General features: G+C 28.7%; 2 protein-coding genes across 3 annotated transcripts; one reads left to right on the forward strand and one right to left on the reverse strand.

Moving 5' to 3' along the window:
* The first annotated feature begins 3738 nt into the window (after positions 1 to 3738).
* LOC129605911 (homeobox protein 2) lies at positions 3739 to 119395 on the forward strand. Its single transcript, XM_055515928.1, is given in 7 exon segments — positions 3739 to 4016; positions 32829 to 32916; positions 43271 to 43356; positions 69928 to 70035; positions 85814 to 85873; positions 116816 to 117152; positions 117211 to 119395. Coding segments are annotated over 7 exon segments (1269 nt in total). The 5' UTR covers positions 3739 to 3911; the 3' UTR covers positions 117696 to 119395.
* Positions 89330 to 91879, reverse strand: LOC129605910 (N-acetylgalactosaminyltransferase 6-like). Of its 2 annotated transcripts, none has more exons than XM_055515927.1 (4): positions 91798 to 91879; positions 91064 to 91640; positions 90237 to 90999; positions 89330 to 90177 (listed from the first exon to the last, which is right to left on the reverse strand). In XM_055515927.1, the coding sequence occupies exons 2-4, from the start codon at positions 91606 to 91608 to the stop codon at positions 89533 to 89535; spliced, it is 1953 nt and encodes a 650-aa protein (XP_055371902.1). In that variant the 5' UTR covers positions 91609 to 91640; positions 91798 to 91879; the 3' UTR covers positions 89330 to 89532. The 2 variants fall into 2 exon arrangements, with proteins under 2 accessions (XP_055371902.1, XP_055371901.1); XM_055515926.1 differs by having other exon boundaries at positions 91706 to 91845.
* Positions 119396 to 144179: the final 24784 nt, after the last annotated feature.

Consider the following 144179-nt stretch of genomic DNA (forward strand, 5'->3'; position numbering starts at 1 on the left):
GTATATTTTTTTCGAAAAATTATTTTACTAAAAAATTAAATATTTTAATTTTGGTTTTTAGTCTAGGAGGAACAGGCAGTTTTTTTCTATAAATAATGTGGTTATCTCCAAAAAATGTCCAAATGTCATAATCACGCTTTTAAAAAAATTTTATCTGGTCGTACCTCTTAATATATTTCAGATTGATAACTGTTTCGATTAACATTTGAATTTCATTAAAAGTATGAAAATGTTAAATGAGTTGAATGTATCGAGTAAGTACAAATAATCAACGATGATTACATTAAAAATATGTATTTAATTTTATAAAATGTTTTCACATAAAAACTTGACATTTTGTTTACTTAGCCTTTAAACTGTTTTATTTTTATTCAGTTTTGCAAATAAATATTTATTCTATATAAGAAAGATTAAATTATATAACCCATTGTTTAATTCAATTTCCGTTATTCTGTTAGCATCAAGCAACCCCTGTTATAGTTTCGCTGTATAGATTTTCTTCTTTTATAGCAAGTCCATCATGTAAATCAGAAAAAAAAGTGGAATAAAAAATGGAATATTTTTCTTAAAGTGGAATATTTTAGCATAATATTTTTTTGCCAAATTAACATATTTCTTCAGACCATTTTGGCAACACTGAGTAGCTGCTTAGTTACAAAACTCTTTTAGGCAAAATTTTAGGCCTTCCACTAGGAACTTTTGTAGTTCTGAGACAGCTATTACAAGAATTTATATTATTACCAAATTTTATCAGGATAGTGGCCGGATTATCGAACTCATTTTTGTAAAATTTGAGAACTTTATGGACAGAAGGACAGATCTAGCTTAATCAACTGAGAATTCGTGGCTGATCAATAGCATATACTTGTGTGTGTGTCTTAGATTAACATCGTTTTCCTATTGAGGAAATAGATCACTTGTAAAGATTTATTCTCATATAAAAATTTGGCTTTCTATCCTAAAGGTTCTAGAAATTTTTGTATACAGAGTAAAACTAATATACAAAAGGCAAAAGTTGGTTGTTTATCTGTTTTATTATGAGAAAAACTACAACTAATTTAAAATTGACGCATATATTTTTAAAGTACATTTAACTGGTAGCGTTTTAGCTCCAGTGAAAGTGTGTATATTACTGTCGAATTCACTATGTGTAAACAGTTTTGTAACAATTTACCGTTTTTATTTGACTTTTTTTTGAATTAAATCATATTTAGAGCAGGCTTATTTAAAATGACTTCATATATGTAATTTATGTGTTTTGTACGCAAAAATCCTTTACAAGCACAAAAACATAACAAAATAATCATTATATACTTTTCTTCGCCAATTTTCATGTTAATCATAAAAAATCTGAAGTGTTCAGTACATAACCGACAGACAGGAGTATTGTCTATTTTAGCGAGAATGTTACATAAGATTACGAATATTAAACATACACATGAAATTCCATCAAAATCGGTTCAGCCGAATTAGTTTCAAAATTAGTCTGTTAGGGAAATAAAATAGTTCTGATTTTACTCATTCATTATTCTACAACAATTCATGTCCCAAGCCTCATAAATCAAAACTATCCATATAATATTGTATAAATTCAAATTATTTACTTATAACTTTATGTACATATTATGTGTGTATACTCGTATATAGAGTATGCTTACACTTATTTAAGTGACCTTTAAAAACCGAAAAAGTTTTATCGTTATTTTAACGACAAAACAATCAATAAAAAAAAGAGAGAAAAAATCACACAGCATAACCACCTTCTTGTTGCCAACAGTCGCTTATTAACAAAATTATATAAAAATTAATTTCTGTTGTTTTGAAGTACAAAATACATTTTCACATCGTAAATACCTTTAATAGGTCGCAATTTGCTACACAAGCTTGATTTTTTTTGTCTTTTTTTTTAGTTTTTATGTTCACTAATTGGAATTTGTTATTCAAGGTCAGAAAAAATGTTTTTTTTACTTTTTTTTTATTTTTTATTGAATTTTAATAATGAAACTACATAAAATAAAAATTCCATCAGTGTTGCCGTATAATGAAATAATTATAATTAAACTTGACAATTTTGACTTCAAGTTTCTAAAAAAATTAAGATGACCTTTAAATAAATGATGAAAAAGGTTATAGAATCCTTGACATATTTAGTTCATATTCTATATGGCGACCTAGATTTGTAAAATTGCAGTGGAATCATTTATAATTTGTTAAAAACTAGTTCCACTCTTATTTGTATAAAAAAAAAGTTTTCTACTTGACGAGCAACTACTGCCACTTATGCAATGGTAACATTATAGAAATGTCAACTTTTAACATCCCAAAATGGAAAGGAATCAAGATAATTACTTTAATTACGAATTGACAGGCGGATAACACATTTTAATTTTTTTTCTGAATATTTGTTTGTCAATAAATCTACATATATACATATGTGAAGGCATGATATCTGCTTAAATCAATGCTAATTAAAGATACCGATATACAGATAAAAAGGTGGGTGGAAAATTATTGAACATCCATAGAACTGATTTAAAAAATAAATTAGACTAATACTTACGCCTTTTATTTTACTTTTGGCTATAAATCAAATCGAATTAGGTAAAATATGTATAATTTAACTAGAAATTTTTATGGAAAATAAATTATCCAGATAAATTCAAATGTTAAAGCGTTTTTATTTGATAAATGCAATTTTACATACAAATTTAATTTTAAAAGGATGAAAAATAAAGTTGGTCAAACCAATGGTTTGTATTGTAGCACTTTTCCCTTCAACAAGTGAAAATACTGCTTTGCAAAACAATCGATATATACAACACCACACCATAAAATTATTTTCATTCATATACGAAACTATTTCTAGGATTGCATATATTTAGGATGAACAGTTTATGCAGTTTTTGAAATAAAGCAAAAATTAATTTAAAGAGGGATTAACATAGTGCTCGAGTTTAAGTGTTAAGGCGTGGGTTAAGAAAAATAATTATATTTTTTAATGTCATGGAATTTACCGTTACCTTTTTGATTTTATAGAAATTTGAAAAGGTTTGCGGTTTCGGAAATATAAGGCGTCAAAATTTCAAATTTTACAAATTTCAAGAAATGATAACTTGGGTGGGGTGGAGATGGAAATTAATTTTGAAATGAACTATTTATCAGTGCGTAAAAGCTACCAAAATTTCAGGCTCCCACATCCTGGGGTCAAGAAGAACAACATTAAAAATTTGAAAAAAACGGATTTTATATAACGGTAAATTTTAACGGCCATTTTGTTTTTTTAAAGTTCCAGTATAGTGTGCCGTGATATAAGAAGAATATTGTAAAATTTGAAAAACTACAGTAAACAATTGAAAAATTGCATTTTTAGGGTTTTAGGGGGTATAACTTCCAGAGTGGAGGAGATAGGTAAAAATTACGTTTTACGAAAATTAGTTTCTAGTAAAGATCTATGTACATTTAAAATTTTCTGCATTCTATCTTCAAGGGTGTAGAAGTTTTGTAAACAGACACACGAACAGACGGTCGGACGGATGGACAGAGTGAAATTAATAAGCACTTTTTTTCAAAAATTTTTTGGAAAAGTGCTTAAAAAGATATTCAAAAATTAATAGTGTTGAACGTTGTGGTCGTAATCCTATGTTTCATAAATTTTTTTAATTTGGTGATTATTTTTATGAAAATTTGTCATTTTGCTTCTTTTCAGATAATAAACACAAATGGATTCATCAAATTCAGGAAAAACTCTAGAGAATTCTGGGAAACCATCAGAACAATTATCGTTAAAAATAGAAGAAAAACGACAAAATCAAAAACTTTCATTCGAACAACAACAGAAAGAGCAACAAAAACAAAAAAATTATGAAATAAAAAGTAAAACAAAAAGTTATTCTTTATTAGCAACTGAAAAAATGAAATCCGCCATTTTATATCCATACGGACCATTAAGTGGTTCCGGTTGCTGCCGAACATTGCATGCTAAACATTTGGCAATGGCAAGTGCAGTTTACACATTTGTAAGTATTGAACTGATTATTGAAAATACGATTTTTTACTAAAAGATTTTAGTTTCTTATATTTCATAACTTTGTACTCTCTCTAAATTAATACTCTAGCAATTAAATCTTTCAAGAAAAATTTTAAAATACTAGTTTTATGGATCGGTAAATATCGATGTGCGAAGCTATTTTTGGTTTCAAAAATATTTTGATAATTATGATAATTATGTGTTATTATAGAAATTCAAAAACGGAAATATTCTATTTGAATGATAAAAACCAAAGCTAGTAATGTATTAGCTTCTGCATCTTCTTAAAGCAAGAATTGCAATTACATGTATACTTGTGAAAGATCTGACCATTGTGAAACCATAGAATGTCGACATTTCTAAATTGGTTAAGCTCCTATTGCTTTGGAAATGAATAGAGACCGATCACCTTTCCTCTTTCTCTTAGTAGGTGTTACGGAAATCTTCCGGATTTAGCGGACTGCCTCCAGTTTTTCATTTTAAAGTTTTATTTTGATGATATGCAAAAACATTTCTGTGTTTGGTTAAATGTTAACCAATAATTAAGGCATATTAAATTTTTTGACTATTATCTGACAGGCACAATTAAAAAGGATTCTAAAATTGCGCATGCTAAAAAGCGTTCTAATGCCGTATGCTATATAATTGCGTTCTACTGAAATCGTAAATTATTGATCTTCTTCTGTTAGAAACTAGTAAAAATTTAATAAGCTACTAAATTAATAATGTTGTAAAAAATGTTGATAAAATGTTTATTTAAATTGGAAGCGTGTAAAAAAAAATACTTTAAATTATTCTAAATAATTTTCCAACACGCATGTAAAGTTTATGTATTTAAGAAGTATGTAGTTGGACTCTCCATTTATATCACACAAATGCAATCTCTCATCAACATTTGAAAATAAAAAATTCCCTTCGTTAAAATAGTTAAGAAGTGTACTTTCTTATTTTCAATATTCAACACACACGAATTTTGGAGAGAGTGAAGGATACATGATATATGTCTACCTATTTTTATCGACATTGTGTATACAATAGGTAAGTCATGTGATGGCAACACATTTTGCATATTGCACTTTTTAGCAGGCCTGTTTTACACATTTTATCATTTTGAAGAAAATATTCAACAGATTTACTTGAAATTTCATATGTAAGCTTCATATCAAGAACGCGAAACTTCCCCACTTTTGGAAGAAACCAGGCATCAGCAACTGGAGGTTCACTGCGGGCCAAATATACGCATATATAAAAAGAAATTATCGATCGATTATTTCCTTGAAATTTAATATTTAAATTTCTCATATTGAAACAATGAATCTATAAGTTTTTTGGAAAGATCAGGGTTCGGAAACTGATCTGATGGCCGATTTTACATTTTTTACAATATCTTCGGAACGAATTGATGGCATTTTTTGAAATTTGATATTTGAGTTCTAGTTGTTACCGAAACTAACTGGCGAGCATTTAAAGGAGTTCAGGTAGTACAAAACGAAACTCTACTAAGATCCAAATTTACATTTTTGTAGGTTTGTTATAACTATGTCCTAAAAATTTGAAAGGCAATTGTATTTAACAGGCATTTTTATAATATTCTGTTGCACTTTCACTTAACTAGACAATACACATTGCGGTCGGTTATCTGTTACATTATACAGTCTGGTGACCACAACAGATTTTTATAATGTACTTTTAAAGGCAGAAAAGTATAATTTTCACAAAACCATTTCTATAATATATTCCAATACAGGGTAACAAAAATAGTGCAAACATACCATAAAAGCGAAGCGATTTAAAAAAAATTGTGTGTTAAAATAAAAAAAAAACTTTTTATATAATAATTTATATTATATAATTTATATTATATAATTTTTAAATATAATAAAAATAAATTATAACAAGACAAATGAAATTAAAAAAAAAATTGAAATTTGTAGTGAGTAATTATCAGTACATTTATGGATATAAATATAAATTAAAAATTTTTAGCACATTTCCAAAAAAAATTTTGAAAAAAGTGCTTATAAGTTTCACTTTGGCCGTTCGTCCGTGGACATCTTTACAAAACTTTTACATCCTTGAAGATAAAAAGCTGAAATTTTATATGCACGTTAATATAAACGTATTTCCGTAGAAAAAATTTTTTACCTATCTCCCCAACTTTAAAAGTTATACCCCCTTAAACCTTAAAAACGGCATTTTATAACTATTTATTGCAGTGAAACCATAAGCATTTTCCAAATTCCGCTAAAGCAGAAATATACTGGATGGCTTCTTCTGCAATACCATATCTACGCTTTACAAAAAACAAAATGGCTCTTAAAATTCACCGTTAACTAAAACCCGTTTTTTCCAAATTTTTGATGCCGTTTTTCTTTACCTCGGGTTGCAAAAGTCTGAAATTTTTACAGCTTCTAGACACTAATAATAGTTCATTTCATTAGAAAATTTTTTCCCATCTTCATCCCTCTCAAATTATCACCTCTCGAAATTTGTAAAATTTGAATATTTTGCACCTTATATTTGTAAAACCACGCAGAAAGCAAACGGTAAATTCCATGACATTAAAAAATATAATAATTAGTTTTCTTAACCCATTCAATTAACCCTTAAAATCGAGCATTATGTTAACACCTCTTTAAATTTATTTTTGTTCTATTTCAAAAACTGCATAAATCGTTCGTCCTAAATACATATATGCAATCCCAGAATGAAAATAATTTTAATAGTGTAGTAGGTATACATAGATTGTTTTTAAAAGCAGGAAATTCACTTGTTAACAGGAAAATGCCACGATACAAACCATTGATTTGACCATTGATTTTTGAACTTTATTTTATTTTTATTTTCTCCATAATTGGGAATCATAAATAAAGTATTTTTATCGGAATTCGCATGGCACAAAGTGAAGTTCTACTAAGAGCCTATTTTACATTTTTAAAGGTATGTTAACTAAAAGCTTGTTAGCGTCCTTAAATTTTCATAATTTTATGTATCACTTACACTAAACTAGACAATATTCGTTGCAGTCGGTGATGTACTCATCCGACTTTTTTTTATTTTATATAAAGTTTGTAGTTCTTTAAATATTTAGGAAAGCATAATTTTTTTCCATCTCTAAAATATGATCAAATCAAAAAATTTATCACCTGTTTAATATTTTATACAATTCTCTTTACTTTAAACTTTTCCACTTCTTAATGAATAATTTTTCAAATTTTCTTTAATTACTCCAGGATACATAATTATTACAACTACCTATTATCATTATCCACAACTACATCGTTATTCATTTCAAATTTTCTTAAAAGCATTTTGAAAAAAGTAAAGTTCAATTAAGTCAATTAAAGTTAGTAAAAGGAAAAACAGAGAAAAAACAAGAACGATTTTATAAAAAATTTATTAAAGACATTTACACAATTATTACATTTTCATTTTGATAAAAATAAAAAATTTAAAAGAAGTTAACATTGATGGTAATCCATTGAAAATAGCACATTTTTAATAATTGATTATTGTAGAAAATTTTTGCAAAATGTCAAAAATATTGCAAACTGTGAAAGTATAACTTTCTCATAAATACAATTGTTGATTTGGAAAATCAGCTAGAAAAGCAAAGATCTCATTTCAAATATTTAAATATTCGAATTTCATGAATATTTAATCTTATCTAAGCACTAAATTCAAATGTTTCCACTGATCACTGTTTGATCATATTTATTTTACTGTTGTTAAGTTCATAACATTTTTCCCTTTAATCTTATGTTTTCACAAATACTTTCCAGTTGAGTCGACACAATCGTCAATGTTTTTCAGTAATGCTAAAAACAAGACATTTTTTTTCGTTTCTCTTATCTATGTCTAATTGCAACAGTCTAACGAAAAGCTAGTTTGTTTTCAATTTATATGGATTTAATATTTTTGTATTAAGTTCGACCTTTCAATAGTTCAATTTTTGTATTAAGTTCGACCTTTCAATAGGTTAGTTTTTTTCCCGATTTAACTACATGTCTTCTTGCATTGTCTTGTATACAAAACCACTTTGTTATGTCAGTCAGTATACCTGGCAGCAGTTTTTGAATTTGTTTTATTCAATATTCAGCTGAAAAGGACAAATGGAATAAAAATGGTTCTCATTACTTATAATTTTCCTTCATCTGTTCAAATCTTTCTTTTTTCATGTTCCATTTATTTTTTGGCTTATGTTTTCTTTCTGTTTTAAAACGTAATTTAGAAAATTATTATCGTAAGGACCTTACTTCGTCCTTAGTACAATTAATATTAATTTATTAAAATCTTTTGTTTTTCTCCTCGACCCTTTAACTTTTCTCCCCATTTTCTATTTGTTCCATTTTGTTATGGTCACGATATTTTTGCTTTTTTAAATCTTTATTTAAAAAATAAACAAAATTTGAGAAAACGAGAAACGTAAAAAATAAGGTGGGGAAAATTAATGAAGTCACCGAATACGAAAGATATTTGGAAAGGAATTAAATGATCATTAACGTAAAGTGTTGAAATATTTATTGTTCTTACGTGGTAGCATGCCCGGTTTTTTATAATATTTATGTTAGCTTTTAATTTTTTACATATATATTTGTACTCATTTTGCTGACAATTCAAATTTATAAAACCTAGACGTTAAAACATGTTTCACCATAACATCGTTCGAACATTGTACATTGTTTTTTTTTTAATTTTCAAGTAACATGAAAATAGTTCATAATTTTCAGCTCACATTGCCGGAGAATATACATACTTCATTTTAAGATAAATATTTATTTGTTGTTACTATGTATTATATTGTTATTATAATAACAATACCGGTTGTTAACGGTTTTGTGGATGCAATGCATTTATTTTTTTCGGTTTTCTACTTCGAAATTTTCCAAGATTTACAGCCGATCCAAAGATATAATATCATAAAATGAATATATGATAACGACATGTTAATATTTATTAATTATTGCATTACTAGATATAATAATTAAATAATCAGTCTAGATCTATGAAACCATTAAACTCAAGAAAAACCATATTTTATTTTACGTTAGCGTCTGTAAAAGTGACTTCAGTGAAAAATGTTACAAATTTTGCATTATGAAAAGTGATTCTAACCTATATTTATCAAAGTACATAGGAAACATCAAATCAAGAACATTAAAGAAATTTCGGAGCTAAGAACGATGCTATTACTGATTAAAAAATGATTGAAAAGCTGTTTGACAACTAATATGTTTTTTGTAGAATAAAGAACAAAGAATTCTTGAAATGAAAGTGCTACGTTAACAACTTTTTCATGATAAAAATATTGGAAATCTAAATCCAAATTGAAACTGGAGGAAAGTTGAAAGGCAACTTATGGAAAACTTTTCTCTGGTCTGAATGAAAACCCGGGCCGGTATCTCTCTTGCAGAGATTATGGTTGGCATCAGGAATACGTTAAGCTAGTCGCATGTGCATCCTCAAAAATCATCCTTAACAAAGGGTCACTGGCGTCCCTCGAAGAGCAGGGCTTCATCATCAACTACGGATTCTGTTAGATAACCCACAAAACGTATCAAACCAACAGGAAGCCGGAGGGGAGGGGTAGAAGCCGTGCGAGTTGGAGAAAGGTGCTCCAAGACGAGTGCCTGCACATGCCCACAAAGCCGTGGAGGAAAGGCCAGAAGAGTCGTCTGGTTGCTCCCCACTAACGTCTGAAGCACACTGCTGGATAAAGCGGAAGCAACGGACGACGACGCTTGATACACCACGACCTGGAGTTGGTTCCGCTGGATCTGTACAGCAGCGAGGAGACATTATGGTGGTGGAGGTTAAGGCAAGCAGTCATGTTGCGAAAACTTCAGATTAACCTCCACCACTCTAAAACAGCGTCGCTGCGCATTTTCTCCATCTGTAGGGCGGCGAGAAGGACATAATCCTGATCCAGGAGCCTTGGGTTGCGGTGGGAAGGATCTGCGGACTCGGGTCGCGAGCTTACAAGTTGTTGTACAGTGGCGAAATCGGCAATGTAAGGTTCTGTATACTTACGAAAAGAAGCTTAAATGCTTTTTTGCTCTTTCTTTACAGTAACGAGGATTTGACAGCAGTCAGCCTGGAGAACGAAGGCTAAATGTTCTGGCGGGCGTCAGTATACCTGCCCTACGATTCTTAGGAAGAATGTCTGCCTTCAAATTTTAAAGGTCTGGTGCAGCACGTTCGAACTGCTTATCATTACAAGAGACGCTAACGCACATCACACCATTTGAGGAAACTCAGACACAAACATAAGGGATGAGTTACTTTTAGAATTTTTCTTGAGTACTAACCTTAGAATATGTAATAAGGTTTCAGAGACCACTTTTATTATTAAAAATCGGCAAGGGGTTTTAGACATAGCTCTTGCCTCCCAAACGATCGCTTATATACGCGCTCTAAATTCAGCAGGAAATACAAAAAAAAGAGTGTGGTTCCGCCAAAACTTAATAGAACAAGGCTCACTTTCTCCTCTGAGACTAGGTTCTTGGTATTGATCTTGGACTCTAATTTAAACTGGAGGCCCAATCAGGGACTGAGTGAAGAAAGCAATTACTGCGAAGAGGGGTTATCGAGCCAGGTATGATTCACTTGTGGTCTGCACTGGGCAGGTCTTTCAACATGGGACTGGCAAGTAAGGTTCAACGCTCAACTCCTACACAGGCCCTAGAAGTACTTTTTCATCTTCTTCTAGTTGACATTCTGGGGAAGCAAAATGCAGCAGGATCGGCGGTACGCCAAGAGCTGCATCACAATGGGTCAGTGGCCGTGTGGGGCACGGCGCCGCATACTGGTAACGGGCGGAGATGTAACGTAGACGGTTGACTATGTTTCTTCTGCCCTTTCTTTTGCCAGGAATCTTAGCATTTTGCTCCCTTCAAGGCAAACCTGGGAGAGTGAAGATAATATTTGGGGCGGTTCTATTAACATCTACATCGATGGATCCAAGCTGAATGAAATAGAGGAGGAGGGGGAGTCTAGTCCAGAGAACTCGGGGTGGACATCTTGTTTTGTCTTCCGGACTACTGCAGCTTCTTTCAAGCGGAGGTGGTTGCTATGAATGTGGCTATGAAGTGGCTGGCGGGCAACGCAATAACATGCAGGTGCATCAGCATTCTTACGGACATTCAGGAACCTCCAATTTAAAAAGGGTCCGAGATGCCTCTGAGTACGTGCAAGCTATTGCTGCGTAATGCGGCAATAGAGCAAACCAATGACAGGTGGGACGATGGCAATTTTGGCTTAGGCTGGATCTGCGCCTCACGGCGTGAGATTGGCGCTGTGGTAGTAGTTATAACTTGGCACGGTTTCATTGGCGAAGACGCAAGAAGGATAGGACGCTTCGTTAACGACCTCTGCAGTGGCTGCTGTGACGACCAGGAGGGAAAACGGTGGCCCATTTTCTATGCTCGTACCCGGCTTTGGCATGGAAAAGGCCGAAACTCATTGGGTCGCATTTCTTTCTACGAGTTACGGACCTGGCGAATGTAAATGCCAGGGACTAAAACCGGTTTATAAGGGACTCGGGCTAGTTCACGAGAGGATAAGATATGGAGATCCTGCGACATCCCAACGGGTATCCTCGGATGGTCGCGTCAACCTACCCTAACCTAACATAAATCCAAATATTAATCAAACTAAAAAACGAAAATCGTTTATGTTTCTTTATTGGCTTCCTCTCTAAGCGTAAATTTTTATATATAGCCAATTCAGAGATTACGTTGTCGATATAAAATTTTCTTATACAATAACTAATGGTTGTTAAATATGCAGCTATTTTATGTTAGTGACGATAAAAGAATGAACGTTATTCAAATAAACTCGAATACGTATGTAGTTTCTCAAAAGTGTCATACATAAATCGTTTATATTTGGAGTTTTATTTGCAAAATCATGAGGGTTGCCACTAGAGAATTGTATTTAAAATTATATATTTTAAAGAAAAAATTTATGGGAAATTGCACTCCAAACTACCGGAAATCGACATTCATAACATAAGTAATTATTTATCAGCTCTAGAGCTTTTTATTGCTTAAATATAAGCATGCATGAATAGCTAATTGTTGAATACTTATTTAAAAGAAAAGGAAAAATGTGTATACTCGTATATAATGTATTATCATAGTGCAGCTGCTACTAAAGCAGATCTTTAGACCATAAATTTTCAGATTTGGCCTTCGTAATGAAAAATAAATTGAAAACGTCAACTCTGTGATATCCGTACAAATTTGTTATCCTATGTGGGAATAAATATACCATCGCTGGCTATGGGACAGACGATGACTTTAAGTTGCCGTATTACTACATTAATGACCAAACTGCTGTTGAAGTTGTATGTAATATCTCACATAACAGCCCTAATAATGGACTTGCTTTTACGAAATTTCTTTATTATATCTCCAACAATTTTTGAGATAATGCCAAATAACTTTTTTTTTATAGCTCCAACTTTTTTTCTATAACAGTTGTGTGGCATCTACTATAAATGCTCACAAGATCTCAGCAATTTTATTGAATATAGATGCCATTTTACCATATTTTATTTCGCAAAATTTCGGTAAGTTGAACAATTGTTAAGTATAGTCAAATAACTTTTGAAGTTATATGATAACTATCAGAGGCAGCCAAGCAATTTCAACGATTGTTATGAGGCACATTGTCCCTACTAATATATTCGCTTGTGTGAAATTTCAATAACACACAGCTTTTATAATTTTTACATTTTTGCATTTACCGTAATAAATCTTTTGTGAAAATTTGGTGAACTTAGCTCAATTAGTTTTTGAGTTATCGTTGAGACGGAAGGACGGGCGGACGAACGGATAGACGGACAAACAATGTTAGATCGACCCAGAATTCAACGCTGATCAAAAACGTTACAAACAGTAAGGCAAATTTAGTATACCCTTTCAAACATACGTTCGTACGGGTATAACGACAGAAATAGATTAAAATATCAAAAATTTCTCAGCATCAAGTTGACAAAATAGTTTAATTTCGAATATAAAAACTCGTTTTCAGTTTTCTTAAAGTTACAAAATATATTTAGTAAATGCGATATTGTAAAATATTATAATGTTTACTTGAAATAAAATTTACAAAGGCAACAATTATGAAATAAATTGCATTTTATTGTAATGCTTACATTTGATATTTTCCAAAAATAGCTTTTTTCTATTCATTTAGTTTGTTTTCCGCATAAAAGTGTTGTTTCAAATTCATTTTACAGTCGTAACCCTGACAAGTCGTATTCCAAACCATATTTTAGTGTGATATCACGAAAAATAATTCAAAGATTTCAAATAATTCAGATTCCAAATAGAGCTTTCTGAAAATTGTTCTTCGCCTAAAAGAATGTTTTCTTTTATTGAAAGAGTAATTTTTTTTCACTACAAAAGATCTCTCGAATTCTAATTTCAAAAGCATTTTGCATAATTGTTTTGAATTTGGAAGAATTTCCATAGGTACTCTTTGAGCAAAATTAAGCCAACAATATTTTTGGTAAATTTGAAAAAAATTAAAACATCTCAAGTAAATTTTCAGAAAAGAATTTTATGGTTGTTTTTAATTCAGAAAAAACAAAGGCGAATAATTATTATAAAATAGAGATTTTAAAAGCAGTTCAACAAAGAAATGGCTAGGACAAATTGTATAAAAAATTTCATTGCGCATAACTAACTTTGATATTTCCATTTGATAAAATAGAATTAATTCAGAAACCTAATTGCCTTTTTTCCAGCTATCAGTCCTATTGAATAATTTTTGTTTCCTTATTTTTCTTTCCTAATTCAATTAAATATTGCTCAAGTGCATAAATTCAACTTAACCTTTTGTTTTATAATTTCACAGCAAAAAAGCGCACATTTTGAGTTCTTGTAAATAACAAAATGTGAAGTGGTTTTTTAAGTAACATTAAAATTTTTAACTAGTTTGCGAAGTAACATGAAAATAAATATTTTGGATTTGGTTACACAATACAAAGCTTCGCACTTCTAAACGACCGATTTGCAAAGGACCGAGGGTAAATAAGGGATCACACCTGATTTCTTATTTCTAGTTTTAGACCGTATGCATATTCCCCTTAAAAACTCAAACAAATTTTCTCATTTAGACAAAACCTATTTTTTTTAAATTTCAGAAGAAAGTGCAGAAAATATTTTCCCTTCTTCATAAGACCACCACAAGAAAATTTATTGATACATGTAACTTAAATGTCCAATAAATGTTGAAATTTGTGAAGGATGTGATGCTTCTTCTAATTTCAGATTTTTATGGAATATAAGAAATTTTCTGAAATTTCCAATAGTGCACGAAGCAAATCAACCTTAGAATATCAATACCCACACAATTTTTTTTAATTCTTATGTAAGACATTTGAATTTATGGGTATTATTGAACTTTTCATTTGTTTGTGCTTTTATTCTCTTTCAGAACAGAATTTTATCACAAAACAAATATTTCTTTTTCATCCTGTTGAACGTTTAATCCGTCTATGTAAATTTTTTGGAAATTGTTTTTTCTCTTTCTCTTGACTTGGTAATTATTTGAAAAAACAAAACAGAACAATCATCGATTCACATTTCTGTTGTAAAGGATAAAATAACATCCGTACATAAATCATTTTGTATTTGTATTTGTTTTGAGTTTGAATTAATGCTAAGGGAAAGATTAATGTCTGGACATTTATACTTCAAAAGAAAAAAGAAAAAACTCCCCTGATGATTTTCTTGACAAATGTTTACAAAAAGAAGACCAACAAAAAAATTAAAAAAAAGTTTATGGTTTCACATACAATTTAATTCTTAGTATTTGTACTAATTAGAATTGCGTACAGAAAAATTTCTTTAGAATTTTGTAGAGAGTGTAATGATTAAACTTTGTTTATAAATTTAATCTTGGACAATATGTGACGAAATCGAAGTTTCAAATAAAATATACATATTTAAAAATTAGTTTGACTCTCCAGCTACATAATGCTAATGCAATCACTCGCCAATATTTGTATGAAAAAAATTCCCTCAGCTAAAATAGTTTAGAAGTACAACTTCTTATTATACCTTGCACCTTCGTAAAGGGTGTATTAACTATATTATAGAGTTTGTTGCCACTTAAAGACGCTGTATCCGGTGTGAACATGTATATGTTGTATTATATTCTTACTCAGAGTAAAATTTTGCGTTAATTTAGACATGTCCGTTTGATCGCACGATAACTCAAAAACGAATAGTGAAGTCGACACCAAACTTTCACAAATTCTTTCTTTTGCGCCAAGGACGAACAAAGAGTTTATATTATATACATAATTCAAGAACTAATAGAAATATTGGTAACAAATTTTATAATTGTGTGTTCAAATATATATTCTACATATACTCTAAAAATATGATAAATATGATACTCTAAAAATAATGAAATGACTGCACTGGTGCGGGTGCCTGCCATTCAACTCGAAAATTAAATTTTAAATATTTAAATTGCTTGACAATTTTGCATAAGTGCTGCAAAACTCCAAAAGCAAATTTTAAAAATTATTGGAAAAATTATAAAGTGAGATAATGAAATTTAGCAGTCGTGTGTGCAATCGTAGGTCAGTCATATTCGTGAAGTTTCTATAAAACAGTATTACAAGTTCAAGTAATTACAGTGAAAGCTAGTGCTAGATATTTTAAAAACAAATTTTTATACTTAGATTGTCAAGTTGCAAGCAATAATTCAGTCAGCTAGGAGAGGGAAAGTGTACGCAATAGATGTCTATTTATTTTTTTATGATGTATTTTTATAATGTATTTAAAACAAACATATGTTATGAATATATATAAACACGTATCGGTAATAATTCTATTTCATAATGTACGGATTAAGAGGCTTGTCAGAGACAAGCAACAGCTCATTTAAGGTAGGAAAGTGCTACCCTCCGCAATTTCCACAGTTTAGTTATCGACATAAGCCACCATTTAGCAATCGTTTTTTTTTCAGGTATAATAGTTATAGACTTTTCAAATAAGTTTGGTAAGATGTTCATTACTGCCCATATTACAGAATTGACATAATTTCGTATCAGATTCTGTGGAAAAATTTCCTCAGAAAACACAATTAAACTCAGATTTATTTTTTTAAATAAATTTGATTTGAATCCAAAATTTGATGATTTACAAAAGATGGGCTAAAGTACAAAACGAAATTATTTAAATATATTATTCTCTCAATTTATACTTAGTCACATCAATATCATTTTTAAACTCAAAAGCATTTTAAATATAATTAATAAGAAAAGCTTTAGTATTGTCCTTGAAGAGTTACAAAAAATATTTTCAATTTTTTCGATGTTTTCCGTTTATAATTAAATAAAGTAAAATTTATATAATAGTAAGACTTTCTTGCCGTTTTAATTATAACTTAACTTGATAATATACAAAAACCAAAACAAAAATTAATTACTTTAATTTTGGAAACCCCATTGACTTCAACTGTAATTTTCAAAATCCTTGTTAATTCCTTTTTGCAAGCCACCCCACCCTCCCGTCTATAATATCCCCGTCCCAATCACAAATCCGGAGATATCCCTAAGGGAGTTGGACAATAGTTCCCGAACACTTAGGGACCCATGTCCAAGACAATTGCGGCGCCGAACAGCCAGTGCCGGACAGTCGCAGAGAATGTGCACGGCGGTCTCATCGCCACCCCCACAAAATCTGCACAGGGGGGAGCCCGACTTCCCCAGCCTGTGCAGGTGGTATTTCACCGGGCAGTGCCCCGTGAAGAAATTCGCAATAGTGCGAACCCGGCTCCTGCTCATCCCCAGCAACTCCGCAGCGAATCCGCCGGAGCACGCCGGAACAAACACCTTCGCATGACGGCACCCTTTCGTGTCCCGCCAGTGACGACTGCATTCCGCCGCGAGTAGGCAGGCAAGCCTGGCCCCCACGGCGGAAGAAGGCAGACCACAGAAAGGCAGTGGCTGCACAAAGGCAGCTCCAGATCCCCTCCGCGCCAACTCATCGGCAACTTCGTTGCCCGCATGGCCACTATGGCCCGGCACCCAAATGAGCATCACTCTGTTTTCCGATGCCAACTCCATAAGTGCAGCAAGGCAGCTCCAGACCAGCTTGGATGTAACCTGAGCTGAACGGAGCGCCAGCAGTGCAGCCCTGCTGTCTGAGAACACATAGATGGTGCGGTTTCTATACCCCCTTTCCAAATTGATTCTCAGACAGATCTCTATTGCATGTATTTCGGCCTGGAACACTGTGCAATACGGGTCAAGGGTTGCATATACACGCGTGTCCGGACGGACACCGTATACGCCCGAGCCCACACCCGACTCCGTTTTGGATCCGTCCGCATACCACACGCTCGAACCCGACCTAAGTACCGGACCACCCCGATCCCACGTCCATCGATCAGGAAACAGAACCCCGTACCTGTGGTCGAAGTTGTACCGCGGCAGACAGGTATCTGACATGGTTATCCTTAGAATCGGATCGCCCTCAATGAAGTCTCTGTGAGTTCTGTGGGCCAACTTTAGCCCTGCCCCGTCCTCGCCAGAGAGAAGTCGGTAAGTCACCAGCCGAGCTTCCTTCAATATATGGAGGTGCAGTGGCGGTAATCCGATCATCACCTCCAATGCAGCGGTGGGAGCCGTCCGCATCGCCCCGGTCACTCCCAGGCAGGCCAGCCTCTGTAGCTTTTCCAGCTTGGCCCGCACACCCGCCCGCTGAGCTTTACGGCACCATACAATCGACGCATAGGTGACGATGGGCCTAGCAAGGGCCGTATATAGCCACAGTGCTATTCTGGGACCAATTCCCCAGGTCCCCCCGATGAAGCTCCTACACGTCCACAAGGCCGCCGTAGCTCTCCCGATAACTCTATCGATATGGGTATTCCAAGAGAGACGATCATCCAGGGTTACCCCCAGATACTTCACCTCCCTCGAGTAACTGATACGTTCACCAAACAGAATTGGGCTCGTTAATCTGTCCCTGCTTCTGCGTCTGGTGAAGGCGACCAAAGTGCTCTTGCTTGGATTTATATTTAACTCAACGCCTTTGCACCACCTTTCCACAACACGTAAATTTTGCTGTAGAAGATCAGAAATAGTGCTCTCAAATTTTCCCCGCACGACGAAGGCCACATCGTCAGCGTATCCCCAGACACGCGCCCCGGAGCCCCTGAGAGCAGCTATTAGATCATCCACTACAATGGACCACAGGAGGGGCGAAAGAACCCCGCCCTGCGGACATCCTTTTGCAGCGGAGATGAAGAGTATATCGTCAGCTATGGTGGACTTAATAATCCTATCCTGTAGCATCCGATTGACCCATCTGCTAGTCGTCGCATCAATCCCTCGTTTGTGCAACGACTCACAGATGACATGATATGGGGTGTTGTCAAAAGCTCCCTCTATATCAAGGAAGCAGCCAACTGCTACCTCCCGCACTTCCAGTGAGTTTTCAAGGACCCCCACCAGACTCTGCAGAGCGAGTACAGTAGACCTTCCCGACTGATAGGCGTATTGAGATTCATGCAAGGGATTGCTTCCCAGTGCACCGTCCCGTATAAATCTATCAATCACTTTTTCCATTGCTTTCAATAGAAAAGAAGTAAGGCTGATTGGACGGAAAGACCTTGGGTGGTTGCTTGGTCGCTTACCCACCTTCGGAATATACGTCACTTTAGCCACCCTCCATGCCTGAGGGATGTAACCCCACGCATAGCTGGCGCGAAAAATTCCCAACAGTGCTCTAGCGATATGTTGGAAACCCCTCTGCAAAAATGCAGGATATATCCCGTCATCACCTGGAGATTTGAAGGGCCTGAAAGAGAAAACAGCCCATCTAATCCTGCCCATCGTGAAGACTAGACGGGATCGTTGCCAGTCATCCCTCCTGGGCCAGAGTGCCCCCGGTTCGATGACTGCATTTGAGTGATTCCGAAGAATCTCCGAGTCAGGAAAGTGCGTTGACGCCATAAGCTCCAACGTCTGCCTTCCGTTCTCAGTCATGGAGCCATCAGGACGTTCCATTAGGCCCAACCTACTAGCATACTTTTTGGAAAGCACCCTGTGAAGACGCGCACTGCTGGGGAGTTCATCAATGCCCTTGCAGAACGCCCTCCACGAGATTCTCTTCGCTTTCCTAATTTCTTTATTGTATTTTGTGAGTGAGTCCTTATACTCTTCCCACGAACCTGACGCCTTGGCCTTATTGAATAGCTTTCTGGTTTTTAGTCTAAGCCTTGAAAGCTCTTCATTCCACCACGGGCACTTCCTATTGCTCCGCCTCGGCTTAGCACGGCAGCTCCCGTGATAGGCATTAGTAATAGCCGCCGTCAGGGCCTCGCTGGCCAGTTCGATATCCATCACCGTTCTGACAGAAGCAGGAACGGATCTAATCCCATCCATGAGGAGCGTTTCGAATTGACTCCAATCTGTGGATTGGGGCACCCGATATATTTCTTCTGCCAGGCCCCCGGAGACCATGATATCAAACCTAATCTGCCTATGATCGGACATGGATGTCTCATTTGAGACATGCCATCCACCAATCCTACTGCCGATAAATTCAGTGCAAAGGGTGATGTCAAGGACCTCTTCCCTAATTGCATTTATGAATGTCGGCCTATTGCCTTCATTCATAATCATTAATTTATTGCTATATATAAATTCAAGTAGGCACTCACCTCTTTTGTTTATATTGCTGCTTCCCCAGACGGTGTGGTGGGCATTGGCATCACTTCCTATTATAAGTTGGAAGTTCCTCCTTCCACAAAAGTCCACTAGATCCTTCAGTTGCTCGTCCGGGTGGGCACAGTCCCCCGGGAGGTAGGATGAGCACACAATGAACTCTGTCCAGCCCCCGCAGGACTTCACCTTCACCAACGCAGCTACCTGATCCTTAGAACAGTAATCTGGAATGGGAAAATACGTTAGCTTTTTACTAAACAAGATGCAAGCCCTAGGCCTGCCCCCAGTTGTATTATCATACAATAGCTCACCTGTTAGGCCCTTAACCTGATCCTTCACTATGTAAGGCTCTTGGATAAGGGCGATATCGAGGTGATCCTTCATAAATCTATGAGCCAGAACATCAGTAGATGCCCTAGCATGCTGTAGATTTATTTGGATGCACCTCACAGCCATATTATTTCCTCCGGCTCTTGTCTATGGGCTTTGGCCCTTTAGACAAAGGCTTTACATGAGCCTTACCTCCCATTTTCGCCTTTTTACACATCTTGGTGGGCGCCTGCCCTGCCACAGCCTCTTTTGCCGCCCCAGGTGCCACGCTGGCCCCTCCAACAGCAAATACCGAAGCATTTCCGGGCTTCCCAATGGGCTTGAGCCCTTTTGGTTCCCCCGGGACGCTTGTATTTGGCGTGCTGGTCGATGGTCCTTCCGTTTCCCTTGCCGCCATTTTCGGAGCGACTTCAGACTTTCCAATGAGTTTTGGCTCTTTTGGTTGGCCTGAAGTGCTCGTCGTTGTCGTTGTCGCGGTGGGCACTGGTTTTTTATTTTGTCCTGCCCTGCCGCCAGCACCTTGAGAGGATTTTCTTCCCTTAACCCGAACGGTAACACGGAAGAAATTCAGGAAAAGTCGGAACTCCGCTTTCCGTAGATCTTCCAATCCGGAATCATCCACGGAAAAGGTGATGGAGCAGCCCCCGTCCTTTTCCTTATCCATCCTCAGCACCCTCCAGGAACTTATCTTGAGGCTGGGATTTTGCTTCCCTATCCTACTTAGAAATTTGTCCCTGGAGAGACTGACGGTTGTCTCGTCCTTTGGTACGTAGGTGACGCAGACATGCTGTTTGGGCATGCTGTCGCCATCCAGTACCACGACATCGCAACCGTCCCAAGGCTTTATCTTCCTGCAGACACTGGTTATCCACTCCCTGGTGTCTTGATTGTTGCATGTTACGGATATCCATCCGTCCCTTTGCAACGCTGCAGTGAATTGTGGATGAGAGTCCACAACCCTATCCATTTCATCCATGATGGCTACTTTGATTTTCCCCATCTGGACTTCGGATAGCCTTTCCTCTGGATGCAGTCTATGAGTGATGGCCACCTTGACCTGTGCTACTGCATCCCGATAAGAAGTCATTTTCGGGTTTTGTTGAGGAATGTTCCCAGGGACCTTTTCCTCAACATTGCCCTTCATCGACCTCTTCTTTGAGGGCCCTGCATCAGGGGTGTTGCTTTCCGACCTTTCCCTCTTTTGGGGATGGTCGGCCACAACAACCGATCCGCAGGCCTTCAGCTTTTTCCAGCCTTTCCTTCTCGTATCTGCGAGCTTCCTCTGGGGACATGCCATCCCTGATATAAGCCGCGATACGCCGCTTGGATGCACCAGAGAAATATTGTTTTTTTCCCCTGATGTCCAACCTTTTCAGGTCCTCCTCAGTTTTTTGGATAATAGGTCCAAGGGGATCCTGATTATCCGTCTCCATCGGAGGCGACGCCTTTTCCTCCACTGGCGTGAGAAGGAGTTCCTCCTCTGCGTCAGTTGAGAGAAGCTCTGGTTCCGAAGACCCTTGAGCACTAAGTGGTTGTATGTTGTCCTTAGTGTCGTTGTTGTTGTTGTCACTGTTGTTATTTGTCTTGTTGTTGTTGTTGTTGTTTTCCATTTCTGTCCCACGAGTAGCGCGGGAAAGTAAAGTCACCCATGGCAGAGCCCGGCATACCATGGGAAGGCTCATTTAAACTGGAGGGCGCCTGGTATCCAGAGTCCGCATACTAACGACTAAGCTCCCCCTTAGCCACGCAGTCATCGGCATATGCTGTTCCACCTTGACTTGGGACGCCTGTCGTCAGCTGACGTATAGATATAGGGCTGAAACTCACAAAGCAAGAGGCTCGCCGCGAGACATGACCACGACACGAACGTAACTTTGATCGTTTCAATCACCCCTTTATCCTCCGCCATTACCGGGGCCCACCACTAGGAGGTGACAGTGCGGTTTTGGGCCCCTCTGCGGTGGCTGCGGTGGCTTGGGGGATGCTCCTGTCCCCACTCAGTTCCCTTAGAATCTACAATCTACAATCTACAATCCTTTTTGCAAACAAATAAACCTGTGTTCACACATTACAATGTTAACATTATAGTAGGTTTCGTTGGCATTACATTCTTTATAAAAACAATTTCTCACTTCAATTTTTATTCAACTCCTTAACTATAAGGAGAATAAGTCTTTAAACACGAAACTACAAAAATAAAAAAGATGGTTTTCTCTTATAGAATTTTCCTTTGTTTTTTATTTAAAAATAATGATGATGTTGTAATATTTTAAAATAACACAAACAACAAAACAAGAAATAAGAATAAGGATACAAAAAACAAATAATTAAAAAAATAAATTTTTAATGTAAAACTTTTCCATTTTACAAAAACCAAAATTGTGCAGATGTGTGTGTTTAAATGTATACATTTATGCCTTGAAGGTATTTATAGCGAAAAATTTACAAAAATATAAGATTGATTTCAAGAACAAATCCTTGAGAATGGTGATGAAAAATAATTCCTTAATTTTACTGACACTTTTTGTTTTTCCAAATCTACTATCATAATACATTTTGTTATTATTATTTTTAAACCACTTTAATTTTGGTTGTAGGGGTTAAAAGCTATTGTTGTTGGTTTTTCACAACAGAGTATACATATGTGTGTGTGGGAAATGCTTACATAAAATATAAAAGAATTTCAAACGTTTTTTTAAATGAGATTGTATAAAAAAAATTTCATTCTTAATTCAAAAAATATAAAAACCAACGTTATTTCACGTTACATAAATATTTTAAATTTCAATTTAACAAATTAAAAATAGTTTTAATAAATAAGCACTCATTTAAATTTTAATTAAGGAAATTAATATTTTAATACAACAAAACTCTACTGTAATACTACTTAATTGAATAACAAGTACTCGTATCTAGTGTTAAAAGTCAAAATTTTTACGTAGTAAAGGGACGAGGTAATTAGAGAAGAGCTTGGTTTATTTTTATTTAACAAGAAAAATTAGCCTAATTTAAATACTAATTAATATTATCATGCTCTTAAATGAAAACAAAGTTTCTCACTAAAACGTCAATTCTCTACATATTTAAAATAATTTTTTTGTAATATTAGAAAACTACGAACCTATTAATTTCAATTAGATTTTAATATTATAAAAATAAATTAACGTGATTTCACTCCTATACAACATACAAAGGACGACAATATGAAAAAATTATTTTAAAAACTTTCTTTAAGAGTCTTAAATTTTTTTGACAAATTTAATTGAAAAAACAAAACGAATAATTTAAATATAAAAAACAGGGAAATTTATTCCTAACCAATGCAAAAAAAATTACTTCGCGTGTAGAAAATTAAAAGAAATTTTGAATAAAAAGTTTTCGCTTTCCATATTCTTTTTCAATTGTAGCTTTTATTTTATGGAATTAATATTAATAATTAATTTAACTGAAAATTTGTCTGCTAACAATAAAAATTTAATATTGTTTCAAAAAAGTTTCTTAATTATTTTTAAAAAGTGAATTATAAGTTTTGTTTGCTGCTATTGAATGGAATAGGTGAAATAAAAAATAACAAATAAGTAAATGTTTTGAGTAACTCTAGATAGGTCCTGTTTTCAAAGCGATTTTCATGAAAGCATTTATTGTGAAACGTTGAAAAACTGGAACAGCATAATTTTTTGGTTTCTAAAACACGCTAATAAACAATTTGTTTTTGCACTTCAAAATCAATGCTTATTGACCTGTTGGAATAATGTTAGGGTCATTTAATCATGGCAACGTTTATAACAAAACAGAAATAATCAATTTTGAAAATAGTCCAATTTATAATCTTTGAAAACTACCTCTTCATATTGAGATTTAAACCTGTAAATGACGGTGGCAATTATATTCACCCCGCAGCCAGTATTTTTTATTTAAATAAACTGTAACCTTATATTTTCTTTGAAAAATTTTTATGAAACAAATTATGAAATAAATTGATTTTATTATTATGAAACAAATCAAGGAAGAAAATTCAAAGTTTCTTTTAAGCTAATTGGGTGAATGAAAAGATTCTTTCTTAAAGTCAGTTTAAAGGGGCATTATATGTATTAGTTTTTTTTTTCAAAATGTTGTTAAAGCTACATATATATTATTGCAAATATTCAACAATAATTAATAATTTCCTGTTGCATAGTGAGTGAGATGTTTCGTGCGGGTATCGGTATTTAGAGCCCCTCTAACTTTTTTTAGGGTGCTCACTGGACATTGCCTCCCCATTGTCTATCCGAAAATGATGGGCAAGATGGAAAGTGTGCTGTGTTGTCTTTATACGAAGATAAAATGGTGACCTGCTTGAGGCTGAGTTGCTTTGAATGTGTTTTTAGGCTCTTTCGAGGTCTCACAACTCCACGCGGACACAATATTTAAACGCGAGCAGTTCCTAGATATAGCATTTATGCAAATGTGGTCTGAAATACGTATATATATACATATGTATGTATCTATAATCAAAAAAGTTTAGGACATATCAAATTTATCTTTATGAGGCATGATAATTTCTTGAAATACTTTACTTTGTTATTTTCCATTTTAACAAATTTTATAGAATACTAGAGCCCATCATATCAATGTCATTTCACAGTATTAGAAAAGGCACATACGCAGACTTCGAAAAATTAAGGATCCCAATTTCAGTATGATTTCGAACACAATTACAATATATTTTTTGCATGAATTTAAATAGAAAATCAAAAAATCAAATCAAATTTGATGACATCAGCGTTTCATCTTTTTTTCCAAATTACATATTCGTACAAAAGCATTTTCATGTAAAATGTTGCCTAAACCAGACCATGACATATTTATATTTTATTACAAATGTTTTTGTTTCGGAAGCCTCAAATAAACTTCTATTTTATTTCCTAGTTTAAGATGTTGGTGATTAAAGTTCTAAGTTTTAGATTTTTTTACTACAAATTTTGATGATTATTCGTGAGTCAGTAATGCGAAATCGGGGATATCAATAAAACCTAAAGTATAACAGCTATGATTTTGTTTGCGCGATGTAAAACACGAGAGTTCAAATAAACGAAGAAGCGCTTTGAGAAAACTAGGAACTGTGGCCTTACATATCATTATCCTACCCGCTTCTTGGGAGGTGTACGATAGAACAAACAGTGATATTCAGTTCTTATTTTTCCCAAAATTTTATTACTGTATCACATATAATGTGGTAAATTACGAGTATTTACTTAAGCAAATTAATTCGAGTATAAAATCTCACACAAATCAGCTCAGCTTTTTTTAAAAAATTTTTGAATTTAATGTCGAATTTTACTCCACACAGCTGACTTTAAAATTGGATTCAATAATATTGAATTTTAATATCTAAGCTGATTTTAATTTTTTTAGTTGATTTAATTTTCAAATAAATAAAAACTTTACTTTACTTATTCTTCTTCATAATCATCCTTTAAAGAAACCAATAGTCGAAAGAAACCACAAATTATAATTAAAACTCTTTATAACAACAAAACGCATATTCTGTGCATATTTTGAAAGAATGCATGATGTTTTATTTTCTAGTTAGTTATATAATTATTTCAATTACATTTATGTATGCTGGATTTATGTTACTGATTGAAGTTTTCGTTCCATTCAGGAAAATAATGTAGAAAATCCAATGCCAGATCATTTTACACAAATTTTGATACTGTAAGTAATAAATTGTAAATATTTTGATTTCAAAAATATTGTTGGTTATTTTAAATTAATATTTAAATAAGAATTTTCTAGCATTGAAATACATATCTAATAGAAATCATAAGTGTAAAACTAAAACGGAACAACCTACAAAAAAAACGAATTTTTAATAAATATGCAACTCATATAACCTAAAACACATTAAGTTCGGTATTAAAAGAGCGAAATTTCTCAAAATAGTTTTGTGGATATGGTTACCTAGCTAGAGTTTAACTTATATGCCTCTCACTTACACCCAAAAGAACTATGTAAAATAATAGCCTTTATTTAGAAATAATATCGACATTGTATTGTAATGTAGTCAAAACTTTGAAACTAAAAAAAACAATATTGAAAAATATTTCAAGAGATTCGTCTATTATGATTTGCCTTTCGATAAACCGTGTGTTCCAATAAAACTAACACAATAGTAATACAAATAAAAATGATGAACAATAATCTATCTAAACCACAAAATAAGAATAAAACAAAAATACCAAAAAACGAACAAATGCTGAAATTATCACTAAATAATATCCAATTACACTGACTGGAGTCTTGAAACAAATTAAGCACAAAGACAGTAAATAACTGATTATAGCACGAAAAGTAAAAGACTAAAGAACAAAGAGAAGAGAAAAAATTTTACAAAGCAAGGAGTAGAAAGATTTAAAACACATAAATATGGACGAAGGAGGAAAGATCAAAACGAAAAAACAAAATTAATTCAATTCTGGAAAATGTCACAATATAATAAGAAAAAAAATCAGCAAAACAATGATGATAGGAAAAATGGGAGCCCCAATTTACCACAATACGATACTTCCAATTAGTAAATAAAAGAATAAAAAACATACCAGCTATACAATAGCAACAAAGAACTTTAAACGGAGAAACAAATGAAAAATTTTGCAATGTCAAAAGGAAAATTGATTTTCATTTTTCCATTTTTGACTTTTTGCTTTTTTTTTTTCTTTTTTTGGCTTTTAGTTCATTTAATTTTATTTTATTGACTTTTATTTTATTTCATTCCTTTTTTTTCTTACCATTTCTTGAACTTTTCTTATGACTTTTTCTTTTATTTTTATGTTACTTATATGCTTATTCTTTATTAACTTTTCGGATTTGTGTCTTTGTACTGAATTACTAATACCAAAATTTATATACCATAAGTACGATTTTTAAAGCACTGTTAAAATACATAGGTCAAAAAAGCAGTTGTAGAAAGCATTATACAGAAACCGAAAATTTACTAAAATTTTCCCAACTTTTTTCATGTTATTCTTCCTAAATATTCAATATATGCGATTAAGGTTTAATAAGGCTTCCATATAACAAGGTAAAATTTATAAAAGGTTTTGTTTTTTTATAAATTTACAAAATTGAATTAAATGCTTTTTGATGAACAAAATTACATGATATTTAATTAATTTTAATTAAAATTATCTGAACTGGCTGACGTTTCTTGCCTGCATTGCAGTTGTAAAGCAAGTTACTATAATTAATAAAAATTTATTTATTATTACATAATTTAAAAAACTATAGTGTAGCAAAATATTTTGAAATTGAAACAAATTGTGATTATTCCTTTGAATTATTACCTTACCGGGAAAAGTATAAATACTATGAAAATCGGAAAATTTAGAAAATTTAGAAAATTTTTAATTTTAGCTATCAAAACCTGTCTATTCCATGAAAACTTGTCTAGCCGTAAGAAAACCTTAGTTCCTTCCGATGCTCCTTTCACGGGTTTTACTGTACTTGCCTTGAAAATCAGATACATACGTTAAATAAAGTATTAATAAAATCTTATTTTAATTCATAAAGGCGTTGACATAATAATTTAAACTGTAAATAGTTAATTATCTATTTAATAGGCAGTATGTTTCCTATATCACATTTACACACTTGTCAGTAAAAATGTATTTAATTCCGAAATAAATTAAAATCGATTTTTTTATAATTATAGCAGTTTCAAATAGAAAAGCAACACTGCAAAAAAATCGTGTAAAATTGCTGCAACAACACTAGGAATCTGAATTCCTAGTATAATTGCAGTGAAAATGCTCGATGATAGTAAAATATTACAACATCGAGTAATTCACAAATTTTATTTCTTTGTAGAGTAAATTTTTTATTAGATTGTAGAGGAAATTTACTTTACAAAAAAGTAAAAAAAATTTACTTTCGGTATAGCATTTTATATTCAGGTATAGTGATCTGTTCTTCCTGTCAAAGGGGTAATTTACTTTACTAAAGTAGATGTTGCACTATTCGTTCGAGTAATATCGCATCACTTTTATCTTTCCATGTTTCTCATGGAATATTAAATTGTCTTACTGAAATTTTTATAAATATTATAAAATAAAACAGAAATAAAAAATTTCAATTTACTTTCTTCATGTATAATTTCCAAATTTTATTTGCACTTTTATTCTACACTTAAAGTTTCATATTCAGTTATTAATGATATTTTAAATATTTATTATTTAAACAATTTAGTAAATTTTATTTTTTTTCACATATACTTAATTCGCATATTTCTACTTTGAAGTTGCCCTAAAATTTTAACTTATATTTTTATAAAATTTCAAATACGACCTTAATCTGTTCGCTCTCAATTAAAACTCAGAAAAAATTCAAAAATAATAACTTGTTAATAAAAGTTCCTCTAAAAAAGAATAATATATCAAAAAATACTTCGTAAATAAGTAAAACCACTTCCCAAAAGTAAATTTTACTCTACTTTGAAGTAATTTTCAACTTGATACATGATAATTACTTTCTTTAAGAGAAAAATCACTATACAGCATTAACTTTCCTCGATTTTGTCGAAAATTGGCACGCTAATCGAGAAACTGCGAAATTATTTTCAAATAGAGTAAAATTAAATATGCTATAATGTATATACTGCATTAATTATAGTAAGAATTACTATATTTTTTAGCAATTTTCAATCAATTTTTTTCAGTGAAGCTGTAACATATTTTTACTACATTAAGCCTTTTTTCAGTCTGAAAATTTATTGGTTGTCGCTTAATATACATTATTTCATATATAGGTATCAATTGAAATTGAAATATCTATATATTGAACATATACTGCTTTAATAGACCTGCAGAGTTTATAATTTTGTAGTTGTATTTGAAGTTGACATTTGTCTCCTACTATATCTTTTTTATAATATTATACAGAGTGTTTCGCATATGGTGGCAAGTAATCTCAAAGATGATTCTTTCATCAACTTCCAGGTTGCAAATATACTGGTTTTCCAGCTCCAGCTTGTTGAAAAAAAGGTACCAAACTTTTCCTGCACATTAATAAATGCTTATAGCTTTGGAAAAATGCAACATAGTTATCATTAGAGTTTGTTTCACAGGCGATTGATTATTCTTTATTCTTAATCTTACAATTAATTTGATTTGATCCATAGTTTTCGAAATACAGCTAGTCAAAATCAGTTTTTCCTGGAAATTGATCAAAGAATCATCCCTGAAATTATTTCCAACCTTATGCGAAACACCCTGTATATTTTAATTTGCACAAAGAGTGTGGTAAAAAATATGTATGACAAGAAATAACTAAAAACTGAAGAGTCATAATGAGTTGGCTTCAAATTCAAAGGCACACACACAGATATATATAAAAATAGTTCTACAATTAATACAAATAAAAACGCAGAATATCCTTTCTTCAGTTGAAGAAGAACACACGAAATATACGTCCATGAAGTCATAATATTTATCAGAAAAACGAGAAAACGGGTTTTTACCGACACAATAATTATATAAACAAGTAAAAACGTTTCAGTCGGTATAAACCGATTGAATTATACCCTGCACCTTTTGTTGTTGTATAGCAATTACTCAAACTTGTGAAACCATTCTATAGAAATTTCACGGATATGTCTGATTTATAACTGGACACACAACTGCCAAGTTTCATGAATCTGACTTTATTTTTCCAAATATTTAAACTTTTGGACTTGTATGGGAGCTACTCGTAGCTGTAGAGCAATTCAACCAAAACTTCAGAAATATATCTGACCTATAACTCGACACACAACTGCCAAGTTTCATGAATCTGACTTTATTATTTTTCCGAATATTTAAAATAAGCTTTTGGAGTTGTATGGCAAGTACCCGAACCTGTCAAGCAATTCCATCAAAACTTCAGAAATATGTCTGACCTATAATTGGACACACAACTGTCAAGTTTCATGTATCTGACTATATTATTTTTCCAAATATTTAAAATTAGCTTCTGGAGTTGTATGGCAGGTACCCGAACCTGTCAAGCAATTTCTCTAAAACTTCAGAAATATATTTGACCTATAATTGGACACATGACTGCCAAGTTTCATGAATCTGACTTTATTATTTTTCCGAATATAAAAAATTTGCTGTTGGAGTTGTATGGCAGCCACCCGAACCGGTGCAGCTATCCCATTATAATTTTTGCAGCATGTGTAGAATATAATTGGACATATGTATACAAAATTTTATATTTATAGCTTAATTAGTTTTTGAAATATTTAAAATAAACTCTTTGAGTTGTATGGCAGCTACCCGAACTCGTTGTCCGAATTAGTCCAATAACAATAGGACGGACGGACGGACATGTCTAAATCCACGCAGAATTTTACGTTGAGCAAGAATATATATATATATGTCCATACCGCAGATGACTCCTTCAAGTAGTTACAAACTCCATACCAAAGTTAATATACCCTTCACGAAGTACAGGGTATAAAAACACTCATCATACAATGATTTGCATTTAATACGAGTATATTTCATGAATTTCTAACATAGTTTAAAATCTTAGTAACAAATCTTAGTATTCTAATTTAATTTTCCGTCTAACGAATTCCTAATTTTATTTTTTATATTTAATAACCAATACTAAAAATAAATAATTATTGTACAAAAATATACAGAAATATGATGAAGAAAATAGTAATCAAATATAATTCCCCTTATGTTTTTTATACATAATAAAATAATACCAAACTCATTTATGCGAAATTCGGCCACATTACCCAATTCATTTTTGCAAAATTTCAATTGATTGGCCCAAATAAAATTCTCCAGTGAATTTTTCACATGATATATTTTTCTCCAGTAAAAAAATTGTTAATAACTTACATATTTCTTTTAATTTTTTGCTGTCACATACGTTAGCTACTTTAAGCAAACATAAAAGCCGTAATAATCAGCCTAATCGTGTATCTCGCGTTTTTTACTCACTTTTTTTTTACTTTCAAATCAGAATTCTCCGTTTTTCTAATGGATATTTCATTTTTCCTATAAGATTACACATTTTTTCAGTTGTATTTTTGCATTTTTTTCCAAATTATGGGCTGAACGTCTCACTTTCAAAAACAAAGTGAATAAATTTTGTATACATTTTAGAAAAAAACGAGAATTATTTGAAATAGCAAATAATTCTTCCTAGTCGAGTAAAATAGCAAGATAGACGACCGCGCCCTTTATTTTTGCTTGCTCAAAATGTCATTAGAGTAGCTCAAATATAGTCAATAACTTTAATTACAAGTAGCAAATAGTAATAACTTTAATTACAAGTAGCAAATTGAAATGGAATTCTGGCATTTTTTATAATAAATCATTTGTGAAAATTTGGTGTTTACTCAATTAGTTATTGCTGGGGCGTACAGACAGACATGGCTAAATCAACTCAGAGTTCGATGCTGATTAAAAACATATACTTATGCCTGTATGTCAGGCACATATTAGCGTTATAAACGCGGTAAATGTGTGTAATGTCTTTCAAACATACGTTTGTACGGATATAAAAAAGTGCTTTTTTGTTTCCATTCAGTCTCATCCTTTATTTTGAACTCTTTTTTCTATCAATTGGTGAACAGCAATGTTCTCACCTTTTTATTAAGAATGTGCTACTTTACCATTCGCCTGTGTTTGATTCCAAATCGAATCATTTTTTTATGCTCGTTTAAGAGCCATTGTTTATCCATATTTAAAAATTATTCAAGAAATTTATTTTGTTTTCATTTTGGTACGCCGACGAGATGAAAAAAGTTCACTCTTCCTTTATTCAAAATAAAAATGGAAAAAATTACTTTTTTTTAAAAACAAATTCTAATACTCTAATAAAACAATACTGAGAAAAGAGTTTGCTATCTATGGGAAAATTAAATTAAAAAACAAAACAGCAGATATTCGTATATTAAGAAGAATTTAAAAAAAAAAATTTTAAAAAGAAACAACAAAGTAATAAAATGAAAAAGATTTTTTTGTTCGTTTCCAAATAAAACGCAGCAAAATAAAAATAAAAGATTTTGCTTCTTCTTTGAAAACTGAAAGTAATAGGAATAAGAAGAGTTTTCTGCTCATATTTCAAATTTTTACTTTTCTGATCCTTAATTGAGCATTAAAAAGTACTAAAGTTGAGGTTTTTCATTCGAATTGAATAAAAAAAATATTTTCACTTTTGAAAGTAAAACAAAAATAAAAAAATATTATCTAATAATAATAAGATTATCTTTAAGATTATTTTGTAATTTAATTAGAGTCACGTTATGATCGAATTTTGCTTTTAAATTTGTTACAATTACATTTGAAATCTTCAATTTATAGTTTATTATTTTAATAAAATGTTTTATAATGAATTTAATAAATAAATGAAATTGATAAAAGGCAAGCTAAAAGAATTTTCTTTTGAACAAAGTCAGTTATAAAGAGAAGGATAAAATGTTGAGAACATATGGAATACGAGTATTGTATTAAAATGCACACGGAAAACCATTTACAGCAGATTTTAAGAGATATTGAATTTTGTTGACCATTATGCGAATTAATTTTTATTAAATAATTAAAAAAAAAATTTTGCTAATAATCTACAGAAGACAGTTTCTAAATTTAGTGATTTTATTCAATTAAAAGAACTGATTAATAAGATTAATTTAGGGTTGATGTATTACACCACTGTTAAACAGTTTTATAATTTTTCATTCAAAATTATCATGAAATGATCAGTAAATCATTGTTTCTTTTTTTTTATTTTTAGAACATTTCAATATTGATAGTTTTATTGTATGCGTGGCGAATTAGTGTAAATGTAAAACGTTCTGATGACTTAGAGGACGTTTATTATGGTAAGTGTCAATTTATATTACTAATTTAAAATGTATTAAAATTTTTTAATTCATATAATTTTACATAATGATTTTCAATTGACAAAAATGTGCACATATGCATAAATATATTAGTATTTAAATGTATTAGTATTACCTATATTACCACATATATCACTTATGACAAAATAGGAGCATTAAATATACTTGACATAAGTAGTTTTTCTGTATTATAAGAATTTTATGCACCTGCAAAAGTTTTATATAATTAAAAAACTGAAGTAATGACACATATAACTATTACATTAATAGAGTAACTTAATACATATATTTATAACAATTATATAGTTACATACAGTGTCCCGTTTGTCCTATTTGTACAGTGTTTCTCTAAAAAGGGTCATTTTAATTTTTCCTGTATGGAAAGAAAACAAGTAATAAATTAAATTTACTTTACCTTATAACATTTGTTTATTTCTCATGTGTTCTGTGGTTGTATGAATTATTAAATTTTCTTTATTATAACTTAATTACGAATATAATTATTTTAACTTACTAAAAAATTAATTATTTTGTGTTTTCGTGAAATCCAAAATATTTTGTTTAAAATATAAATTGCCATTATAAAATTATGTGTCAAGTACTCGTATATCGCCATAACAATAATTATAGTTGTGTTGCAAAACTAATGCATAGTGCATTAGTCCAGTAGAATTTTTAGATTGAAAAATAAAACAAAATTTACCAAGTCAAAAAACAGAAATATTATTTTATAGCACATTCTTAATGCTTCCAAATGATTTTTATTTTTAAATAATTGTAACTACTTTTATAATTTGAAAATTATTCCGAATTATACTACTTTAACATAATTATATGTATAGTACAATATTGCCAAATCATTTTGAATATGTACAAATAAAAGCACAACATTTGCTAGTCGCAATATTTTTAAGCAGCTTATTATAGCATTTCAAAGAACAATTTAAAGCAAAATTAAGAAATCTTATAGAGAAAAATACTAAGTTTATATGCCATGATATATAAATCATCATACTTCTTCTCATGTATAGGACAATGAAATTTTCCTCAAACACAAATAAAGTCTTTTATGAATTTCTTTAGAAGACCAAATGCTATGCGTGCTCCATAATGCGCATATACGCAATATAAAATAATAAAAAATGTCATAAATAAAATTCCACTCCATGACATGTTTAGTATATTATATTTCGTACAAATTCACACTTCACATACATATCTCATCGTATATTATAAAAACTGTATTAATGTGCTCATTATATATACTAACACTTAGACATAAATAGCTATAAAATAAAATTTTGTAGGATTTACCTTGCAAAATATTCTACAAATTTCCGTTTATTATAAAGGAAATTCAGTGGAACATTCTTTTGGAATAAGAAAAAAAAAATTTTTGTTTTCTTTGTTTATCATTGAAAATGATTGACGATTTCCATATGCAAATTTAAACATACATATATATTAATGTGTATACGATTTAGTAAATCAGTATAAATTACAAGTTGATTCCGTTACTTTATTGCTTACGTAATAACTAAAATTTATTAAATTCTTTTTTTTTTTTTGCAAATTATCACAAATATAGTCTGTCACAAATATTTAAAAAAAAAATATTATTTTAAAACTTCTAAGACTCTAAGTAAGTTTTGATACCATTCTTAAACAGCATTACAGAAAATAGTCTGTTTTTAAGTTTCATAATAGTTTCAAAATTTTTAGAACTAAGAACTTTTAGATGAAATGTATGAATTATAATGATAAAATAATATAATATATACGCAATATATTTTTGACAGTTGTATAAAAACTTGCTATTTTGAATTTGCAGAATTGTGTTTATGAACAAAAAATGTCGTTAAAAAAAAAAATCTGATGTGGTCAGCACATAACCGACCGCATTGTGTATTGTCTAGTTAAATGAAAGTGTTACAGAATATTATAAAAATGTCTGTTAAATACTTCTTTCCAATTTTTAGGACATTAGTAAGCTTATAATTAACATACTTAGAAAAATGTAAATTTGGCTCTTAGTAGAGTTTCGCTTTGTGTTACCCGAATTCCCTGAAATGCTCGCCAGTTAGTTTGGGTAACAACCAGAACTCAAATATCAAATTTCAAGAAATTCCATCAATTTGTTCTGTGGATATGGTGAAAAATGTAAAATCGGCCCGCAAATCAGTTCTCGAGCCCTGATCTTTCCAAAAAAGTTATATGTTCATTGCTTTAATATGAGGAATTCATATATTAAATTTCAATGAAATCGGTTGATTATTTCTCTTTATATACACAAAAGTGTATGTTTGGCCCGTAGTAAACGTCTAGTTGCCGATGCCTGATCTTTCCAAAAAAGTTATATGTTCATTGTTTTAATACGGGGAATTCATATATTAAATTTCAATGAAATCGGTTGATTATTTCTCTTTATATACACAAAAATGTATATTTGGCCCGTAGTAAACGTCCAGTTGCTGGTGCCTGATTTCTTCCAAAAGTTAGGAATTTTTGCGTATGTTCGAGCAAAGCTTATATATGAAATTTCAAGTAAATCGGTTGAATACTTTCTTCAAAATGGTGAAAAATGTAAAATCGGCCCGCAAATCCGTTCTCGAGCCCTGATCTTTCAAAAAAATTTATATGTTCATTGTTTTAATACGAGGAGTTCATATATTAAATTTCAATGAAATCGGTTGATTATTTCTCTTTATATACACAAAAATGTATATTTGGCCCGTAGTAAACGTCTAGTTGCCGATGCCTGATTTCTTCCAAAACATACGAATTTTTGCGGACGGTCGAGCTGAGCTTATATATAAAATTTCAAGTAAATCGGTTGAATACTTTCTTCAAAATGTTCAAAAATATAAAACAGGCCCGCTAAAAAGTGCAGTTCCCGAGGCCTGATATATACCAAAAGTTGATCGATCCGTGCCATGGTGGAAACAAACTTACATATAAAATTTCATCAAAATCGGTTCAGCCGAACTTGAGATACACGCGTGCACACACAGACCGACAGACCGACAGACCGACAGACCGACAGGTTGCTAAAAATAGTTTATTTACACTTCCCTACTATGGAGAAGTACGTTCCCACCGAAAACTTGATATGCAAAATTTGTTGCCATCACATAACCTACCTATTGTTTACTCAATACGGTCGGTAAAAATTATTTATTTTGGCCAAATAGTGGAAATTTCTATTTCAGAAAAAATAAAAACTAACTGATTTAACTGCGCTAGACATGATAATTTAAATATGTTTGTGATAGATTAGCAGTGGCTATGAACAAACTTGATTAGCAACATTTATTTATGAACACAAATATAGCGCAGTACGCGCTATATATCGCGATATACTGTGTTTATGAAAAGGCCATATACTTCGGATAAGTAAAAGGCGTAACTTTTTTTAAAAAATTAATATTAAGTTAATTACTTGATGAACATTTTTTCTACAAAATTTTGAAAAATAACTTTGATTCTATATCATTTAACAATGGATCATCAATAAAATTTTATTATCAGCAACATCTGCAATACTTCAAGTTTAGATCAAAATATAATTGTGAAACTTTACATGAAGCACAAATGTAACAATTCCGTTTATTGAATTATTATAATTATTTGTAAACTAAATTTTTCACTAATCTTATATTTTTCAGAAAAAAAAACTTTAAAATTTTCATCACAAATTAATATTGAAGTTGGAAATCTGAAACAATTTAAAATATTTATGCAAATTGTCAAAATTATACACGAATTATTTCAGAAAAATTAATTTGTATGCAATATAACTCAGAATATACGTACTGATGTAATGTCAATTCACATATTTAAAAGAATCAAAAAATTTAAAAGAATTAAACTTACGGAATATTCCACTTTAAGATATTTATTCTTCTAGCGAAATATTCCCGCAAACTAAAAAAACAAAATGTGTCTTCCGGCCCATTCGTTTGTTTACAAAACTTGTACTTTTTTTCACTACAATATTTGGCACAGAAATTGATCATTGGGAGAAACCTGCCGCTCTTACTAAAAGAAAAAGATTTATTATCATGCCTTCTCTAAAAGTAGCAGCCCCTCAGAGTCCGAAAAACGATGTCACCATTTTTAGTGGTATAAAGATTTGTTTCTTTTCGAAAATAGAGCATTGTTTAGAAATGGAGCAAAAACAAAAGCAAATGCTTATAAACCTTGAGGGAAAATGAACCACTTTACAAGCCATTGGCTTAATCAAAATTTATTATTAATAGACCTAAAACAGATCATTCCGATTCCTGAAATTTCCAATGTCTTATTTTAAAGACAAAAAATTTTTGCTGACAATTTTAATGTTTAATGTTTGAATGCAATATGTTGTTGACAATATTTTAGTGTTTTATTATTATATTGCATTTTCAGTAAATATTTTTAGCAGCTGAAGTATTCAGATTGTTGTTTACTTGTTTAGCAATACTTGAATATTTGTTTAGTAATATTTAGAACGTTTAAATTCTGACAAAACGAAAATTGAAAAAACTGAACTTGCTTTACGTCCTATTAAAGAAAGCCTTATGTTAATGAAATACACACTTTTTCCATTAATATTTTGCTCTGAAGAAAATTACAATATTCTTAAGAACCTGAAATATCTTTTCCATATAGTGATTCTAAATTAGTAACAAACCACCCCGCAATAAAAATAAAAAATTCATAAGTTTAGTAAACTTTTCAATAACCATTCTGCATGTAAGGCGATACAAAGCAATTGAGTTATTCATACTTAAAAAATTTAGATTACTTTATTTTAAAGTATGACATTCATGCGTATAGCATCTTGAATTTGTATAGCATTGAAATCGTATAACATCTTCACCTAACCTAAATTCAGCAATGCAGAATATATGTTTGGTTCTCAGCATAAAAATCTTTCTCCTAATTTGCTTCTACTTGGACACAACTGTATTGATTAATAAAACTTTTTAGTTTTAAAATACTTAAATTCTAGATTTAGTTTATGCCCATGGACATTTAACAAGTCTTGCTGGTATGAGTAAACTTATTGAAAAAAATCTAAATTACATATTTGGCATGTAATTTATACGCATTCTAAAATGAATTCAAATATTATGTACTTAATATTCTTATTACTTCGCTGAGATTTAAAAATAAAAATAAAAGACTAAGAATTTAAAATCTTATTTCACCAATCCTTTTTCATTCACTTCCCTATTTCCGAAGATTTTCAATAGATTTATGTGACTTTTAAACAAATTTTTGGAATGAAGAAAACTAATAACATTCATAAGTCTTTGAAATTTTTCACTTTAAAAAGAAAAGCTATTTCACAAAAAAAACTTAGAATATCTATTCAAATTTTCTCATTTTCAATTTTATTTTCTTTAAAAGAAAATAAAATAAACTTTTTTCCATTTTTTCCGACTTATATGTGCACATATATATGTTATGCATATATTTTTTAATGTAACAATATACACACTTAAACCTACTTAAACCAAATAAACATAAAAAGAAATAAACTTAAAATTTCCATTTAACTTTGTTCACATAAGCATAACATATGTATTGCCTATTGTACGTATAATTATACATGTGTTTACAAATATACATGTTATGTGTACACATAGTTGTATCAACAAAGCATAATAATAATATGTACGATCTGATATGTAAATTTTTACCGTGTAGAACTCCCCTGTAAATTATTGGCCCCTATTTTAAGAAACAGATGCAGGGTACTCCAACAAAATGTGTTAATAAAGTAGCTAAAGGACACTTTAAAAATCAAAAATTTAAATAATGGAATAATGGATAGAGAAGTCTTCTTATTAGTATATAAAGTTGGGTCAAACTAATGGTTTGTATTGTAGCACTTTCCCTTCAACGAGGGGAAATACTGCTTTTAAAAACAGTCTGTGTACCTACCACATTATTAAAATTATTTTCTAGGATTGCATATATTTAGGATGAACGATTTATGCAGTCTTTGAAATAAAGCAAAAACTAATTTAAATCGAGCATAATAACATAATGTTCGATTTTAAGGATTAATTGTGAGAGTTGAGAAAAATAATTATAGTTTTTAATGGCATAGTTTCAATTATTAGTGTTTAAAAGTTATTAAAATTTCAGATTTTTATAACCTGGGATTTAGGAGAAACGACATCAAAAATTTGGAACAAACGGATTTTAGGTAACGGTAAATTTTAACGGCTATTTTGTTTTTTAAAGTTCAAATGTAGTATGCCGCGATAGAAGAAGCAAACTTTTTTGTCGCGATAGAAGAAGCAAACCATGGCTTTTCTGTGTTTGCAAAATTTTAAAAATTCATATCGTTCTACTACAATATCTAGTTGAAACATGGTATTTTTAGGGTTTTTGGGAGGGTATAACTCTAAAATTTTGAAATTTATTTCACATCCTCTTCACACTTTCAGGTAGAAAAAACAATGCAAATCATGCAATTTAAATATTGAATTCTTGTTTGTCCTAGAATAGAAAATACTTAAAAAAAAGGAAAACTTCGTAACTTCTCGAATAAAAAAAGCGACTTAACTGAATGACATCAAGAGACGTAGATGAAAAATAGTTTGGATCTGACATCCAAAATGAATGCTTCTTTCTCTAAAAAGAATTGTTAAATTCTTGCGTCTGGTTCAGTTATCCATTATTATGTCTTGTATATGAAGTGCACCATTCGGGAGCACCTTGCATAATATAACAAAATTTTTATTTATTTTTTGGTTTTTTATTTATATACCAGTTATTAGGTAATACACTCCCATATCAGTTATTATTAAATATATACTCACATATAATACATGTAAGATCGAAGACTACTATGTACCAAACATGTACACACATCCAAATATTCATGATACACATACGTCATTATCTTTTCACGAATATTGAATATCAATCTCATGAGATATATCAAATTAAATTTCGAATTTAAATCCCAAAAGAATTGGAAAATTTTCAAGGAAATGAAGAAGAAAAAAGAAAGAATAAGAAAATATATTTATATACATAAAAACATACATCTGTATGAACCTCCTAGGTTTTTTACATAATAACGTAGAAACGATGAAGAAGTTTTTAACTCGATTTTAAAATATTGGCGATACAATGTAGCATATTTCCTAAGAGAGACAACTTTGTCCCTGTAAGCAAATGGGAAAATTGCTAATCATATTTAAATTTAAAAAAGAGAAAAATTATTATCAATTTACAACTTTGACCATTCTATAAAAGATATAGAATTGGATTAAGTATTTTAGCTGCTGTGTCAGTGCTTCCCTAAAAATATTTCGCAAAAGTAATGAAATCAATTTATTTAAAGAAAACGAGAAAAACTTTCTTGTATTTTGAAATTAAATTTGGAAGCAGCAGAATTGAAAAAGAAATTTCCAAAACAATAAAAAAATGTTTATACGACACGAAGACAATTAATTGCATCATTTGAAAAGAAAGGACTTTTTGAAAGCAAAATGCATCGCTGCATTTCTTTAATACATGCTTAAAAAAACTCAATAAATTTAAAATCTCTTCCATCCCGCAAAATACAAAGAAACTTTAAGATATTCAATTTTTCTTGCCAGACGTGCGAAATTATAAAAGTTAAGAAAAATATCAAAAAATATTCAAATTGATTATTTTTCAAATAATAAATAAAACAAAGCATAAAAGAACATTCAAGCTAAATAATTTTACATAATTGGACGTGATATTTGAGATTCATAGATCTGTTTATTGGTAACACGAAAAATCGCTAAATAAGTGTTTAAGTAATTTAAAATGGCATTAATACACGTTTTTTCACTATATTGAAGTACGCAATTTTTTTTCAAAGAAAAGAAAGTTCACTTAAAAAATAAAGGCTCATCAAGTATTTTTTATTAATATTAAATTGCATTATCTTTCTATTGAGTCATTTGGAAATTTCCTGATTTTCTGTATGCGTACATATACATGCAAGAAAACTTTTAAATAGGTTTTTTTTTTCATATTTCACGATAAATAGTATTGCTTTTTACTCAAAAGATCATACGCGTTATAAATAAAGTTGGGTCAAACCAATGGTTTGTATTGTAGCACTTTTCCCTTCAACAAGTGAAAATTCTGCTTTTAAATACAGTCTACGAGTATGGATACCTATCACACTATTAAAATTATTTTCATTCATATACAAAACTATTTCTAGGATTGCATATATTTAGGATGATGCATTCATGCAGTCTCTGAAATAAAGCAAAAATTAATATAAAGAGGGGTTTACATAATGCTCGATTTTAAGGGTTATTTGTATGAGTTAAGAAAAATAATTATATTTTTTAATGTCATGGAATTTACCGTTAGTTTTTAACGTTTATAGAAATTTGAAAAAGCTTGCGGTTTCGGAAATATAAGGTGTGAAAAATTCAAATTTTACAAATTTCAAGAGGCGATAACTTGAGAGGGGGGGAGACGGAAAAAATTTTCTTCTAACCAAATGAACTATTGGTTAATGTCTAAAAGCCTCTAAAATTTCAAGCTTCTTAATAATCTTAAGTCGACATAAGATGCCTTTATGACTTTCGCAAAGCCGTGAAATGTTACTTACTTGGGCCAACACAAGATAAAATGCACTTGTACAAACTTTTAAAATACACCACTAATTCAAAAGGAAAATAATCTTAAGTCTACTTAAATGATTTGCTTTTAGACATCCGGTTCTCTAAATTCGACATAAGATATTTTTAGAATTTCATCGAATTTATTAATTTATTATTTAATGGTTAATTTGACCAATTACGATTGCATTGATTCACAATATTTTAGCTGATAATATTTATATGAGAGCCTAATCGTCTATCTCGCTATTTTACTCAGCAAGTAAGAAAAAGTGAGAAACTATTATACGAGTATATTTGTATAATGTATTTTTGGAGTGAGAAGAATTATTTGTTATTCCTTATTTTGTTCTTTTTTTCTAAAATGTGTACAAAATTTATTCAAAAATTAAATTTTGTTTTTAAAAGTGAGACGTTCAGTCGATAATTTGGGAAAAAAACAAAAGTCCAATTGAAAAAATATGCAATCTTATTGAAAAAATTAAATATCGATTAGAAAAACTGAGAATTCTGATTTGAAAGTGAGTAAATACTTTTATAAGTAAAAAAGGGGGATACACGATTAGGCTGCAAATTTATTAGACCTTCTTTTCTTGCAATTAACTCAATTGTACAAGGAAACCATTCTCACAAATTACTCAAACATAAAAATAGAATTAGTTTATTATACATACTGATGCAATGTGCCAAAAAATGGTTGAGAACTGAAAATTGTTAAGATTGTTAAAATAAAATTTTGGACAGTTTTAATCTGCTTAAATTTCTTCGAAGAATTTTTCCAAATTTTTAATTTTTTGTTATGCCTAATTTTTAATTAAAAATTTCCGTGTCATTTCCTGTTTAAGGGTGAGGTAATTTCGAGGAAAAATAGAGTTGACCGTGAGAAATCTGTGATATCCGTACGTAATTTGTTATCCTATGAGCGAATAAATATACATAGCTGATTATGGGATATACTATGACTTTAACTTGTCGTATTACCATATTAATTTATGCAAAATTTCAGTACTGTGTTTTTAATATTTTCTAAAATATGGTTAAATTATTATAGAAGTTGTATGGCTACTACTAGAAAGAGCCAAGCAATTTCAACGACTTTAATCAAACACATTGGCTCTACTAATGTATTTACTTGTGTGAAATTTCAATATCATTGCTTTTACAGTTACTGAGTTATAGCCAAATAGCATTTGAAGTTGTATGAACATAACAACAAACTCTTAATGAGAAAAACACACTTAATTTTGCAAATATAGAACTAAATTACAAATTATATTCGACATTTTTTAAATAAAACTTTTGATACTTTCACCTGAATATATAATTGAGAAAGTTATAAAACTCCAAAAAGAAGATTTACAACACTTATTGAAAAAATATTTATTCATCTTTATTTAATTTGAAAATTAAAATAAATTTAAATTTACGTAGAATTTTTCCTTTCAACTTCTGCCTTTTACTCTGTAAACATATGAAGTAGTCCATGTAAATATTCAATATTGATTTTATTTCCATTACACACATAGAAAATACATATAACTAATAAAGGTATACATATATATATATATATTTATACACTTATGTACTTCACAAAATATACAAATACAAAGCTATTTTTTTTCAATTTAAAATGGAAAATTTTATTCATGTTTCATTGTTTAAAAAAAAATAATGCATATTTTTATTTTTCAAATTTATTTCCTATTTATTTTCAGGTGTTCAAATCGCTTATATTGCAATTATTGGCACACAAATGTCAATGATTATTCTTAGCATTATGTTGATGTTCGGTATTTATAAGGTAAGTAACAATATATGAAAAAAATTTCATATTTAATCAAAATTTTTTTATTTTTTATTCTAAAGTAAAAAGTATTTTATAATAAATCGAGAAATAAATAGTTTACAATTAAATCTATAGGTCCGTCATTGAAGCACAGATTGGATTTATATTTGTTTGATCATAGGGGTATTAATTATTTTATTAATATTATATGTAATATTCAATCGTTATACACAAATTATGTATGTTGAAAGAAAGCCGAAAAAAATTTTCTTCATATTTTTTCAAAACATAGCTGGCTATATTTTTGCTTTAAACGCGTTCGCTACACGAGTCTCTTTCAATTGCTGACGTTTTTCGCGCATAAGTCTAACTGGTTTAGCTGTACAAAAATTATGTTAATTTATTCAAAATAAAGCGTAAAAGGTTTTATTCCTTATTTTGTAGAATTTTATATTCAATTTTTACAACTATTATACAAAATATGTGTTATTAATTCTGTAATTTCTTTTCAGTTTTTTATATTTGAGTATAACATTTTGTGTAATTTTTGTACACTTTTTTACTTTTTTGAATAATTTTGTGTATTCCATATTCAATCAGGCTTTTCAGATCTTCTAAAATTTTGAATAGCTGCTTTATTAAGCTGAAGGAAAAGATACGCCTATTTACAAGTACAAGCGTATATTTACTCTAGCGCATGTTTGCAAGTACCAGTATAGCTTAGTCAAAATTATAGCCTAGTAAAGTTCAATGAAGTCATCAAAAATAAAAATTTTACTTTCATATAAAACTGATGCCTGCCTTCTTGAAAAAAAATTCCCTTTTCTTCGGAATATCATACTTTTATTTTTTCTAATATATTTTGTGCGTATGTAATACTTTATCAAAACTGATTTCCTCTAATTAAGGCAAAAAAAATTGAAATTCAATTCAATTTAAATTGAAAATATTACACCTCACTTAACTCAACACTATACTCGTTTTTGTTGTCCCAATTAGAACAAAATCAGCTTTGACAAAGCGCGTATGTAACGCAAGAAATATGTTATGTTCTTAATAAAGTATTAATTACGTACAAAATACTCGTAGTATATTAAATTTTTAGTAAAATTGGCCTCCGATATTTTCAAACAGTATTTGGTTAAACTGCAAGGTTTAAATATTATGCCATCGGTAAATATTATGCCATCAATTCGGATTTAAAGTCGATTTCGACCATTTTGTTGATTTTTTTTCTATTTTTTGTTGTTTCTTCCCCCAAAAGTACGCAATATTTTTGTTCATCATACAGTTTTGCTATAAAATAATTTAATGAAACAATAGGTTTAGGTTGACACATCTGGTTGATACACCTGGGCCGGTTTACATCCGTGGCATTTGCATTCGCAGGTCCGTAACTCGTAAAAAAAAATGCGACCATTCTCCTGGGTAGTCCGCCAATTATACAGTGTCTATTTATAACCCCTATGACAATTCCGTTATCACGCCGGGGGAGAGACCCAACATCCGCCGTACGACGCAGATCTAACTTAAGCCAAAATTGTTTAGTAGTCCGGCATGTCGTTCCATTTTTCCATTAGCTGTTGACTTGTTGCACTGTTGCTACACTGTTTGCATGAGCTGTTGCACCGTTGCTGCTCAATAGCCTCATTGAGCATGTACACGTGCAGTGTACCCGTGCTCAGAGGCATCCCCGAGTTCTCCTTCTCAGATAGGACCCCAAGAGTCCTTTCCGGAATCCAAGTCAATTTAATTTCGAGCTATTTTTAAATCTCGTTCAGAAATTCGAACCGTTTTATAAGTGGACGTCTTCGACTCTACCCTCTCATCGCTGATACATGAACATGATATCACATTAAAAATGCTGATACAAAACACACATGATATCGCATTGCCCGGCAGCCATTCTAACACGTTGTTAATTGCAACAAGCTTTGCCTGAAAAACGCTGCAGTGATCCGGAAGGCGAAAAGAGATCTCCACATAAACTTCTTCGCAGTATATTCCCCTTTCCGCCAAATTGTAGGTGCAAGCGATCAATTTGTAGCCCTTCTCTTCTAGGCGTAGCAAAAGTTAGTTCACTACAAGATTCTAAAGACGGAGAGAGAGCACAATTCTTTAAGGAGAGAATGCAAGGCCGTGCACTTGTCCTTGCAGTACGTGTGTTGTTCTGGGAACCATATGCTTGAATCTAAATTGTTTCGTATGAATGTGTCCAAGAGCTTCCTCAGGATTTTTAGTCAAAATGATGTTAGACTAATAGATCTAAGGTCTTTTGGGCAGCTATGAGAACTGCTAAATTTTCGGAATATAAGTTACGTCTACACAGCGGTCTTAGACTTGAAGAGCTAAAAGCTGCGAATGGCCGTGATGAATTTTTTACCTAGACCAAGGCTCTCGAGTAAAATTCTTGGGCAGCTGGGAAATGAGTGGTCAGTGACTCTCTGGCAAAGCCGGTTGAGTAAATAGGTAACTTGGCACGATTGTGTCGCTTGCCAATCTCCCCATAGAATGCCTTTCAGAAGAACTTTTGCGCTCTCCTCGGCTTTCAGAGCCTGCAATCTAAGGCTCCCGAATGTGTAACCAATCCTATACGTCCCCTTGCAGACGGAGAAGAAATGTAGCCGACTCTCTATGGAGAATTGGAAAATTCGCAACATGACCGCTTGCACCAACCTTCTCCACAAGGTGCATGGTGTTGTTGCCTGTTTTTTGCATTTTATCCAGGAATTTTGTTCCAAATAAACACGGAAAAAGAACAAGAGTCCTCCGGTCCTGCCGTCCTGGTTCTGTCGGCATGTGCGGCCTAACTTCCTTCAGAAACCCTTTCCGGCTTACAAGTCTTCTTGTTGGTTCTGTAGACTTTGAGAGTTATCGAACCGAACCTGTAGTTTTTGACATGTGGTCATCATTCTTTTCCTCTAACTTGGCAATTGTCCAGTTTGATGTTGGCATGGTATTTGTTTCAATGCCTTCCGTAATTCGATGTCTCCCGGCTTTGGATTTGATCCCTTCCTAAAACTGCAAGCCTTTCTCCCGAACAGGTGCCATCCATCTTCTTGATCACCTTCGTATAAATGTCGAATGATCCTTCTTCGGCACATGTGACTAAATTGACGTATCCCTGTTGCCAACCGTGGTCTCTACATAAGGAGCACGGACCAGGCTTTTCCAGCATGTATAGACAAAATTTTACCATGAGTTGGCTCTCGACTTTCCTCCAATTTTCAGCCGAGATCCTGGCATCATCTTGAGCCTGATCTACCACAGCCATGATTAACTGGTTCTTCAGGGTCTCGTTAAACGGCTTAGGGGTCGTTGTTAGAGCACCCGTACTCTGCGGCTTGCTGGGCTTCCTCTTAGCCTCTCGAGCCGTATCCTATGCAGAGCTCCAAGTAATCATGTTCGAACATGATTAATCATAAACTTATTTGAATTTATATGAAGCAAAATATCATAATCATACAATCATAAATAATCATGTTTGGTCAGAGCAGACTGAAATGATTGAATAATATTATGTATAGTCATTAAAAATCTTTGATCACATTTGGTTCGTAATAATTCCATACATTTCAATGTATGTATATCTACATATATATATATATATATACATATGTATGTCTATCTGTATATACAGGGTGATTCAGAAAGGTATACAACAACACGTACCAGTGGTTAGAGGGTCGAAAATGGGTAAAACTTTTGTTCCGGAGTAGGTGCGAAATCTCAAGGGTTTCCAAGTTCCAAGAATTTCAAGGAATTTTACAATTAAAACAATGAATACCGGACTCATTTGTTTTAATTGTAAAATTAGACTATGAAGAAGCTGAGCCATTGTTGAGAAAAAATGATATCCATCTAAGATCCGACATACTTAAATGAGTCTAAGTAATCGGGAGAGGGGCTCACAGTCAAGCTGGTTAAAGGCACGAGTCGAGAACACCTCAATCCCACCCACTTAAAGACAAGTTCAGAGAATCCTTGACCCTACGCGGCTTCTACACCACGACAAGGTAGATGCCAGAAATAAGCAGACAATAGCTTTTTAAAAAATAAGTACACGAATATACATATATATACATACAAAAATATATATACATGTTAATACCATTTCGTAAGTGGCAGCGAGCTTATTGGACAAGACTTTTAAGTCTTTTTTAATATGTTAGGAAACATTCAGACATTATCAGATTAAAAATGTTTAGAAAAAGCTAAGCTGCTTAGTTTTCTGTAACATACCACTTCATAAATTCCAAATGGTAGGTGTAATCAAATCTTTCATTACTACTTATAGAAAACCATTTCTCTAATTATTTTGTGGACTATAGAAAATGGAGACTTATTTTCAATTTAAAAACAGCCTAAAATTACTTTCGAAAAACTAATATTTTACCAATCATCGGAAATATTGTATCAAAATTTTGTTCAGGTTTACAAGGCGTATTTGCGTAAAACATCATTTAATCCTCTCGTAATTACACACTCGTACACAACTCTTTTCAATGAGTTTGTCCTTAATTTTATTAAAAAGTTTTTTAATATTTATTTTATGTGCACAATATTCTTAGCGAAACTTCATTTGAAACATAAAGAATAAGTTTTCTTAACTTATATTTTCTTCTTTCTTATTGTTTAGAGAAAATATACAATTTGCAATTTAAACAAATTGTGCCAAAAAAAAAGATTTGAATTTAAATTTTATTTGCAGAATAAAAATAATTTCCTAAAAGATCAATTAAGTTTTTTTGAAAGGAACTTAAAAGAAAAACAATTACAATTATTGATAATGAAAAAAAAAATTATTTTTTTTTTCGCACATTTCTAACAAAACAGACTAAAGAAAATTAATTTTGGATGAAAATTTTTTTGGCGAAAACTTTGTTTTATTCTTAAAAAGTTAAATTAAGTATTTGTTAAATAAAATTTTTCCACTTTCTATACTGCACGTAATTATTTTTGATGAAATTTATTTAACGAATTCCATTGAAACCATTTTAAAATTTTAATATTTATTAGTGAGTTTGTTTGTGAGAGCTCAATTTCCATTACGTAAATATTTGCTATAACAAAAATATTTTAAAAATTGAATATAAAATTTCCCAAGTTTTGATTATTTTGTGTATTCATAGCTTGCAGTGTTCCTAAAAATATTGAAGTAATATTATATAAGAATTAATTTTTAATTAATAAATTTTTCCATAAAATTTACGCCGCTAACACCTTTACTTTATAAACCAATTCAATTTCGATGAAATTTAGGTATGGCAAATAAATTTTATTGTTTATCCAAGTTAAACTCATGTTTTTGGTTTATTTATTTGAGAGGCGTAGAAAGTATCAAATCAGCACATTTAAACAAAATATGTATAAAATATTTCTTATGCGTAATTGAAATTTGATTCTAAAATGAAAAAGCATTCCGAATTTCGATATGTTTGATTTTTCATTTCCGACCTCCTTGTTTTACAAAATGTAATGAGAAAGAATTTTAATTTGTCAAAATTTTAGTTATTGATAACAATTTTAATTCATTAATTTTTTAAAATTTTCTTGAATTTTTTTGTTTAATGAGCTGATTTTATAAGTTACTAAATTATTGAAACAGAGTAGATAAACCACGTCACTTAGATGTTATAATATTTCTACCATAGACGTCCTTAACCTGTTAAAAAATTATGTCGTATATATGTGTCAATTTCAAAAGTTCATATGGGCGTCATGCCGAAAAAGAAAATTGCATTTACTATGAAATTTAAAGTTAAGCAAAAAACGAAAATTTCCCTGTTAATAAAATTTCGTAAATACGCGTCTTCGCTTGAAATTAATTCAGCACAGTAAATCGAGCTGTCTAAGAAAAACTAATCGCTTAACAGGTTAACAACAAGGCCTTTATTTAGTGAAACATCCACACATTAGAGACTAAACGGACAAAAGAATAAACGAACTACTATTCTGCTTGGCAGTTTTATGAGTTTTCATTGCTGAAAAATTGTCGAATAGTAAAGTTAAAGCATAGATAGTCAGTATTTCAATTTTTAATATATTAAATTGCTCATTAACAAAATCTCAAAACTTTTGTGCTTAAATGATGGACCCCAATGTAATATAATGTACATTGGGGTACATCATTTTAATTAATTTTTTGCAACAACAATAGTAATTAGGAGTTAAAAATAATAGGAGTTCAATAGTAATTAATAAGTATCAATCATAGAAACACTTTTAATTATAACATAGTTTCAGTGGAACAACCTAAATATTTAACAATTATATATTTCACGTTTTTATTTTATTCAAAATAAACTTGTCATTATTTTGCTATAATTTTAAGAAATTCAAAAAATTTCGCTTTTAGTGAAAAAAAATATTATGAAAGAAAAACAAACGCTAAGAAAAAGGACCTTTATCAACTTAAATTTTTTGCTTTCTGAACTGAACAAAGAACGACAACAAGCATTTTAAAAGTTTTTTTTTTTTTTTAAATCTGATCTCATTTAAATTTGGTTGAAAAAAAAAACATCAATACAAATAAAAAAAAAATATTTTTTTTCTGCTGCGGAAAAAAATAAACATAAAAATAAATATTTCAATAAGGATATTTGAGATCCACAAACTCTAACCATAATTTACAAGTAAATAAAATTTAAGTAAAATGATAGCTAGTGTCAAAAATTTCCTTAACTTTAAACCTTACTACTTTAAAAGTGTTACCCATTTATATAAATCATAATCTTGGTCTCGCCTGGAATTTAGTTTCCATTGTTTGTTTTCCGATAGGAACAATAACCTAGAAGCAGATGAAATGGTCACTGTTTCAAAATTTGTTATTTATTGAGGCAATTTAATTAATTTTGAATATTAATCAATTCGATAAAACTCATGATCAACATTGCATGAAAAATCAAAACTTTAAGATGGTGAATCCGATGTAATATAGAATACTTCAATTTCTTCAATACTTTTGAATATTTATGAAAAGGGAACTTTTTGATCAAAAAGAACAAAATGTTTTTAAATAGAAAATGTGTTACTAGGGCAATTTCAAATTGTTTAAAAATTGCTAAGCTACTTTGTGAATAATTAGAGAAATTTGGAAATTTTTTGATCTTCTCTCGGAACAACTCTAGGGGTTAGCTAAAACGACATAATGCGAATTTATGTTTTTATTATAAATCTTTCTTTAATTTTAACAAAACCGAATTGTTCCGCTGATTTTAAAATGAATGTTTGTATATATTCAACATATGTATGCATGCATGTCTATCACATTCATTTAAGAATAGAATTATTAAATAAAATAAAATATTAATATTTATAAAATAGCCTCGTATATCTTTTCAACAAAATTTAGCTAAATTCAATTTAAAAATCGAAAGCTACTGGAAATTAAAAATGTTATTAAGGATCGGATTTTTCTGTTTTCCAAACCTTAACTTTTTTTATCCGCATGGACAGGAAAAGAAATAAACATTTACCGCATTAAAAAAAAATAATTTTTCCTTTTTAACCGGTTTCCTTTTACATTTTTATGTCTTATTTTAAAATAGAATCCAATTTCATTGCTAGTTTTATTACATTTACGAAGAATCCTTAAAAATCAAAAATAAAAATTAAAAGTAAATATATTTTTTTTTATATTTTTTAAAGGATCCTTGATCTTAAACCCTGTGATAAAGATAAATTTATAATTTATTTGGTTGTGCTTTATAATATACAATTCCCTATAAAAAATACATAATGGTTTTTTAAAAAAAAAATTGTTTTTTTTAGGCGCACATATATATACATTGTATAATAATACCCTTAAGGGCATTCGAAAGACCAAAAATCTTTTATTTTTTGAAAGATTTTGAATACCCAGTAATAGAAAAACAGTATATGAAGATATGTTTTATTTTTTGGTACTAAACCAGCAGTGCTTCGAAATTTTTTGGCAGTGCTTTAGAAAATTTTTGATGAAAATTAATTTTCTAGTTCTTTTAGCATATAAGAATGCGAATGATTTTAACAAACAAACATTCCTTTCTAAATTAAGTCCAAAACTTACGAATTTGAAGTTTTTTTAAACATCTTTTAAGAAATTTATCGTTTGGGAACTAACTGTCACTTCGATGCAGCCTAAATTATGTTAACCGCTTTGATATTAGACTGTAACTAACTAATTGTATCCAAATAACAATACATCACTTTTCTAAAAGAAAATATTCCTTAATTGAAAGCAAAATTTAAGTCAGCCGCCTGCAAACGATGTTTAAAATTGTTACCTCGAAGTTTTTACTTGAAATTTTTATTTTGCCAATAATTCAGACGGATAAAAGCGAAATATATTTTTAAACTACAATTAACAAAAAAATCAGAACTTATATTTTAAGCTAAATAAATTAAATATGTTTTTTTTGGAGTGTAAAAAACTTCCCCTTATTAACAAGAATTACTACCAAAAGAAACAAATCAAGTGAGAGGCAGGTACAATTTCATATCGAAAACGTATGAGCTTATCTGAACTTTAAATTCTCTACCTTTATTCCAATCTTAATCTTAAAAACACATTTTGGTGCAGTAGCTAAAGTTGATTCGACTAATAATTACTTTAAACTTTTTTAATTTTAATTTTATTATTTCAAAATAAATTTTAAGCTCGCTATTTTTGATCAAAATTTATTCGATCTAAGATTTTTGGTAAGTAATGCTATCAAAATCAACAATCTGCAAAAGTTCACATAAAATCTTTCCAAATTTATTCACTTAATTTGCTTAAAAGCCTATTTTACTTGATTCTTATTTTGTTTTCAATCTTTCTATATACTACGCAAATAATTTTATTTTGTCGCCAATAAATTTGGAACCTTGATGATAAATAATTAATTTTTTTAACCAAAAATTTCCATTGAAAAACCATTTCGTGTTAAAAACAAAAAAACAAAATCAGTTTATCGAACTGTTTCTTAATCAACTAAAATCCTGTATTATCATCGATTTCTATGCAGCTTTCTACCATCTTTAGTTTATTCAAAATATTTGGTTAAACAATTTTACTATCTCCTTTCCATTCCATTTTTCTTTTTCGTTGTTGTTAGATAAATCTCAAGTCATACATTTTTTTTCGTTAATCACTATGCAGTTAGACGTGACACGTTCTGTATTATTAATCACTTGTCATGTTTGATAGTTGATCCTTCGTTATTTTCATGTTCTATACATTTTTGATGTTTTTTTTTTAAGATTATTGCTTCTTCATTTGATTTCTCCACGGTACCTTTGAAATATAATGTTCGAACATGAACGTGACCGATGTCAACATCTCATTAAATTTGATATTTTGAGTGAAATAATTTGATTGAGGATTTTGTAGAGAAAAAAAGAGGAATTCTTCCATTATTTTCCGGTCATGTATTTTTAAATTTTCTCTGTTATAATGTCTTTCTTCTTTTTCTAAAAACGAAGACCAATTGAACGAGTAATTGAAAAAAGAAAAGGAAAAAGAAAAATGGAGTTAAAATAAAATAACAATGACGCTCCTCATTTATACCTGGAAAAATTGTGCCAGAACAAGGACATAAAAGATCAGGGTAGAGTAGTGGTTTTTATAGGTCGTAAATAAATTGCTGAAGTTTTGAATAATTTTACTGTTGAATGATTTTTTTTGTTTATTTTTTTTCACCTCTTTATTCTGGTAACAATCATGGAATTTCAAATTATTTAGGAAATAAATTGCAATAAAAATAGAAAAAACAATTTATAGGACCATAAAAAATTGAACCAAAAATAAAAAGTACAATTTTTCGAAATTTATATTTGATTGTTTGCATAATTTTAGAGAAAATTATAGATGCTTATATTGTTTACATATTGAAATTAATGGGTGTGTTAAAAATTTAAACAATTCAAAAATGGTTTAAATTTGTAAGTGTATAGTTAAACTAAAAACTTGCATATTTCCTATTTTAAGTAAGTGTAACAACTTGCATATTTCCTATTTTACTTCTGTTCCTTATCAGAATAAATTAATTACACTAATTGCAATTATTTATTTGCAAAACGTTATTTAAGGAAAATTTTAGACACACGATCCTGTACAAGTATTTAAGAATATCTAATTTAAATCGGAAATAATATTAAGTAAACATTTTGTAAACATAGGTTTAAAATGTTCTGTAAACCTTTTAACTTGAAATTCGAAGAACCCAACATCATACGTAAACTTTATATATATCTGTTGTACATAAAAAAGTTTTTTACAAGACTTATTTGAATTTCAATTTATTGCAAGAAAATAATGTAAAAAATAAGTTCCCTTTGGGTAAAAAAAAACAATTTTTTTTACTCGACTTTTAAAAATATTGAAATCAAAATAAAATAAAAAAATTGAACAAAGAAACATTCAGGATTTTTCATTTATATTTTTTTTTGCCAAAAGTACATGCGTGCACACATGCATATATTAATAAAAGGATGGTCGAGCAATAAAATGTTGAAGAAAAGGCAAATATCTTAAAACCACAATCCAAATAATTTAATGCGATACAAAATTTTTCTTTTATACGTTTTCCGTTATTTAACTTTTTGCATTTGCATAGCAAAATAGTAGAGAATTTTCAATAAGTATAAATGCAAACATAAAATTCTATTAACGCAATATACATAAAAAATTTTATAGTCCTGTTTCTCTTCACTTGTTACCAAAGAGTTTTTTTCTACGAGTTCACTTTATTAAAAGAATTTTATTTTATTTATAACTTCAAGAAACAAGATGGGAACACTGGATGGGGCCGATTCTCTTTATAATTGCAACATTATTAAGTTACTGTAATTGTGTGAGTAATTATGCATTTCAAATCATTGACATTCTAATATTTTCTGAGACTTAAAAATTGTAATTAAGTTAAAAACCATCGATTCAATTTATATGATTTTCATTAACCCTTATTCGCCGTTCAAAAATAATAGACTAGAGGAAGAGAGCTAAGAAAAGCTATTCAAGAGCTAGGTTGTTGCTATCACTCCACTGGCATTCCTACTTATTGGCCTATTGACACTAACAAGATTCCTGATGTTCTTGACTTTTTTATAACCAAAAAAATATCAGAAAACTTTCTAAACTTTGAAGATAACTATGATTTTAATTCGGATCACTCTGCTGTCATATTAAAACTAAGTGAAAAAATAACTAAAACGTTATTTAGGCCCAGTTTAACAAATAGCACTACAGATTGGGTGAGCTTTAAATACGAAATAATAAACAATATTGACGTAAATATTAATATACAATCAAGAGAACCATTAGATGTGGAGTTAGAGGGATTTATTAAAATCATACAAAAAGCTGCATGGAACAATACAAAAATGTCAAAGTACAAACCGGCAGCAAATAGCTATGCTGGAGAAATAACTGATTTAATAGGTGAAAAAAGACGGACCAGTCATAGATGGCAACGTTCGCGTCACCCTGATGACAAAACTGTTTTAAATAGACTTTCCCAGGTGCTTAAAAGAAAAATCCAAGGATTTAAATCGGCAACATACGAAAATTATATAGAGAACTTGTCAGCTACGAAGGAAACGAATTATTCCTTATGGAAGGCGGCAAAGAGCAAAAAGAGACCGATTAGGCACCCATCGCCACTAATGAAAGCAATTGGCAGTTGATCGAGGAGCAATATAGAGAAGGCCGAATTGTATGCTGATCACTTGGAAAGCATATTCACGCCAAACGGAATAACTTCAGATGTAAATTTGGTAGAATCTATCGCAAATGAAGCAGACAGCATATCTCCACTTACTCAATTAGAAATTGCGGAAAAGGTAAGATCCCTGAAGTTGAAAAATCGCCAGGTTTTGATCTGCGGAAGTACTGAGAGAACTACCAGACGAGGCATTGGAACATCTGACGAAAATTATGAATGCAGCTATGGATTTTGGGTATGTTCCTTGTCGTCGCGGAGGTAATTGTGATGCCCAAACTCGGGAAATCCTTGAGAGAAACACAGTCTTACAGGTCCATTTCACTGTTACCAATGATGTCTAAGCTGCTATTAAGGGGCTTAAAGCCAATAATAGAAAATAGGGGCGTAATACCGAACCATCAATTTGGTTTTAGAAGACACCATTCTACAATAGACCAGGTTTATAGAATAACAAATATTATAGAAAAAAGCTTTAAAAATAAGGAAATCTGCTCTTCTATATTTCTGCACGCAGCACAGGCATTCGACAAGGTATGACACAAAGGCCTTATACTTAAGTTAGGGCAAATGTTACCATCGTCATTTGTAGAAATTTTGAAATCTTGCTTAGCTGATAAGCTATCAGAATTAAACAAGATGCTGAATACTCCACGCTAAGAAAAATAAAGGCAGGTGTGCCTCAAGGCAGTATATCGGGCCCATTGTTGTACCTGCTTTACAAGAGTGATTTGCGACAAATAGAAAATGCTACGATAGCCACTTTTGCTGGGGATACTGCAATATTGGCAGTAGGAGCGAACATTGACGATTCGACAAAAAAATTACAGGAGGCAATTAACAAAATAAGCCAGTGGACTAAAGATTGGAAAATAAAGTTGAATGAAGCAAAATCGGTTCACATAAACTTCACCAATTGGAAAATAGTGAATGCACCAGAAATTAACGTAGATGGAACGAACGTAGCGATCCATAACTCAGTAAAATACCTAGGAATGACTTTAGATGTCAAGCTAAGGTGGAAAGAAGAAACACATAAAATAAGAAAATAAATGTAGAGAAAATTATTGGCTCCTAGGTCGTAAGTCCAATTTGGCAATTGATAATAAGATATTAATTTATGGCCAAATTATTAAACAAATATGGCTATATGGCATTCAACTGTGGGTTGTGTCAAGAAGACTCACATTAACAAAATTCAAACTTTCCAGAATAAAGTTCTACGGGGTATGGTAAATGCGCATTGGTATATGCGTACCAGTGATATCCACAGGGACTTTGGAATTCCTTTGCTTGTAGATAAAGTTAGGAGTTGTGCTACATAGGATAAGGCTCGTCTAGAACAACATGTAAATATTGAAACAGCTCGGCTGCTAGACAATGGCGTTATGACAGAAAGACTTAAACGAACAAGATCATTCAATTTAAAGCGGAATACCAATTTCCTTATGGAAGGTATTTAATTCCTGCACGGGAAAACCAAGCTAGCGAGGAGGTAATAGTTAGTCTGTAGGACCAGTTTTATCCGTTCAGAGTTTAAGTGATTTTTTAGGGTAGGAGTCACGCTCCCTAACTGTCGGGGGAAAAGGCAGATAGAGCCGCCTTTTTTCGTCTTTCGAGATTTTTTTACCTAGTAGAAATTACATATTATACTAGAAGACCCTAATTCGACGCACAAAATGCGAATATGTTCGAAACTATTGAAACAAAATTGAGACATGAATGTATATATCACACTACATAAATAATTAATTTAATGTGGGAAGGAATATTTAAAAATAAATCTCGCAAAATATAAAAATTTATATCTAAATACCGACCCAACAATAATCATTGTAGTTGATTTGAAATGATCTTGAATTACTGTAGATAACTTTTATGACACTTCTTGTAGCCAATGCGATAATTTAGGTTATTCACAAAAAGGCTTCGGAACACAACTTTGATGTAGCTTCAACCGCGCCCGATGTGTGCCATACGACTTTTTTCCTAAAAAACTCCAAGGAATGACATCCCGTAAACTTTACCACTTGGATCGAACTACCCTCCATTTACTAGTTTCAAATGTTTAAAAATTGTGAATTTGTAATTTCGACAGAAAACTCTTCGAATATAAATAATCTATTAGCATACAAATAATGCATATAATATATCACGTATAGAAAGTATGTTTTTTTTTCCTGAATGGTGTTTTTTGAGGAAAGTTTTACAAAACTTTTGGTTATTTAAGTTCATGAACAAAAGCAACAATAACAAAATGTGATGTGGTCAACACATAACCGACCGCAATATTTATTGTTTAGTTTAGTGAAAGCGTTACAGAAGACTATGAAAATGCATTTTGAATACTTCTTTTCAATTTCAAATTTAAGCTTAACTTTTAGCTAACATACCTAGAAAAGTGTAAATTTGGCTGTTAGCAGAATTTCACTTTATGCCACCTGAATTTCCTGAAAAGTTCACCACTTAGTTTCGGTAACAACTAGAACTTAAATAACAAATTTTAAGAAATTTCATCAATCCGTTCCGTAGATATGGTGGAAAATGTAAAATCGGCGCCCAGTTCGGTTTTCGAGTTCTGATTTTTCCAAAAATTTATAGGTTCATTGTTGTAACATCTCGAATTTAAATATTAAATTTCAACGAGATTTGTTGAATTTTACTCTTTACATACGCAAAAATTTAAAATTGGCCTGCGAAAAGGTCCAGTTCCCGTGGTCTGATATATCCCAAAAGCGTTGATCAAACCGTGTCATATCCAAAATAAACTCTCATATAAAGTTTCATCAAAATCGGTTTAGCCAAACTTGAGATACACGTGTGCACACACAGACATTAGCCAACAAATCTCATCTCTTGAAAAGTAGTTTATTTACGTTTCCCTACTATGGAGAAGTGCGTTCCCACCGAATCCAAAATTTGGTTCCATTACATAACCTACTTTATTGTATACAATGCGGTCGGTAAAAAGTAAAAAAGATTCACTCCGTTTCCATCTTTGATATAACTTTACTTCACATGTTTGCATATGAATCATTCACAAAAAATATTTCTTTGCTAATTTTATTTAGTTTGCAAAAAATTTTAAATTACATTATAATAACAATATCATGTATTAAGTTAAGAGTGAATAATATGTAATCAGCATTCCCACTTGGATACAATTCTATCCATTTGGATACATTTTTCCTATAAATTTAGCGTGAATACAAAGATACTCAAATCTACTAAAATGTCGCAATTGTCTACATTTGAAAATTCTAAAATATGGATAAATTTCTTTCTCAAGCACTAAATAAATATTACAAAACTGTCAAAGTGCTGCTATTATTAAATCGCCAATTTGCTTTAACTTCAAAAAATATGGTTTTTGCTGGTTTTACCAAACAGTTTTCCAAATTTTTTAAAAGAAGGTAAGAAAAATCTTAAATTAATGCCACACTTCTTGTGTTCCAAGAACCAATACAGTTTCTAAAGTTTCTGGTAATGAATATACTAAAAACATTTTGGTGTAAGCTCGGTGCAGAGAAAAGCATTGGCTGCACATATTTTTGAAAATTTTCATGGTAAATCAACTTTATGCACTGCGGTAACGCACGATAAACAGTATTTAACTTTTACGATTAAAATGCAATAAAATTGCATGTGGTTTCTTAAAGAATTTACTATAAATAATTTCATATTGCAGAATAAAATTTATATTACAAAACAAAGCAAATTAATATTAATTATGAGTTAATTTATACAAAATAAGATAAGATCCATTTTGGATACATTTTTTCTCGAATTGTATAACATTTTGTTTTTTTACCGACTTTATAATAAATTCTTTAAGAAACAGACAATAAATTCTTCAAGAAATATTTATAATAAATTCTTTAAGAAACAGACTTCTGTTGCATTTTATTTGTAAAGGTCAATAGGGTCCGAAAATATACTTTCTGTAGCTGCTGAATTATGTGGTAAAGCCGATTTACAATGAAAACGAATAAATTTTAAGAAATATGTGCAGCCAATGCATTTTCTGCTACAACTAGCTCACATCGATATGCTTCTGGGATGTTGCTGTCTAGAAGTTCTCAATTTGAACTCAAAAAGGGTTGCAGTCATTTAATTCATTTAATATAGTATCTTTCTTACTTACAAATTTGGAAATCTGTGAAGTAAAGACAGCAAAAAAACAATTTTTTTGGAAAATAAAGCAATTTCGCAATTTAATGTTTGCAGCACTTTGACAGTTTGTAATACTAATTTAGCGTTTGAGAAAGCCTCAGCAAAATTTTCAAATGTAGCCGATTGTGACATCGATTAAGTATCTTTGACAGACTTAAGTATCTTTGTATCCACGCTAAATTTAAAGCAATAATGTATCCAAATGGATACAACTATATTCAAGTGGGAACGCTGTACATAACATAAAATATATGAGTATACGTTATTTCTTTTTATCGCAAATCTAGCTACAATTTTTGTGTTGTAAAATGTACGTTGTGCAATTAGTGCAGAAATGTGATGCAATTTTACGATCACAGTTAACCACAAACATACCTCTTTAATGACATAGTTGGTGTTCTTTGATATTACAGTAGAGCCGCCTAGTCACAAGCATTTTTAAACATAGAAAAACTAAGGAGTAAAAAAATATGTCAAAAGTATTCGATATTATCAATTTCATGCTTATAGAATTTTTTTCTAATACCTGAATGAATTTCCAAAAAAAATATTATTAAAGAGTAATGTATACACTTATGCACTATTCGAAACATTATTACAAAATTCTCAATGAAGTTATAAGTTACTTACCTATGAACTTAAATAAAAAATTTAAAATATTATTCCTGCAAAATTCATTCTTGAAACGTAATTAAGTTTTTCCTACATTTAATTCAATTATTTTTTTTTATAAAAATTTCGAAACATTGGAAAATCAAAAATATTTGATTTTAAAAATTTAATAAATAAAAGTAATTCATCAAATTAGACACTAGAACCCAATAATCAAATGAAAATTCACTTTATTTTGCAAATAACATGGTTTCCGCAAAGCTGAACAAATAAATGAACTGATATAATAACTGAACTGGTAAATAACTCACTTTAAGATAACTAACTGAAAACCCATCACACTAACAAATACGTATAAGAAAAATGTCTTTTGCCATTATTACAAAAAACAAACAAAATATCTCTTCCATTGTATAAAAAATTCACTTTCTCTCTCTAAGCGTACGGTGTACAATTTCTTTCTCAAAATTCAAATGCCATGTCATTATTCACCTCATTTTTTGTTTAAGCTCAATTAAACAGGGTAGCATAAGATATATCAGTGTAATAACAATAATGACTGAGTCCACAGTCTGCTTACAAAATATGCCGCACCTAATAAAATATTAACAATAGAAAAAAATAAAGTCAAATAACTCAATTACGTAATTTTCTCGATTGAAAAGATATTACATAAGACTGTTTTCTTCCCAAAAATTGTCAAATAACTTCAAATGCGAAAGATAAAAAAATTTCAGATTTTTATTTTTTTTTACTTTTCAAGCTAGCATCATCTGATACAATAACAAATTAATGTCACAATAATATTAAAAATATAAAATTTTTATGCAGTTTTTGTACATATGAGAAGCAATTATTACTGAATAATTAATGATAGAGAAAAACCTAACACAATAAGAATGTTGAAAGCTAACTAATCTTAATTATTATCGAGTTTTCTAATATCTTTATCTGTTACCTAACATTAAGTGATACTCATAAATATTATTGCATACTAATTGTGACACATCCCTCGACACCAAATGCGTCAAATATCTGGAATATTTGTAACACAGAAATAAGGAAGCAGTTACTTTATAAATCAAATCCAGGCTAATCAATTATCTTTCATCAAGAAATTGAGAAGTAAATTATTTGTTGTAAAAACGTTGAGCCCTTTTATTATATTTTGCGTCTATAAATCGGGGATAAAGTACAAAAAATAACATAAAATTATGCTTTTTTTTTATTTATTCTTTTCTTTATTATTCTTTCGCAAACAAAAAAATTTCGGTTAACTATAAAACAAAGAAAAACATTATAACTGTAAGCAAATATGTGTGTTCTATCATTCATTCTTGATATCAAGGAATTTTACTTACTTTATTTCATTTTTTTTGGTTTATTTACTTTTGAGACTAGTATTCGCCATTGAGAGAAATACGCACTATATTTGCTATGGTGTACTTGCGTTCAAAACATAAATTAAAGTCATCGTCGTCGGTCTACTTTAAATTTAGAGTAAAATCTAAATTTCTGTTGTCTTTAATACCGTGTAAAAAATTTTTGTTTTCCTAATTCTGAATTTTATTCATCATCAATGTTTTTCATAAAAAATCACTAATGTTGTAAATAAAGATAGGATACTGTTATATTTTAAGCAAAAAAATAACTTTCTCCTCTTACACTTTGCTTACTTCTTGGTAATAAACCATGTATAACATAAACAAAAGAAAAAGAAAGATGATGACAAGAGAAAAAGAATTTTTCAAGGATGATTTTGTTCACCTGAAGGCATGAATAAATGAAAATTATAAACTTTGTTGTTATAATGGAACTATAATAATATTTTTTTTTCGTTTTCGTGGAATTTTTTATTGGAAATAAAGTATTGAGGCTGAAAACACATTACAACAATGTACTACTTATTTTTACATCGTTATCTGTTGCTTTAAATTACGTGAAAATATTTAATAAAACTCGTATGGAACTTGAACAAATATGTATATTCAGCAGTATAAAACATCATCCAAATTTTTTTATACATTAAAATATTTAATTGGCAATGTAATCGAACCAATCGAATTGTTGTCATGCAAATTATTTTTATGAGAACTTTTACAAAACAAGTTTTATGCATGTCAACGTTAAAATTTTGTAATTTTGTAATTTTAATGTTCATGTATAAAATATTGACAATCAAAAATCAAATTACTTTTAGTTTAATTAATTTAAAAGAATTAAAAAATTCGTCAATGGTCATCTTGTAGAAAAAGAACTCTTACTTCAAGAATTGCATTGGGAATTTTTGAAATGAATATTGAAATATCAAATATGTATATTCATTTTAAATAATAAGATTTGAATGTACATTTAACACTAAAACAATAACTCCTCCTTATTAGCAAAAGCAAATAAAACAAAGACAAAGTTCGTATAACTATACCAGATAAAATGAAAGAAACTTGTTAAAAGTCAGTTTCGTCAATACGCTATCTATGGAAAAATTAATTCAAGACTAATTGCATAATAAATAGAATTATTTCCTTTTTGAAATTTTAAACTACTTCTATCTGCAATAGAAGAAACAAGACTAACTGTTGCAGAAATGATAATTACTTTGCGTAAAATTTGAATCTTGTAAATATTTATTTGCTAGTAACAATAAATGAGGGTTTTCAAAAGTTCACCACCGTCAACCAATACTATGTGAGACTATGTGATGGTATTCATGAAAAAATGACTCAACTCCTGAAATTTAAATATTTAATTTAAATATTTTGTGTTCAAAAAACTGCTATTTTATTGTAAAATTTTAAGCAATTAACAAAAGTTATTGAATGAATAATTGAACTAATGGTCCAAGCCCTTCCATATAAAATATCTATTATACATTTCAAAAATAAAATAAAAAATAAATTATTTTCAAAATTCATCGATTTTTATTTTTCGCTCAAAAAAAAAATCATAAACTAAATTTCATAATTGTCATAACACTGAAGAAATATGAAAAATTCACGTCAAAATTTCGAAATAAAAATAAATAAAAAGTTTTTAAAAGTGATAAATGATAGCATAGAATAAAGGAAATTGTAAAAGAATGTAGTAAAGAAAGTTATGAAATGTCAGTTAATATGGTTGTGATAAGATTGTAATGGTAGCCTGCCTATGCACGCATAAATCTGTACAGTATACTCGCTTATTTTCACTTACTTTATATATATACTTAGGTATATTATGGATTTATATTTATGTATATTTTATCACATATAATATATAGAGTGTTTCGCATAAGGTGGCAAATAATTTCAAATATGATTCTTCGATCAATTTCTAGAAAAAATTGTATAGGTGAGGGGTGATGTAAGTACACTGGTTTTCGAGTTATCATGCGAAATTTCGAGTTTTTAAAAATAAAATTTAAAAAAAAAAAAAAAAACAATAATTCTGACTTTGACGAACTTTATCTCGATGAACAATTATTTGCCAGCTTATGCGAAACACCCTGTATAATTTAGTACATGTGTATACGTTTGTTATAAATTCATTTTGATCAGTTAACTGGTATTATGTATAATATTATAACAAAACCATAAAAGAATTTTTTTTATTAACATAAAGTATTGCCTTTATCATAGGCTTTTGCTATATTAAGTGAAACATATTTCACGGAGTTTAATCTTCATAAACTACCCGTACACTATGCCATCCAAATATTGAGAAATATGTGACATTAAATAGCCATCTTAAAGAAAAGCAGAAAAAGATAATAAAAAAAATGTTTTATATTCTTTTTGGTTTCTTGTTAGAAATTTTTAAAGTACAGCAATCCCTCCTATAACGTAACCTCTTACTATATAATTTCGATATACATATGTAAATTTTATTTTTCCTACCTATTTTCACTTAATGTAATTTTTACCTCGTTTTACGTAATTTTAAAATAATTTAATATGCAATAATCTATTTTTTTTTCATTTAAATTTCTTTCTTTACCAACAGACAACTTACTAGTTTAGGCAAATATCAAGTACATACATATTAGTCATATTAGTTAAGTTGGACCTCCTATAATGTAATTTCACTTAACGTAAAAATTGTTCGGTCCCAAAAATTACGTTATAGGAGGGATTGCTGTAATTTACAATAATGCCAAAATAATTGTTAATATTGTTAGAGGTTGTTTTTAGATATAAGAGAGAAAGATATCTTAATAATATTACGAGTCCTGCTAACTTTCAAATACATTTTAATATCTAAATATTTAGAAAAAAAACTATTTTCAATCGGAATAACTTGCTTAATAAATTTTAAATTTGCAAAAAAGGAAGTAAGTTACTTAGCTCCTTTGCTAGTTATACGAAAATTGTTCATATTAAATGCTTTGCTATGCTTTACAATATTTTGTATAAGATATTTTGTATGAGTGCAGTTCATCTTCTTAAAAGCAGCTATGAGCATTCTTAATCTTTGTATAAAAAAGATGTTCAAATATTTTTTAATAAATTCGTACGCATTTTTAATGCAACTATAAAAATAAATATTATTATTAAAATTGTTGTTTTTAATTTTAATCTGAAACAACAGTCCCAAAAACTTTTTCATAATAATTTCTTTCGGAATATCTCTACAGTATTTTATTTTCCTAACATACTCGTATATATTTAAACATTATACTTTCTGATTGAAAAAGCACGCTTTTGCGCGGGTATTTTCAACTGGTATAGGTTTTGAAAACTTAAAAACTAGAATCAAATTTGAGGTTCAGAAATTTGATTTTATATTTCCATATTGGTAGGAGCACATTACCTATAGATTTTCCTTTTTCAAGTGTAATTTTCCTGTCAAACAAATTATAAAATAGAAAACTAGTGGTGATCACAATTTTACCATAATTAATTAGTCATGCGAATTTCTAAACATTTGGTTGTTCACACTAATCTATAAACGTGTTTATGATTTCCATAGGTATGTAAAAGTTTTTCGCAAAGACACACACACATACACTAGCTTACTATTTTCAAAACTATTTATTCATTATATAACACAAATCTTCTTTGAAGAATTGTAAATCCCTTCAATCCTTAAAATTATTATGCTGAGTTTTTGTGATACGGTTTACTCCACATATTAATGTAAAGAATTTTACCAAAAAAAAAAAAAACAAAAAATAGCAAATCTCTTAAATTTTAACATTACCATTCTGTTTTTAAATTTTTTTTCCTGAACTAAAACTAAATTCTTTACGATAATCCCTTTTTATGTTCATCCCTAACAATAATCAAACATAAGGTAAATCAAAATGGACAGCAAAGTTTCCACGTATTTTTTTATTTGAATTTCATAAAATTCTCTTTGCTCATTTTCATTTTTTATTACAAAAATATTTTTATTATTTTAAGCATCTTTTTTTTTTGACTTTCGTTTTTCAATTTTACTATTTTCATTACACGACTTCGATTTTATTCTTTTTATTATTATCATTAAAGGATAAATTTCAGGTGATAAAAAAAGAACCAAAAGAAATCTTATCCACCTGTCCAATTTAAAAATCAAAATTTCAGACATTTAAAGCTAAAGGAATTTGGATCTTGATATAACGAATTTAAGACCAGCACTTTTACTGTAGACTATGCTTTAGGTGTTATTACTAAAAAACTGTTTACGAAGTTCATATGTACGCGCACATGACGTACTTATATAAACATCAAACCGAAATCTTATAGAACTATTCCAAGTCCTGCGGGTTATGAATTCTGCCACCGTTGTTTTTAGACAAAATTTCTTTGAAAATAGTAATCACACTGACTGACTTTAAGTTTTGTGCTTCAATAATAATTTATAACGAAAATTAAAATTATTATTTCCTTAAAAATAAAATATACTACACTGCTTCACTGAAAAATATAACATCTCGCCTTTTAAAACAAAATTTTTTAACAATCATTTTGGATTATCATAATTTTTACACCTTGAATGAGCTACTCGTATAAAAATAGTGTTAAATATCCGTATTCAAGATGGTAGCCAGTCTATTATCTATTGAGAACTTAGAACTTAGAAGTTAAAATTTCTGGTTTTCAATTATATCTGTTTTAATAAAATAAATTCAAAATTAAATATTCTCAACTTCGAAAAAATGAAATTAAAACTGAAAATATATTGCGATGTTTTTAGAGGTTCAAAACCATAGACGGTCAAAATAAAATAATTTAGTGCATTTGTAATTTTCGTTCTACTATATTATACTCCCATTCATTTAGGTGTAGAATCATTATGAAAATAAATAAGTTTTTGTGCTGTTTATTTCTGTAATAAAATTTTAGACATTAACAAGAATCGTAACATTAAGAACAACAAAAATACCATAAAAATAACAAAAAAAACATTATAAACAAGGATAATAAATGAGAAAAAAAGGTGTTCTTCTAACTGTTACTAATAAAATATAAAAAAAAACTCCGATTACTTTGGAATATGCGGGTACCAAAATAAATGCAAATGTGTACAAAAGTAAAAGGTAAAGCAGATCCAGTTGAATTCGTATATAACTGACAGCAACATGATTTTTTAAAATTAAAACTGAGATTGGTTTTACGTCCTTTTTTTCGGTTTTCACTTTCCCCATTCCATCCTTACTTACCTTTTGGTTAATTCTTTTTTATGTTGTTTAAAAAGTTGGTTTGAGGAAATGAAAAATTTCATAACTTAATAAAAACTGAATGAAAATTATGTAGATTCCGTTTTTTTAATTTTATTTTTGTGTTTGTTGTTTGTAATACTGTGTAAAAGGATTTTTTATTTTAAAATTCGAATATGAAAATATCACCAGAATCTTTTTTATACGAACATTTTATGTAGCCCATTGTAAAATGAGAAAATCAGTCTGTTTAAAGAAACATAAATAGATTAAACGCGATTTTTTCGAAAAATAATATTGAAACATGTTTTTCATAATGGAAAATTATAAAAAATTTTTTGTGAAATTAGAAAATTAGAAATAAATTTGTTAAAGCGTCAGTATAGAATAGATTTAATTTGAGTTTCTTATTCATTAAAATTATGTGCCCTTTTTTATCCCTTTAAAAATTGTTGCTAGTTACCAAGAATTTTATAACGTACTCAGAGTATGTTTAATAACAACAGCAGTTAAATTTTATTAATTTTCAAAGTCTTTGTGAAAATATTGAATCCAAAAATTTAATTAATTCTTGTAATTGCATTCGAATCAAATTAATATCAAAAACATTTTAGTAATTAAATTTTTTTTGTGTTATTAATTATTATTAAATTTAAATAACTTATCTTTTGGTAATTTGTGACTAAGTAATTTCGATTCTAGAAGACGGTAAATCATAAGATATTCAAAGATCTTATTATATAATCACCATCTTTCGTAATAGACCTAAACTTATATAATATCTTATACGTATATTCACTTCTAAAAAGTTTATTCGTTCTTCTATTGGAATTTTTTTAATATTAAGTGTACAAAATGATATTAGTATACTCGTATTTATGAAAATACAATTCAAAATTTCTCGACAATTTTAAAAACAATTTAAAGTCTAAAAATATGTTTAAAATTTGAGGTAAAGTAATTAAAACATTTTATTCAGCACTTAAATTTTTTGCACAAAAATTTCCAAGCTTCTATGTAAAAACGAAGTGTTATTAAAAAAATTTACAAAGACTGAAAAATTAAAACAAAAAGCCTTAAGATTGAAATATTTTCTTGACTTTAATCGAAAAAGAAATTTTACGGTACATTTCAAAAATTTCTTTCTCATGTTGCAATTTAATAAACAGTGAACACAAAAAGAAAAAATAATTTATACAAAATCACCTGAGCCAAAAATTCTTTCACTTTAAAAGTATGTCAGCAGATAATTTTGCATTCATTTACACTATAAAATACACTTGATGCGGTAAATCTTCTCATTAACTTACAGAGATTCTCATTCTTAATTCCTAAAAGAAGGAATCATATTAATTTAAAAATGTGGGAAAACAGCTTCAATCAAAAAGCTATAGAAATTTTATTTATTTTTCTTATTATGTTTTGCAAAAGTCTCCTTTTCATTATATTCAACGTTTCAAAATCTAAACTAAAAATATTATCAAAAGAATTACAATTATTCACACTTACTACATTTTTTACACATACTTAAAATTCACTAACGAATTTCTTTTTTCATGAATATACAAATATCAAGGACCCTCAAATTTTCCCCCACGTTTTATTTATAGCTATAAGAAATTTCATGTAGCAGATCTTTAATTTCACTGCACAATTGCGTACATATGTATCTCATGTTCGGCTGAACCAATTTTAGTTAAATTTTATACGTAAGTTTATTTTGGCTATGTCACGTATTGATCAATTTTTGTAATGTATCAGGTCTGGGAAACTGAAAGATTTTACATTTTTGGTAATTTTCAAAACAATATTTAACATATTTTTTTAAAATTTCATACAAGCTTCGCTGGACAGTACAACGAACAACCCAAATTTTAGAAGAAATAAGATATTAGCAATTAGATTTCTGCTACGGTCCAGATTTACATTTTTTTGCAGATAAAAAGAAACAATTAACCGATTTTTTTTAAATTTAATGTTTAAACTCAATTGAAGCTTCAATTGAAGCTTCGAACTTATAAATTTTGGGAGTTTGAGGGTTCAGAAATCGATCTAGGGGCCGATTTTATCTTTTTTACCCAACCAAAGGAATTAGTTGATGAAATTTGCTGAAATTTCATATTAGAGTTCTGTTTACTATTGAAAGTAACTGACGAAACGGATTAATGGAAGTTAATTTTTTAAGGAATTCGGAAGACATAAAAGGGAATCCTTACTAAGAGCCAAACTTACTTAACTTAAACTTCATGTAATGCCTTATAGTCGGCTATGTGCTGTTCACACATGATTTTTTTATTTAAATTGCTTAATTTGGCAAATATTAACTTTTTTATGTGTATATAAAAGAAACCATCAACCGTTTAAAATTTACGCTTTTTTATATTCGAGATGGAAAAAATGAATACAATTTTAATTGCTTCGTATTTTATTTTCATTTTAAGAATATTTTGTGGAACTTGTTTAGCGATTGGTGTCAATCAATTTACACCTTACAATTTGTTATAAGTATCATTCATCAATGAAAAACACTTTCGTAAAAAAGCAAAATCTAAAAAACAAGCAAAATATTTTATACACTCACGTTCAATTGGATTAAAATGAAACATTTTCAATAACATCTGGGAAAAACCATTTTTAATTTATTTTCATTTGGAATTGGCTAATTTCATATTATATAAAAGTATTCAAACCATGAAACTGATTCAAGCACGAAATTTTTTTGCTATTTTTCGTTGTTTACCAATTAAAAATAAAAAAAATTAATAAAATTACTTCAAAATTTCTACGTTGTTCATTCAAAAATTCCCTTCGAAACAAATTTTTTAAGTGGATTTCCTAACCGCGATATATGCAAAAATACAAAACAATTTGAAATTCAATTCTTTCGAATTATATCTCAGAATGTATAGCTGACCACATTTATTAGCATAACTTTTATATTTTATTAACATGATTTTATTAAATAACTGAATTGCCAATTCCCAATTTGTTTCAAATTTATTTCAAATATAATTATAAGAGATTATAACTTCCATTGCTGAAGAGTTATTAAAAATTTAAATTCATAATAAAATTATGAAGCGCCACGCTCCACTTAAGCTACATTCATTTGTAACTACTAAATTTATTCAAGTACTTTTTTAATCGCTACAGGAACGATATGATATGCATCATATTTGTAAAAAATAAAAAAAGGTTCCGACAACTGCTTGAAGAACTTCCTTATTTTTTTTACTAATAAGTTTTAAACCTTAAATAAAATTAACTTTTTAAATTTTTAAATGAATTTTTTTAATTTGTTATATAAATTATTCTATAGCTTAATATAATCGATTTTAAATTGAATTTTAAATAACAAATTTTGAATTTTTATCAAATTTCCTGAAGAATGTATTCACCTTAAATTTATTTTTCCCTAGATTTAAAATAAAAGACAAAAAAAAAATATTTATTTTAAAAAAAAATTGATGTTGTTTATTTCTTAATTTTTCCTTCCAGGAAAATTCTGGTCTAATAGTGCCTTGGATAATTGGATTTATTACATTTATGGCATTAGAAGCTGTAGCAATGGTTTATTCAAATGTCCTGCGGGATCATGTAAATAGGGTAAAGAAAAATATACATTATTAAATATATTTACGTAATGTAATTTAAGAAATCAGGAGATTTACTCTGAATAAATTTATTTATGTGTTTTTGATTCTACTCACACATTTAGAAACATCTTTTTTAGAAAAACCGTTAATAATTATATTAAAAATATTAAGAATAATAAATCACGAAACTTAAACCATCTAAGTATGGTTAGCGTGTTAGTTTGTCAAAACACCCAAGTTGGCTTACTTATTTTTAAATGGTTACCTATATATATATATATATATATATATATATGTAACAAAATAAGATTCACATAATATTCAACTATACGAAACTTTATTTAATTTATGGAAGAGATTTTATGTGGTAGTTACCAGAATCGAGCTCTTAGACCTCTAGAAAACTTCTGTAATACTAAGCGTTGAACCAAAACGGGATAAAACAAAGATTGTAATTCACTTTCAAAACAAAAACCCATCATATAACCCATAAATATTTGGTAAAATCGGATTCAATATATAGATCTAATTATTATTGGAATTAAGATTGATTACTTCTTTTATTTTATCAAAAAGTTCAATCAATTCTGTATTTCATAAAATAAAGTCAAGAGCTTCAGTTTAAGTGACAGTAATTATCCTCCAATTAAAGAGAAAATTTTTATACGAGTAATGATTAGCTCAATAAAAAGGCATGCAAATTTTTCAAAAATTTAGTAAAATATAAGGTCTATACATATAAGGTCAAATCATAAAGCATCTTAACCTGTTAAACATTGTATTTATTGTTTAAATAGGCTGTGTATTTGTGATTTAAGGAGGCATATATTTTAAAATTATTCTTTAACGAAGCTTTCTTAAACTATAGATTTTCCATATGGACGTAAAATTCAATTAAACTCACCGAAATTATAAGTGTATTCCAATATACCGTCGAACATACATACATGCATTTTTGAAAGCATAAATATATACTTATATGTATCTACAATAAATTTTTAGATTTATATATGTATGTATTACAAAATTAATATACCTACAAACATATATTCAAATATTTACAATATTAAATTTGATGTTCTTTTAAAAAATTTCCATTAAAATAATTACGAATACATAATTATATTGTCGTTTAAATTAAAAAGAAATTTATCATAAAATTTATGTAAAAATTTTTTTGCTTCGATGAGATTTAATTTTACAAATTTTCTCTCAAACTCAAGTTCGATATGACAAATTCAATTTACAAAATGTTTTTAAAAATCTTAAAATTATGTTTCATCATTAGCTATTCAACACATGTAAAAGAAAAATATTTAGTTGTGAAAACACAAATAAAGATCTAAAAAAGATAAAAGGTTTTTTCCAATTTAATAAATTTGTGATAACTGTTTTTTATTTTTGTGAAATAAAATTTCACTGAACTTAGAAAATATGCTCGAAACATATTTTTCAGAAGGACGATAACAAGAGGATTTGAAAAAATTCGCTTGGGAAACTGTCAGATAGGATATGACATAAATTTTTATAAAAAAGCCTATTTCTTAAATATTTTTTAAAAAATTTTATTTCTAGATAGGAAAATAGTTTGTTCAAATGTAAGTTAAATCTAAAAAAAACTTCAATTTTCATGGATAATAAAATAGCACCAGAAAGTGGTCGTTAGATATTTTACATTACTTCATGGAATCATAACCATGTTAGAACAAAGAAAAAAAGTTGTATAAATTCGAAAAATATTCCGCCAAAATTACATACACTCATTCCAATGTATTATGATAGATATTTTAAATTTGTATCATTCCAAATTTTCCCTCAAAAACAAATTCAATCAACCTCAAGAGATTTTCATGAAAATATTTTTATTAGCAATTAATTGGCAGTATTATTAGTTTTTGATAATATGCTTTCTCGAATTGTTTTCCTCTAATTTTAAAGCGGAAGATGCTTGCAAATGGTATATATAAAATAATAAAAATCATTTTCTTCTCTGTCTCTATATTTCTCACAACGCATTCCTTATATTTGAATTAAATAAATTTTTCTTTAATTGCTTTCATTTTTAATTTATAATAAAAGTTATTCGGTACACGCAATATGAATGAAAACGCGATTCAAAACGTAAGCAAGGATCCTGCAGTGTGAACCCAAAATACAAATTTAATTCTGTTCACATTACGCAATTTAAAATTTTTATCAAAATACCAGGACCATTGGAAAGAACCAGGAGCCATTTGTTCAAAATATAATAACTAAAGAGAAGGATCAAGAATTACTTTAGAACTAATTAAATGATTAATTTTCATCATATTATACCCACAAAATAATTCTTTTAAGTTCCATTCTATTTTTTGGTTAAATTTTTTTTTTTTTGAAAAGAATATAAAATTAAATGAAAATGAAAAAAACATGAAAATGTCATCAAAGCAATAAAGATCCTTACATTAATTTATTCTTTAATAAAAAAAAGTTCATTTTTTTTTACAAAAATTACAAAGAAAAAAAAATATTCTGATAAAGTGAAATAATTTTTTATCTGTAAGATACAAAATAGAAAAAGGACATTCTCCTCGATAATGTATCAGAAAACTTTCCTTTTATAGAAATTAAGAAAAGACAACAATAAAATGAAAAAAAATTAAAAACTTGAATTCTTTCGATACCATTTTGCGAATAATATTTGGGAACATAAATAAATATTGTTGTATAACATTTCTTGGATTTCGAATATCTTCATGTCTTTTTTTATGAAAATATCAAATTTTTGTAATATGTTCAAGGATTTGCAAAAGATGTACCTTTTTCTTCATTCATCTGTTCAATGAAAATTGAAAAATGAACACATAATGAACCCTTTTAGTGTCATAAGAATTTTTCTTCATTTTTTGGTAATTTCATTCGAATTGGGCAAATATTTACGTAATTTACTAAATTTTATGAAAATAACTACAAGATATATGAAGTAACTTCAAACATGAATATCCAAACTTTCGGCTTAACCGGGAAAAATCAAATTTCAAAGAACTCGACTTTTGAAAATCAAGAATACAAATTGAATACACTGGTACCAAAGTAAAAAATTTATAATCGACTTGTAACTAAGGTGCCATATTTAAAATCGAATCACTGTTAAATGTTAAAATTTTTATTATTGTTTATTTAATATGTCCCAAGCTATTTAAAAAAAAAGTTTCACACTTCTTAAAATCGTTACTTTCAATTTTATTTCAAGCACTTCAGCTTCTGCTGAGACCGTTTATCTGTCTGTTTAAAATACTTTTACGTTGTTTAAGATAGACAGCTGAATTTGTATACATACATTTATTGATGCTTAATTTTTTTAAGTCTGATATTTTAGCAGCTTTTAGGCATTAATCAATAGTTTATTTCGTTAGAAGAAAATATTTTTCCGTCCGCATCAACTCCCCGATTGTCGCTTCTTGAAATAGGTAATAAGTAAAATTTAACTTTGCACTGTCTTATACTCCACATTTTTATAAAAGCAAAAACTGAGACTAAAATCCACGATTTGTTTATTTCAACTTTCGGAACGTCGTATGTCCGAAATTACAAGCTTTCCCACTTTTTTATTAAAGCAAAAAGCTAATGATGAATTCCATTTCGTCGAAAAATATTATTATTTACGTCAACTAACGCAATTAACCCTCGAATTGATTAATGAAAGTGGGAAAAATGCAGTAAATTGTTTTAAAAGAGAAATACTTTTGCTTGTTTACGGGGATTGCAAAAAATTTTCTGTTGAAAAATTTATATGAATTTTCAGATATGATCTAGCAACCATTTTTTACTGTGAAGGCAACACTTTTGTGCGCGTTGTATTCTGGAATTACTCATTAGCAGAAAATTTTTATTAGCAGAAAACTGTTTTCGAATTTATTCAATCTACTTTTTCAAATTTAATTTTTTTCCTTTTTTGAAAAATTTCCCTTTTTTGAACTTTCAATCGCTTTAAAAACAAATGAATGTCAGGAAAAAAAATATATACCATCGTTAACGATCCGATCGAAGTCGATTAAGCTACTCCAGCATTAAAAGCATTGAGGCCAGCCACAAAGCTTTTAAAATTAAGCATAAACTGCATAAAAAGAAATTATAGAAAGATCTATTAAAATAAAAATTTTAATTTTAAATATTATTGTATTTTGTTGGCTTTTTACCCAAGTTTTTTATGTATTCATCCAACGTACGTACGTTCGTGCAATTTGTTTTTTTACCGACCGTATTGTGTAAACAATAGGTAGGTGATGTGATGGCAACAAATTTTGCATATCGAGTTTTCGGTGGGAACGTTCTTCTCCATAGTAGGGAAGTGTAAATAAACTATTTTTAGCAACCTGTCGGTCTGTCGGTCTATGTGTGCACGCGTGTATGTCAAGTTCGACTGAACCGATTTTGATGAAATTTTATATGTAAGTTTATTTTCACCATGGCACGAATTGATCATATTTTGGTATATATCAGGCCTCGGGAACTGTACTTTTTACCGGGCCTGTTTTACATTTTTAAAAATTTTAAAGAAAATATTCAACCGATTTACTTGAAATTTTATATATAAGCTCAGCTCGACCGTCCGCGATTATTTCTATGTTTTGGAAGAAATCAGGCATCGGCAACTAGACGTTTACTACGGGCCAAACATACACTTTTGTGTATATAAAGAGAAATAATCAACCGATTTCATTGAAATTTAATATATGAATTCCTCGTATGAAAACAATGAACATATAAATTTTTTGGAAAGATCAGGGCTCGAAAACTTATCTGCGGGCCGATTTTGCATTTTACCATATCTACGGAACGAATTTATGGAATTTCTTGAAATTTGATATTTGAGTTCTGGTTGTTACCGAAACTAACTGGCGAGCATTTCAGGGAATTCGGGTAACACAAAGCGAAACTCTACTAAGAGCCAAATTTACATTTTTCTAGGTATGTTAACTATAAGCTTACTAATGTCCTAAAAATTGGAAAGAAGTATTAACAGACATTTTTATAATATTTTGTAACACTTTCATTTAACTAGACAACACACAATGCGGTCGGTCATGTGCTGAGCACATCAGATTTTTTTCGTTTTATAGTTGGTAAGCTAACAAGAGAACAAGAAAAGGACTGGCATTTAAAAAAGCAATAAAAATGTCTTTTTGGCACATTTTCAAAAAATTTTTGAAAAAAAGTGCTTATTAGCTTCACTCTACCCGTCCGTCCGTCCGTCGGTTAGTCCGTCGTCTGCTCGTAGGTCCGTCCGTGGACATGTTAACAAAACTTCTACACCCTTGAAGATAGAAAGCTGAAATTTTGTACGTATATAGATCTTTACTAGAAACTTATTTCCGTAGAACAAAATTTTTACTTCTCTCCCCCCCTCTAGAAATTATGCCCCCCCCCCCCCCCCCAAAACCCGAAAAATGGCCTTTATTAACTATTTGTTGCAATGAACAATTTTTTGAAATTATACAAACGCTACTAGCGGAGTATACTATAGTTAAACTTAGAAAAACAAAATGGCCGTTCAAATTTACCGTTATCTAAAGTCTTTTTTTTCAAATTTTTGATTTCGTTTTTCTTCTAAACCTCAGCCTGTAGAAGCTTGAAATTTTAGGGACTTTTAGACATTAATATATAGTTCATTACGTTAGAAAATTTTTTTCCATCTCCACCCCCTCTCAAGTTATCGCCTCTTAAAATTTCTAAAATTTGAATTTTTGACACCTTATATTTCCGAAAACGCAAGCTTTTTTAAACTTCTATAAACACAAAAAGCTAACGGTAAATTCCATGACATTAAAAAATATAATTATTTTTCTTAACTCACACAATTAACCCTTAAAATCGAGCGTTATATTAATCCCACTTTGTATTAATTTTTGCTTTAATTCAAAGACTGAATAGATCGTTCATCCTAAATATATGCAATCCTAGAAATAGTTTTGTATATGAATGAAAATAATTTTAACAGTGTGATAGGTATACATAGACTGTATTGAAAACCAGAATTTTCACTTACTGAAGGGAAAAGTGCTACAATACAAACCATTGGTTTGACCCAACTTTATTTAAATAAAAATAAAAAAATTGTGTCAAGAAAAGCTTGTGTAAATTTTTGAATAACTGTTTTAAGTTGCTTCTCAAACTAATTTGCAAACATGAATTTTACCTTAATTTTGTACCTAAAATAAAAGTCAAGAAGCTATTTGTTGTTTAAAACCATAACTTAACGATCCATAACATAACAAAGAAGGAAATTAAAGTATTTCTCATTAAGGTTTCCATTGTCTCATCCGTTATTCAAAGTATCCATTTTTTTAGCTTACATAAATTATAACATAAGAAAAATATTTCAAAAAATACAGGAAAAAAAATTACAAAAGGGATCATTATTGAAAATTTAATAAGAAATTAGGAAAAATTGCAAAATTCCCATCAAGAAACTCCAAATTACAAGAGAATTTCTCGCTGTCTGTTGTGTTGTTTCGTTTAGTAAATTACTAGATTTACCATTGCTTGTTCATACCGTACTGAAAATATTAGAAATTGTTACGAGTATCAATTAATTTTACTCAACACTTTTATTTAACTTTTATTTTTGTAATACGATAAGGTGATGAATTTAGATAAACACTTGAAATATTTTTTATGTAAAACCCTGTGTGGTTATTGGTTAAAAAATCTTTCTTATGTTGTTGTTATAATCTCATTCGCTTAACCAATAAGCAATCTGTTTGTACATAACATAAAGTTTCTATTTGATATTTCTTCAGGATGAAATTTAATTTGCACTTCATAATTCTGAAGCATTTAGAACTAATTAATTCTTTAATTTATTAATTATACAATTATAAGAAAATGACAAAACTAATTTTTTTTAAATAGGAAACGATTGATTTTATAATAGCATATGCGATTGCAGCGTTATTGATAGTCATACAAGAGATAAACCAAAAAGAGCGGAATTTAATACCCAAAACGAGTATTAAAGTCGAGAAAAATGTACTAAATTTTTTACACTAGGGAAAAAAAATATTCAAAGACTACAATTATCCAGGCTGCTTGTAGGTTTCTTTTCTTTCAATACTAAAGTTTTTTTGTTTGGGTGACGTTCAAAAAGAATCAAAAGTTTCTTGCTTTATTATTTTTACAATATTTCCTATTTTTTTATTCTGTTATCTACTCCATTTAATCACTTTAATAAGGATTTGTAAAACTAATTACCATTAATTTAATTAAAAGAAGGAAAGAGAAAGAAAGACGAATATTAAAAGAATAATTAGACAATGAAAAAGCAAAGACAAAAAACGAAATTTAAAATTTGAAAAGTTATCGTAACATTTTTCATCAAATTTTTCAAATTATCAAAAAAAATGTTTACAAATGAAATACTTCTCATTCATTCAAAAACCTAATTCAAATTAATAGTTAAAGTTAAGGCCTGTTTTTTACATCTTTATAAATTTTGGACATTGACCGTTTCTGAAAAAAAATTTGATGTGGTCAGCACATAAGCGGAAAGTGTATTGTCTAGTTTAGTTAAAATATTGCATGTTATTAAAATGCCTTTTAAATACTTCTTTCAAATTTTAAGAACACTTGTAAGCTTTTAATTAACATACCTAGTTAAAAGTGAATTTGGTTCTTAGTACACTTTTACTTTATACAATCTGAATTCTCTGAAAGGTTCTTCAGTAACTTTAGGTAGCAAAATGAACTCAAATATCAAATTGCAACGAATTCCGTGTGTTGTTTTCTTAGTTATTGTAAAAAATGTCAAATAAGCTCTTAATTGGGTTTCCGATATTACCAAAAATTTTACACGATCATAAAGCCCTGCAAAATCGGCCCGCAAAAAGGTCGAGTACGCGTCGACAAACTGACAAACCGACAGCTTGCTAATAATTTATTTACACTTCTCTGCCATGGAGAAGTGGCCTTCCACCGAGAACTCGATATGCGAAATTTAGCATGATCATATACAAAAATGGTGTGCACATGTATTAGAACTACTAGAACTACTTAAAAATTTATATAATAAGAAATTATTAGTAGAGCAACTATGAAATGGCGTATTCTATATACAGTCGGAACAGGTTAAGTGAGAAAGGTTTTGAGCGAATATTTTATTTCACTTTCACGTTTTTTTCTTTTAAAGGTTTTTCGTATAAAAGCTGCTTCTTTAAGCAGTACGGAAGCGCAACATGTTTCGTATGTAACTTCGACAACTTCTACATCATCATCGCTTGTATCATCAACTTGATTTAGTTCATAATTTGTCAGCACTTTATCCACTATTTCCTCATTATCATCTTCCCCAAAAAATGACTCATTAAAATCAATCTAATAAATTATTAAATTGATTTCTCAAATCTTTTGGGATATCTATGTTCGGTAAATTTATTGTTTGAAGCTCTAAATCGTACTCAAATTTGGTCAGCAAGATAAAATTTCTTTTTCTAAAGCAGTTAAAAATACAGATAGAAGTAATTAACCTCCAGACTCTTTTTATCAAATGCAGTGCGTCTAATATTGTAAATGACTAGGCGAATGTTTTGTATTTTTCAACTTCCAACAATTGTTGTCTAATTATTTGATGCCGATAATAAAACTTAAATATGCAAAAAAGTGCTAAGCAATTACGTAACAATTCTTAAAGTTGAAAAATATCTACCTTAAAAATTTTAATTACATCTTGGGTCTAACAGTCGAATATTGCTTGTAAAATAGCTGAATAATACCAGGTGGAAGGTATACTAATTTTAAATTTGTAGAGCAAACTCCATTTGGTGTGACATTTTGTTTATAATAGGGTTAGCATTTTTGCAATTTTAGATGACATTTTAATATTTTAGAAAAAATAAAAACTGTAGCACTAGTATTTAAAAAAAATTTCACTATGCCGCGCTAAATTATACGAGTATTAAATTTTTATTTTTTGAGCAAAATATTTATTTCAGTAAACTGTTTTTTTTTTTTTCATTTATACGATTTTCACTTAAATGCGTTTAGATTTATACCAAAAATAAAAGAAAAAGTTTTTGGGGACCGAAAAAAATTTCACTTAAACTTTGACTAAATTTTAAAAATTTAACTACTTATACCCGTATGAACGTATGTTCGAAGGGTATACTAAATTTGCCTCACAGTGTGTAACACTAAGAAATAATGCTGTGAGATATAGACTCAAGTGTATGTTTTTGATCAGCGTCAAATTCTGAGTTGATTTCGCTTTGTCTGTCTGTCTGTCTGTCCGTCCGTAAGTCCGTCCGTCCCAACGATAACTCAAAAACTAATTGAGCTAAGTTCACCAAATTTTCACAAATGATTTATTGTAGTAAGTTCCAAAACCCTATTGAAATTGGGGCACCGGTTTGGGTAACTGCCCTACAACTTCAAAATTTATTTGGCTATATCTTAGAAACTATAAAAACTGTGGTATTGAAATTTTGCACAAACGAATATATTAGAAGGGCCGATGTGTTTGATAAAATTCGTTAAAATTCTTGGCTCTTTCTGGTAGCTGCCATACAACTTCAATAGTAGTTTGGCACACACAGTATTTTGAAAAACACTGTACTGAAATTTTGCATAAATTAATATGGTAATATGGCAATTTAAAGTTATAGTCTGTCCCATAGTCAGTTATGGTATATTTATTCGCACATAGGACAATTCGTACGAGTATCACAGAATTAACAAGGTCAACTCTATTTTTCTCGTTTTATTTTTTATTTCGCTTTTTCGTTCACCTCTTATGAATTACTATTCTCATTGTTTTAACTACATGTGCAACTTTTCAGTAAAATTAGTGATATATTACATATAAAAATATATTACATTTCAACCTGGTATTATTATTATTACGACTAAATTTAGCATATTTTTGGAAGAGATATATTATTAATTGAGATATATATATATGGAGTTCAAAAAACATTTTTCTTGCTTAAAAATAGCTTTTTAAGAATATACATTTATTTTTTTCTCACCCAGTGAGTTAGAACGTGAGACACAGAATTGGCATCTCATCTACAATTTTGTCACCATACTTCGAAAAAATTTTGTAAGAATTCTCGCAGCAGCAGTTTATACAATTTATTGAGCAAATATAGAAAAAAATTTCAATTTAATTAAAACGTTTATGATATATATTAGGTTTAATATAAAAAAATTTATCTGAATAACAATGGCTTCCGAAGAAGAAAAATCAAAAAAATATTACTTAGTATGCATTATTTGCATTTAAAACTGTATTGTACCAAGTTAGGTATTAAACATTTTGAAATCTCGGCAACAAACGAGATTTCGTTCTTTTTCCAAGGGTTTTTCGCTATTTAATACAAAGTCCAATAATTTTATACTTTAAATTTAAAATAAGATTTTGCTTTAACCACAAATCACTTCCCATACAAAAACAAAAAAAAAGAAATTGCAAAAAAATCACTTACCTTTTCACCATTACTTAGTTCTTGAGAGGATCTGTAATGAGATTAAAATGCGACCCACTTTAAGAAAGTACGACAGATATGACAGTTTTGTTTTCAATTTTCATTCCACTTTTCTATTTCCCCTGTTTTTGTTTCTTTACTTTAAGATGAAATCTTTAATATGCCTCATAAAAAAGTCTCGATAGATAAACTTCCTTTTTATTAAATTCACATTATTCGTGACTTTTCTTCAAATTCTTGAATTTTTTTTTGAATTTATTATCATAAAAAAGTAAAATCAATAAATATAGTATTAATAAAAATAATTATGGAACTTTATTAAAATTATCTGTGATGGAAAATCGAAAATTAAATTACTAAATATAAAATCATATATAGAATATTAATGATAAAAAATTCCAATTATTCCCATTGTTTGAAAAATACATTCTAAGTTTAGTTAAACAAGTAAGAGTGCTTCAGTCGACCTTAACATGCTAATTAAATCTTTACCATTGTTCATTACAATCTGCTATGAAAGCTGTATGATAAATTTTCGAACATGTGGCTATAACCAACTGAGAATTTTCAGGTATTGGACTTGTAAAATTGCAGATATTTTAGACAACAAGTCTATTAAACATACGAAAAGTTATGCAAGAACTTCAATGTTGACATTGAAATTTGTAAAAAATTAACTTTAAGATTTGTAGGGACCGTCAGAGCTTGTGAGCCGGCTGAATAAAGTTGTCGCATTGTATAAAAGCTAGCATTTTAAATATTTAATATTAATTTTAAGTTTTGTATGACAGCTACCCGATCCTTTTAACCCATTTTTTCTTCTTTATAATTTCCAGAATAAATCTGACCACTAATAATTTCCAGCTTTAAAGAATTTCCGACAAAATTGGAGAGTTTCCGAAAAAATGTTGTTATATAGAGAAAAAATATTCTTACTAAAATGTAATTGTCTGCAAATGAAAAGAAAGCCTATCTCAGTTTCCTCACTTGAAAATTATCGAAATTTTTTGAAAACCTTAAACATTTAAGGAATATATTGTCAACTACATGTTCATATTTGTCGAAATGCCTTTTCGCATTTGAAGCTTAAAATACGTCTGGTGTGTAAATTTGAAGAATATATTCTTTTTTATGCATTGAAAAACCACATTATACACATTTGCATTTGTTTTGCTTTGGTCTATCATGCACCTGTACTCAGCAGTGACTATTTTAGCTTTTCATGCGACTACTGCATGCTAAAACTTCTTTCTATATTTGCAAAGAACTTTTTACACAATCTAAGTACATAAATATGTTCATATGCGTGCTTGTAGCCGTAGTTATATGTTGTGTTCAATTTAAACGAAAAATATTTTCGAGCTTTTTCTATATTGACCAACCTAACATTATTATTTTGGATTAAAATTTCCACATCTATTCATTTACACTTTGCAATTTCTGTGATATAAATGGTGTGGTTCTCCAATATTAAAATAATTTTTAATTAACAAAATCCATAAACAGAATTTGTTTTCATAATAATATATTATTATTCAAAATTGATGACATTTTCATCGTCTATCCCTCATTGTTATTAAAACAAAACCAAAGTTCATTAATTTCTATCAATATTTCGCAGAATATATTATCTTTTTAATACGCTTTCCCTTTATTTATTTTACAAAAAAGAAACAAAAAAAAATTTTTTGCACAAGGGTAATTTATTCAATATGCTTTAGGGTAATCCTGAATTCGATTATCAATTGTTATATACTCGTAATTCCAAAATTAAAAAGTTTCACTCTCAAACTCAAAATGTACTGCTGGAATTAATTCTCTGGCTTTATTAATTGAAAATACAAACTTACTTTTGAATGTCGTAATACATGCAAATCGTATAATCAAATCTTAAAATTCTCGATTTTGGTTCACCTTAACAAAACCAAACAAGTAAAATTTCACAAAATTGTTATTTTATTGCACATTAAGGTCAAAACTTACTGTTGCGTTGCAATTAAAAATAAATAGGAAACGATATCTATTTGTTTCAGTTCTTGTTAACTATTTGGAAATAGGATTCTTTTTAATAATATCGCCTTACAACGTTGCAGTAAGACCAGACTCAAATCAAGGTTCTTGTTCTATAGGAATTTTTTATTTAGAAAAGATATTTTTTTGTAGCTACATATACAAGTTTTGTTATAACAGAAATTAGATCATAGTTTGATTCAACTCATTAGATTGAAATAGCTACAAATTGTCGTAGTTTATATAATTTGCACTAAAATTAAATTATTTTGTTTTTTTGTATTCTATTTTGTTATTCAGTTTCAACTTATCACAAGTAGAAACAATTTACTAGTAATGAAACTGTTTTCTGATGAATTTCCTTTACTTTTTCTTTATGTTAATTTGACTGATTTTATATACGAGTATTGCTAAGAATTTTCAATAAATTTTTGCATAAATCAAAAACACTTTTTCTGACTTTTTTTTTCGTATTTGTTTTAATCAGAAAGTTTATTTAAAAGAATTTCAAACCCTCTTTAAACCATTTTCTTCAAACGTAAAAGAAAATGACTTACCTTACCATAACCGTAATTTTCATAAATAACAAAAATTTTAAATTTTGACTTCAAATAAAGAAAAGAAAGAAAAAAATAATTTTTGATTTTTCGTACTTCCTTTCTTTTGCATTCTTTTTCAATATTTCCGTCTGTATTGTTTTACCAAATTGAAATTCCGCCTTTTCAATTCCCTTGTTGTCATATTACGAATATATACATTTGTCATATAATATTTTGCACAGCTATCCAGTCTTACACAGAGTTAACGTATTAATAAGTAATGTAAATTTTCATATACAATGTTCCTAATGATTGGATAACTAAGCTTTACACAGATGTCAATTGTGTATTCAACCATTTTTATAAAACAAATTTTTGCTGTATGCCAGATTTTAGTCATGTGAGTAGTTGAAAAAGGGACTTTAAAAAAATAAACAGCTCTCTAACAAAACCTTCAAAAACTTTTATAAAACTAAAGTCAAAATATTAGATTGATAATATTTGGGTTCTATTTACGTTTTAAAACTACTCAAGAGTATTCATTTGTAGTTTGTAAATGGAACGGTCTTCGGTATATGTGCAAAACATAACCTTAACTTTTTTGCTATAACCATTTTTACATTCATTTTTGCAATTTAATAAAAAAAAGAGGACACTTAAAATATTAAAATTAAATGTCAAAATAGCTCCGTAAACACAAAATCCATCTGTTAGAGATTAGAAATACTATTTCCATCTACAGGAAAAAATATCGTAAAGGCAATGATCATCTACACATTTATCGGAGGTAGTGTAGTTGTTCTACTCATGATAGTTTGCGCACGTAAATGGAACGCAAATATTGTGTATTCATGGCATTTTGAAATAACTATTGATATTAGTTATAGTGATGAATCAATTCATTAGTAATCAACAGAAAAATTACTAATACATAATTAATTTGTTTGAGTTTTTTTAACACCAACAGGGTAAGGTTATCAACTTTAAAGCAAAAAATTATTTTGCAAAATTTTTCACAGCTCTACAAAATGAAAAAACAAAAATTATTTTTCTATAAAACCCAAACGTAGCAACTCTAATATTAAAGCATTAAATATTTTTAGTAAAGTTTTTCTACACACCATGAATAAATTTTGAATAAATTCTCAATTAACACAGGGTGTTTAATATAAGGTATTAATAATTTCAGGGATGATTTCAGAGCAGGCGGAGGGAGCGGGTAGATATACTCGTTTTCAAGCTACAGTCTGTTATTAAGTCTGTTATTAAGTTATGAGCATATAAAAATATGCAGGTGATTATGATTGCTTCTTATTTTTGGTCCTATAATAAATTTGATTCGAGCCATAGTTTTCGAGATAAAGCTCATAAGATTCAGAATTTTTGTTGTTTATTTTTAAATTTTTTTTTTAAAAAACTAGAATTTTCTTGAACATTTATGTTATTAGTTTGTTATGTTATCTCTCATCATTTTGCAAGTAAATATCCCGATTGTTATTGCTACTGTATTTTAATTATGGGTTTTATTGCACATATAGAATTACTTAGCGCGTATATTGATATTTTTTCTCCTGAATCCCGATTCTTAGTGAAACTGTATTAACCGCATTTTATGATTACAGATTTTATTATACCTGTTAAATTGAAAATATTTATTGTTATAATTGCTACTGTACTTGGTCATATGTTGTTTTATACATACTTAGCATAAAATACTTAGTGCGTTTTGAATTTTGTTATCCCTCCGCAATAAATTTAACAGCTATTTATGTACAGATAACAAAGTCCCACTATAGACCATACGAATAAAACGATTTTCAACCAAAAAGATGGATTATTCGAAGGAAAAATCAGCAGATATGCATTTAGTTTACCGATTTTGTAACGAAAGTACTATGGCCGTTATATCGATAGTGGCCGGTCTTATTCACACTCGCTTTATCATTTGTGCGATTTAGTTAATAAAACGTAACATACACTAAATATTTTTAGTTAAATATATTGCAAAATAAGGATTTTGTATGAAATGTATGAACTATGCATTTTTCCAATGTTTGTAAACACATTTAACACGTTTTACTGGGACAACTATGAAAAATAGGGGAAACTTTTTTGTACATTAGTTTTTAACTCTCATTATAACGCATCGAAAAAAAAAACCAACACAATTTTTCGAGATAATTTCAAGTTTCTTAAAAAAAAAAAAACAAAAATTCTGACATTCAGAACTTTTATCTTAAAACTATTACTCAAATAAAATTGATTGTAAGACCGAAAATAAAGAACAATTAATCCCTGTAAAGCAAAAGGCTTGTGCATTTTTGTAAAGGTTGTAAAGAAAATGAGTATATCTGCAAACCCCCTCATGAGATAGTTATATGAACCATACATTTCAAACTCATAAGGCACGTATTCTTATTCTGAAATGAATTTTAACTTAATATTATGATATTCGCATACCTGTGTATTTGGCATTGAAAAGTTCAGTTGACAAGGAAAACTACCAGAGGCTCCAAATTTCTGGAGTTTTCTTAAAAATCGTTCCTAAAAGATCTCACATTCCAAAAAATATCTTAGAATAATCTGAAAAGGAATTATCAAAGCTGGCCGGATAAACTCTACAATTTTTAGCACCATAATTAAAAATAAGTCCCGCAATTTCTCAAGCCTTTTATTAAATATTGATAAAACCGAATGAAGTAACTTTTTTACTTGTTTTTACTTAAACTATATTTTATTTCTAGCACTATGATAACTTTTTACTTTTTCTTTTTTTAAGCAATTCGACACAATGTGTAAAGCTGAGGTGGCCTTTTTTATTGCCAGAGCATTTATTAATGTAAGTATTTTCGAAAGCTATATTTAAACAAAAGTATTAATTAATACTCGTAATAATTACTGAAGAGAACCCAAATTTTATCATCTGAATTTGCAATCATACCCAATCTATGATCGAGTATTACTTTGTCATTGTTTTACTTGCGGAAAAAACTTTCGAATAGAGTTTTCGGAACAATTTATAAATTAGTGAATACAGTTTTTATAAATCAAGTAACTTTTGTACAGATATTAGAATTTAATTCTTGTTTCATTTTATATGCATATTTTGAATAACTTCAATCTTGTTCGACACGTCGAATAAGATTTGTTTTCATTTAAAACAAATTTTACAATCTTAATATTATTTTTGCATTAATACATATACGAATATATATGTACATATGTACAAATATTACCGTATGTATATATTTGTTCAAACAAAAAACAACTGTTTCAGAAAAGCTAATCTGCAGAAAACATCTGTTTCAAAACCATTAGGAGATTTTTAATACATTACGTGGGCACACATGTATAATTTACTTTGAGTAATTATTTAAAAAAAAAGTACTTTAAATTTGAGCTAACAAAAAATTTAACGTTAATATATGTATTTCATCAAAGTTAGTTTCAGTTCCATTATTTTTTACGTCACTCAATTCGAAGTTTTAACTATTGAAAATGGATGCCATTTTTACTCTGTGTTATAAACTCTCACTTTTTTCGCTTAACGTATAGAGTTGGGGGCATATTGAAAATTACAAAAGTGGCTAAAAAATTTATTGTTAAATTATTCTTTAATCACTACTTCCATTTAAAACAGTTATAATGATTTTAAGATTTGAAAACTAAAGTGCAAATAATTAGCCAACACGCTTTTGGTTAGATATAATCAATGTAGTTTTAAATACACTACTCGTAAACAAACAGGGAATTTCGGAAGGAAGAACATTAACTGTCAGTTTTCTGTTTTGATAAATATATATTTGAAAAGGCTCAATGGTTTAGCTAATATAAAACAATTAAAATTTTTATTGAAATATGGTAATTAGTTTTATATTAGTTATTTATTTTAAAAGTATAACACATGTATTATAAGCTATGTGATATTGCATTTAATTTTTATAGTGACTTGACCGGTTTGAACGTGAGATCCTTCGGTTAAAGGACCGATGCCATAACCCCTGCTCCATTTGTCACGTTTTTTTCTGAGAATATAAGTATGTTTGTAAAGAAATATAAAAATTTATATAGCAACAAAAAAGTTTGATTTCAATATTTATTTTGCAATCGTAATTATAAAACAGGCAGTTTTATTTTATAGCTAAAATTTTTGGGCTAGCACATTTTAATAAATTTACCAAGTTTCCAAATGAAAATTTTTTTTCATACACTTTAATTTTTCTCAGTATGTATCAACAGTTTTCAAACAGTAAATATTAAGCAATTTTTTTAATATTCGGGAATTTCACAATTCGAAATTTTACATCTGAACTTAAGTTAGAAGTATTTCAATTGCTTGAAATATAAAGCAAATTGTATTTTCAGTTGAACTTAGAATTTCCAAGATTAATCATGAACAAATTGTTAATAATCGGCATTTTGGCGTTACACAATTGGAATAATGTGAATGCATGTAAGAGAACTTAATATTGATATATAAAGCTTGATTTAATAATTATTACAAATATTCAGAATAAGTTTTTTTGTTCTAATATTTAAACAGATGTTGCTACTTGTACAATAAACATTCAAGATTTAACAATCAATCAACCTTTATTTGTTAAACCTGGAACTAATGAATTTCTGTTTCCAAATGGAAATCGTAAAATTCTATTGAATCCAGGTGAACAAATTCAACTTTATTGTGAAAGATCATTTAAAATTGATACAAAAATTCAAAATGTAATTTTAACTTGCGGTAAGGATGATATCAATAAATACCTTGAATGCAAAGATCGTAACATTGAGACAGCTCGTAATACAAATAAAAAATGCCAATATTTTCGTAATGATGCTTTTATATTAGAAATTGGTTTTGAAATTGCAACCAAATTCTATAAATTAATGGAAATCTGTTATAACAAAGCTGAGGAAAGATCAATATATTCAAAATATGAATTGGGTCCGTATAGTGGTGAATTTCAAATGAATGTTACAAGAGAGTTTTTTAAAGAAGGCGATTTTCATAAAAATTTCAATGTATCCCGTCTTTATTCAAAATATATACAAACAAAAACATTTGAAAAATCTCTAGGTATAAGATCAGCCAGTCAATATCTTCATGATAACAGTATTGCTCGTGGTCATTTAGCCGCAATGGCTGACTTTATTTATGCTCCACAACAATTGGCAACCTTCTATTACGTAAACGTAGCTCCACAATGGTATTCATTCAATTCATTTAATTGGGTTGCGTTGGAAAAGAATTTGAGGAAATTTGCTTCAAAACATAATGGAAATTTAGAAATTTACACTGGAACATATAGTACTATAGAATTATTGTCTGATTCTAATGATATGGTTCCAATATTTTTGTACAACGAAGGGCAGAAAAAAAAAATACCCATTCCAAAACTTTTTTATAAAATCATAATCGATAAAAATACAAATGATGGAATTGCTATAATTGGTGTTAATAATCCATTTGCTTCGATGGAAGAAATCGAAAAACATTACAAAATTTGTCCGGATATCCAAAATAAAATTAAATGGTTTAATTTAAATGTTCGTCAAGATTTAAAGTATGGTTATATGTACGCTTGCACTATACCAGAATTTGTAAAAACCGTACAATATATGAAATTTATTAAAGTTGCAGGTCTATTGCAAGCATAAAACATGAAAATTCACAATAGTGACATTGTTAATTTTAATACGAAGTTTACAAAAATAAATTCGTGTCGAGCATATAAAAAGCATTTTTCCAATTTTTTGATCATCTGCGTTATTTCATATATTTTTAAAAGGAGCAATTGTTTTTATAAAGCATGACTGTTTCTTTAATAACAGTCCGAAAAGTGTTAAGCAGTAGAATTTCAAAAATATTATCCGAAACCACAAAATAGAAAGGCTAAAGTTTAAGCTATTGGATTACCGAGTAAGGAAATCTGAGTCTGCATATAAAGCTTTTGTTCCGTTTGCCATGTATGTTAACTTTTAAAGATATTCAGGTCATTTTAATTTAAATGTAAAAAGAAAAACGTTGTGAAAGTAAAATTGTTTTCTAAAACTCTTACATTAAGTCGTTTAAAAAGTTTGTAATAATGTAAAGTTTTTAGCTGTTTAAAGCATTAAATAATATTTAGGACTGATATTCAAACAAAATTATATTTTTATATTTCTGTAAAATTCATTTAATATTTTGGAAATTTTTTCTTATTATACATATATACAGTAATTTAACGAGTACTTATAAACAAATTTATACATGCAACTACTCATTTCCTATCACATACATATTTCTAAAACACCCGTTATTACAATATCATGTTCATTGAATTTAAATAATACTGAATTAAAAAATGAAAATCTGAAATTCAACTGACAAGTTTTTGGTTTAGCACATTCATAAATCAATTTTTCCAAAATGTTTTTAAGATTTAAAAGTGAAAAGTGGCTCAAGACTATTTAACTTAATATTAATAATGTAGTTATGAATAACTTAATTTATAAATCTCCTTAATCTTTATCATAATTTTTTAGTGCAGTTAAATTTACGTAACCAATATTCCATTTCATATTTAAATTTAACTCATTACAATTATTCACATAAACTTTCATCACTTTTGGTGCAGCTTCTAAGCATCTTTTATTTCCACCATGTAAGAGCCACTTTGATTCAACATCATAATACCAAAGTTGATTACCACGTTGACCATGGCAGTCATATAGTACAACAGGAGAATTCTTACTTCCTTGTGAAACATCCAAACATGTAGTTCTATGCCGAAGACGTAAATCTTTATGCCAACTTAAAGCCCAATTTTGATTGAATTGAGGATTAACCAAATTTTGAGCACATGGGTATAGCCCAATTTCTTCATTTATTCCACCATTTAAAGTATCAAGGCATAAATTCGGATTGGAATCACTTTGAATTGCACCAAAAGCAAAATCTGGTGGTTCAACAGGAGGATATACCTTTGGCAAATCAAAGGCAATTTCCTCCATAAACCATTTAAATGACTTACATTTTAGTTTTGATCTAATAGCTTTTTGTTTTGTCAGATCACCAGCATCAATATTCTTGTAAAGTTCTGGATCTCGATCATAAAGGTATTTTGCATATTCGTCCATCCATACTTCAGCAACTCGCTTGTAATTCTAAAATAAATTAAAATTTAATTATTTATAAGTTAAAAACCAACTATACTTTCATATACCTTATGAAGAAAATCAGTGGTTCTCGCTCTTTTGAAGGCTGCAGGACCTCTATATATGTGACCAATACGTGAACAAGGTGCATCAAGCATCTCACCACCGCACATCCAAATTTTAAAACTAAGTTCGTATTGCTCGCCACCCCAAATATCTAAACCTTCATCATAACCTCCAAGTTCCCAAAAGAAGTCTCTTCCAATTGCAAACAATCCGCCAGCCATTATCGGACTCCTAAATGGTTTTGTTCGATCTACTAAATCTTCAGGTAACAATGGTAACCTTTTATAAAAAAATTGCCAATCAAACGCTCCTCTGGCACCTTCATCTTGAGCCCTATATTCAAAAGTAGTGTGATCTATTACGTCAATAAAGGGACATACACATGTTTTTGAATTTAGAGCAATTGGCTCTAATAAAGGAGGCAGCCAATTATAATTTGCTTCAATATGCGAATCTAAAAATATTAAAACATCTGCTGTTGCTTTTCTTGCGCCAGCTAACCTAGCCAAAATTAATCCACTACGTTCTTGAAGATGAATTACTCTAACTTTGGGCAAATTTTCTGCAACGTAATCATCTAGTTGTTTGCCTAAGAATTCTTTATCACTACAATCGTCTACTAAAATGATTTCTTTAATCAAATGAGAAGGAGCACGGTTTAAACAACTATAAACAGACCGTAGTAATGTACTCCAGTGTTCATTATAAAATGGAATAATGATACTAACAGTTGGCAAAGCTGCTAAATATTTTTTTGAATTACAACTAAAAAGTAAAATAATTGATAAAAACAGTGAATTCGATTTTTACAAATAGGAAAATTAAATACCTCTCGTAACGAATATCCGGTAAAGATCTATTCAATGAGATTTTATCGCTTAATAAACCATTGAAACCATTCTGACTAAATATTAATTTTTCATTTTCAGTTTCATATGACGGAAGTTGAGCTGATCTTCCTTGTTCTCCTATTCCGATTTTAAGTTTCTCTTGTTCCATATAATTTCTATCATGCCAATCTATTCGATCCTCACCATAATCCTCTTGAATTTGTAAATATTTCGCATTTTTGGCACTTTCAATGTTGTGAACAATAGGCGGAAGGTTTTGTTTTTCAAATTCTTCTTCTTCGGCGGTTCTTACTTTCATCTCTTCGTTCTGAATAAATTTTTGATTAACATTTTCAGCAAACTCTATCTGCGCTTCTTTTCTTCCAAGGATGTCGTTGAAATGCCATGTATCAGCTTTGAGTTTATCTTTATATGTCAATTCGTCATTTGGCAAAATCCAACTTGTTATAATTAAACCTATGGTTATAGCAATAAATGCGGCAATTAAAAGTTTCACTAGACACAGAGTCCCACGTGTTCGCATTTCGTTCAAAGTTATAAAATTTTATGAACTAACTAAAAAAAAATTAGTTTTTCAAATAATCAAAATTATTGTTAAAAATTTAGTTATTTTTTATTACATTAAGCATTTGAGCTACTTTTCTACAGAAAATATTCAAATATGCACATAATAATTGTTTTAAAAACCAATATATCAAAATATTTAACTTACGATCGTATCAAAAATAGTGATCGTTTTAACAAGCTCGTGAAAGCTTTAGCTACGTTTACTGACTGAATAGTCTTGCGAAATTCTTAATTACTAATGTTGTATTTCTAATCGCTAAAAGCAATGATAACGCGATGTTATCTTTTTTATTTTTTGTTTATTACCGACCGCATTACGTACAAAAAGGGAGGTGATGTGATGGCGCCACATTTCGGATGTCGAGTTTTCGGCGGAAACGCATTTCTGCATAGTAGGAAAGTGTAAATAAACTATTTTTAAAGACTGTCTGTCACTGTGAGTCTGCCGATCTGTTGGTATGTGTGTACGGTTGTATCTCAAGCTCGGCTGTACCGGTTTTGATGAAATTTTATATGCAGGCCAAGTTTACATTTTTGCATATGTAAAGAGAAATAATCAACCAATATCATTGAAATTTAATATTCGGAAACTGAACTGGGGTCCGATTTTACATTTTTTACCATATCCCACGGATAGGATTTCTTGAAATTTTATATTTGAGTTCTGGCTGTTACCGAAACTAGTAGGGGAACTTTTTAGGGAATTCGAGTGGCACAAAGCGAAATTCTACTAAGAGCCAAATTTACACTTTTTTAGGTAAGTTAATTAGAAACTTACAACTTCCTTAAAACTGAAGGAAGTCTTTAAAAGGCATTTTCATATTCTTCACGCTTTCACTAAACTAGGCAATACACATTGCGGTCGGTTATGTGCTGATCACATCAGTTTTTTTTTTTTGATAACTAAGATATTGAACACAAACACATCATATGTTCATATTTGTAAAGCCAAATATCTAATTTGTATAATAGAGAAATATGCGATAAGATATTTTTCCAATAACTTATTCGAAATTGGTGTTATTTTTGAAACGTTATTTCAAAAAACAAAAGTAGTTTTTAAGTTGTTAGTATATACTGGGCTTTTAAATTTTAAAATTTTGAAAAAGTATGTTAAGCATATTGATCAATTTACCCGTTAACTATCTAATTATCTACCCGTTTTTCTATCCAAAACGCATAATATCTTCAGTAAATTATAATGAAGTTGGGTTAAACCAATGGTTTGTAGAGTAACACTTTTTCCTTCGACATGTGAAAATGTAATCGAGCTATTAACATTTTAATTAAAAACAATCTAGCTTTTATGTTATTTAAGATAGTTTCATTCATATATAATATACATATATATATGTCTCAGATTGCACACATTTAGGATGAGGTAAAAAATAATATTAAAGGAGCCGTCAACATAACACGCGAATTTGAAGAGTAATTGCTTGAGTTAAGAAAAATATTTCTTATATTTTTTTATGGCATTGCATTTACAATTAACTTTTTGCATTTACAGAAATTTAGAAAAGCTTGCAGTTTCGAAAATAGAAGATTTGAAAAATTCGAATTTTCCAAATTTCAAGAATCGATATCTTAAGAAGGGAAAAAAATGTTCTGCTAACGAAAAGAATTTTTTATTAGTGTTTAAAAGCTGCTAGAATTTCAGACCCCTACAACTAAGAGTCTAGTAGAAAAACGTTATCAAAAATTAGAAAATAAGGGGTTTTAGATAACGGTTAGTTTTAGCCACCATTTTACTTTTTTAGTATTTATTTATGCTGTGCCGCGGTAGAAAAAACCGTACTACTTTTTTTCATTAACAAAATTTTAAAATATGTTTATGGTATCTTAAAATAAGTATCTATTGCCTATTGCCTCCCCTATAAAAGTTATAGCGCCTCAAAATCTTAAAAATCATATTTTTTAATATTATTGAATATTGTACCACATTCATACAAAATTTTAAATTCGGCAACCGCAGAAAAGGAAGTGGCATGCTTTTTCTACCATGGAACAGCATAGTTGAACTTAATTAAAATAAAAAAATGGAAGTTAACCATTATCTAGAGCCCATGTTTCTCCAGTTTTTGAGCTTTTTCTTCGTAAGTTTTTCTTCGTAGGAGTTTTAGCAGCAGTGGAAGCGCTTTAGAAACTAATAAATAGTTTATTTCATTAATAAACTATTTATTAGTTCCTAAAATTAGAATTTTCGGCGATTTATGTTTTCGAAACTTTAAGCTTTTCCAAACTCCTATAAAAACAGGTAGATAACTGCAAACGCTATGCCATCAAAAATGTAATTACTTTTTGTTTATTGTTTTTGTCATCTGGTATGATATTCATATTCTGGTAAATGAATGAAAGTACTTTTCATAATGAGTAGATTGATTTTAATTATGAACGGTATTTTCACTTGTTCAAGGGAAAAGTGCTACTTCATAAACCTTGGATTTTGATCCAAATTTATTTTTTGACTTTTTGAATATTCTACTACAAATTTTTACGATGTGTTCAATGTTTCATTGCAAGCTTTTTTAACGCGCTCTGACGGAGAAAGGTTTTCTTTTTCTTATTACAAGAACCATTAAAAAAAATTCGTCAGAGTTATCATAATAGGTTATTCTGCTTTATTGTGTTCATGAATAATAATAATATTTTTTATACGTGGTAATATAGTTCTAAATTTAGTATTATATACCATCGTTTAGAGAGTCAAATATGGGTAAAACATTTGTTCAGGAATCAAAGCTCGATGATTTGGAAGATACAGGTATTACTCTCGTGCTTTAGCTATAATTTCTGTCTTATCAGCTTATAAAGCTGCAGAAGTTTAAAATCAGACGTTTTTGAAGGGACTTATATAGGGTTCACAATTACCTATTACTTTATTGTATATTTTAAAAACTATCAATGTTTTATGAACTATTTTATTTTCATTGTTTTAATTTCCTTCATTTTGATAGTTTTATATGAAATTTTTTGAAACTTTAAAATTTGTTTTTATAAAATTCGTTCCTGACACTAAGTTTTAATTCATCAAACTAATACAAACAGTTATTTAGATAGTTATAAATCATCAAACGTTATCATGTCTTTTGTGGTCTAGAAGATGTAGCAAGTCATTCGTGTATATTAAAACTTTAAAGGACTTCATAAAAAAAAAATCACCTCAAACATTGTCGCTATTTTTGATTTTTAATAATTTTAAGTGCTATATTTTTCAATTATTAGTAGTTTTTAATCAAAAAAGCCATTCAAAAAAGAAGATGAAATTTTTATGAACCGACATTTTGGAAAAAAAAATGTGTGAGCTTTAAGTTTTTTATAGTAATGCAATTAATTTTAGAGAAAACTTTTTTACTGAGACCAAATTATAAACAAAGGTTTTACTCGTTTTGATAGATAATGTCGCGTTAACACTCACACACGAAACAAAATTATAGCCATAAAGCTAGAAAGTAAGAGTGCACACGTTTGCTCTTATCTTCTAACATTAATTGTGCACTTATTTTTAGAGAAATCGTATCAGACATTGCTATGAAAGCTGGTCAAAAATAGTTTCGTAAACAGTAAATTTAAAATTATTTGTGTGGACTTGTTTAAAAATGGAGAGATTCTTTCTACGATGATGGCTTATAACTTTTTACTGAGCAAATTTACAAATATTTGTAATAAGTATGCATTGCTTCTGGGTTACGTAATCTTAGACAAATTTATTAAACTATTAGCATTTTTTTTTTACTTTTATCAAATAGAAAAACATTTATTTCTTTTATTAAAGCAAAAAAAAATTTAAAAAAGTATTCCAAAAGTACGTGCTCCGACAATGATTATCACTATAAAGTACGACAGGCAAATAAGCACTGCAAAGTACTTTATAGTGATGATGCAGCTAAATCATTATAGTTTCAATGCTTACAAAAATTTCACTCTTATTTATTGCAAAAAATTTTACTCTTTGTTTTAATGGCAGATATAAGGAAATTTTCTTATCCGCATCAGAAATGGTTTAAATTTATTTAATGTGCAGGACCATGTAAGCAAATTAATTGTTTTGGGGGCCATGAGAGAAAAAAAAGTAGAGAAATATTGCTGTAAACTAAAATGTATAACATTCTTGAATCACTTTAGATATAAAAATTTGCTACAAAAAATTTAGTAAATTTCGATACATTTTTAAACAAATCATATGTTAAAAAATATTCCAAAATTAAATAATTAAACTTTTTCATTTTTTCCACCATTTTAATCAACCGTAAAAAATTATTCCCACCTATCATTGAAATACTTTTTACCTCAAATGCTGAAACCCATTATTTTATGTAAAAATTTAAAAATATTTTTAGTATAAAATTTCATCACTACGCTTACAAAACTTTCGACAATTAAAAATAATATAAAATTTCATTAAATACTGCGGTTTTTCTCAATACCCAAAAAAAATTTTTGATTTTGTGAGTTTACTTTTAATTTATTGCTAATTAATTACTAAAATACATAACGGATTGAAACTGCTTTATTATAAAGCAATTATAAAAATTAATTTTGTAAATTTTTGAAATTTCATGGACGCGGTTTACAACTACAAGTTTGTGTTATGGTAACTGCTAATTAAATTAAAAGATACGAATAAACATGTGTGTACATACATATGTCAGCACTACAAATCGAGAAAAAACTATTTAAAGTACTTATGAATTTAAAAAAAATTCTTTTGTATGTTCTAATATATCCGAATTGAAATGTATCTACACATTTTTAAATCATCATATTGAAATTGCAATGTCTCTGCAAAAAAAACTGTAAAAAGGTAATATGGACACTTGAGAAATATTTTTGATTAATAAAAGATAAATGAAAAATAAAACGAACTACGTTCCTATAGCACAGTCATCGATTTTGCAGAAATTGATTTTGAATAAGAATTAAATTCACATTTACAATTTGCAGCAATCTATGTAAGATTTAAGAACCATGTTTTTCAATGAGAATTATAAAACAATCAGTCATTTCAAATATCGTAAATCAATTTCCTATTTAAAATCTGGTGAGAAAAGACTTACATTAATTGTGATTGTAAAATATATCTATTTTCTTTTCTTTAGATTTTTTCACTTATTAATATTTAAAACACACAAGCAAAAAACAATGTCTTGTTACATTATGTAGCAAACAGATAATTCTAAAAAACCGCGCATTTTTCCCAAAACTTTGAAATTTCCATCAAAAATAATTCAAAGAAATAAAAATAATGACATTATTTACCGTGAATTTTTCATGAAATTTTCGGGGATACTTGTCATTTCTCTTTTATTAGAATTCAAAAGTTTCCAAAGCAACATATTAAATACAATAAAAATATTTTCTTGCAAAATTAATAAATAGAGGAAATTTTTAAAATATTTCACTACTTATTTCAAAGAGTTGTCTATGAACATGAATTTTATTACAAAAACTTTAAGAAATTTCAAAAGGTTTAATCAAAACTTTTTTTAGTTCCATATTTTTTATTCTATATGTCGTTTTTTTTTCACATTTAATTTTCCCTTAAAAGAAAAAACTATATTGTTCTCCGTATTTTTTATCCACTCTATTCATTACGTGATTCTTTTTTTTTTAATCCATATTCATATAATCTTCTACATCTTGATGCCAGCATAAAACTTACCGACTAAACAAAAAAAAATTTTATAATCTTGTATGAAATATAAAATAACTTGACTCTAATGCATATGCGTGTATATAAAACTTATATATGTATATCCTTTTCATTTCATATCCTGACAAATTTCACATATTGTCGTTGGAAATAAGTTGGAAAAAAAGCATAGAATACTTGAATGTATTCTAATTTCATGACTTCCGTTGCAAAAGAACGTAGAAAAAAAATTAATCATAAGATCGTATAATAAAATTTTCCATCATGTGAAAAATTTCATTGCAGTTTGCACAATATAATAATAGTATCGTAAAATATGTTAAAAATGAAAAAAAAATTACTATAAGATTTAGTTGATTCAGCTCATATTAAGCTATCGTGGAAATTTAACTTTTACAATATATTCCACAAGCTTGACTGGAACCGATAAAGGTTAAAAATTATTGGTACAGAGTATTCCAAACATTTTGATCTTAATCTTTTTTCAATTAATTTATTTATTAAATACACATACATATGTAGTAAAAAATTAAGGCTTTTGACCAATTGATTAAGATAAAACTATTAATTTATTTTTTTTAAATAAATTAATATTTTTAATTTATTCGAATTAATTTAAGAGCAACTAACTTTAAGATAAACTAAGATAAAACTATTAACAGTTTTTTTTGTTTTGTAAGTGTTGCTCAAATTTCTTCAAATTTTGGTTTATCTTCATTTAGTATATCTGATTATATTTGTACATCAACCACAAGCAAAGAGAAGATGCAAGAGAACGAAGTGCCAATAGCAAATTAATGAAATGAAATAATATTTGAACAAAAATACACCACAATTGACATAAATGAATTTGATTGATATTAAATTTTATTGAAATCCCTTATCGTAAACATATCATTTGACAGTTTTCATAAAACTGTATTTTAATGCACTTTTCAACCAATTTGCCATTATCAACATTGAAGCAAAATTAGTACCACGTTCTCTTTTCCACGTTAGAATTCTATATGGAGTTGTTATCCTCTTTTAGTTTTGAAATAATACAAAAACAGAAACTATATTATAAGAAATAAAACTATATGGAACACAATATGAAAGGTTTGTTGAATGAAAGAAGCTTACTAAAAAAATTACGATAAAGAATTGATTGCCATAGGAATAAAAAATTTATTTCGAAAAAATAAAGTGATTAACACAAAAACTTATTGATAAATTCTTAACATGCTTATAGATGAAACTTTAAAAAGTGAATTTTGGTAACTTTTTACCGACCGTATTGCATACAATAAGACTTTTCGGTGGGAACGCTCTTCTCCATAGTTGGGAAGTGTAAATTAACTATTTTTAGAGGTGACAATCTGTCTGTGTGTGCACGCGTGTATCTCAAGTTCGGTTGAACCAATTTTGATGAAATTTTATATGTAAGTTTATTTCGACCATGGCACGGATTGATCAAATATATCAGGCCTAGGGAAGTGGACCTTTTAAAGGGCCGGTTTTACATTTTTTATCGTTTTGAAGAAGATATTTAACAGATTTACTTGAAATTTTATATATAAGCTTCATTCGACAGTACGCGAAACCACGTAACTTTTGGAAGAAATCAGGTGTCAGTAACTGGACGTTTATTACTGGCCAAATATACATTTTTGTGTATATAAAGAAAAATTCTTTTTAGTATTTAAATTCGAGATGGTAAAACAAAGAATTGATAAATTTTTTAGAAAGATCAGAGCTCGGAAGCCAAACTGGGGGCCAATATTACATTTTCTACTATATGTACGGAACGGGTTGATGAAATTTCTTAAAATTTTATTATTTGAGTTCTAGTTTATAACAAACTCAACCAAATTCACATGTTAACTAAAAGCTTATTGGTGTCTCTAAAATTGTATAGAAGTGTTTAAAACGCATTTTCATAATCTTCTGGAATACTTTTACTATTTTGGACAATAAACATTGCGGTCGGTTATGCGCTGACCACATCAGATTTTTTTTTCTAAGCTCTGCAGTTACAGAATAAAAAAAACGCTGGATCACATAAAATATTTGAAATAAAAAATTTTATAATTATATAACTGAAATAAGTTTTAAAAGAATTCTATTTTTTTTTAATCAAATATTTAATCATTCAGTGTTCAGAATTGAAAAATTCTGTTTAAAGTCTACAAGGTACAACAATCAGCTCTAATGATAAATTATAGAGTCGCCTACATAAAGGTAACTAAAGCTTTAAAACTTAATTAAGTTTTTAGAATTGCTTATTTGATGAAAACAATGAATTTTATATAAAAAATCAATATAAATTTTTCTTTAATAGATATTTTTTTAAAACATTGTTGACGTAACGAAAATTTACAGTATGAAATAATTTTCTCAAATTTTTCAAATTTTTAGTTTGGCTACAATAAGCTTTCTTTGAAATAGCTCAATTTGCTTTTTTCAATTTAATTAAAACAAGTAAAAACGTTTCAGTCGGTATAAACCGATTGAATTATACCCTGCACCTTTCGTTATTGTGTAGCAATTACTCGAACCTGTGAAATCATTCCATACAAACTTCACGGACATGTTTGACCTATAATTGGACATCCGACTGCCAAGTTTCATGAATCTGACCCTATAATTTTTCCAAATATTTAAAATTAGCTTTTGGAGTTGTATGGCAAGTACCCGAACCTGTCAAGCAATTCCACTAAAACTTCACAAATATATCTGATGTATAATCGGACACACAACTGCCAAGTTTAATGAATCTGACTTTATTATTTTTCCAAATATTAAGAATAAGCTTTTAGACTTGTATGGGAGCTACTCGAACCTGTCAAGCAATTCCACCAAAACTTCAGAAATATATCTGATCTATAACTCGACACACAACTGCCAAGTTTTATGAATCTGACTTTATTATTTTTCCAAATATTTAAAATTAGCTTCTGGAGTTGTATGGCAGGTACCCGAACCTGTCAAGCAATTCCTCTAAAACTTTAGAAATATATTTGACCTATAATTGGACACATGACTGCCAAGTTTCATGAATCTGACTTTATTATTTTGCCGAATATAAAAAATTTGCTGTTGGAGTTGTATGGCAGCCACCCGAACCGGTGCAGCTATCCAAATATAATTTTTAGAGCATGTGTAGAATATAATTGGACACATGTATACAAAATTTTATATTTATAGCTTTATTAGTTTTTGAAATATTTAAAATAAACTCTTTGAGTTGTATGGCAGCTACCCGAACCCGTTGTCCGACTTAGTCCAATAACAATAGGGTTCGTCCTTGGCACAAAAAAAAAAAACTTGTGAAAGTTTGGTGTCGATTGCATTATTCGTTTTTGAGTTATCGTGCGATCGGACGGACGGACGGACGAACGGACGGACGGACGGACGGACGGACGGACGGACGGACGGACGGACATGTCTAAATCGACGCAGAATTTTACGCTGAGCAAGAATATATATATATGTCCATACCGCAGATGACTCCTTCAAGTAGTTACAAACTCCATACCAAAGTTAATATACCCTTCACGAAGTGCAGGGTATAAAAATTGTTATTTGTTCAAGTGATTACAATACGTATATACATACATGAACGCACATTTAAAAAAATATTCGCCCAGAAACGAATGTTTTTGTTTTAATAATTCAAAAATCTAATCTGACTACCTTCAATCACACATAGCAAAATTTTCCAAATAATGAATTAAAAATCGCCAACAATGCAAATATGTGAACTTTTTCTGTTAAAACAGCAGTTACGAAAAAACAGCATAAACATTAATTCAGTGTTTTCAGCTTCCGCTAGAGAAGTTTATACTTGAATAAATCCAAAATTTGACTAACGGAGCCCCTGTAATAAACAAATAAATAACAAATACCAATAACCTTTAGTAGTATGAAGAAAAATTACGGGCGGCGGGTCACCGCCTAGTTAACAAACAATGAACTGTAAAAATTATGCTTGACCGTAAAGTGGAAGGTTCTAATGTTTCTAATAAGTGGAATAAGGAAAAAAGTACAAAATAATTCGATTATATCTTAATAAAATTTTCGTTGAATATCTGTTGTTTGCTTTTCAAAACAAAACGTATATGAAACTGTCGTATATGAAAAACATCATATTTTTTAAAAATTCCATTCGATTTTTGTAATTAATAAACTTTAATATAACTGTATAATATAAAATATTTTTTGTTAATATTAACAGTGATAGAAAAAATCATTAATTTATTTTCCCACTTAAAAAATTATGCAGGCTAAGATTGTTGAAATTATTCTCTTCAATACCAATTTCAAATATTCGTTTAATACAATCCACCATCAACCAAACATAAATCAAAATTCCATATGAAATTAAATCACAAAAATTAACATTAATTTTCCATGTCAATATCTCCAAAAATAAAAGAATGAACTCAAAATATAATGCCAATTTCTGAACCATCAACCAATAAGATATAAGCGTTGGAGCCACCTAAAAGTATGCAAAAGAAATTAAGTAAATAAATTTTGAAGAAAAAATTTTTTTTAAATATTTAAATAGCGTATAAACTTAATAATATGTATATATATGTATGTATTACCACTTTAAATAAAAAGAAAATTAGAAGTACTTTTAAAATGATTTAATAAATTCATTAACAACAAATTTATAATTAATTTATATTTATAATTCCATCAATAATTTATATTTTATACCATCCCGAAAAATTACATTTGAATTTGAAATTTCAATGAAAATTTTATATGAAATTTTTATTTATCTGATTTTCGAAAACTTATAAAGCTATTATCTATCCAGAATATAAAGCTATTTCTATCCAGAATTCATTACGATATTTGTACACATACATAAAAACTATTGGAATACGAAAATCAATACAATTTCTAATAATAAATTCTGTTCACATTTTATCCTCTTACCATAATATATTGAAAATGTCCTTTGTACATATAGAATTTAATTTAAGACATTACCCCTTTATTTAGAACAATAAACAAATTAAGCTTCTCTATACTTAAATAAATATTTGTACATATAGAAATTCATTTGAATATTTAAAAAGAAAAACTTTCAAATTGAAAAACTGTATTTATGTTTAAATAACAACTACATACATAATATATAACAAAGTATGTATGTACTTTACAATATCATAATATGAATAGTTAAAATTTTTTTTTTTTAAATCAAAACTAAAATGGCAAAATAACAAACAAAAATCAAAGTCTAAAGGTTCATGAATTTATTCAATATTATGTAAAATCGATAAGGTAAAATGAAAACAAAGAAAACTAAGAAACATTTTTCTTACAAATCCCGTTTAATACCTTTATACGTATATACAAAGATTTGGTTTTTTATTCGTTTATTGTTCTTTATACATGTACGATTGCAATAAATTAATTTTTAAAGGACATTTTCATTTGGTTTTCTTTTTTGATTTCGTTTTACTTGTCTATTTTCAAATAAGTATTTGAATTTGAACGAAAATAAATATACATTCGTAACGCACAATGGAAAAACAAAAGGAAGCATTATAATTAACAAATAAGTATGTACTTAAAATAATACAAATAAAAATTTTTTCTGCAGTATTTCAAAAATCCTATTTTAAATTTTATGCTTCGAAATCAGAATGTAAAATTAAAACATTCTATTTTATAAAGAAGAACTTATAAATATTCTAGTTAAACATTATTACACACACTTTGACTTAAAAAATAATTACTATTTGAATGTCAAACGTAAACTATATCGAAACACAGCTCAATTCAATATAGAATCGTATATTAAGCAAAGATTGACTAATAAAATATTATGGGTACGGTAGCTACAACAATAACAACAGCATATTTGAAAAAAATAAAGAGTCAACACAAAAATTTTATTTTCATATTTTCATATTTTCAAATAAATGTTTAAGTGGTGTTCTTAGAATTGCTAAAGTTCTAAAATTATACAAAAAATTTTTTCGCAACGATACTGAGTATATACTTATGAATATACTTATAAGTTATATATCAGTATTTTAGACATAACTAGCCAAATAGTGTAAACTAATAAGACATTTCAAATATTTGTTCATATAAATAAAGAAAGTGATGAGCTTGATTATAGGGCCTTATACGCGAGAACCTAAAATTCATCAAAAAAAAAAAATCTGTAGTTTAATATTTCTTTATAGTTTAAAATTTTTTTGTTATAATTATTAAATATTTGAACATATTGAAAGAATAAATTTACCTCAGCTTTCAAAGTATTATAAAACACTCTAAACAACCGTACTACTAAATTCAAAATTTTTCATACTGTACATCCATACCTACATACATAGTTAATAAAGTCAAAATACAGACCTGTACTTATATAGAAATATCACAAGTATTTCTTCTCAATTTGAGGTTACTCACTTAAGAGTATTAGAATTTCAATTCAAATAAATATTTACACAATTTATGTTCTACTTATTTATAACGCAAATAGTAATAAAGAGGACAATAACATCTTGGTATCTATGTTCATATACATAATATCCTATCCAATTCGATTAATTCAATAAGAATAAGGATAAGAATTCAATAAATACAAGGAAAAAAAACTGTTTAAAATTTATTTTACAAGAGACTTGGGTGAGTTTTAGTACTGATTCATCTTTATAAATTGATAAAAGCTGAAAAGAGCTTCATGTTTAATTTATAAAATTATCCTGATGTTGATGATTACAATAAACTGTTAGAATAATAATATGGGTTTGTATACTGATACATGTTTTATATATTTTCTATATGTACACAATTCGAAATAAATTTTAAAAGATTTAATTTTTACCAATTTATATTTCAGTGCCCATAAATATAAATAGATTCCTTGTTTATAAAGTTTTATATGCGCTGCTCATCTAAGAAATGTACTAACAATAACGTCATGTTTTTAGATATTTTTTCACTATTAAGTATTTTTAAGGCTGTCACGTTTTTAAACGCATAACTATAGCATAAGTGGCTTATTTTCAAGTCCTTAATGGCTGTGGAACTTAAAATATAAAGGTATAGACATAATTTAAAAATGTTAATAAAAATGTAAACTCACAAAAGAAAATGAGCAGAAAAATTACAAATATTTTAAAATTTTTCGACTTAAAACCATTTATAAAATAATAAGGAAATTGTGTAAAAGAAAATGAAGTCGTAAAACATAGTCTGTGACCAGCACATAACCGACCATAATGTAGATGTAAAAATAGTAGAGAAACTTCTCAGTAGAATCTCTTTTTCTGAAATCTGATTTCCAAGAAAATTTTTTAGTTAGCCTCGTTAACCAATCGAATTGAAATATTAAATTTGAAAATGTTCTTTTTTTCTTTGAAATTTCAAGTTGTTTAATTCGAATTATTTTAAATTTTATGGTTTAACTAATGCCATATATTCAGGCCTGCAAGCTGAAAATATTTTCCGAAATTTTGAATCAGAAAAAAATACAAAAGCAATTCTTAATGTCTTATGTTATCGAAGTATGCCGATTGAAACAATTTTTTATTTTTTTGTGAATATAAAATTTCAAGGAAATAAGTTTACTATTCTCTTGTATATGACAAAAAATGCAAATACTGCTTTTAGTAAAAATCGAGCTGGCATTTGATTTCAACAATTCCAAAGAATAAGGTTTGCTTAAATTTACGGTTAAAAAGTTTCTAAAGAACAAAATATTCAAGAGTGAAAAGTAAACAATATCAGTAATTACTATTTCTAACACTTTTCCGGCAAAATTGAGTCCGTTCATCACTTGGTCCATTCGTCTATCTATTCATCTGTAGCAGTTGAAAATGGAAACTGAAAATTTGTACACAAATAGCTATATTTCTTATGTTGCCACTTTTTGATGGTTTATTGTATTAAAACCACTAAAATTTTTTAAATTTCGCAAACGCAGAAAAGTGGCGTGTTATCACGAAATGGTATAGCTGAACATTACAATTACAAAATGGCCGCTGAGCTTAATCTTTATCTTATTAAACTCTTTGCTAAGCCTTTTCTTAATTTTTGTTTCTGCCCTCTAAAGTATATAATAGTATTTAGTACAGATATTTAAGTAGATGATTGTTTTTTAAAAAACGTATATTCATTTGCTTCAATGAAAAGTGTTACTTTATTAACCATTGGTTTAATCCGAGTTTATTTACTATGTAAGTAATTTAAAACTTACATTTCATAAAATCAAAAATAAATGAAAAGCAACATATTACGGTCTTAAATAAAATTTTCTAATGGGACTTTTTGTCGATTCACGAAAATTTTATTTGGTTATGTTGACAATTTATAAAAGGCACTATGCATTCCCTTAGGTGAATTCATAATTATGTCTGCAACATTAAAAAAAAGAAAAAGGAACATTGGAAAATGTTTTGACTTTGATTTTACTTTTATTTTTGTTATTTATTCGTTCTTAATATTGTTATACTTAATATTGTCCTTATAACTGAGTAAATTACAAAAATAACCTTTCTGAGAAAATAGAAGCTCAAAAAAGAACCTTTGAATTTATATAACTTTTGTTTCTTCATTGAAAAAAACGATTCTCTTTCAGATTATATTTTTTATTTTTTGAATAATTTAAATTTATTTATACGAAGCAAAATTCATTTTTTAACCTTATAACATTGGAGAGGCTCCTAATAGAACTGTTAGGTATGACAACTTGAAATAAGAAATACTATGTGAGTTAAAGATAAATTTTCAAGGTTTCATTTGTTTTCCTGTTGAAAATTTTATTGTTTATTTTTACATTTACTTATTGTTTTGTTATTGTTCTAATTTTTATTGAATCCTATTTTGCTCTTCCACATATTTTAAATGAGCAAGGAAAACCCAAACAAAAGTTAGCCTTCAAAAGCAAAAACAATTTTTTAATAAACGGAACCGAATTCTATTTTGATTGCTACTTAAATGGATACAATTTTTTCCTTTTTCAAGAGAAAAAAAAGTTTTTTCTATTTAGGCCTAAAAGTTTTTAATTTTAAACGTGTGTAAATGTACTTATAAAAAAATATGAAAGCAAAATTTGATAAAATTTTCTATGAGCCAAAAAGATAAAATTGCCAAATTTTTAAAGACTCTGCAAGCACATAATTGAAAACATGTTTTTATGAGGAATTTTATGTGCATAAACGTTTAAGAAAAATATCATTTATAAGCTTCTGAGAATTAAAATTTTGAAAATCTCTTAAAAGTTATGTGGATTAAACGTATATGTATAAAAAAATTTTTTGATCCATTTAATGAAATTTTAATAAGGCATGGTATTAAAGCTTCATAATCAAAGTATGGACAATTTCTCTGGAATTTAACTTAATGATGTAATTTGAAATATTTATTTTAATTATCAGTTCAAAATTGATGTTTAAAATTAACAAAAAATCGTACGTATTAAATAAATTCAAATAATTGGACCATTAAGCTCATGATTTGCTTTTCTCCTTGAATATTATGCTCGATAACGAATGAATTATGACAATAATATTTATTAACCATAGAATCATTTCCTGGCTTAGGTTCATGGTAAATTTTTTCACCAACATTGTGTTAGAACATTATATATTGATTCTTATCAATTTATAACATAAACCATATTATAGTTCGTTAAAATTAATTACTTGAAATAAATTTTGAAAGAATGGAATTTCTCGAAACTGCATCACATAAGCTATAAAGTGCGCACCATGGAATTTGTTGTATTTTTACATTTTTAATGCACTAAAATTGTTGCTTAAATTTAAAAGTTGAATTTTTTGAATAATCAAAATACATTAAATTTAATTCTTGTTATATTTAATTCTGAATTTAAAAGTCAATAACCAATTTTAACAAAATTGGATTTAAGCAATGATTTGTAAAGTAGCACTTTTACCTTGAATAAATTCAAATACTATTTTTAAAAACAGCTTACTAGTTATTGGAATTACTTGAGTTAAGTACCAAAATTTTTTCTATTATAGCATATAAATTTAGAAAAAAAAATTGAAGAAAGCGTTAACTTCATGATTTGACGTTTAAGTTAGTGAGGTAATATGTAATTATATTTTCCGATGGCATGAAAATGTTCGTTAACTGTTGGCTTTTATAGCAATTCGGAAAACTTCTAGCGGTAATAACTTGGAAGATAATGGAGTGGAAAAAAATTTTTCGCTAACGATTTAAATTATTTACTAGTGTCTAAATGTTGCTAAATATTTAAATTTCTATGAGTTGTCCTCTAGAAAAAATTCGATATCGAAAATTTTGGAAAAAAAAGGTTCTAGATAACAGCCATTTTGTCATTTTACGAGTAATGCTTAACTCTGATGCGGTAGAAAAAGCGTGAAGCTAACTTTCTGCGATTGCGAAATTGAAATTTGTTTTGAGACTTTGGTACAATAAATAGTGAAAAACTACATTTTTAGGACTTTGAGCGGCTATAACTTTCAAAGGAAGTAGATGAATAATTTTTTCTACAAAAATAAGTTTTTAGTAAAAATATATTTGTATAAATTTGACCTTTCTATCTTAAAGGGTGCATAAGTTTTAGAAACAGACGCATGAGACACGCAGATGAACTGACGGACAGAGTGAATCTAATTCAAAACATCACTCTTTTTGAAAAGTGCTAAAAACCAATTTTTTTCTGTAATTCGAATTTCATTATATATTTTTCAAGAAATACAAAATCCCTTGAGTAACATTTCAATTAGAATAATTAAACTATATATGTATACGTGAAACAATTAAAAATAAACGAAAATGTGGTTATTTTTAATCTCAAAACTGAAAAAACCACAACAATTTATTTTTATTCTTAACTTTTTAATTTGGCTGAAACTATATATTTTCTAGTTATATGCGTTATAATAAGAGAAAGATATTCACAATTTAATAATTAATAGTTCAACGTACCGTTATAACCCCAAATAATAGCGATAAATATGATTTTAACATTATTAAAGCTCCAATGATTCTGATATTCTTTCGAATTCTTTTTGTTATTATACGATAAAAGCGTTTTCGAAATTTTGAAATTTCAAAATCACTATCGAAAATTGAAGTGTAAAATTCCCAAATGGTGTGTATCTAAAGGAAAATTTTTAAATTGAATTAGAATAATTCTAAAAAAAATTGTAAACAAAATTTGCTTGTATTTTATTTCGGCAAACCACATGGGACTAATTGAGAAATTCCGTTAATAAAATAAGAATTTTTGTATGGCAAATTTTTAAATATTTTCTTTTTTTCGATTTAAATTTGTATGAAAATACAAAAAGTCTTGATATTTAGCATTTAACAATCACCATTAAATTAAAAGCACCATTAAATTAAATAATTGATTTTTTCTAATTGAGACGAAATCCATTTCACGTGGTTCGCAAAAATAAAATTCTATCAAGATTTTGGCAAGCCAGTATTTTGTTTAAGCTTTTCCATATGAAATTGGTGAGCGTAATACATAAAAGATGTTGATGAAATATTGGTAAAAATAAACACTGAATAAACAAATAAATATGAGATATTGTAGATCCAAGAAAAATTGTAACGGAAAATTTATTCAATTTACAAATTTAACAGATCATTACATTAAAGGCTGTTATAAATATGCATGAGCATTTACATGGAAATAGAACATAATTTTTTGAATACAGGATTTAAAAGCATAATATATGCATGAAATGATTAAAAATATGGTTGAATTTGGAAAATATACTCTTCGAGCATTTATAGTAATTGTATGCCTACGTTATATTTTATTAGTATATTACATTAGACTTATTTGGATTTATCAGATTATAGTATTGTAATATAATGTAATCTAGTTAAGTGTTAATACAGTAATTCTAGCACAATATTTCATAAAACAATAAAATATTTTCTCTTAATCACATAATGGATATTTGACAATGTCAATTACTTTCAATGAAATTTATTTTACATACTAAACTACAAATAGGTTGTCGCAAAAGAAATAAATGTTTCTGTCCAAATTATTATTCTCTTCAAAATAGAAGTTTTTTTTATATGTATGTGTATTTGAAATTAAATTTTGTAGAGAATTTAAATTAAAAGTGAATTTTTGCCTGCTTAATATTAGCGAATTTTAATACGGAGTAGTTCGAAAGTCAATAAATAAATGAAAAAATTTATTTTTGTTTAAGTAAACTGCCATGCGCATATTTTTTGGACGGGTTTCCTAAGCGTTAGGGAACTCTCTAAAGTCAAGTCTCCAGTTTCATACTTGGAACGGTGATATTGTAGGTGGGAGCGTGGGGACGCTACAATAAGTCGCGAATGGCTGCGGTGGCCCAAAGGATACTTCTGCTCCACTCGATTCCCTTAGAAATCTACAATTAACAATCTAGTAAAAGGTTGACTTCATAAAGTATTTGATTCAAAAAGACTGATTCAAAATGAACACAAAAATACAGTAAAGACAAAAAAACTCAAAATCAAAATAAGCCCGTACAAGAAGGAGGAATGAAAATCAATGAAAAGTAAAACGAACAAGTAAAACGTTTCAGTCTATATAATCCGATTTAATTATTTCTCATCTTTCATTGTTGTATAGCACATGTGAAACCATTCTATTGAAATTTCATGGATATGTTTGACCTATAATTAGGCACACGACAGCCAAGTTTCATGAACTTGACTTTCTAATTTGTTCAAATTAGTTTCACGAAGGTGCAGAGTATAAAAAGAAGATCATCACTTATAATTTCAGACGTACAGGATAATTTAGGGCTTAACCTTCAACGTATCATTTCGATACGTTGTTAGTTAGATTCGTATAAATAGCTTTCACTAGAATTTCAAGCCTATCAGTTCAAGTTGTTTTTATAACATAAAAATTATTTGTAAAAAAAATTTACTTTCGCTAATTAAGATTGTCTATTATAATAACAACTATGTTGTATGTTACCCTTGTTTGTTTGTCGGTCGGTCTTTTATTGTTAGTAACTATTCTGAAATTCGAATTTATCTCATTAAATTTCCCCAAATTAATGACTAAAATTTTACTCAATATATTTTGGGACATTTTTATACAATATTTATCTGATAAAATATTTACTTACCGATCCGATTAAACCTAATAGCACAATAGCCCAATAAACAACAGGAAAGAGAAATGGGTGACACGGTAATAAATTTGTAAAATTATTTTGTACCGAATTTTTAATTAATTTGCTACACGTTTTATCATAAAAATGGCCCCAAATAGTGAACGAAAAACATTTTCCAACGCCTTCCAAATTAATTCTTCCTGTTGATTTAGATAATGATGATGATTTAAATTTTCTGCACAACATTCTTATTCTCGTTCTGTTTCTTATCTTAAATATTTCTACTTTTTTTTTTTTGAATAATTATATTAATTTACAGCTCAATTTAATCTGATATTTTTAACATTATTTTGTTGCTAAATGTTGGTCTAAACTAATTCAGAATTGTCATTCTCTTCCTGTCTTCTATGAAATTTAAATCCGAATTTATTTAAAATTAAAAAAAGAACCTGATTCTTTATATTTTGATTTTGTTTTTTTTTTATTCCTACACTGCTCTACTTCTACTTCTTATGGTTGTTCTTCGCCTATACTTAATGGAATAAAATATGAATAACAGACGAAGAACTAATTTGTAATATAATTTACATATTTTTGTTTTTTATATCTAAGTGTCTTAATTTTTAATCATTTTTGTTCTCTATTTTTGAAATTTTCTTTAAAATTTTTCTTTTATATCCTTGAATTTTATTATTAAATTATTTTCTTTGTATAGGATTCGAACATTTTAGGAATACTTGCTTTAAAACTTCTAAATATAATTTTATATAAATAACAATAAACAGACATTTTTTTTATATATATACATACATACATATATATTTATTTATATATCAAAGTTGAAAAAAGGAAATTTATAAAGGAAATGTAGTGCAATTTAGTCTTAGTAACTTGATTATTATTGGAGTTTGAAAATTGTTATTGCTATCCTTATATTTTTTATTTTCACTTATATTAAAAGAGCTATAACTGCCAGACAAGTTCTTAATTTATTTTTCTATCGCTAAAAAACATAAACTTTAATTAACTTACATAAAAATTTGCATATGTACCTAGAAAATGTTTAAGATGACACAAAATTTAAACGCTTCTTTGTTCTTATCACTGTATTGATAAACAAAAATAATAACAAACTTTGTACTCCATTTTGAAGATTGCTAAACACTAAAAGCGGGGGGCGCTGAAGCTCTGCATTATTTAAGATAATTTTATCGTAATAAAACTAAATTAAATTTTTATTTTAAGAATATTTTTATAAAATTACTTGATCCGGTTTATTTCTATTTATTTGAAGAATGTATTTCGCTATAATTTTGACTTTTTTGACATTTCTCTGATGTAAAAGTTGGATAAACGAAAGCCAGACGCTTTTTTCATGAAAACTTTAAAATTTAGAAATAAGAAATTTTCATAAATAACATTCAACCTACTATGTTACGGTTTGTTTCAAAGTTTTTGAAACATTATCTATGACCCACAAATATGTAGATAAGAAATTTACAATGAAATAAACAAAGATTATTGTCACACAATGTACACCACATTATCGCTACACTTTAATTTTCAGTGGAGTACTCGTATATTAAACACACAATTGACATTAAAGTCGAACACTCATTCTATATTTACCCTACCTGATTTTTGCAAGAGATATTAAGAGTGCTTTTATTTTCCGCATGGAATTATATTTCGGAGATTAACGACAGGAAAAAGAAAATTATCCGTTCGAAAATCTTACATTAATGTTAGTTGTGAAATTCAACTAAACATGAATGGAATAAATTTTTAGCAAATCTAGTCAAAAGTCACCTACTTTTGGACTTAGTAGTTTAAGAGACTACTTCATCTAATGGAGTTTTTTTTGCCATTGTTAGAAAGAAAATTGCATATTAAAATATTTAATAATATGATAATGAATAGTACATTACTATGACGTAATTATTGGTTCAAATCAAATTAGGTGTACATATATAAAATTTTCTAATTGTTTTGTGAACTAATCGTGAAGGAACCACTTGAAAACTATGAAGGAAATATGAATACTAGGACAAACATATTTAGATGTTTTTTATAGTTAAAAGTTGTAAATTTGGAGTAATTAAAATCACAGATTATTTCAAAAATCGAAATATCAATTTTTACTGACATCATTGCTTACAAAAAGGTGATGGCACCAAATTTCGGATGTCAAGTTTTCAGTGGAAACGCACTTTTCGATAGAGAGGAAGCGTAAATAAACTTTTTTTAGAGAAATGTACGTCTGTATGTGCATGCGTGTATCTCAAGTTCGGCCGAACGGATTTTAATGAAACTTTGTGAGTTTATTTTGGCTATGGCACGAATTGATCAACTTTTGGAATATACCAAAAGTTGATTGGTTTTACAATTTTACGTATATAAATAGAAATGATCAACCAATTTCCTCGAAATTTCATATATAAATTCGGGATGTTCAAAATTATGAATCTGTAAATTTTTTGGAAAAATCAGAGCTCAGAAACAGAATTGGAGGCCGATTTTTCCATATCTACGAAACGGTATAATCGAATTTTTTATAATATTTTTTATAAAACATTTTTATAATATTCTGTGATATTATCAATAAACTTAGCAATGCACATTGCGGCCAGTTATGTGCTGATAACATCAGATTTTTTCTTATCTTGAGAAGAAAAAATAGAAATTTCAAATTTTATATCCGTTATATAAGTGTTTACAAAACTTCTTCACCCTTTAATCTTTATCTTTATTATAAATTTATTTATTTCAAAATTTTTACTTTTACCGGCTCTAAAAGTTGTAGCCTCTCAAAACTTTAACAATGCCATTTTTTGCTGTTCACTTATTCAAGGGAAGGTGCTCGTTTGCAAACTATTGGTTAAATCGAATTTTATTATTCTCTTATTTTTTTATAAATTTAATTTATAATATATTAATTTTTAACATTTTTAATAATTTTAAAAATTATTTTTTTAAAAATCATCCATTATTTCTAAGATTTTCTCTCTTTACAACTTATTCCGATTATCTGTTTATTCTTGTGCCCCTTTAACAAATTTACATTTTTTAATAAAAATACAATTTTATACGCAAATGAATTTTCGTGAGAAACATATTTCTATAAAATTTTCTCGCTACCTATAACAGAAAGATTTCTTTTAAACTTATTTCTCGCTATCTAAATTATGTTAGAATACGCTTATCACCGTAAACTGGAGTTTCTTCGCCATATACGTTTCTTTGTAAAACAAGGTATTTTAAGATAGGACGACACAAGAAAAATACTTGGTCTGGAAAACTAAAATTGGATTTTATACATTTGCAAAACAAATACAAAAAACAATTACCCACAAAGATTAAACCTTTCAACAAATCATACTTTTAATAATTGGGGTGATTGGCATTTTTATTAGTTGTTTGGAAAATTTTGTCATTCATAGATTTATACAATATACCCAAATACCCTAAATATTTACTCAAGAATCCTCCAGGCACCCCCATTCCTAACAACCTTCAAACACTTTTTTAAAAAGCCATTGCTAACTATTTTCAAATAAAGTTCGGTCTACACAATACGGTTACAAAACTAAAAAGTCAGAATCCTTTTCAAAGTATGTATATTTACAAAATATCTATTCTTCAAATACTTTTAAATTGTTGAATATGATATTTGAAATTTATACCACTCTTAACGTTTAGCATGCGTTATACATAGTAAATTATAACACGTCAAATTAACGATCATAGATATTCAATAATATAAAAACATACTTCAAATAAGTTGAGCCAAAATCAAAATGAACAACATTTAATATTAATTAAAGTTAACCTATAAAAGTTAAGGAATTTTCTTTCATTTTATATTTTCAATTAAAATTAAGTATGTGTCATACTAAAGCATAAAACTGGAAAAGGGACACCAATATATTTTCATATTTATGTATAGATAGTTGTAAATAAATTCATAGATACGTAAGAGATGGCAGAAATTGTTCGGTTAACTTATTTATCAACCATCTGCTCTTTACATTCTGGCCATTTTAATTTTTTCCAATTTTCAGTTGATGATTTTCTGATCCCAAAAGATAATCCATTAACTCTGTTACCCAATCATTTTTCATTCATTTATTTATTTTTTCAGTTATTTATTAGACCCAAAATTAAAGTATCCAAAAACAAAAAAAAAAATGAGCTTGATCCAAAAAACACAAATTTGGATCAACCTAATGGCTCGCAAAGTAGCACCTTTCCCTTGAAGAAGTGAAAATACTTTTTTGAAAAAACCTGTTTAAATTATTTTAATTAAAGACAAAAATTACAAATTCCTGTTTTAACTACTCTAATCAGACTACCGAAATATTTAAAATTATTGCAAATATTTGGCACAAAAAATTTTAAGAAAAAAAATTTGAAGTTTAAGTAGATAAGTTAAAATAACGAACTATACATTTCTTGATGGTAATGCATTTACAAATTTTAAAAATATTGACTCAGAGAACAAAAGTTTCCTTCTAACGAAATAAACTTTTTATTAATGTCTAAAAGCTGCTATAATTTAAGACTCCACTGCTTACCGTTTAAAAAAAAAATAATAACGAAAATTTTAAAAAAGAGGATTTTGTTGTTTGAGAGATAGGTCTTTTTTGTTATTTCAATGTTTAATTATGCTGTTCGCGATAAAAATGTTTGTGATGAAAATAAATAGTCAAAAAATCGCACTTCTAGAACTTTGAAGAGACTAGTTTTTAGAGGACGGGATATTTGCAAAAAATTATTTGTACAAAAATAAGTTTTAATAAAGATCTATTCGTGTATAAACACAGAAGCCGACACATGAACGAAAAGAGTCAAACAAATAAACACTTTTTTTTACAATATTTTTTTTTTTGAAAAGTGCTAAAAGCAAGTAATACCTTGATGAAGGCATCATCACAAAATCTGTAATCCAGCCGTCGTATGTTTTTATATTGTCATTAAAATCGGGCAATATTCAAAGGACATTTTATTTTCTAATTTTTTTTTTTTGTATTTTCGAGATCCTAAAGTTGTTTAAATAATTTTTTTTTCAGGAAAAAGCTTGTCCCAGTATATAATTTCTATAAAAAATATGTATATAATGGGATTTTGTTATACCCTGCACCTTCGTGAAGACTATATTTACTTTGACATGGAGTTTGAAATCACTGGAAGGAGTCGCTCTCCGTTATGGACATATATATATATTCTTACTCAGCATCAATTTAAACATGTTCGTCCGTCCGTCCATCTGAAAGTACGATAACTCAAAAACGAACAAAGCAAATATGATTATACTTTCACAAGTTGCTTCCTATTGTTATTGGACAAGTTCAGACAATGGATTCGGTTGCCATACAACTCCAAAAGATTATTTTAAATATTTCAAAAACTAATAAAGATATTGATATCAAATTTTGCAAAGATGTGTCTAATTACATTCTGCATGTTCTGAATTTTAATGCAATGGCTACACTGGTTCGGGTAGCTGCCATACAACTCCAAAAACTAATTTTAAATGTTTGGAAAAACAATAAAACTAGATTCATGAAAGTTCGCAGTCATGTGTACAATTATAGGTCACATATGTTTCTAAAGTTTTGCTAGAATGGCTTGACAGGTTCGGGTAGCTGCTATGCAAATCTAAAAACTAATTTTAAATATTCGAAAAGATAATAAGGCTAGATTCGTGAAACTTGGCAGTTATGTGTCAAAACTATAGATCGAAAATATTCGTGCAGTTTCTTTAGAGAAATTTGAGCGGTTCGAGTACTTGGTACACAACAATCAAAGCTAGGTATTTCAAAAACAAATTTTAAACTCAGATTGTCAAGGTGCAGGGTATAATTCGGTCGGTTTATACCGACTGAAACTTTTTTACTTGTTATGTATTATTTTCGTTTTGTTAGATTTTCTTCAGTTACAACTGTGTCATAAAATTTACTTAATTATAATCGAAAAAACATGCAAAAAATAAAAGTAAATAGAGAAGTAGGAAATGTTATAACTTTGTATTGTTATGTAAGTAGAAAATTGTGAGCGAAAATTTTTTCGAAACTAAATTTAAATGATCCCTTTCGTCTTCACTGATTTTAAGGATCGTGAAGAAAATTATGTAAAATTTTAATATATTTACCATTAAGGAAAAACATTTAACTAACAATGTTGACAGAAATTTTTCATTAGTTTCTTAACTTAAATAAAGTTGGGTCAAATCAGTGGTTTGTGATGGAACGATTTCCCCTTGAACAAATGAAAATTTAGTTAATAACAAAGCAATCCACTCTATTATTTAAAATAAATTATTTCAACATTTATTTTCTTAAATTTAAGCTAAAACATTAAATAATTATTATAATTTTTTTACTCAATTTAATTTTAATTAATTTTGTTTACTTCAGGTATTTGCAATGTTCGGTGTTATGAGATTTTATAATTTACTGCGGGCTGGTATCACATGGAAAGGACCTGAAGTGATAGAACTATGATATAACGCCAATACACAAAGTAATTTTAGAGCATACCTGCAAGATAACACTAGAAAAGGTATAGGAAATGGTGATAATTGCTGTTATGAATATTATTATGATGATAGTGATGATACAGCATTAGAAGATTGTGATGACGATATTGATTATGACGACAATGATTGTGATGACATTGATTATGCTAATGACTATAATAATTTGGTACACTCGAATGATGCTGAAACTGATTTAGATTACAATGGAAACAACGGTAATAAATTTACTTAAAATAATTTAAAATAATTTTATGTAATTATATATATATTTAGGTGGTGGTGGTTGTGGTGAAGCTAATTATAATGGCAATAGTGATAGAACATTTTTTTATAACTATTGTGGAAAGCAAGAAAATCATCAATATTTAAATAACAAATCTGTTTTCTCATCAAATAAATATAATAATTATAATTATATTAATAGTAGTAGTAATTGTAATAAAAATAGTTTTACAATAAATTCAAACAGTAGAGGCGTTAATTTAGCGGTCGGTGTGTTACGTAGTATAAGAGGAAAATATAAAAAATCATTTAATAGTTCAGGTAACAAATCTAAATTATCAAAATGGCAACACCAAAAGAATGTTAGCTCAAAATATTGTAGTAATCAATATCATTCACATTATGGACATCAATCAACAAAATTGGATGTTATTGATGAGACTGGAAAGAGTAACGCTGGCAGTGGTAGCGACGAAGATGATTCATTATTAGTTGCCTATGATAGAAGCAGTAATAGCAAAATACAAACGGTTTGACATTTGAGTTATTTTCGTAATATATTGCAGGCTGTTCTTATGGGTTTTTTAATTGGAGCTCAAATTTATGCTCAAATTGTTTTAATAATTTAATTGACATATGCATGTACATGTATGTATGTAAATATAATTATGTATATAGATATCAGTGTTACCTTGCATATTAATTTATTTATATGTATACATAAAATTGCATAAAAAGCTTTTCTTTGTTTTTGTATTATATTTTGCATACAATAAGTTGGTTATGTGATGGCATCGAATTTCACACGTCGAGTTTTCGGCGGAAATGTGTTTCTTAATGCTGCGGAAGTGTAATTACACTATTTTTAGAGAGATGTCTGTGGGTCTGTCCGTCTGTCTTATATTTGAGTGTTCAACTTTAAGATATGTTAGGTCTTTTTAACTCGATTTTTACTAGGGGCCGATTTTATGTATTTAACTGTATCCATAAAACAGTACGAGAAAATAACAAACTTTTAGAAAAAATCAGGTGGCAGCAACTTCATGATTTATATTTCTCCATATATAAAAGGAAACAACGAACCGATTTCCTTGAAATTTAATATATGAGTTCATGATAATAAATTGAAAAAAATTGTAAAAAAAATATCAAGGTACAAATTGTAAAAAATCTGGAGATATAAGGGTATGAAAACCGAACTATTTTTTTGCTTATCTAAGGAACTAATTAACGAAATTTTTTGAAATTTCATATGTATTTGAACTCTGTTTGCTACTGGAAGCAACTTTTAGGGAATCCAAATAACATAAATTAAAACTTTAATAAGAGCCAAATTCACATTTTTCTTTTTTATCTTTGTTATCTAACAGTTTAACAGGGTCGTTAAAATTTGGAAGAAGTATTTGAAAGACATTTTCAGAATTTTATGAAAAGTTTTCGCTAAACTGAACAGTGCACCTTGCGGGTCCGTTAAATGGGCTGACCACATCAGATTTTTTTATTTTTCTGTTGTATTCAATAGAAGATAATTTTTTGTGCAATTTATCAATTCCACCAAATCCATTAATTAATATTTCAAAAACAATTATTACATTTTTTTATTGGATTAAATTCTAATTTGGTTATAATAAATTTTTGATTAAGATATCCAATATTCATTAAAATGTTTAAAGTGCTGTAAAATTTTGTGTGTTGAAACAAATTTTTGAAAATGAAAAGATTTGTAAATTTAGCGATCCTTTCGGGTATATTAAATATTATTTTCAAATACTTCATTTTGTTTAATACTTCATTAATTAAATTTATTAAAAATTTTGTCTTTAACTCACAATTACTAACAAATAGATATTGAAATCGATTTTTATACGATTATAATCGAAATATCTACTTATAGAACCTCAATAAACATGAAAGTGTAAAGTATTAAAATAAGGTGCCCACAAAGAATAAACAAAATCTTGCTAAAAATTTTCAAATTCAATAAAATTCAAAAGAAAAACTGAAATTTACATATTTTGAAAAATAAAACACTTCTACATTTTCGAACTCCCATTTTTGAAATTTCCTACAGAGTACTTAATTATCAAATGTAATACATTAAATAAGATCTGAATCACAAAAAGCAAACCATCACAATCATCAAAATACAAGTTATATTAAAAATTGCACTATTTTTTCAAACAAATTATGCTTCGCTAAAGTCTTAAGTCTAAAAATTTCATTCATTCATTCACAAAAGGCCATTGTTACAATATTTGTCATGCAAATAATTTAGAAAAATTTGGTTTTGTTCAATTGTATATGCCTATTATTTAAAAAATTAAAAAGGACATACAATACAATTAAAGAAGAGCTTTTAATATAATTATTTATTAAAAATCGTAAATAAATAAGAACATAATGATTTAGTAAATATAAATGTATGTACATAAATTGTAAATAATTTCCCATACAATCTTATCTTATGTAATTGTGTGGGATTAAAATTTTCACAGAAAGTGTTAACAAAACATAAATTAAAAAAAGAAAAAAAAGAAACATTTCAAATATTATGTAAAACAAAATTAAAATAAAATGAAAATTGCAAAAAAAAAATTAATTTAGAAGACGCTTACATAACTTTATACACCACATGAAATATGTATTAAAAAAATATAAATCCGCTAAAAAGAAATTATTATTAATAAAAATTTAAAGTTGAAATATAATTATAAATTACAGAAACAATATTATTGTATATATGTTTTTTATAAAATAAGCTATTTGAGAGCTGGTCTCTCTGAAATGCTTTAGTTATAATTAGACTGAATTTTGTATTAAAAATAAATTATACTATGCTGTTCTTATATACAATATATATGTATGTACAAAATAGTTTATAATACGTATATAAAAATTATTACTTATGTACAAATTCATATACATAAAAACGCGCTTGCATTTATATAGATAAATAACAAAATATAGAAAGAGAGAGTAAAAAAATTCAATTCTATTGCAATGCAATATTAAACCAGTTAAAGTTAATTAAATCAAATAAATTTTTCTTTCAATAATTTTAAACACGAACGAACAAAGATTACGCTTTTATACCTTTCGCATTGGTATTATAAATTTACCACTTCATCAGTCCGTCCGTATATCGCCTGTCGATACGCGTAACTCGCAAACTCATTAAACCAAGCCAACCAAATATCCAGCAATTACTAAGAGTCGTCACCACAAGAATCCTATTCGATATGGTTTCAATCAAAGTAGTGGCCCAAGTAGCTGTCATACAACTCTAAAAATAATTTAACCCTATTTTTGGAACTCTGAAGTAAAAAATATTAAACTTCCAAATAAGATATAACCACTGAGGTTTTTGCAAGGTCTGCAAAATCTGAGCATATCTCGGAAGTTATAAAACTATAAAGCGTACAACATTAAAAGAAACATTTCGTTTAGACGAATATAATTATAGGGCTTTTATTCCAGTGAAGATTGTTAATTGTTTCATAAGTTGTTATAGTAGCTACCGTACAAATTTGAAAATAAATTGTATTAGCCAAAACAAATTGCGAATTATATGCACGCACACCAAATGCGACTAATATTAGTAACAGCACAATTCTAAAAAATTTTAGTAATAAATCTTTTTGTCAACTGTCAACATAGCTTTTAAAAAGCATTCATACCGATATCATAGAGTTGACACGGTCAACTCTAGTTTTACTCTTTTAATTAAAAAAATTCCTTAGGTAGATAATGTAACAGTTTCGTGCTGTTACTTTATACAACACTACAATCACACATAACCCGAAATTGAATAGCTTTTATATAAAAAGATAAATTTATCTAAAAAATATGCCCTGCTATATGTTTAATATCTTTATTATCTTTGAAATAATGTTAGAAGTTGTTATACACATTATAACAGTTGAACATTTTTTCAACTGTTCAACTTTAATTAAAATTTTTTAATATTTTCTTCAACCAAGTTTTAATCATGAAGCTATGTTTTCAACGTGTTGAAGGGCCAAGTTAAATAGTGGATGGGCATCGAAAAATAACATCAACGTTTAAGCTGAATTCATGTTTTTCTACTCGCAAACAAATAAGAATATGATTATGAGCAAAAGTGTTAGCCTTTATCTAACATTTCTCTTTATTTTTTCTCCAAATCTCGTAGTGAATTTAGTGAATATTCAAAACATGATAACCTTACATGAGGAGAATTAATAAAATTTCTTATTTGAAATGTTGTTAACACCTAAAATAAGTTACATATTCAAAATATTAAAATGGGTTTAAATTTACATTTTAGACAACTCAATATTGAAGCCATAACACAAACCGTAAATTTGTATAATACATATATGTATATATTATATTCTAATATTTCTTTATTAAAATTTATAACATGATTATAAAACAAAGTTCCAATTCGCTCATATTAAGAATTTTCTTCTAAGAAAAGCACCTTTTCAGGACATGATATCAAGATATTTTTGTTTTGTGGTATCAATTTAATATTTTTGTACCCACAAATCTAAAAAGAATTATTATCTACCCGGTCGTGTTAAAAATATATACAAACATATGTACCTACTTAATTCTTAAATAAATTAAACCTTGAATTTTTAATTATTTTTGGTGAATTTCGCTTAAAGTCACATGCTACCATGACATTTTTGTTAAAATAAAAAACAGATCATATTTTTTATTTTAACATTTATGTAATCATATACAGAAATACACAGCTTTAAATAAATACGTTAAACATGTACATTCATTTTGTCCGTTTTCTATAGATGATATTGAATGACGTGACTAAAAAAGAAAACGACCTTCACCGACCTTTATTGAAAAACGAAAAAGCCTTAAATTAAAACATCTTTTTATATCGTCCCAATATTGCTCTTATATAAATAAAATATATCTACAAAACATTTTTATTTTAATTCCAAACTAAATTCGGCTGAAAGTGAAATAGCGAGAGTTTACAATTCGATTCTAATATCAAATTTTAAGAATTAACTTTTTATTATATAATCGGAAAATTATATAATAAAAATTTTCGGAAAACTATTTGTTCATATGTATGTATATTATGCACCGAATGTTATTAAGAATTCCAATAAAATTTTTCTTTATAGTAAGAACTTTCACCTTATTTTTAATCAGGCTTATTTCGAATGAAGACATTTTCCTTATTAATGAATTCAGAGTTCTTTTAAAATTTAAGTAAATCTAGAAGTAAAATTTCTAGAAACCATCAAAAATATTTATTTTCTCAGAAAAACAATTTCTTAAAAACGCAAACATGTATAAGAATTGGTGAGTGTGATTACAACAAATTCATACAACACTCTTGTGGATAAAAACACCATACTGCACAAATTTTTGCGTTTTGTTTTAGTTTGGAATATAAAATTGCACATATTTCTAAAAAAAACCTACAAAAAATAAATCTCAGGTTATTGAGAGGAACTAAGAGTTTAACATAAATTTACTCTCAACTGAGCATATTTTATTTATTAATTTATAATACAAATATACTAACAAGCAAATGAATGAATAATTCTCACAATGAATAAATAATTGTCACTGAGCTCAACAAATAATCAAATATTTCTACAATATTAAAAAAAAATAATTTCTATATATACGTAAGTATAAATATAAACATTTATTTTAAGTTAGTGATTATCTAAAAAAATACCCACATAGACATGTACATACATAAATAAAAGTTTTTGAAAGTATTAAAAACAAAATTAATGCTTTTCCGGGCCGATTTTGCGTTTTTCACCATATCTACGGAACGAATTAATGGATTTTCTTGAAATTTGATATTTGAGATCTGGTTTTTACCGAAACTAACTGGCGAGCATTTCAGGGAATTCGAGTAGCACAAAGCGAAACTCTACTAAGAGCCAAATTTACATTTTTCTAGGTATGTTAACAATAAGCTTACTAATGTCACAAAAATTGGAAAGAAATATTTAACAGACATTTTCATAATATTCTGTAACACTTTCATTTAACTAGACAATACACAATGCGGTCGGTTATGTGCTGACCACATCAGATTTTTTTTATTTGAATATGATTTAAAACAGTTTAAGAAATGCAATATTTATTTATAGTTATATTTTTGAGCCGTTCACGAAAATAAATTATCGAGCTAGAATAAAAAAAATTCTGAATAGGCCACAATTATTTCGTATGTATGTATGTATATATTTTTCAGTTAAATTCAAAATATTGTTCGAGGAATTGAGAAATATTTAATATTGAGCACATTACAAATAAATTCATTCTGATTTGATAATGTTTTTATTTGAATTTCTATAAACTTGTGTTAATCAAAATATTTTTTATGCAGCTACAATTTATTTTGAGAAACAAGAAACGGCTTTTGCTAATAGGGGTATATCTTTATTATAACATTCATATATCAAAATTGGATTTTGATAGCGCGTGAAGTACTGAAATATGCTTATCTTATATAAAGATAAAAATGTAAGCAAAGGGTGTAAATGTATTTGAGTAAATTTGATTTGGGTGTCACAATTAATAATTATGGTTAAAATGGTTTATAATCAAAAATTGTAAATTTTTTATTGTATTACAAGTTATTAAATATTTTATGTTCAAAGCAGAAAATAATAGGATCTTCAAAATGGTTTATGACCACCTAAGAAATGGGTTTTTTTAATGTTCTTTTGTCAAATAGTCAAAATTAACCAAACCACCGAAAAACCGACAGCTGTTTATTACATAAGCAAAACACAGTATACACTGATTGATATCAAACAAAATACAAATCACACTCCCCATCACACCAGCAAATATTTGTAGTTTACTTCAATTTTATAGTTTTTTTTTGTTTTGAAAACTTTCAAAATTGAAATACAAAAATCCGACCGTACTTATTATAATAAAAAAAAAAAATAAAAATTAAAAATAAAATTTATATTTTTTATCAAACGCTTGTAAATAATGTAAAAATCAAAAAAAAACAAAATGTATTCAAATTTAAAAATGAAATTTTCTATAGGTATTAAAAAATTAATGAAAATTTAATGTTACATTTAAAGAATATATTTGCACACATATGTGTTTGTATATAATGTGTGTTGTACGTACATATGTCGATATAATATCAAATAATATAAAAAAAAAACTATTTATATCTATAGAATATTTACGATTACGTCAGAAATATCAATATAGAAAATAATATTAATCTTCCCTTGAGTAAAAATGGCATACAACTTGTTAGGATAATTTTAGGTAGTATTTAATATTTTAATTTTTTATTAGCTTATTGTATTTAAGTATTTCTTGTGTTAAATAAAAATCAACATTATTATTAGCCCATATACCCAATAAATATGTATATTAGTATAGAATTATTAAAAATGAACAAAAACAAAGGAAAATAAAAATATAGAAAGTTGATAATTTTCAATTGTGTTTTCAATTTACATAAAAATAAAATTTTGTTTTTATACAAGGAACTTTTAATTAAAAACATGGACATAAAGGTGAAATAAAGGTATGAAATAATTACAAATGCGAATATTTACACATTGTATGTATTAGACAAAATAATTAAATACCGCATACTAATATACAGCATGACAATACTAATATACAGCACCCGAATGCCCATATTCAAATTACGAAAAACGTGTGTCAAAAATGAAATTGTACAGCCATAGTCAAAATCGAAAACTCAAATATTTATACAATGTTCAACATAATGTTTTTAACATAACTGTGGTTTTTATTTTTTGTTTAGGTATAAGCATTAGGTCAAATGAGCTACCATTGTATTGATTGCAAATGTTGATAACATTGAGACGGATAAATTAAAGTTTGAAAACAATGGCAATATAGCAATAAAACGCATCAAATAGTTTGAAGGAACGAACATGACAATCAATTTTTAAAATAATGCTTCATAAAGTCTCTGAATATTATGGTAATAACAAGCAATACTTGACTTTTGATAGCTAACAATGTTTTTGTCGATTTTCATATTTCACAGGGAGGGAATTTTGAAAATTATTAAATTACTATAATTTTATCAATTCATCTTATCAAACGCATCTTATTTAGAACTTTATTTTCATTACATCTCCATATCATAAATACATCTAACACTCATAATAATAAATTAAAAAAATTATATTTTTCGATGTAAGATCAGAAGTTTTATAGCAAGCAATTATATAAGTTTTTAGATCAAAAGAACTCTAGATTCATTTGAATTTGGTGAAGTCCTAAAATTCTGTTACATGTAAAAATAAAATAGTTTTATAATGCATAAAAGCTTTAACCTAAATTTCAAGTTTTTTAAAAATTTTCAAGGATTTTCGCCAAATACCCTAATATTCCCTTTTTCATTATTTTCATTCACTTCAATATAAATTTTTCCAATTTTTTGTTCATTTTACTTTTTTTTTTCTAAATATGTATTAATCAATAATAATTTGTCGTTAGTTTGATTGCCAACCATCCATCGTTAAGGAAAAACAAAAACTCAATTTTTTTCACCATAGAAACTTTGTGGTCAACACCAGAAAGCAACTAAATTGTATTTACCTCTTTTTCTGTTTTATATTCTCATATGGAACAAATTTCATCCATTATGTTATATTCCACACAATCTGTACATACATATCAACATTATGTTCACTTGAATGATATGCATAAGAATATTTCAAAAAATGTCATTTTTCATTCCATTTACTTGTCCATTTAAAACATTTCTATATTTGAAATATTGGTTTAGAAATTGATAGATGAATGTTGAATTCATGGTATTTTTCGTTTTATACAACACTTGTATCCGAATGTAAATATATATGCAATATTGTATGTATATTAAATGAAAATCTTTCCTTTCAATTTATCTTTTATGGGTGTATTAAATTTTTTTACTAAAAGGAAAAAAGATGATTTTATTTTTCTTTTTTGTGTATTAAAGATAATATACAAGTATAAGAAATGAGAATAGCCTTTCTGGAATTTGCAAATGAAGCAGAAAATTCAATAAATAGAACTCCTACTAAAAACACTTAATTTAAATATAGAACATCATATGATTAATAAAATTAAACAAAACTTTCTGGAATAATTTAAGAAATTTTGAAAATGGAAAAAATTAAATAATTAAAAAAAGGCACGATAAATCGATAAAAATTTCCCAAATTTTGCGTTCTTGAGTTTTAAGCCAACTAACACAAGTTTTCTTTGCTTTAATCTCAGACATAAAGAAGTTTATGTATATTTGATTTACATTATCATTGGTTTAAAACTCGTTGAACATCTACTTTGGAAATTAATTATTGAAAAACTGAGCTACCGTATTGTCATAAACATTAAAACAATTATAGTTCCCAGTTTTTAAATTATTAATAATTTTCATTTTTAAACCGACTGATGAAAATCAATTGAGGAAATTTTTGTTCATTTTTAATCAATCTTTTTTTACCAAATGCACACCAGCATTTAAAATTTGTAAAAATTAATTCTTCAAAAAAAATGTTCACTTTTTTCAATTTTTTATCAAAAAAAAATAAATATTTTTTCAAAATTGTTGTATACAAAAAATACCGTTAAAGCAAATTTTTCTCAATTTCTCTTTTACTATCAAAAAAAAATTAGAGTATAATGTTAAGCTACTTCTAACGTTCCTTCAAAAATGCAATTAGGGATTATATTATGATAAGAAAAAAAATCTGACGTGGTCCGCACATAACCGACCGCAATGTGTATTTTCTAGTTAAGTGAAAGGGTTACAGAATATTATAAAAATGTCTGTTAAAAATTTCTTTTCAATTTTTAGGACATTAGTAACCTCATAGTTAACATACCTAGAAAAATGTAAATTTGGCTCTTAGTAGAGTTTCGCTTTAGGCTACCCGAATTCCCTGAAATGCTCGCCAGTTAGTTTCGGTAACAACCGGAACTCAAATATCAAATTTCAAAAAATTCCATCAATTCGTATCGTAGACATGGTAAAAAATGTAAAATCGGCCCAAAGATCAGTTTTCGAACCCTGATCTTTCCAAATAATTTATTGATTTAACACGTCGAATTTATTGATTATTTCTCTTTATATACGCAAAAATTTATATTTGGTCCATAGTAAACGTCCTGTTGCCGACGCCTGATTTCTTCCAAAAGTTAGAAGATTTCGCGGAAGATCGAGCAAAGCTTATATATGAAATTTTAAGAAAATCGGCTGAATATTTTCTTCGAAATGGTCAAAAATGTAAAACAGGAACGCTAAAAAGTGCAGTTCCCGAGGCCTGATATATCTCAAAAGTTGATAAATCTGTGCCATAGTCGAAATAAACTTACATATAAAATTTCATCAAAATCAGTGCAGTCGAACTTGAGATACACGCATGCACACACAGACCGACAGGTTGCTAAAAATAGTTTATTTACACCTCCCTACCATGGAGAAGTGCATTCCCTCCGAAAACTCGATATAGAAAATTTGTTGCCATCATATAACCTACCTATTGTATACACAATACGGTCGGTAATAATGTAAATCGAAAGTTACTAACTGAATTATTTTGGAGAATTGTGCTATCTTGCAACCTGTTGGTTAACAATTGGATAACAATCTAAAGTTGCTAACTGTCAGATTGTAGCAACTTGTTAAACGAACTCTTACCAAATCGCAGTTTAATATTCTTGCTTCAGAAATTTTCCCAGCTATAACGAAACAATAAATTCCGATCGTCAAATTATAAAGGATATTTTTAAAACAAGCAACTAATAGCTGGAGTAAGCTATAAAGAGAAGTATAATTTTTCATTTAAGAAAAATATTTTGTTATACTTATTTTTCTTTTTTTGATTTTTTTTCAATAATAAATGAATTAATTCAATACAAAGGTCTAGTTGAATTGTTTTTTCTTTTTAATTCCATCAATTAAATAATACAATAGCCGACGGGGAAACGAGAAGGTATATACCCAATTTGAAAAAAGGGCGAATGTTGGAAATAAAAAATAAAATACTGACGCCTAAAAATAAATTTCTACAAAATATTTAAAGGTAGATCCGTTCCTTTACTTGCTCTTTTTTTTTTACTTGATTTTATACTTTGCTTTTTTGTCTTATTAAGATTGATTACAAAATAAGGTGGTAGTGAAAAAATTTCATGGTTGATTAAATTAAGAAAAGGAAAAAGCTATTAGCTATCTATTGATATTTCTAGCATTGACTATACATTTGTATATACAAAATTTAGTTTGTGTAAAATAAAGCAAATGGATCCAAATTAATAAATTTAATCATTGAAATTTAAGAAAATATCTGAACACAATTTATGATCATAGCTTATTATTAGCTATATATACTAATTTAGAAAATATTTAATTTAAGACATTATTCGAAATATATGTACGAGTACATAATTCAATTTAATATTTTTTAATAAATTTATATTTTAATGGGAATTCTGTTAAAATGTATGGTTTTTACAATCTTGAATTCATGTAAAATGAATTATGAATTCAGATTACAGCCTTCCGTTCACAATTGCAATCAGCACATTACTGTTTTGTGTCGGGATTGCAAGAGATTGCAAAAAAAAAATATACCTTAATAGAAACTATTTTCTTATTAGTCAAAACACTTTCTTAATAGCTTTACTTCATAACTTTATTTAATTTATTAATTTCATAAATAAATTAAATTGTTTTTTTTTGTATCAATAAATTACAAAATGAAGCATGCCCCTTCAACAATTAAAAAATGTTCGACTTTTTCAACTATTTGCATTCTTTCGATTTTATAACGTGTATTTTTGTGGCACACTGTCGGCACGAAAACACAGAACAAATCTATTACAATAGATATTTAGCATAATTGGTAAATCATACGATATTTGTCAATTATAACGCATAATTATATTTTTCAATAACGAGACATTTTCTTTACTATTCCAGAAAATTAGATAAAATTCATAGTTTCGAAGAAAAAAGTTATCATAAATTGAAATTCTGTTTATTATGAATGGTATGTAGTACCTTGGGAGGAAATTAGATAAATTTTCATTCTATAACAAAATAAACCTGTCATTATTATGTTTCTAAAATTATATATAAAAAATTAAAAATCTAAAGTGAATATTATTGACAACCCGGCAACGATACTTTAGAAAGATAAACGAAAAAACAAAAAAATTTATAGATTTTCGTTAGATGAAGTAAATGAATAATTTTCATGTACCCATCTATATTCGTATTACATAATAGACTCTTCAAAATTTTTTCGTTAGTTCCAAAGTTTAATGTCTTTCAAAATTGATTTATAATAGTTGATTATAATATGAAATTTTGAGTTCAACATTCATAAATGGCAAAAAAGAAGAGTAAACGTTACTCTTTCATTTACAGAAAGTAAATGACAAGGGCAAAGTAACGACCTCAAAAGCTGAACTTCTTACAAAATTTTTAATTTCAATTAAGTTCAAAACGACTCATAGGTATTAATCTCTTTTCTGTTTTTGAATTTTATTAATTTTCACTTCATTCATTACCATTTGAACATACAACAATTTTCATAATATTTAATAAACATTTTGATATTCTTTTCCTTTTTAAGGACATTTCCGGTTTTCTTCTTGTTTAATCGCAATATTATGAAAATTAATTCTTAAATATAAAAGTAAATGAATATTTATTTTATTTCTGTATAAATAAAATATCTGTATAAATTATATGATCAAATTAAGAATATTAAAAAGAGGCATGAATATAACTCTTTTCCTAAAAATAAAAATCATGATTATTCAGCATTAAATTATTTGCGTTAAATAAATTCGATATGAAACTTTTTCCTTACATATAGAAAAATAAAAAAAAAGATCTGAATAGAATTAAAAGTTTATATGTCGAATGATATAGGCAAGAGGTGAAACTTTATACATTATTATTATCTTAAACTTATACATATGTGCTTACATAATGAAATTTATATATTCATGTATGAATAAATAAATTAATACTCGTATTATAGAGGGTATAATAAAAAATATTTTGTGGAAAGAAAAACAAAGCACTCATCAATCATTTTCAGCAGTTTAGAATTACAAAATTATTTATTTGAAATTACGAGAAAGTTTCTTAAATTAATATAATACATACTATATAAAAACTATTTTATTAAATACAAGTATATTTAAAAGATAAAAGAAATTTAAGTGTTTTTTTATTAATAAGTTTAATAAAAATCCTTGGAAAATCTTTCTTTTTTAAGAAATCGGAAATTGATTTTTTGAAAAAGTTATAAATTTCGATTAAAAGGCATTTTAAATTGAACGTGAGCATCATATTTACTATTATGTTACTTGGTTTTACACAACATTATGTTATTAATACATTTTTAGTTATTAAGTAAATAAAATTATGTAATTATAAATGGATTAAGTGTTCAAGATGAACCTAATCGTTTCTTTCAGAAAATTTTTTCGGATATCCAGGAAAATTGTAAACTCTTTCGAATTTGAAATTGGATGCTCATAAAATCAGAAAAGTTGAATAATGAATGAAAATATGAAACGAAGTATGAAACCTGTATATACAGGATCAAATCAAAACTGACTTACAGGGCTGTATCAATGAGTGGCGCCATATGATATTCTTTGGGCCATTAACATTTGCAAATGTGAGAGAAACTCGGTTGTTGAATCGAACATTTGCACAACATGTACATTTTTCTGAGTCATTGAAAAAAATTTGATATAAAATAGCATTAACACTACTCTGTTTTTCTAAATAACTCCTACACCTGATCAGGTAGCGAGATGACTCATACACCGAATTGAAACTCCAATGTTACGCCACCTAGAAAATTAACGTTTTTTAAAAATGAAAAGTTAAAATTTCAAATTTTTGGAACTTTAAAGTTATGTGATTCTGAAATCTGAGCAGATTACAAGTAGTATAGATATTCGTAAGAAAGCTCTTACTTTGGGGTTTCCAAATCATAGTTGTTAATGCGCCTGTCTCACATAGCCTCGGAGTTATACTTAAAATTTCACAAAGTAAAAAAATCAATAGAAATTGACTTTGAGCCTCTGTAACTCCGAACCTGTTAAGCTGTGAACATCGTGTCCATAAAAAAATTTTGTCTACTCATGAGGGCCTACACAATGGCATATGGCACTGCACTTTATTACGAGAACCCCCTGTATGCATAATAATATTTTTACATATATTCATTATGTGAAAATTAAAAATATGTTATACTTTATTGGAATTTTTGAAGCATGTTCTTTCAACCTTTTTCCCTTTTTCGTTCTTGTATAGAGTTTAATAATCCGATTTATGCTTAGCTCGTTTACTTCGTGAGTAATTTCGTCCAAACCCTTTAAACCATCGTGATCGTCTCCACGTCATCTATATTTTTACAAACCTCGTATTCTGTTGAACCTATTTAACTGAAAATTATGCTTTTTATTTTTTTGAGATCTTGTTATAGTTTGACATAATGAATCAATACATTTTCATCTTATGCATCTGCTTTTTTTGATTTAAAATATAAAATCCAAATATAAAATAAACTTCGATGCCATAAGTTTTAAATACGGAATCCAAAAAATTCGAAATTCCGAAATCTCGGATTCCTCTATCGTTCGTTTTTATCTTTCTAATAAATCATACGAAATTCCAGCAATGTGACATATTTCAAAAAAAGTTATTATTATTTTTACGATTTATTAGAAAACTGAATAAGTGAAAGATGAGCAAAAGAAAATTTATACGTTTCTTTATAATTTTTTTTGTTTTGATAACAGAATTTTTTTTCTGTTGAACTAAATTTAATCTTCATTGTTTTTAATGATATATTAACATAATTGTAATAATGTTAATATTATATAATATTTATTGTATAAGCCCAGTTTAAAGTCTAATATATTAGGTAAATTTAAAAGGATTTAAAATTTTGCAAAATGTTCACAATAACCTTTTATTCATTCCTGCAAGATGTGTTTAAGTAAATAGATTTTTTTTCTGCTTCTGGAACATTTTAAACAAAAACAAGTAAAAACGTTTCAGTCGGTATAAACCGATTGAATTATACCCTGCACCTTTCGTTATTGTGTAGCAATTACTTGAACCTCTAAAATCATTCTATAGAAACTTCACGGACATGTCTGACCTATAATTGGACATACGACTGCCAAGTTTCATGAATCTGACCTTATAATTTTTCCAAATATTTAAAATTAGCTTTTGGAGTTGTATGGTAAGTACCTGAACCTGCCAAGCAGTTCCACCAAACCTTCACAAATATATCTGATCTATAATCGGACAAACAACTGCCAAGTTTCATGAATCTGACTTTATTATTTTTCCAAATATTAAGAATAAGCTTTTAGACTTGTATGGGATCTACTCGAACTTGTTAAGCAATTCCACCAAAACTTCAGAAATATATGTGACCTATAACTCAACATACAACTGCCAAGTTTCATGAATCTGACTTTATTATTTTTCCAAATATGTAAAATAAGCTTTTGGAGTTGTATGGCAAGCACCCGAACCTGTCAAGCAATTTCACTAAAACTTCACAAATATATCTGATCTATTATCGGACACACAACTGCCAAGTTTCATGAATCTGACTTTATTATTTTTCCAAATATGTAAAATAAGCTTTTGGAGTTTTATGGCAAGTACCTGAACCTGTCAAGCAATTCCATCAAAACTTCACAAAAATATCTGATCTATAATCGGACACACAACTGCCAAGTTTCATGAATCTGACTTTATTATTTTTCCAAATATTAAGAATAAGCTTTTAGACTTGCATGGGAGCTACTCGAACCTGTCAAGCAATCGCACCAAAACTTTAGAAATATGTCGGACCTATAATTGGACACACGACTGCCAAGTCTAATGAATTTGACTTTATTATTTTTCCAAATATTTAAAATAAGCTTTTAGACTTGTATGGGAGCTACTCGAACCTGTCGAGCAATTCCACCAAAACTTCAGAAATATATTTGACCTATAATTAAACACATTACTGCCAAGTTTCATGAATCTGACTTTATTATTTTGCCGAATATAAAAAATTTGCTGTTGAAGTTGTATGGCAGCCACCCGAACCAGTGCAGCTATCCCATTATAATTTTTATAGCATGTGTAGAATATAATTGGACACATGTATACAAAATTTTATATTTATACCTTTATTAGTTTTTGAAATATTTAAAATAAACTCTTTGAGTTGTATGGCAGCTAGCCGAACCCGTTGTCCGAATTAGTCCAATAACAATAGGGCTCGTCCTTGGCACAAAAGAAAACACTTGTGAAAGTTTGGTGTCGATTGCATTATTCGTTTTTGAGTTATCGTGCGATCGGACGGACGGACGGACGGACGGACAGACAGACGGACATGTCTAAATCGACTCAGAATTTTACGCTGAGCAAGAATATATATATATGTCCATACCGCAGATGACTCCTTCAAGTAGTTACAAACTCCATACCAAAGTTAATATACCCTTCACGAAGTGCAGGGTATAATTTATTAAGTCAAGCCTCTATGATACCTACATTGGATAAATTTGTATGGGTAATTTGTATATGCTAAGAAGCTTTTTTTAAAATCAGAATTAAAATGAAATATTTTTGTATGTTACAACATTTCATTTTTTTTTTTTCATTGAATTCCATTCAATTTCTCTTGTTTCACTAAAATTCTTAAGTATAAATGGAAATTTATTAATTTTGGGATATTTAGAACATTTATTTTTCTTTTTGAGTTCTTGTTTGCAATAATTCCGGAATTATATGGGAATTCCGAGAATTGCGGGATTCATATTTTGATAAAAATTGGATTCGCTAGTTTTAAATGATGAAATTTAGTTCATTGATCCCAAAATTTATTTGGAATTGTTATCAGCTCGTCAGTTAAAAAAGCCAATTAAATTTTATCATTTTTTTTCCTTTAATAACGTACATTTGGAAGGTAATACAAACATGCCGTTGAAATTAATTTATTGCAAATTTAAATCCACTTTACAATCATAACTTCAAAAAGATATATAAAAACTTTACATTCGCAATAAAATCCAAGTGCCCCCCGCTACCAATTTCTTTCTTCATAAATCGATATTTTACTAACTAAAAAATAAACATTCACATATGCTGTATACCTCTGTTTACACATGAGTGGCGCATTATCACCTATCAATTTTATATACAATGTCGTATTCAAAATATGAAAAATTTAAAAAAAACTGACCTTGTTGAAATTCTCTAACACAAGAAGTAAAGAATTCTTCAAAGTTATGATCGAGTTTAATTGTTTTGCTCCCCTCAGTAACCTTATAAATTCAAAGATTTATTCAAATATGTCTTCATGTAAGTATTTTTCATAACTTTATTCTTACACAGGAGAACCGAAATAAATTGGAGCATTATTAACTTTTAATACAAAAATTGAAGAAGGTACATGTGTTTGTATGGCTTCACGAATTCGAGCTTAAATAGAAGGAAGGGATTGAGCATAAAAACAATTCAAAATATGCAATTCAAAATAGAAGTAAACATTGGTAAAACATGCAAATTTTACAAACATTAAACATACCCAAGCATGGTGTGAATTAAATGTTACAAATGACTTAATTTTTTATTTTAAAGTAAGTTTATTCTTTATGTACCTATATTTGAAAAAAAAAACGGCGGTTTTTTTTAAACTCTATGGTCTATTTTTATTATCCAAATATTTTATTCCAAAATAGTAACGCTTTACCTAGAGTAAAAGCGTTAAATTAATAGTAATATTCTTGTTGAATTTAATGATGTAGAGAGTCAGGGAACATTATTATTAAGACTGTTTATTTTTATACTCTTTTGCGAATACTTAAAAAGGAGATACGAGTACAATTAAAATTTAAGGGAATGAGAAAGAGAAAATATAATATTCTTGAACTAATCTTATTACTTGCAACTCTTATCAAAAAGCACACAAGCGTTGTTTTGAAAAAAATTTGGAAGAATTTCACAAAAATCACTACTTGCAAAATTTAACTAAAAATTTAAGTAAAAATTTTATTTTCCAAAATAAGAAAACGATAAGTCATTTTCTTTTTAATTTTCTTTTAACTAAAACTCAAATTATCTCTACACACAAATGCATTCCTTTTAAAAACTTATTCAACTTTTCGAAAACATGTAAATGCAAATTTCCCTTTAACATTTTGGCCTATTGGTCGAGTTAAACTTCTAGAAATTTAAAATAATTATACCTTTACTGTATATTTTTCATAAAAATTTAAATTTCATCCAAAATTGTTTGTTTGTCATAATGTACAATTTTCATTGCAGAAGTTGTAACTTTATACAAACAATAACGAAACCCCAAAAAAATATTTATTCTGATTTCTTTTTTCATTTCTTCTCCTTGGTTAAACCCCCCTCAAACAATTCAAAAACATAAATCTTGCAAGCTTTCTCTGCGGATATTTTTTGTGGCATAATTTTTTTCCCAAAATTTGCTTTAGATCGCATTGTGTTTATGCCATTGTATAGAATATTTTTGTATAAGAACAAATTACGTATATTTCACATACATAAGCATTCAAATATACGAATCTGTTAAGCAATATTGTGTATAGGTATATATCAATATTAATATGCACTATGGGGAAGGGATTCTAACATTTTTATAAATTTTGTAGCTGTTTTTCTATTTTGTACCTATAGTAAATTTAATTTGTAGGTTGTACAAGGTCTACAAAACAAATGACATTGTAAAATTACAAATAACATTGTAATATAAGTATTGTGTATAGAGTTTATAGTGATATACAGAAGATAATTTTTGTAATTACATAATAGAACTCCTTTTTTTGAATGGCGCTATTTTAAATCAAAAACTTAATACTCAGTAGCACCCCTCAAAAACAGAAGTTCTTTTTATAATTACAAAAGTTGTCTTCTGTGAATCACTACAAACTATATACACAATGGTATTACAAAGGAAATTCGTTTTGCTTTTCTATATGTTTCCGTCTTATAATTTTTTCAAACTTTCCGATATATTGAATATTCCGGATATAATGGTTAAACATATTCCGAGAATAATGGTTAATCAAGCTAAAATTAATTTTTACTCACTCTTTTCCACTAACGTTTTATTTATTTCATTAAAACGAGAAACTATCTAGAAAAACTCCCTTATCTAGAAAAACTATGTTATAAAACCATTTTAACCAAATTTAATATTTGGCATACACACACCGTTTACCAATTTTATAAACTTTGCAAACAATATCGCAAAACTATGACCAAGTAATTATAATTACATTATAGTTAGTTACCACAGAATGTAATTGTTCCATTCTAACGAAATCTGCAATTTAAACAGGGTAATGACAATTTTTTGTAAACAAAAAAATTTAAAGCACATTGAAACATTAACATCGACGGCATATCATTAAAATTTAATTAGAAAAGTAAAAAAGCTAAAAAAAGTAGCGTCTTCAAAGGTTTTAGAAAGGGATTTTTCTATTAATTTTCTTACAGACTTCATTTGCATATTATTAAAATTTGCGTTTTGCAAATCAAATGCGGAATACCTTGTAGATATTGTCTGTAACACAAAAATCTTCCGCATTACAACATCTATTGTTTACGTTATACAACATCAGCAGTCAAAAAAACGTTTGACACAAAGTTAGAAAAAAAAAACTTACGCAATTTACATTATTTGTTTAAAAGTAAGGTCAAACCAATGGTTTGTAAAGTAGCACTTTTCCCTTAAGCAAGTGAAGATACTACTTCAAAAAGAAATCAATTAAAAATCAACAGTGTAACTGCAAAAAAAAAAGAATTCAAAAAAGCATTAACAAAAGGCCCGAAGTCGTTTGTAAATTGCTTCATCTAAGAAAAATAATTATTTTTCTTGCTAGCACGGCATATCCCGTCAGCTTTCTGTATTTATAGAAATTTGGAAAAACTCACAGTTTTGGAAATATATGGTGCCGAAAATCCGAATTTTACAAATTTTGGAAGACAATAACTCGTGTGGGGAAGTTGAAGTAGAAAAAAATTTTCTTCTAACGAAATTAAATACTTATTAGTTTATAAAATTTCACACTTCTACAGCCTGCAGTTTAGAAGACAAACGGTAACAAAAATTTCTAACAAAACGGATTTGCTCTATACTTTTCTGCGTTTATGATTTAAGAAACGGTTGTGGTTTTGATACAATGAATAAGTAAACAAGTAAAAACGTTTCAGTCGGCATAAACCGATTGAATAATACCCTGCACCTTTCGTTATTTTGTAGCAATTACTCGAACCTGTGAAGTCATTCTGTAGAAACTTCACGGATATGTCTGACCTATAATTGGACATCCGACTGCCAAGTTTCATGAATCTGACTTTATAATTTTTCCAAATATTTAAAATTAGCTTTTGGAGTTGTATGGCAAGTACCTGAACCTGTCAAACAATTCCATCAAAACTTCACAAATATATCTGATCTACAATCGGACACACAACTGCCAAGTATCATGAATCTGACTTTATTATTTTTCCAAATATTTAAAATATGCTTTTGGAGTTGTTTGGCAAGTCCCCGAATCTGTCAAGCTATTCCACTAAAACTTCACAAATATATATGATCTATAATCGGACACACAACTGCCAAGTTTCATGGATCTGACTTTATTATTTTTCCAAATATTAAGAATAAGCTTTAAGACTTGTATGGGAGCTACTCGAACCTGTCAAGCAATCCCATTAAAACTTTAGAAATATGTCTGACCTATAATTGGACACACAACTGCCAAGTTTCATCAATCTGACTTTATTATTTTTCCAAATATTTAAAATTAGCTTCTGGAGTTGTATGGCAAGTACCCGAACCTGTCAAGCAATTCCTCTAAAACTTCACAAATATATCTGATCTGTAATCGGACATCCAACTGCCAAGTTTCATGAATCTGACTTTATAATTTTTCCAAATATTTAAAATTAGCTTCTGGAGTTGTATGGCAGGTACCCGAACCTGTAAAGCAATTCCTCTAAAACTTCAGAAGTATATTTGACCTATAATTGGACACATGACTGCCAAGTTTCATGAATCTGACTTTATTATTTTGCCGAATATAAAAAATTTGCTGTTGGAGTTGTATGGCAGCCACCCGAACCGGTGCAGCTATCCCATTATAATTTTTAGAGCATGTGTAGAATATAATTGGACACATGTATACAAAGTTTTATATTTATAGCTTTATTAGTTTTTGAAATATTTAAAATAAACTCTTTGAGTTGTATGGCAGCTACCCGAACCCGTTGTCCGAATTAGTCCAATAACAATAGGGCTCGTTCCTTGGCACAAAAGAAAAAACTTGTGAAAGTTTGGTGTCGATTGCATTATTCGTTTTTGAGTTATCGTGCGAACGGACGGACGGACGGACGGACAGACGGACATGTCTAAATCGACGCAGAATTTTACGCTGAGCAAGAATATATATATATGTCCATACCGCAGATGACTCCTTCAAGTAGTTACAAACTCCATACCAAAGTTAATATACCCTTCACGAAGTGCAGGGTATAAAAATGTGGTTTTTAGGCGAGATAGGCTTCTAGTGATAGAAATAAGTTTCTAATAAAGATCTGTTTATGTGCCAAATTTCAGCTGTCTATTTTAAAGGGTGTAAGTTTTGTAAACATGTCACGAACGGACGGATGGAGTGAAACTAACAGGCGCTTTTTTTCAAAAATTTTTTGAAAAAGTGCTAAAAATAAACTAACGATTTGTCAGCAAAATTTTAAATATTTAGTCAATCAACTATGACTTCGCAAAAAAATTTTTTTAAAAATCATTTGATTTTTTTTTGCATCCTTGGTTTTCTTGAAAGTTTTAACAAGAAAAACAGTACTTATACAAACATAAATATAGCGCAAATCAAAATTTAAAAAGGACAATTAATGCGGAACAGGAAAATTACATTGCTTCGTTTTTAGCACTTTTTCAAACGAAAAAGCTTATTACTTTCACTCTGTCCGTGCGTGTACGTTTTTGCAAAACTTCAACACCTTCAAGAGTGAAAGAAAGAGTAATTGTTACTATGCACGCATTTTTGATAACAAACCATTTGAAAACATTAACCTTCAGAGCATAGTTACTCTAAGTTTTATTATCGGCATAATTGAAGCAACCGAGTTACAAAATTTTAACAGTTTAAAAATGGTAATTCCAAATATATAGCTATTAAATCATAAACAAGGAAAACATTTAGTAACAGGACAAATGAATAATAATAATTTTGATGTGGCCAGCGCATAACCGACCGTAATGTAAAACAAAATTGGGGCCAACACATCACTCCCTCCATTTAGTTTTCTCCAATATGTTCAATCATTTCAATATGGCGAAATTTTATTTTCACTGAATTGAAATACTTTACTGCAACGTAATGAAATATTCATAAACATGTATTTTTCTTATTTACATAATATGTTTTAAATTCAATTCACATCAATTCACGTTATATAAATCTAATTTATTAGACAAAAATTTCATTTTGAAAACTAGTATTATATAGCTAGTTCGCAGAAAGAAATTATAGCAATTCGATTGATACTTAGCCAACAGTTGAAACAAGTGAAATTGTTTTAATTTCAGTTAATTTTTTTGTCAACGTTTTCCAGTAAGACAAAGATTTTCACTTATAACAAAAATCATCCTATCGGTTCAACTCAATGTATGTTCGAAGACTATTATAAATTTGCCACTCTGTTTCTAACGCTAACAAACAACGGTCTGGGATATTTTGATAAGATTACTAATTCTGAGCAATTTCGCAATGACTGCCTATCTGTCCAACCATCCGGTGATAATTCAAAAACTAAACAAGTTAAGTTTACCAAATTTTCACAAATACTTTATTTTAGTAAATGCCAGATCTCTATTTAAATTGAGATCGAAGCATTGATTCGTGTATCTGGCAAAAATTATAGCTCGAGTATTGAAAAATCACACAAGCAAATCGTTATTAGGGCTTTTATGTTTGATAAAAATCATTGAATTGCTCAACTTCTTATAGTAATTGTCATGCAACTTCATGTTTTTTGGTCGTATATTATGAAAATTTCTGAAACTACAGTGATGACATTTTTAAGCAAAGAAGTTGGTAATATGACCATTATTTTCGACAAAATATTTCAAAATCGTATGGATATGGTAACTGTCTTATATGTATAAAATAGTACTATACATCAAGAGGCATTATAAACTCTTAAAAATTATTCACCCGTATGCGTATCGCAGAGTTGACACGGTGAACTCTACCTGTTCTCGTTTCTTCTTTATTTGGCATATTATTTATTTTGACCATTATAATTGTTTTTTGTTTTCAGTTCAATCTTCTATTAATTCTTTTAAAGTTTTTTTCTCCTTTTTATTGTATTCCGGAAGAACATATTTCAAACACAATTGATATAATAGAATCTGATTAGAGTCTGACCCATAGTCAGCTATGGCATACTTATTCGCACATAGGATAACTAATTCGTACGGGTATCACAGAGTTGACACGGTCTCATGTACACACACTCATAGACTATTTTCGCATCTGTAGATGTGAAAGTGTCATAAATTTTTTATTTTGCATTTTTCAGCACTTTTGTAAAAAACTTTTGAAAAAATTTGTTTATTAGTATGACTGTATTTATTCTTCTGTCCGTCCACTTTACAAAACTACACACTTTAAAATAAGCAGCTGAAATTTTGCAAATAAATAGATCTTTATTTTTATAAAAGAAAATTTTTACTATTTCATTCCCAGTTTAGTATAGTAGAGCATAAGAATGGCTGTTTTAATTAACCGTTATCTTAAACCCGTTTTGTTTTTCAAACTTTTAAGTAATTTTTCTTCTAGACCATAAGTAATAGGTGTCTGTAATTTTAGCAGCCTAATAAATATTTTAATTTATTAATTATTAAATAGTTGTTTTCGCTAGAAAAAAGTTTTTTTCAACCTTCATCCCGTCTCAGGTTATGATCGATCGAAACTGCAAGCTTTTCCAGATTACTGTATAAATACAGAAAAGTGATGGTAAATACCATGTCATCAAAAAATTCGGCCATTTATACAAGTATATTAATATACAATCGAATAATTCGAATAATTTTTTTGCAATCACGTGAAATATTTTGCTATATTTTTCTTAAGAGCAACAGTAACACGGAAAAAATGCTGCTTTATAAACTAGTGGTTTCACCCAACTTTATTTTATAATATTTTATTTTGTCACGAAAGTATTCGAACTGTATATATAAAATTTAACAAAAAAATAAAAAGATGTTAATTAGAAAAATATTTTTTCAATTGGATTGCAAATTAAGAGCTCCAGACATGCCTGGATGTAACCTGGGCCGACTGAAGCGCCAGCAATGCCGCCCTGTTCTCTGAGAACACATAAATAGTACGGTTCCTATACCTCCTTTCCAAACTGACACTCAGACAGATAGCTATTGCATGCAACTCGGCCTGAAATACTGTGCAATACAGGTCCAGGCTCATATATATATGCGTGTCCGGACGGACACCGTACACACTCGAGTTCGTTTTGGACCCGTCCGCATACCACAGCTTGATCGGCTCAAATACTCTCAATAAATTGTCGCCCTCAATAAACTCTCTGTGAGTCCTGTGGGCCAATTTTCACCCCATCTCATCCTCGAAAAAGAGAAGTCGATAAGTCATTAATCAAGCCTCCTTCACTATATGGAGGTGCAGTGGCGACAACCCAATCATTACCTCAAAAGCAGCAGTGGGAGCCGTCCACGTAGCCCCGGTAACTCCCCAGCAGGCCAGCCTCTGAAGCTTTTCTATCTTGGCCTTATCTATATTGTTGGGCCTTTTTGCACCACACGCTGAACGCGTAGGTGACAATGGTCCTAGCAAGGGCCGTATGTAGCCACAATGCCACCGTAGGACCGTTGCAGCCCTCCCGATGACTCTATCTATGTATTCCAGGAGATTCATCCAGATACCTCACCTTCCTAGAGTAACGGATACGTTCATCAAACATTTTGCTGCAGAAGGTCAGAAATAAGGCCCCCAAATTTACCGCGTATGACGAAAGCCACATCGTTGGCATTGCCCCAGACATGCGCCCCCGTTGGAGCCCTTTCAGGTTCTCCAATGGGCTTAGGCCTTTTTGGTTCCCCTGAACAGCTCGTCATTTCTGCGCCAGACGTTGGTCTTGCTCCTTAGAGCCAGCCCTGACGCCAGCATACTATAGTGATTTTCTCTCTTTCACCCTGACGGTTATTTAGGATAAATTAAGAAAAAGACGGAACTTCGTTTTCCGTATATCCTCCAAACCGGAATCGTCTACAAAGAAGGTGATGGAGCACTCCCCGTTCTTTTCTCTATCCATACAGAGCACCCTCCAAGAACTCATTTTCAGGCTGGGATTTTGCTTCCCTATTTTAGCGATAAACTTCTCCCTGGAGAGACCAACGGTTGTTTCGTTCTTTGAGGCATAGGTAGCACAGATGTGCTGTCTAAAGAACATTGTCGCTACCTAGCACAGCTATATTACAGCCGTCCCAAGGTGTAATGCTGCTGCAGACACTGGTAATCCAATCCCTGGGGTCCCTGTTGTTGCATTTGACGAATATCCGTTCTTTTGCGACGACGCAGTAAACTGAGGATGCGAGTCGGGAACCTTGTCTATTTCGTCCATGATGGCTATTTTTATTTTCCCCTTATTCGGATGCAAGCCATGAGCAATAGCTACTTTGATTTGCACCACTGCATCCCGGTAAGGGATCTTTTTTGGGATTTGTTGACAAAATGTTCCCAGGAACCTTTTTCTCAGCATTGCCCTCCATCAACTTCTTATTTGAAGGCCTTGCGTCAGGAGTGTTACTCTCTGACCTTTCCATATTTTGGGGATAGTTGGTTGTAACAACCGCTTCGCAGGCCCTCGGTTTCTCCAGCCTTTTCTTTTCGTATTCTCGGGCTTCTTCTGGAGACATACCATCCCTAATGTACGCCGCGATACATCTTTTGGAGGCACCAGAGAAATGATGTTTCTTTCCCCTGATCTCCAACGATTCATTTCCTCTTCGACTTCCTAGATAAGAGGTTCCATAGAATCCTGCTTATCCGTTTACGCCGGAGCCGTTGTTGCATCTTCCATCGGCGTGAGAAGAAGCTCCTCCTCTACGTCGGGCGAAATGAGCTCTAGTTCCGAAGATCCTGGAGCACCGATCAAGGTATTACCGGCCACCTCGTTGTTGTCCTTGCCGTTTTTGTTCTCTATTTTGTCCTTGTTGAAGTTATTGTCGTTGTTGTTGCTGTTATCGTTGCTGTTTTTGTTGTTGTTTTTTGTTCCCTGGTGTCCAGAGTTCTAGAGGAAATATGTTAAATATTATTAAACTTTCAAACTTCGACTTTAATTTTCCAGCATTCAAATTTAAATCTCCAGCATGAATTTTAAATAATGAACATTAATATTAAATTAGTTATATTAATAATGAACATTAATATTAAATTAGTTATATTAATAATGAACATTAATATTAAATTAATGCTGTTACATCTAAAAATTCAAATTAATTAAGTTAATGATTTTTTTATAATGAATTAACTAAAAAACTGAATATTTGGCCATATTAATAACTTTAAAAGTTTCAGTATATTACAATTTTGAAAGCTTAACCAAAAGTAAACATTTTTTTATAAAATTTATAATTGAAATTTATAATTCACCCTGTATGAATAATATTGAAAGGATAAAAATTATTTTAAAAATCTTTTTAAAAAATTTGATTATCATTTAAAAATTTAAAAACTATTTATTCAACATTTTAAATTCAACTCAGCTATACTGAAATGTAAAGTTATACATTCTTCATTTATGCATTTAATGAAATCAATTGAAAACCAATGTCAATTTTTAATAACAGCGTAGATTTCTACTTATATGAAAGAAACTACATAGGAATATA

Source organism: Condylostylus longicornis, unplaced genomic scaffold, assembly GCF_029603195.1.
Source record: "Condylostylus longicornis isolate FDR11 unplaced genomic scaffold, ASM2960319v2 ptg000016l, whole genome shotgun sequence".
NCBI lineage: Eukaryota > Metazoa > Arthropoda > Insecta > Diptera > Dolichopodidae > Condylostylus > Condylostylus longicornis.

Excerpts from the sequence above, each read along its gene's own strand:
- LOC129605910 (XM_055515927.1), bottom strand. The coding sequence starts at position 91,608 with ATGCGAACACGTGGGACTCTGTGTCTAGTGAAACTTTTAATTGCCGCA. Across the intron at positions 91,000-91,063 it reads CCGGATATTCGTTACGAGAG|TTGTAATTCAAAAAAATATT; the intron begins GTATTTAATTTT and ends TTTACTTTTTAG. Across the intron at positions 90,178-90,236 it reads CCACTGATTTTCTTCATAAG|AATTACAAGCGAGTTGCTGA; the intron begins GTATATGAAAGT and ends AATTTATTTTAG.